The sequence below is a fragment of the Tenrec ecaudatus genome, chromosome 16 (assembly GCF_050624435.1).
Source record: "Tenrec ecaudatus isolate mTenEca1 chromosome 16, mTenEca1.hap1, whole genome shotgun sequence".
Taxonomy (NCBI): Eukaryota; Metazoa; Chordata; class Mammalia; order Afrosoricida; family Tenrecidae; genus Tenrec; species Tenrec ecaudatus.
Genome location: NC_134545.1, coordinates 49,905,320 through 50,042,123, shown reverse-complemented (window position 1 = coordinate 50,042,123; position 136,804 = coordinate 49,905,320). Strand labels below are relative to the sequence as shown.

Sequence of the window (136,804 nt, the reverse complement as noted above, 5' to 3'; positions counted from 1 at the left end):
CAGCAGGACTTTCCCCAGTCTTGGGCTAGCTACACAGGGTGGAGCTCAAGTAGCTGGGTGTGGCGCAGGTGTAAATGTCCTAGGTTAAGGGGAGTGGTCTGGAGGTCAGCAGTGGCATGTGAGAGAACAGGAAAGAGACAAAGAAGAGGAAAAAATTTAAAGTATGTCTGCTTAGACTGTGTAGGGATATAGAAAAGAGAGGGAAACAAAAGAAACAATGTAGTTGAGTCCCTGCCAGTGGAGCTGGAAGGGTTCTGTCCCTGCCCTGAGGCAGCTGGTGTTAAACGGTGGCTGTGTTGAGAATAAGCCCCTTTTCGGGCTCCAGCAGAGACAGTGGTGGGGCCAAGGTCAAGCCCCATCAGACTTCCACTGAGGTAAGCCAAAAGCCCCCAGCCCCTCAAAACCCTGTGGGTTTGTGCCTACTTGTCTTTATGATACTCCTTTTGCATTCCAGCTGCATTGAATTTCCCTCTAAACAATACTCCTGGGCTGAATTCTGCGGATTCCCTCTGGTATGTGTCACTCTGTCGCCATCTTCCCAGAAGTCTCCAACATTTGAGTCTTAGAAGCTGTTTTTGTTTATTCTTATTTGAAATGGTGAATGTAATGGATGTTAAATTGTAATTCAGGGAAAACACCTCTTGAATTTCCCGGAGGCAAGAGCCAAGCTACTTAGACAAAAAGACTGACTGAAGTCCAGGGGTCTGGTTTGATCCCGTCAATGGGTCCTAGGCCATATTGCATGTGATTGGGATAGTCTAGATATGAAAATGATTTTGAACTTTAAAAAAGAATTGTTTATGACCTGGCTGACCTAGGATCATATTGATTTATCCTGTTTACAGTTAATGATACAATATTGGAAAATTTTAAAAAAGAACTTGCAAACCAACTGCCTTCTGCCATTACAAATGAATTTTGTCAAAAGGGACATGAGGAGTTGCCTGGAGAATTGTTTTTTTTGTTGGAGGACAAGTTGGAATCTTGGAAAATGTCATTCCCACATATGCCTTGAGTGCCAGTACATCTGCATTTGAGAAGACATGCAACTAGGACTGTTGGGAGCCTGAAAGGAGAAATCTAAATAAATAAATAGGTAGATAGATAGATAGATAGATAGATAGATAGATAGATAGATAGATAGATAGATAAAGAAAGAAAGCTTTGGGTTTTTGAATCTTGAGCGAGTGCTTTGCTTGTGGATGTACCTAGGCTGTACCCATGAAAGACTTCTCGCCTTCTAGGAATTAAGTTAAACAACCTGTAAACTGCCCGAAATGCTCACAAAGCGACCACCTATATCTACTTGTTGAGTGGAATTGGAGGAAATGGAGAGACAAGTTGAGTCAGGCCACTGACACATATGAACCTGGTTCACAGAGATTAGGGTGAGACAAGAATGGGCCCACTGGTCTGAAGTTTAAAGAGTGGCATTGAACCTGAGCATGGCCTAGCCCAAGGGTGGGCTAAGGTTGTTGAGAATTTGTCAAGGGGGCTGGTGTTCTGAAGTGGGAGTGATGTGGGGAACTCCTGAACTTGCTATGTACCCAGTGACCTAGTTTGAAATGGCTAGGACTGGGTTGACCTGATAAAGAGGAAGATGTTTGACCCTGTGGGATGGTGCACATTGTTTGTTGACTTGAATGGCTTACTCTAGATTTGACTGCTTATGGATGCAGACACACAGATTTCAACTGATTGAGGATTCTTCACATAAAGCACACGTTTGTCTCCTCAGAGCACTGGACTGATAAGGCATTTTAGAAACCGGATACCCCAAATGGGGGAGATACAGGCATGATGTGGCTGCCTTATAAACTTTGAGTGTGAGAAGATGTTGATAGGCTTATAGAATTAATATGTAGGTGTTCACAAAACTTCTATTGTTAGGCATTGAATATTTTAGCTATGTTGTAGAATAAGATTCAAATGAGCTTGATACCTTTTGGTTGCACATGTTTTAGTTGTATTCTGTATTGTGTAGTCCAACCTGTCAATAGGGTCACAGCCTGACAATCCTTGCTGGGACGGGTGTGGCCATTTTGTAATAGAAACTGGGAGCATCCTTTGCTGGGCCTCTGCCTCAAGGGGTGGCTCCAGGGGGGCTGCCCAACTCTGAGAACTGTTGGCACCCTTCCAGGTTTCCAGTATCCTTTGGATCCATGTAACTCGGACCCACCAACCTGTGAGCTCCCCGCTTCCTGCTTCACCCTCAGCACATCGGACCGTACCTGTGTGAGTCTGAAGAGGGCCCCAGCTACATCGGACCTATGGACTGACTTGTACTGGGATGGGAGGTGCCCTCTTGATGTAAAGTTGCTCCTTCATATAAAGTTCTTTCTTGAATATAGATGAGTATCGCTGGCTTGTTTTTATAGACGACCCAGCCAACACTTGTTCTCTGCCCCTTGGTGATTCTAGGAACTACATACTCTTAAAAAGGCTTTCCTTCTCTCTTGCCCTTTGTGTTCATCCAAGCTGGGACTCTGCCTATAGGTGTGGCTTCATGTGACCCCCACCTCCCCATGCCCTGAAAACTGTAAGCACCCTTCTATGTTTCCATCAAACTTGGATTCACACAACTCTGCACCCACCACTTGTGAGTTCTTTGGTTTCTGCTTTACCCTTCTACATCATCATACTGAAACTATGCGAGTCTGAAGAAGGCTGCAGATACCTACGAACCTATGGACTTGAGTTGGACTGTGATGGGGTGTGAAAATTGTTAATCTGCCCCAGTATTGTCAGGAGCCTTTCATAGAGAAAAATAAAATTGAGCTTGAAAGGCTAAATGAAGTTTGTCACACATAAAACTGCTTTTAATCTCGCCCTTCTGTTTCAATAATTGAGATTTTAAGACACTGATAGCAATCTCAGACCATTTGGTTGATTTTAAATAGACCAGATCAACAGTCAAGAGAACTAGGAAGATGGCGTCTAGATAGAATCACCCGCCTGGCACCTCCTGTTATTAAACCAGAAAATTAAGAGGTAAGCAGGCCAATACTGGGATGCTTGGTACTAAAAAAAATAGATTCTGTGTACAAGGGTCTGGTTCAGATATCCCCCAGCTATTTTCACCCATGAAGTTATATGAAAACTCCCTGAAACACTCTTAACTTCACTGAGTCTACCTGCAGGCTCTGTGAACCCCTAACCAGGTCCAGCAGGATGGTATCTGTCAACCATTTCTGCACCCAAGATGTGAGTCCCACAGTAAGCAGTAATTTCCCCAAGCTGTTTTCTAAAAGTAGTGATAATCCAATGTTCACAGAGAGCTTCTGAGAAATAGCCACACGACCTTCCACCAGAGTTCCCCTCTAAGCTATACACCCAGCTCCTGCAGTCTAGGATTTGTAGCTCCCCATCCACAGCCAGGAACAGAGTGACTCCATCAGGCATCTTCTGTCCCCCTTCCCCCAGCTCCAGACCTGCCAGTGTGGGTAATGATAGATAACTAGATACTAATTTACAGCAATTGAAGTGATGAGATATTTACCTGTGATGGAGCACAGGTCCCCAGAGCACAACCTGCAGAACTTTTCCAGGACAGAGTCTAGAGCGACATGGGAGTGCAGCTAGGGGAGAAATCAGATTCCATGGGCCACAAACCCTCTCTCTTAATCTGGTTCCCATTTCCTATGGGATAATGCAGCACAGCTCCAATGCCAGGGCACCACAAAAGCCCAATATAAAAAGGAAACAATATAATTTTAAAAATACGCTTTCAATTCCAGGCTGTATTCCTTTGTGTAACTTTTATTGTAAGCTGCCAGAAAGCTGCCCTTTAGCATATCATTAACATAACGAGATAGCCAGAAATCCAATCCTGGGAGCACAGCCTAGGATATTACCATAACAAAACAGGAAAAACCAACATATTCTGATAGCCACACCCAAGCACAAAACTGCCTTTTGGGCTCCACAGAGAGTCTTTAAAGTCTGCAAATTGTGGGCAGTCCAGACCAGGCCTGTGCCCATGCTTCAGCACTACACCAAACAAGCACTGAGATAATTAGTTTATTGTACCAGCCTGGCCGATAAACACAAGTGGGATTCATTGAAGTGCGGAAAGATAAATGGCTCAGTGAGCCTTGCCTTTCTTGTCTCTTGCTCTTTGATCATCAGACCAGTGTGCAGCTACCTTGCTGTTCTTTCCCTCAATTTACAGGCTACACTACCTGTGGGATGCCTAGTCTGTGCACTGTGTCGCTGTAAGTTGAGGTTCTTTTAAGACCACACAATTGAAATTTACATTTCTTGAGCTTGGGACTGGCAGCTGGTGACCTGGCTGACAGTTGGTGACCTGCCTTGCTGTTTGCTGCCTGTGCTGGGATAGCCTAGCTCTCTCTACAGAGGACTACCTGACAGCCCTCAAGACTTGAGGGACTGCCAGTATCTCACAACTCTCTCAAAGGGAGCGAGTCACACTGAGCCATTTATACTGCTTTATAATTTAACTGCTCATTTCTTGTATTATATATCTATCTGTTTATAGTATAACTGTTCATTTCTTGTGTTAGCTATTTATATATATAATTATATACATATAAATTTTTATAGGTATGTTTTGGCATGTTTATATCCAACCCCTCCCATCCCACCCCCCCTATAAATTTATATATATATAATTATTTGCAATCTGGTTTTATCTCTCTAGAGAACCCTGTCTAACACAAACACCCTGCTTACATAACAGTCCAACCACCACCATAGCAGGCCACAGGTAGTCCTCAAAAACGCTCTTATCAGTCTCACAGAGAAAGAGCTCAGGACCCCTTATTCTCCCATAAATATGGCACTCAGTTCCTCCAAAATGATACGCAAACAGAAACATACCTCAAACAGAAAACACAACAGCAAAGGAAGTCATAAACCTCATGATGCTCATACAAGAATCATATGTTGGTCTGCCACAAAAAGAAAACTTCAGAATGCTGCCTGTAGAAATACAGCATATGAGGGAAACAACACGGAATGAGGGCACAATGACAGAGGAGATGAAGCCCATGATAGAGGGAATTAAATACACCTATCAAAGGGAAATACCAGAAATGATGGATGAGGTAACAGAAGCAAAAGATCAGATCATGGACCTCACCAATGGACTAGAAGGGGCAGGGAATCATACCAGAGATTTGAGGACAATCAAGCAGGCCTCAACAAATGGGAAAGAGAGTCAAGGTAAACAGAGGTGAAGAAAACCTGAGAATATTGACAGATGCTCTGATGAGGAAAAATATTTGAATAATTGGTCTATCACAACAAGACAACGAGGGAAATCAACAGCTAATGTAGTGAGGGAATTCTTGGAAGCAAACCCTTGCTAAGCTTCCCCACCTTAATGAATGAGAATCAAACATTCATACAGGAAGCAGAGAGGACAGCAATTAAACTAAACCCCAGGAAGAACTCACCAAGGCACATGATAGTTAAATGGTCCAGCTTTTTGGAAAAAGAAAATTTGAAGAGGAGCAAGAGGAAAAAAGGCAGTCAATTACAGTGGGGCTCATTTAAGGATACACTCAGACCTATAAGCAGATACCAGGAAGAATAGGACAGAGTGGTGTAATATCTTCCGAAGGCTGAAAGGAAAAAATACCAACCCAAGAATCTATCCTGCCAAACTATCTTCTAAGATGGTGAGGTAAGAGTCTTCTCAAAAAAAAAAAAAAAATTCAAAGAATATGCCACAAGACACCCAATGCTGCAGAAAGTCTTTGGCGACTCACTGTGGTTAGAAGACCAACATTCACTAAGCACAAGGAGACTGCAATATAGTGCAACTCCATTCAAAAGTCAACATGCCAAAAACAATTACCAAGATAACATTGCTTCAGAGGGAAAAGAAGGTAAGAATGAAGCCCCTTACACAAACACAGCACACTGATATGATGGGACATAGGATATCAACCAACACAAAAGGTACAAGATGACAGCACTGAATCCACGGATGGTGGTAAAAACTCTGAATGTCATGGCCTGAACTTGCCCATTAAAAGACAAAGGTTAGCAAGTCTGCTCAGAGAACATAACCATTCATCTGTTGCCTGCAAGATGTACATCTGAAGCTCGCAGACAAAAATAGACTAGGAATAAATGGCTGGCAGAAAATATACCAAGCAAATGAAAGCTAAAAAAAGCAGGGGTTGCAAGCCTGATCTCCAACAAAATTGACCTCAAGGTGAAAACCATAACAAGAGACAAGATGGGCACTGTATAATCCTGAAAGGATCAGAAGATCAGGAACCAGTAAGCATCATAAATATATACATGCATAATGAGAGACAAGAAAATTTCCTCAAACTATTTAAAAGATGAAAAAAGAAATCACAGACTCAATAATCATAGTAGGTAACTTTAATTCACCACTATCAGAAAAAGGTCACTGGAAAGAAGCTAAGCAAGGAGTCCACAGAGCTAAACACTTCAATTAGGTGTCTGGACCTCATAGACATTTATAGAGCTCTCAACAATCCAAATTTTTAAAAATTGCATTCCTTTCCAGTGCACATACTCATTTTCAAAAATAGAACACATACTGGGACACAAGTCAAGCCTGAGTAGATTAAAACACATAGAGATCACTGAGATATCCCTCTCAGACAAACACACCATAAAGTTGGAAATCAACAAAATGATGACCAGAAAAACAAGAGCAAACAAATGGAGGATGAATAAAGATTATCTGTGACAAGAATGGGTATTGGCACAGATTAAAGAGGAAATTAGGAATTTTCTAGAAACTAATGAGAATAAGAATACTACATACCAAAATCTATGGGATACAGCAAAAGCAGTTATCACAGGAAGTTGGATAGTGATTAATGCTTATATGAAAACGGAGAGACTTATCACTGATACACTATCACAAAATCTCTGAAAAGGGACCAGACAAGGATGGCTATTGTCCCCACTTCTTTTCAACCTCATACTGGAGGTCCTAGCAAACAACATAAGGCAGCGGAGGACAATAAATGAATCTCTCTAGGAGAGGAGGAGATGAAACTATCGCTGTTTGCAGAAGACATGATTGTATACATTAAAAAACCCCAAAGCTCCACAACAGGAGCACTGGCAGCAACAGAGGAATACAGAAGAGTGGGAGGATACAAGATCAACAAACAGAAGTCTATTGGCTTACTATAAACATTGGACCACGAAGAGATCAAGAAGGCTGTAACTTTCACAATAGCCAAGAACAAACGGAAAAATATCTATGGATATATCTAATAAAAAAACCAAAACATTTATACAAAGGAAATTACAGAACCCTACTACAGGAAATCAAGAGCAACCTCCACAAATAGAAGAATATCTCCTGCTCATGGATCAGAAGATTCAATACAGTAAAGATGCCAATCTTATGCAAGGAACTGGATAAATTTAATGCTATCCTGATTCAAATACCAACTACATTCTTCAACGAATTGTAAAAACTGACCACCAATTTCATATGGAGAGGGAAAAGCCCAGAATTACCAGAGAACTCAAGAAGAAGGTCGAACTTGCAGGTAAACAAGCAGCCATCTAGCTCAGAAGCATCAAAGCCCACATGGAAGAAGAACACCAACCTATGTGTCCACAAGGTGTAGAAGGGACCAAGTATCAGACATCAAAGTAGAAAAATCATATCAGTGGGTGCCCATCTTCCCGATATGATCACTGAAGACAAATGTGTGCATAAGCAAATGTGGTGAAGAAAGCTGATGGTGCCCAGCTTTCAAAAGAGATAGCATGTAGGATCTTAAAGGCTAGAAGATAAACAAGTGGCCATCTACCTCAGAAGCAACGAAGCCCACATGTAGGAAACATACCAGTCTGTGTGATCACAAAGTGTCGAAGGGTTCAGGTATCAGGAATCAAAGAACAGAAACATATCATTGTGAATGAGGGTGAGTGCGCAGTGGGGACCCAAAGCCCATCAATGGCAACTGGAAATCCCCTTATGGAAGATTCTCGGGGAGGAGATGAGTCAGTCAGGGTGCAGGGTAGCAATGATGAAACATAAAACTTTCCTATACTTCTTAAATGCTTCCTCCCCCCCACTATCATGATCCAAATTCTATCTTACAAACCTGGCTAGACCAGAGGATGTACATTGGTACAGAAAGGAGCTGGAAACACAGGGAGTCCAGAACAAACGATCCCTTTAGGACCAGTGATGAGTGTGGCGATACCTGGAGGGTGGAGGGAAGGTGGGGTAAAAAGGGGGAACCGATTACAAGGATCTACATATACTTTTCCCCCTGTGGGATGGACAACAGAAAAGTGGGTGAAGGGAGACATCAGACAGTGTATGATATGACAAAATAATAATTTATAAATTATCAATGGTTCATGAGGGAGGAGAATTGGGGAGCAAGGGGAAGAATGAGGAGCTTCTATCAAGGGCTCAAGTAGAAAGCAAATGTTTTGAGAATGATGATGGCAACAAATGTACAAATATGCTTGACGCAATGGATGTATGTAAGGATTGTGATAAGAATTGTATGAGCCCCCAATAAAATGATTTTTTTTAAAGAAGGTCAAAGATGGAGGGCTCACCTTACTGGACTTTAACACCTACTGTACAGAATAATGACAGATCCTCAGACCAATAGAAAAGGACAGAAAACCCAGAAATAAAACCATTAGTATATAGACAACTGATCTTTGACAGGGGCCCCAAAATATCAAGTGGGAGGGGGATGCCCTCTTTTAAACAAGTGGTGCTAGAAACAATGGATAGCCACTGTAGAAAAAAGAAAAAAAAAACAAAAAAACCCTTACCTCATCCCATGCATAAGAACACACTCAAGGTGGATCACAGACCTAGAAGTAAAACCCCAAATGATCAGGATCATTAATTAAGGAATCGGGACAAACCTAAGAACCTTGACACAGGGAATACATAAGCTAACTGTAATAGGGAAGGATCCACACAGGCAAATCTGGAATCAACAAGTGGGATATACTAAGGATAAAACACGTGTGTGATGAATGACCTCACCAAGTGAGTAACAAGAGAACCAACAGACAGGACTCTTAGCCATGACACACAGACAAAGGGCTAATTACTAAAACCTACAATACCCTCCTGGCCTGTACAAAGAAGAAACCAGCTAAGCCCCCGAGGAAGTGGGCAAAAGACCTGAACAGAAGTTTCACTAGGGAGAAGCCCTGATGGCCAATAAACATATGAGAAAGTGCTCCTGATCATTAGCCATCAGATGAATGCAAATTAAAACAAATATGAGATACCACCTTTGAGGATATTCCAAATCGGAGAACAAATGTTGGAGGGGATGTGGAAGATGAAACTCTCCTCTGCTGTGTACAGTCACCGGGGAAAGCCATCTGGTGATATTTAAAGCAAATGGAAATTGAACTACCTATGACCCAGAAATCCTCTACTGAGCATGTATATAGGCAGAAGAGGTAAGCAGTAGACCAGGACCAGTTGTTTGGGCTCCAATGTTTACTGTGGTGCAATTCACAATCACAAACAATTGGAAACAACCTAAATTTCCATTGATAGATGAGTGGATTAGAAAACTCTGGCACATACACACACTGGAGTACTACGCATAACTAAAAAGCACCGAAGATCTCGTGAAGCACATTGTCTCAAGAGAAGAGTTGGAGGAAATTATGCTAAGTGAAGGTAGCTAATCACTAAAGGAGGACATGAGTCCCCGGAGGTAAGTATAATCAGCATAATAGGTACAGAAGAAAAGCCACTTCTCTCACATTATATGGGTTGAGATCCAGGCAGTCAGGTGGGGGAGAGGCCACACCCAAGGATGTACATGTCATTCCAACACAAAGAAGGGGAAAGGGGGATGGAGAAAGGGGTTAAAAAAAACGAAGGCACTGAGGGAGCAGGACACTAACCCACCCAAGGGGATGGTATTTATGTCTCTACAGATATGGAGTGTGCATGCTGACCCCAGCACTGCATGCCAAACCTTGAGGGAAATGTAGCCACGTGGAGCAACTCGTGAACAGAGTGGGCTACAGGGCTGGCCCCGATCACAGCCAAACTGACCCCTCCCCTAGATGTACGTGCTTACAGAGGACGACACTAAACCTGCAGATTGGGGAGAGGGGCTGGCCTACCACTTCCACACGGAAGCAAACCAAGAAGGAAAAGAAAGAGTGAGGGTCTAGACCCTTTATCAACCCACCAGGGCATGACGGTGACGTCCCTGCACAGAGCTGCTAAAGCACAGAGAGGACTGTAGAGCGGAGGACAGCTTGAGGTGTGTTGTCCCCTCACTGGAGCAGGCTGCGACAGATGACAGTACTGGGGAAATATGGTAGGGAGCGGGTGTGGGCTGAATGCCCGACAGTGGGGCAAACCAAGAAGGAAACAACAGATCAGCAACGGGAGCAAAGCCAAGCCACAAGCCCCCGCGGAGCCCCAAAGGTAGACTTCAGGCTAGGAGTGGCAGTTCTCAGAACTCCCCAGGACCAGTGGGGAGATAGTCACAAAGGTTGGCAGACAGACTTGCAATATTGTATGCTTTCTCAGGGTTTTTTGCTCGTTATTTTATTTATTTTCTCATTGTAGTCAATCTTTTGTTTTCTTTTTATTTTGTCTCCATTACTCTACAAATACAAGATAGGCATGGGAAGCAATCCTGAGAGAAAGCAACAAGACCAAGGGTTCCGGAGGGACTTGGGGGGATAAGGATGTGGGGAGAGGGAGTAGTGAGCAAACAATTCCATGGACAGGAAAACAATTAGGAAATTAAAATCAACAAGGAGGAGGATGTAGAACCTGGAGGGGGATGGATGAATCCTGGGGGTGTTGGAGCAACAGTAATCTATCTGAGCGGAATTACGAAGAGGCAGAAGAGCAAGTGTGATGGTGGGACAGGAGGAAAGTAAAAGGAAACAGGAAAGATCTAGAAAGCAAAGCTATGGATAGGGGCATAAATATATGTAAATATACTGATTCTTAAAAATAGAGGTATTGGCCTATGTACATATATTTATAAGGCAATACATTGAGGTAGTGGGTAGACTTTGGGTCTCTGCCCAAGCGCTCCCTCAACTCAATAACACTTTGTCCTAACAGCCTGGTTTTCTGTGGCGCTCACCCTCCCAGCAAGATTGCTGAAGACAAAATGGGTATATAAGCAAATGTGGTGAAGAAAGCTGATGGTGCCCAGCTATCAAAAGATATAGCATCTGGGTCTTAAAGGCTTGTTGTTAAACAAGCAGCCATGTAGCAGAGAAGCAACAAGCCCAAATGGAAAAAACACACCAGCCTGAGTGACCATGAGGTGTCGATGGGATCAGGACTTGTGAGGCATCAGAACTCGAAAAACAAACAACAAAAATCACATTGTTGAGAACGAGGGGGGATCAGAGCACAGACCCCAAACCCATTTGTAGACAATGGGACATCCCCTCACAGAAGGGTCACAAGGAAGGGATGAGTTAACCAGGGCACAGTATAGCACCAATGAAACACAATATTCCTCTTGTTCATTGAGGCTTCCTTACCCACCACTATCATGACCCTAGTTCTCCACTTCAGGCTAAACTGCAATCTGTACACTGGTACAGATAAGAGCTCAGGACATAAAATCTAGGTCAGTTAAACCCCGCAGGAACAAAAATGGGAGTAGCAATACCAAGAGGTTAGAGTTAAGTGGGGGAGAGGAGGGGAGGAAGGCGGAATGGATCGCAATGAGCACACACCACTACCACCACCTGGAACTATTTATAGGGCTGGGTTTTTTTTTTCTTTCTTTCGCTTTTTACCCTTTTGTTGGAGGACGAACAACAGAAACCATGAGGGAAGGGAGACAGCGGCCAGTGTAAGTTATGAAAATAATAACTTACATTTTATCAAGGGGTCATGAGGGTGGGTGGCAAAAAAGGAGCTGATACTAAGGACTCACATAGAAATAAATGTTTAGAAAATTATGGCAATATATGTAGATATGCTTGATACAATCAAAGTATGGATTGTTATAAGAACTGTAAAAGTCCCCAAAAATGATCTTTAACAAAATAACTAACTTTGTGATTGTGTTGGGAGGGTGAGCATCACAGAACGCAGAGTCATTAGAACAAAGTGTTCTTGTATTGAGGGAGTACTTGAGTAGAGACCCAATGCCTATCTGCTACTTTAAAAGTTAACATACTATTATATATTGATATATTTGCACATATGCATGCCTATATTTATACCTCTATAAATGTCTTTTGCCTCCTAGTTCTTTATTTCTTTTTATTTTATTTTATTTTAAACAATTTATTAGGGGCTCATACAACTCTTATCACAGTCCATACATATACATACATCAATTGTATAAAGCACATCTGTACATTCTTTGCCCTGATCATTTTTTTTCTCCTCTTTTTGTTTTAACATTTTATTAGGGACTCATACAACTCTTATCACAATCCATACGTATACATACATCAATTTATAAAGCACATCCATACATTCCCTGCCCCAATCATTCTCAAAGCATTTGCTCTCCACTTAAGCCCTTTGCATCAGGTCCTCTTTTTTTCCCCTCCCTCCCCGCTCCCCCCTCCCTCGTGTGCCCTTGGTAATTTATACATCGTTATTTTGTCATATCTTGCCCTATCCGGAGTCTCCCTTCCCCCCCCCCCTTCTCTGCTGTCGCTCTCCCAGGGAGGAGGTCACATGTGGATCCTTGTAATCAGTTCCCCCTTTCCAACCCACTCACCCTTCACTCTCCCAGCATCGCCCCTCACACCCTTGGTCCTGAAGGTATCATCCAACCTGGATTCCCTGTGCCTCCAGCCCTCATATGTACCAGTGGACAACCTCTGCCCTATCCAGCCCTGTAAGGTAGAATTCGGATCATGGTAGTTGGGGGGAGGAAGCATCTAGGATCTGGGGGAAAGCTGTGTTCTTCATCAGTACTACCTCGCACCCTAATTAACCCATCTCCTCTCCTAAACCCCTCTATGAGGGGATCTCCACTGGCCGACACTTGGGCCTTGGGTCTCCACTTTGCACTTCCCCCTTCATTCAATATGGTATATATATATATATATATATATATATATATATATATATATATATATATACACATGTACATATGTATACATACACATACACACATATATATACATATACACACATATATCTTTTTTTTTCCTGATGCCTTATACCTGGTCCCTTTGGCACCTCGTGATCGCCCTGGCCGGTGTGCTTCTTCTATGTGGGCTTTTTTGCTTCTGAGCTAGATGGCCGCTTGTTCACCTTCAAGACTTTAAGACCCCAGACACTATCTCTATTTAAAGCCGGGCACCATCAGCTTTCTTCACCACATTTGCTCATGCACCCATTTGTCTTCAGCGATCCTATCATGGAGGTGTGCAGTCAATGATATGATTTTTTGTTCTTTGATGCCTGATAACTGATCCCTTCGGGACCATTCAATCACACAGGCTGGTGTGTTCTTCCATGTGGACTTTGTTGCTTCTGAGCTAGATGGCCGCTTGTTTATCTTCAATCCTTTAAGACCCCAGTCACTATCTCTTTTGATAGCCAGGCACCATCAGCTTTCTTCACCACATTTACTTGTTCACCCACTTTGGCTCCAGCAGTTGTGTCGGGAGAGTGAGCATCATAGAGTTCCAATTTAATAAAAGAATGTATTCATGCATTGAGGGAGTGTTTGAGTAGAGGCCCAAGGTCCTTCCGCCACCTTAATACTTAACCTTTAAATGTAGACACTTAGATCTATTTCCCCATCCTCATATATATATTTGCATGTACGTGTCTTTGTCTAGACCTCCATATATGCCCTTTGACTCCTAGCTCTTTCCTCCATCTCCCTTGACTTTCCTCCTGCCCTACTACCATGCTTTGTCGCCACCTGGGCTGGAGTATACCTCTTCTCTAAGTAACCTTACCCTTGATCATTTCCCACCAGGCCTGCCACTCCCCCCTCTCTACCATTTTGGGTCCCATGTTGTTCCCTTGTCCCTGTGTTTGTTAACACCACTTCCTTACCCCCTCTACCCCCCCACCCCAAGTCCTCCCGGAACTGTCGGTCCCGTTGTTTTTCCTCCAGATAGTTCATCCAGACTGTCCTATTCAGACAGACCTGTGGAGACACTAACATGCACGAAAACAAGACAGAGGAAAACAAAGCAACAGTATACAACCAGACCAAAAAAAAAACAAAAAAAAAACCAAAGACCACTGACAAAGAACAAAACAGTTCACAAGAGAAAAGCTTGTAGTTAGTTCAGGGATCTTTGCTGGCCCTTAGGAGCGTTTTCCAGTCCACTCTGTTGGGGCACCACGCCCTGGCCCCAAAGTCCACTTTCAGCATTCCCTGGGGCCCTTGCCACTCCATTCCCTTGCTGTTCCGCTGCACTCCCCCAGTGATTTGCCTCGGTGTGGTGGGATCAGGTCAGGTGCAATTCCCACACTGTGTCTCCGGTGCTGTCCCCTGTATCGCCCTTGGTCACTGAGGGGCATCATGTCTCATAGTGGGCCAGCCTTGTTGTTCTCTAGTTCTTTATTTCTTTTTACTTTCCTCCTGTCCCATATCATGTTCGACCTTCATTTGATGATCAGTACTTTCTCTCGGCTACATTGCACTTGATCAACCCATCAGTCTTTCATGCTCTCCTCATCATCAATTTGAGATCTCTTATCATTCCTTTGTCCCTGTGTTAGTTGGCTCCCCCCTTCCTTTCCCCCACCTCCTCCTCTCCCACATCCCCGCAATGCTGTCTGCCCCGTTGTTTTCTCCTTGGGATTGGTTATCCTGCCTATCCTAGATGAATAAACATGAGATAAAGAAAAAGTAACAAAAAAAGACAAAAGGGAAAAAAGAGAAAGAAAGAAAAACAAAACAAAAAAAACCAACCCTATAAATAGTTCCAGGTCTGTCTGCTGACCCTTCTGAATGTTTTATAATCTGATCTGGTGATGTGCACTCTGCCCACCGAGTTCGAAGTCTGTATTTGGGAATCCTTCAGTACTTCATTGGTTTGCTCCCCTTGCTGTTCTACTTCGATCCCTTCATGTTTCACTCTGGTGTATGTGTTGGGGGGGGGAGGGTCAGACGGGGCACAATTGCCACTTTGTGTCTCCAGTGCTCTTCCCTGTAGCCCTGTGGGTCAGGGAGGGGGATCAGGTCTCATGGTGGGACCAGCCCCCAGGTCCTCTCTGTGCATTGGCTGCTCTAAGCAGGAATGTCGTCCTTGAGGATTGCTGGGCCAGGTTGCTGTCCTTTCTCTTTCCATCTTAGTTTACTCCCTGTGGTCTGAGCTGACCTGCCACTCTCCCCGGGCTGTACCTTCATTGCTGTCCTCTGCATTCTTTTGGGGAGAGGCCGCCACAGTTGGGATTGGGGCCAGCCCCACAGACCTTTCTTTTTTTAATCATTTTATTGGGGATTTACAGCTCTTATCTCTATCCATCCATCCATCCATCCATCCATCCATCCATCCATCCATCCATTGTGTCAAGCACACTTATACATATGTTGCCACCATCTTTTTCAAAGCATGTTCTTTCTACTTAAGCCCTTGGTATTAGCTCATTTCCCCCCTCCCCCTCCCTTCCTCACACTTGATTTAGAAATTACTTTTTTCTTTTTCATGTCTTACACTGTCTGCTGTCCCCCTACACCCACTTTTTTGTTGTCCATCCTCTTGGGAGGGGGTTACATGTAGGTCATTGTGATCAGGTCCCCCTTCTACCCCACCTTCCCCTTCCCCTCCTGGTATCGCTACTCTCACTATTGGTCTGAAGGGGCTTATCTGTCCTGGATTCCCTGTTTTTCGCGCTCTTATCTGTACCAGTGTACATGATCTGGTCTAGCTGGATTTGTAAGCTAGAATTTGGGTCATGCTGGTGAGGGGCAGGGGGGAAGAAGCATTAAAGAACTAGAGGAAAGTTGTATGTTTCATCAGTGTCATACTGCACCCTGACTGGCTCCTCTCTTCCTGGTGACTCTTCTGTGAGCAGATGTCCAACTGTCTACAGATGGGCTTTGGGTCTCCACTCCACACTCCCCCTCATTCACGTCGATATAATTTTTTGTTCTGGGTCTTTGATGCCTGATACCTGATCCTATTGACACCTCGTGATAACACAGGCTGGTGTGCTTCTTCTATGTGGCCTTTGTTGCTTCTCAGCTAGAGATGGCTGCTTGTTTATTTTCAAGGCTTTAAGACCCCAGATACTATATCTTTTGATAGCCGGGCACCATCAGCTTTCTTCACCACATTTGCTTTTGCATCCATTTTGTCTTCAGCGATCGTGTCCGGGAAGTTGAGCATCATGGAATGCCAGACAAAATGTTCTTGCATTGAGGGTGTTCTTGAGTCAAAGCCCAATGACCACCTGCAATCTTAATAATTAAAATATAGATATATGTACTTAGATCTATTTCCCTATCATTATATAAAAATATCTTTACATATATACATGCCTGTATTTAGACCTCTATAAATGTCTTTTGCCTCCTAGTTCTTTCCTCTATTTCCTTTTACTTTCCTCGTGTCCCACTATCATGTTAGGCCTTCATTTGGGTTTCAGTAATTTCTCTCGGCTACATTGCCCTTGATCATGCCACACCAGGTATCCTTCGCCCTTAACATAGATTTTTTAAAAAAATCATTTTATTGGGGGCTCATACAACTCTATCACAATCCATCCATCCATCCATTGTGTCAAGCACATTTGCACATTTGCTGCCATCATCATTCTCAAAACATTTTCTTTCTACTTGAGCCCTTGGTATCAGTTCATCCCCCCCCCCTCCATCATGTACCCTTGATAATTTATAAATTGTTTTTTCATGTCTTACACTGTCCAATGTCTCCCTTTATCCACTTTTTTGTTGTCCATCCCCCAGGGAGGGGGTTATATGTAAATCATTGTGATCGGTTTCCCCTTTCTCCACCCACTTTTCCCTTACCCTCCTGGTATGGCTACTCTCATTATTGGTCCTGGATTCCCTGTTTCCAGCTCTGATCTGTACCAGTATACATCCTCTGGTCTAGCCAGATCTGTAAGATAGAATTGGGATCATGATATTGAGGGAAGGAAGCATTTAGGAACTAGAGGAAAGTTGTATGTTTCATTGGTGCTATACTGCACCCTGACTGGCTTGTCTATTCCTTGTGCCACTTCTGTAAGGGGATATCCAATTGTCTACAGATGGGCATTGGGTCTCCCCTCTGTACTCCTCCTCATTCACATTGATATGATTTTTTGTTCTGGATCTTTGATGCCTGATACCTGATCCCATCAACACCTCGTGATCACACAGGCTGGTGTGCTTCTTCCATGTGGGCTTTGTTGCTTCTCAGCTAGATGGATGCTTGTTATCTTCAAGCCTTTCAGAACCAAGACACTATATATTTTTTGTATCTGGGAACTATCAGCTTTCTTCACATTTGCTTATATACCTGCTTTGTCTTCAATGGTCGTTTGACATGTATTTTACATTTGTTTTTTCCTTGTCCCTGGGTTTGTTGGCCCCCACTTTGATTGTTCCACTCTCCTCTCCCGTGTACGTTGTTTTATCCTCCAGATTGTTTATCCTGCATATCTAATCTAGATAGGCATGCAGAGACAATAATAAGCAGAATAACAAAACAAAGCAATAACAAAAACAAACAAAACAACAACAAAAGCCTATAAATAGTTCCAGGTTTATTTGACTTTTATGAGTGTTTTCTAGTCGAGTCTGATGGGGTACCATGCCCTGGTGCCAAAGTCTATTTCTGGTATTCCTTGGGGACTTCATTGCTTTGCTCCCCTTGTTGCTCTGTTGCACACCCTTAGTGTTTTGCCCCGGTTTGGTGTGGTGGGGTCAGAGAGAGCACAATTCCCACACTGTGTCTCCAGTGTTGTCCCCTGTAATGCTATGGGTCAGGGAGGGACTTTAAGTCTCACGGTGGGGCTGGCCCTATGGTCCTCTCTGCATTGACTGCTCTGAGCAGCAATATTGTCCTCAAGGCTTGGTGGGCCAAGATGTGTTCCACTCTCTCTCCTTCCCTCTGTTTGCTCCTGTGTGCTCTGATCAGACATGTCCCTCTCCCTGAGCTATAGCTTCAGTGCTGTCCTCTGTAATACATTCTTCTGGGGGTTGGGGGGCAGGCAGTGGGGGGTGTCCATGTAGTTGGGATTGAAGCTGGCCTTGTAGACCTCTCTGTCAGTTCACTGGTTCATGCTGATATGTTGCATTAACATCTTGGTGCACAGGGTTGAAGTCTGGTCCCTCTCAAGTGGAGAGGAAAACAACACCCCCCACTGGGTGAGTTAGTGCCCTGTTCTCCTGCTATCCATGTCCTTTCCCCCCTTTCTTCCCCCCCCCTTTTATTTGGCTGCTATATATATTCCTGGATTGATCTGGCTCCTGCCATAGTACCTGGACCTCACCCCAGGAAGGTATGTATATAGTAGCTTTTCCCCTATGACCCTTTTGCTTTTTAAGCTTACCTCAGTGAACTCACGCTGTACTTGTTCTTTTGTGCGTGGTTTACTTCGCTAGCATAATTTCCTCCAGTTCTTCCCATGTGGTGATGCGCTTCATTACTTTTAGGAATACGTAGTAGTCCATTGTATGTATGTATCAGTTTTTTAATCCATTCGTCTGTTGATGGAAATTTGAGTAGCTTCACTCCTTGCAATTGTGAACTGTGCCGTGATGAACATTGGAGCACAGATGTCTGGCCGTGGTTTGTTTCTTGCCTCTTCTAGGTATATGCCCAGTAGGGGGATTGCTGGGTTGTATGAGATAAAAGCTCCTGACACATGGAATCCAGGACAGATAAACACTTCTGGAACAATAATGGGAGTAGGAATACCGTCAGAGTCAGGGGAAGTTGGGTGAGAATGGGGGAACCGACAGCAATGATCAACATAAAATACCCCACCCGAACCCATGATAATGAACAACAGAAACATGGGTGAAGGGAGACAGTGGACAGTGTAAGATATGAAAATAATTTATAATTTATCAAGAGTTAAAAAGAAAGAGTTCATGAGGGTGGGAGGGTAAAAATGTGGGGAAGGGAGGGAAAATGAGGAGCTGATACCAAGGGCTCAAGTAGAAAGCAAATGTTTGGAAAGGATGATGGCAACATATTTACAAATGTGCTTAACCCAATGGATGAAGGGATTGCTATAAGAACTGTAAGGTTGGTATAAGAACTGTTAATCTACAAGAATTCTTAAGAACTTTAGTATCAAATCACATTAAGCAAAGAGTTGAATTGCTTGACATTAAAATAACAAAATTTGATTATTGGTTGAGAGTAAATATCTTTGTGTCATCTGCCACAAAGACAAAGGCTTTGTTTCTCAGTAGAATAAGATGCAGAGAAAAATCAAACTCAGATTTTTTACCCTTAAGACCCTTGATTTAAATAACTTAGGTATAGTTTTTCAGTGATCTACAATAAACTCCTGACAACTTAAAAACTGTATAAAAAGGTATAAAAGAACTGCTTCTGTTGTATATGAAAACCTTATTCAATATATTATAAGCTGTATAAAACATCAGGAAAAGTACTAAATCAAACCTGTCCTTTAACTGAAAAATTCACCTCACTCACCCTTAGAATTTTTGTCAGTCTTCGTGTACTTAGAACCGTGTAGTCTGGGTGTGTTCTTCATACAACCTGAATGTAAGGAATTGTGGCTCAGGAGATTACTCCTTGTGTCTGAAGCTCTTAGAAAACAAGGTTCATCATGATGTTTAGAGTTGCAGTCATCTAGCATTTCTTTGTATTTTAACTGATATTAATAGACAACCCCATTTCAATATTTAACTTTTAAAAACTACTATCTTCTATGTTGCTCATAGCCATGTGTGCGGAAGCAAAGTCACTTGATGTGATGCTTCTATCCATAGCCTTTGTAACTGCCACCAAATGACTGCCTGGGGTCATTCACAGAGGGTGTGAGGGACTCTAATAGGGAGGATTTGTCCATTTTTCCATTCCACTAGGGATGGTGTTGCAGAAGCAGAAATGAAAATTCCATGATGAGCAAGCAGCAGAAGCAGCAGTGAAGCCCCTCTGAGCGCCCCCCATGGAGAGAAAGGGAGAACGAGTGGGTCTGAAGTTACATGGTCAGATTCTGGAATGAGATGGCAAATCTGGCAGTTGAACGGGTTACCTGCCATGGCTCCTACAGCAGCAGGTTTGATAAAAGTATTTTCTTTTTTTTTTTTGATAAAAGTATTTTCATGTCAGTCTTCAGTGGGAGTGAAGATGGACAAGAGAAACCCTAAGACAACCTTCATCGTGAAGAAAACTGCCCCCACCGACCACACAGATTGTAGCACGGGCAGATTGCTTCAGGTGTTGATCCTGTGTCTACCTGGTAGAAGGGCAACTCCACACCTGCCCAAGAATGGTTCCTCCCGGGCAGAGGTCAGACGTGTCTTCTCCCTCCATCCTCTTCCCCTCCTGCGGACACTAACTATTCCTCCCATGGCACTCTCTTTCTCTGCAGGGGGCACGAAGATCCCTTGCAAGGGCCAGTGAAACTCGCAGACTCACGGCTGTGGGTTTACTAGGGAAATCAGTAGGTTACTGAAAGTTATGGACGCATTTCTATGGTCAAGATCCCCTCTTCTCAGTCATGTTGGCAGTCAGGTCTCTCTCTGGCACTCAGTCTCTCTGCCACTGACTTTTTCCCTGCTTTGGTCCACTGACTGCTTCCCTGCTTGAACAAGTGCACTGCTGTATGACCAATGGGCACCCCTGTCTGCAAGTCAGCCGCCTGCCTGAAGGCGAAGGCACGAAGCCACCTCTCTCCCTACAACCATCAACTTTAATATCACCTTCAGGCAAATAACACAGGCGAAACGATGAGATTCCCCTGGGCTACTAGCTACAGACCTGGAGAGGAATGAGCGTTTCTTCACAGCTCCTACCCCTTATTATTGTTCATAAACTTGAAAGATCTACTTGCAATGTATTTGCTATTCTGTTCCAAAGAAGAGATACATGTGTTGATAACACAGAAGGCCAACAGAAGTCTCTTAAGTGCTTACCCAAAGTTGTCCTAGATCATATAATTGTCCTCAATTGTCAGGGTACCCAGCCCCTAACACATCATCACGGGTCCGGTAGACGCAATTTTACAGCAATAATAAGTAAAGATTTTAATAAAGTCATAGAGAGCATGAGAGATAGAAGAAAGATTTAAATAATGGAGTGAGACACATTTCATGGTAACATGCTCACCTCAGCCTCACTTGGTGGTCCTCATGGGGAGAGAGAGAGAGAGAGAGAGAGAGAGAGAGAGAGAGAGAGAGAGAGAGAGAGAGAGAGAGAGAGAGAGAGATCTATTGCTAACCAAGGCTCTGGGGACGTGCAAGCTCCCTAATTACAGGTGAGGACATATGTCACAGTAAAGGGCTGTGCTATAGCGTAATACATTAATGAGAGGGGGGTGATCTAGGAGTATCCACATAATAGGAAGGGGAGGTAATGGAGGTACACATGTTACAAGATGGGCAGATCCTAGATTCAGGATGGTGGCCTAACTTTGGATGTTACTGAGCAGGTTTGACCTGTTCTCTCGCTCACTATAGAAACCATTATCAGTAGGGTGTAAACCCACTCACAGGGACCAAACTAATGGCTACAAACCTTTATGGAGAAGTAGCCCATAGTCCTTAACAGCAGGGAGTGGGCCCTTCTTGTGGTGGGACCAGACAGTAGTCTGGCAACTGACTGCCTTCAGGGAGGCAACTTGACAATCATTTACCATTAGCTGCAAGCAGTGTCCCAAGTCTAACATCTATTTGGGGGAGACTTGGGAGAAATCTTTCTGTTTCCCACACTCCACATTCTTCTAGCCCCACAAACAGGAAGCTGTGCAGTTGCCAAAACCTCCTGCTGCTTTAGATTAAACACTTCAGCAGGAGTAGAAGCTATCAGACAGGTCAACAAAAATACCACTTGGCTTCAACTATGGCCGTGTCAAACCCCTTTTATCTAAATATTTTCAGCTTCCTATCCTTAGGGATTAGATTATACATAAGATTAATGCTGTTATATGTTCTAATGATACTTGTGGTTATTATCTTTATAATTAAATACTATGTAAAATAGCAATTAAATACTATGTAAAAGCTACTACCAATGTTTTGACCCAGAGAACAAATATTTTACCATAAAGTGGCTCTTGTACATGGATAACACTTAATCATCACCAATGATTGGGCACAGGGAACTAATATATTCCCAGTGAAGGGGTTCATGTATGTGGATACAACTTAATCATGGATGAGTTTGAACTCTTACTCTGAAGACATCCTACCAGCTAAGTCGTCCCTCTTGCACTGCCCTACTCCATCCTAACCTCTCCTGGAATATCCCTGAAGGCTGGGTGTAAAATCTAAGCGTGGTGAACACAGTGAATGGCACCTCCCCATTCAAAATGACGCGCTTGGATCTTTAAAACTTTCACTGAAAAGGTAACTCAAATAAGGGATCCATATGGAAGAAAGCACATTATTTTGGGTGTGATTAAAGAATTTAATAGAAATCCTGATCAAAAAGATGAAATGTATGAAAGTCTACAATCTGAGAGTTGGAGTATATTAATGGAGCCATAACTCAATCTTAAATCTTGACATAAACCCAGAAAGCATGTTTAATTTTATTTTTCATCGAACTGTAAAGTTTCTTTTTCTAACAGTAGTTCCAGCCCCTTCCCCTGTGCTTAACCTCTGTGTGGTTGGAAGGGGCGCCAGCCCCCCACCACTAATCACGGGTTCGATAGGCACAATTGTATGGTTGAGATATATAAATATTATATTAAAGTCATTAAGAGCATGAGATAGAAATAATGGAATCAGACACATTTCGTGGTAGCAATACTAACCTCAGCCTCACCTGGTGGTCTACGTGGAGAGAGGGAGGGGAAGGAGGACAAGGGGAGAGGGAACAGGGGGGCGAGGATGGGAGGAGAGGGGGTTGACAAAAGGTCAAGAAGGAGCCAGAAAGAGTTCTTTATTGCTAACCCAGGCCTATATATCTTTGGCGGGGAGTGCAAGCCCACTAATTACACGTAAAGACATACATCACAGGAGGGGGTTGCACTATAGTTTATACAGCAATGAGAGGGGGACAAGGAAGAGGAGGAATTGGGGGTATACATGTGACAAGATGGGCGGATCCTAGATTCAGGATGGCAGCCTAACTTTGGATGCCACTGAGCTGGTTTGATCTGTTCTCTGGATCTCCATAGAAACCATTATCAGTAGGGTGTGAACCCCACCCACAGGGACCAGGCTAATGGTGGCAAGCCTTTAGGGAGTAGCCCATGGTCCTTAACAGGAGAAAGACCTACCTGTCTGGCAATTGACTGCCTTCAGGGAAGATGTCTCTAAGCATCTGATCTCCCCCCACATGCTAGCAAAAAGCCCCTAATGTTTGGCATCTCTTTGGGGGAGACAAAGCTTGGGAAAAGTCTCTTTATAATCCTACACCTCTGTGCCAATTTCACAATATTCTTTAAAGGAAATATTTTTTCTCTGTTGTCAGGAATATGTAAGATATCAGTTTGTCCCCCGGGGTCTTTCCTCTGTGAGTGAACAGACACAGGATGGGACAGTCTGCTCAAAGGCACACCATTACTGGCCAGCCTACAGGCACCCTCGGGAAAAGCCATGATAGGGGAAAATCACACGCCCCTAGACTAGCATGTCCTGTATTTGCTCTGAGGAGACCTGCTGCTGTAGGGAGTTACACGTAGGGCTGCTAGCCGCAAGGGTAGCAGTTGAAACCCAGCAGCTGCTCTCTGGGAGAAAAATGAGACTTTCTGCTCCCATGAAGATTTCTAGCCTTGCAACCTCCTGAGGCAGCTCTACAGGGTCCCAACGAGTCAGAACCAACTCACGGTAGTGAGTAGTTTGGTGTGTTGTCCTGAGACTATTCTGTAAATACCTGGACAGTACCATTATGTACCTTCTTCAACCATTTACTCACTCATCCCCTCAGCCCTTGCTTTCGGATATCCTGATTTTAAGGTGTCAATTGTCTTTCAGCCAACCATAATATTGTCGTTTTCGTTCCTGCTTTGACTTTAGACCAGGGTTGCTCTGAGGAGGGACCACCTTTACCCCGTGAATTTGGACATTTCCTCCTGTCTGAACTCTCTCTGGACTTTCAATACATCTCTTTGACTGTGTTTTTACAGAGCCTGCATTTTCATTCCAGGACAATCCTCTTCCGATCCCTGATGTATTTTGTACTGAGAGGGAGTGTGGAACCGGAACGTCAGGGGTCCTGAAGTCTCTCAGCACAGTCAAACAGCCACAAGAATCACAGAATGGCCAGAGCAGATCTTGGTTGTCACCTGGGTTCTCAAGGGAACTTCCAGGAGTTAGTTCCCTCTCTGAGATTCTGCATAAGAAGTACAATCAGCTTAAACTGTTGAAGGGCTGTCCATGTAACAAAGAGCCTTGGTGGAGCCATGGTTAAGCACTGGACAGGTGTTTGAGACCCATGCTCCCTGGGAGAAGATTGGGCCACCTGCTCCTTTTTTGAAATTAATAAATAATTTTATTGGGTGCTCTTACAGCTCTTATAACAATCAAACACATTTGTACATACATTGCCATCATCATTTTCGAAAAATGTTCTTTCTGCTGAGCCCTTGGTATTCCCTTCTCTTTTATCCCTCCCTCCTCCACCTCTTGCACCATCCATTGTCTCTCTTCGCCCACTGTCCGTTGTTCACCCCCTGCCCCTGGGTGTGTGTGCCTGTTATATGTCGGTCATTGTCGTCAGTTCCCTGGGCCTCCTGCTTCTGCAAAGGTGTACAGTCTGGGAAACCTTGGCAGTTCCACGTTGTGTATATGGTTGCTCTGAATCCAAATCTACTTGCCAGTACTGGGCTTTGGTGGGTGGGTGCGTTTGCTCTAGTCTAATAGGATTTCGTTAATCAAGCATACTTTTAGATGTGCCCTGCGTTTAAATCTGACACCTAGGTTTCCCATCCTAACTCCACTTCTGAAATCTATAATCTCAATAGTAAAACTGAAGTCTCCCACCCAGGAAAGAGACATGGGAGAAATCACGGGGTCACCACTAAAATCCCAAAGCCCTCCTTTAGAGACCCATCTTGAGTCCTTGTTTTGGATCAACTTGTATGATGTTCTGCAAACAGACTTTCTCTGGGGCTCCAGTCCCCAAACTGCAGCCTGCAAGGTGAATTTAAAAAATAATGAACTGCTTATGAACCCTGCTTATGAACCGCGAGGGAGAAGAACTGGGCTTTCTACTCCAGTGGACGGCTAGTCTCGAAAACTCCTACAGGCTCGCTAGGAGTAGGCATCCCCTCCATGGAGCCGAGTTTGGTTTGGTTTTGGGGTGCCCTTCGCAGGAGGTCCTGGGTCTCACCTTCTGTTCCTCCCGCCCGGCCGGCCGGCAGGAGTCGCTCGCGCGCCCTGGCGTGTGCAGGGAGCCTAGGCCGCAAGCCCACAACAAGGGGTGCGCGCAGCCGGCGGCGGGGCCGCGCACGTAGGAGTCTCAGTGAGAGGGTCCGACGCCCCGCAGGTCGGGGCTCAGTGACTGGTTCCGGTGCCGCGCATGTCAGCTCTTAGTGAGCGGCGCCCGCGCCGCCCACGTGGTGGGCTCAGCGAGGGGTGGGGGAACGCCGCAGGAGCCACTTCCGGTGGGGCGGGGCCAGCAGCGCGGCCCGGTTTTCCAATCTCGGCGGCTGAGGCGATGGCGGCGGCGGCGGCAGGGGGCGCCCGAGAGCCGCGCTGCCCGACCGGGGACCGCGCTGAGGGAGAAGAGCGCGGGGTGGAGCCCAGTCGGCGGGGGCGAGTGCCTGAGACGAGGAACGGGAAGCGGGGTCCCCTTCTCCGGGGCGGCGGCGGCGGCGGCGGCGGGGCTGGGGGGTAGGGTCCGGGCCGGGCGGCGGGAGGGGACGGGTTCGGGTTCGGGCCCGGGAGGACCTGTCTGTCAGCGTGTGGAGCGGGGAGGGACTGTGAGGCAGCCGCGCGCAGGGTCTGCTCGGGAGGACCCCGGCGGCGGTGGGGCGGGTCCTGGACGCGGGGCAGCCGGGCTGAGAGTGGGGTCCGGGCCCGCACAGGTGGAGGTGCAGGGGAGGGTGTGGGCGGGATCGGGGCTAGCGGAGCCGCGGGGCCCAGGTGGGCTGCGGGGTGGGCGGCGCCTCCGCGAGCGCCCAGGGAGGGCGCAGGTGGCAGGGGAGCCGGAGCAGGAGTGGGAGCGGCTGCCCTGCCTGCGGGGTGGGAGCGGGCGCGGGGCGTCCGGGCTTGCTGACCCTTCGCCGGGACAGGGTGGGAGGGAGGAGATCGACTGCGAGCTCAGCTTCCTTCTAATCTAAAAGGACTCCAGTGGAGGCCGGTCCCTGGGATCGGGGCTGCTCCGGCGACCGGCCTTCAGCGAGTCTTTAGGTCGAATGGGCCGGGCTCGGGCATCCTGGGCGTTTTCTGGGTATTTACCTGGGTGGAAATCTTTGTGGGATCCTGGGTCTGGATTTGCGTGGTCTCCTGTGGGCGGGAAGTTCAGCTCCAGCCGCATCCTGATTCGCTGGGTTGGCGGACTAGGGGTGGGGCTGGTATCTGGGAGTGAAATCTGAGCTCTCAAAGGCAGCAAGAACCATTTCTTGACTACTGGGGCAGGTCGACGCGGGCAGAAGAGAGAGTTTAAAGCTTTAGAAGTACTCAAGCCTGATTCTCTTTTGCAGCGGCAAGGCCGGAAGAGGAAGATGCCTAGCTCGGACTTGCTGATGTTGGTGAGTTTCCCAGCACTCTTTTGGTTGTACGTGTTGTGGCTCAGGTTTATTTTAGTCTGGATGATAGGAGAGGACAGACTGGAGGACAGACTTTACTTCTGATCCGGGTGTTGGGGAGTCAAAGCCCTCTACCGCTTTTTATTACGTGATCAACAGTCTTGACACATGTAACTTCGAACTTTTAACTGCTCTCTTCTCATCCGTCCAGGGCGCATTTTGTTGTTACATTGTTGTAGCTGTTTCCCAAACTTGAGAGTTTGACTTTGTGCAAGGCAGAGGGAGCACCTCTCCTGTCTAGAGGCGAAGGAGCACCTGTCCCAGTGCTGCTTGTGCCCAGCGCTTACCCAATGGGGCTTGACTGGGACCAGTCAGAATGCGTGGTTTGGTTGGGCCAAGCTGGCTGCTCTGGTGGACGCTAGGATCCTTGGTCCCTGGGATCTTGCTGTGCTCATTGTTTTTGTTTTTAAATCTGCTCAAGCACAATGTGCACTAAAGAGAATTTTCTTGCCCCTCTTCAGCTAGTGAAGATCCCACAGGGGCTGTGTAGGGCGAGGCTTGTGGGAAGCTAGGTCACTCAGATACTCACTGCATCAGTTCTGGCTCATGGAGGGCCTATAGGATAGGACAGAACTGCACCTGTGGCTTCCTGAGGCTTGAAGGGAGTAGAGGGCCCCATGTATTTTTCCTACAGAGTGGTGGTTTCGAACTGCTGACCTTGTGGTTAGCAGTCCAGTTCATAACCCGCTATGCCCCAGGGCTCTTAGCATTCTGCTTGTGATAACAAAAAAGATAAGATTACAGTGTTTTGGGTTTCTTTTTCCATGAGTCACTTTTCTGGGTCGGAAAGAGTTGTACAACAGCTGAGATTTTAAAAACAGTCTTCTACCTTCCCTGTAACTATCCCCGAGAGTAAGTTGGTATCATGGGGAGAATGAAGAAAATGAACAGCAAGGATTTCTTACATTTTCTATTATGGCAAAGTCTGTAATGTCTGTGTGAGAGGGGTAAAAGAGGGAATCAGGGTCGTGGTTGGTTCTGGTTGACAGTGATTGCAGGTGAGATGGGGAAATTCTTGAGTTAAACACAGATCCTAGTAAACAAGTCCCCTAACAGTTTCTTGACCCTGCCTAATTTAATGAATTTCTAGTAGATAATAAGTCAGAAAAACTCACATCTAACTTACTGCCATCAGATGGATGCTGACTCATATGGATCCTGTGGGACAGGGTAGAACTGTCTCTCTGAATTTCTGAGACTAACTGTTTACGGGAGTAGAAAGCTCCATCTTTCTGCACAGAGTAGCTGGTAGTTTTGAACTGTTAACTTTTCAGGTCATCAGGCCTACTGATGACAACAGACTAATAGATAATAAACGATAATAAACAGCCTTAGGTAGTTTTTAATCTTGGTACCAGAGCATTGTTTATATTAGAAAAACATTAGAACTATATGTAATTGGGAAGAAGCACCCCCCCACCCCCACCCCCGGTAATTCTGTGAATCAGGTCAGTACTCTTGGTAGCTTGCCAGGCTAATGCTTTATGACTTGTCATAATCGGCAGTTTGTTTTTCCCCTTATATGCAGGGGCTTCCATAAAGTCCATGGAAAATGTACATCACCTTTTAATTCCATTTTCCACAAAGTTTTTGCAGCCCCCTCGTAGATCAGTATATTTTGGGAATTTACACAGGAAGCCTCCACATGCAGAGAAATGCTTTTCACTTCTAGGCCTGTGAGTTCCCTGTAGCAGAGCAATGATGGCTTTTCCTCAGAGTGCTAACTGGAATAGTTGTGTCTTAAAGCGATAGCCACCATTACCTTCACCTCCTTATCTGAACGCCTAGAACATTTCGGGATGTTGCTTTGGTGGTTGCCTGTAGATCTGACTGGGTCCCGACGTCTGTCACAGGTACTTGCTGACTGAGGCCCTCCCTTCCTTGAACTGTGCAGGGAGGGCTGTGTAAGACAGACGGTAAAGAAGGATCAGGGCAGGATTTGCCGTGGGGCACTAACCCACCGTCACCTGGTTTTAGCCTAGGGTCTGTCTTGGGTACTTTCTGTGATGAGGAAGACACGTTCTTTGCCCTCTAGCTGGAAAGAAAAAAGACAGATTAATGGGGGAAATTCTTCAGTGCATGGCAGCATTTCCTGGACTATCAGAGTTAGAAATAATCCCGTGGTGCAAGTTACATTGTGTGTGCATCCTTTGTAGAACCCTCTGATCAGGGATAGCCCGTCCTGTGCCAGGGGCAGAAGGGGAGACAGGAGGGGCAAGCAAGATCAGCAGGTCCCTTCAACACAAATGGAGCATATATTATGTGTTAGGTACAGAAAATAGATACTCTGAATCCTCAATTTTACTCTGAAACCCTTAGATAAGTATGTTGGTAGTCTTCTTTTTAGAGGGGGTGTTGGGGGGAGGGTGATGGTGGGAAGAAGAGACTTGGAGTAACTAACTTTGAAGAAGCAATTAAGTGGTGGAACCACATTTTAACCCCAGTTGGTCTACTTTCAGATTCTTGTGTTTGATGCTGTCAAAGACAATCTCTGTTGAGTGTGGTGGCTGCTGGCTGATGCCTGGTGAAGAGGGGAAGTGGTACTGGTGGCTCCATCCACTGGGGAACATTTAGAAATGGGTGTAGAGAGAGCCTGTTTGTTTTCTACTATTTTTTTATATAGAATCTTACGTTAGTGTATGCTATTAAAATTTTTTTAAATTTTAAGCATAAAATTAAAACCTTTCGACATCATTTCAGAATAGTACATTAGCGTTAAAAAACCCTTTGTTATGAAAAGAGGAAGTAGGTTTGTGACTGGATTGGAGACCATGTCTGTGCAGGGTCTAGGGTGCTATAAAACTTGAAGGTCAACTGGAGGCCATGTGTGGCAGACCCGGAACTCCACCGTCCCCTCCCTGATTTGGTTGGGCTCTTCTCCCTGCCTGGCGCACAGTTGCTCATAAAAGGCATGCTGAGGCTACACCACTTTCCACCCATGTCTCAAAGGGAATAAGATACACGCGCGGTGGTCATCGCTGAGAATGGAATGCTCTCAGAGGGAAGTCGAGGCAGGCTGATTTGTAGCCACCATTCTCAAGGTCCTTCTCCTGTGTGGTCACCTTGTCCTGAGTGCCACGGCGCGGGATCACTGTGCAGGTTGCCACAAATGAGGCGATAGCCCAGGAAAGCCAATGCTCATTTGCTCGTTTGATGTGAGGGGATAGTGCATTCGGAGTTTGTTCCACCAGGTCAGACTGTTAATCAGGCTTTCTATGGAGAGATTCTGAAAAGATTGTGTAGCAGTGTGTCAGCTGGGGGACTGCTTGTTCCATCAGGTCAATGCACTTGCAATGCATCTGGTTGGTTCTTCCTCATCGTGACCCTTTGTCGGGTTGCTGACCTTGGAGTAGCAGTCCCATGCTTAGGCAACAGAGCCACCAGAACTGCTTAGCTGGCTTCCACCATGGGTAAAAATGCCCCCTGGCACGCTTGTCAATGTCTGGAGACAGTGCAAGTCCCTGGGTGCCACAAGTGGTTGAGCCAAAAGGTTGGTGTTTCAGGGGTGCCTGGCCAAGGTCACAGCTCTCAAAACCCCATGGACCAGTTTGCTCTGTCCTTGTTTTAAGGGCCACCTGGTATTGACAGCAGCAGAGTCAGTTTTGGTTGTCACACCTAGAGAGTGATACTGACATGTGGGTGGAGGTGAGGGGAGTAACTAACAGTCATGAGTGCACACAGCCCTCACAAGAAAGGACTAGCTAGTTTAACTTGTCAACAACTCCAAGTGGAGAAGCAGAGATAAGTGGGTATCAGTGGAGTCTGGGCTTGCCCCTAAGCAGGGCATTGAATTGTTACTTGGAATTTAATGGGCTGATTCTTATGCGCCAGTTGGGGCTATTTTGCTCATGGATCAGGCTCTGGTAGATTTTGGATGTACACTGGAGGGGAGTGAGCATGGGTGTTGTGTTTTTTGGGGGCAGCAGAATGAAATTAAATGCTCCCTTTGTAGCGTTTCTGCAGTGTTCTTTTTAAATTTCGGAAACAGCAAGCCTCCCTCAGCTTTGCTTCCTGGGTATAAAACTCAATTGTCTTCTAGCCTGACAGCTTTATCTTTGACCCCCGAGTCTTCAGGGGTGGTTGCCCTCTGAGTCATTAAGTGGGGCTTGAAGGAGCACATGATGGGTCCATGCCAAACAGTGCTTCTCTGTTCCTTGAGCCTGTCTGGTGTCTTGTTGGTAAAATGAGCTAGCAAACAGGGGGACTGCCTCGGGACCGGAGCTGGGACTTTGAAAACTTGACCATTTGCCTTGGGCGAGCACTCTCTTTGGCATGGTGTCAATCTTGTAAGTGAAGCAGAAACACAGTGTGTCAACAAGTAGGACTTTACTTCTCTGGCCTTTGGAGATTGGAAAGGTGAGTTATAAATAGATAGACTCCAATTCTAGTGTGTGTTGGTTTTGTTTAAGGAATTTCTAGTAACATTTACCTTAACTAGACTTTTCCCAGTCTGATATTACATACAGTTTGTATGTGCTGTTGACACAATTAGAAAGTAACCTGGGATTACGAATATTCCACAGGGCATTGATTTACAGATGAGTCAGTTCACATGCATCAATATTTGCCCCCCCCCCCAATTACTGAGAAAGAAAGCATGCTGTGGAAGGAGGGGAGACTGGAGCCATGTGGTTGATGGGGAGGACTGGAGGCTGGCAGTAGTTAGTTGTATCTACAAGTGGGATTGAGGATTGAGGGGAGAAGGGACTACTGACAGAGAGGTTGGGTGGGGCTCTGAAATCCCAGCCCAGGCTGTGAAGACAGCAGAGAACCCAAGCCTGAGGGGCAACACTCCCTGCATCCTGCTGACTCAGACTCACAGCGAATCTATAGGACACAGGAAACCTTGTCCCTATGCATTTTCAAGACTGTAACTATTCACAGGAGTAGAGAGCCTCACCTTTCTCCCGAAGAGCAGCTGCTGGTTTCTGACTGCTCATTTTAGCACCCTAAGGGGTAACTACTAGGCCACCAGGGCTCCTTAAAATAGAATAACAAAATCGATTTCAAATAAAAGTCCCCAAACTATACAACCAAGTATCTTTTAGAAAGGGTATTTGTGTGGGAAAAGTGTTTGTTAGAAGTGTAAACATCTGAGCCCCTTAAAGAGCTAAGCTGGTGCTGTCTGTCAGAGAAGCCTGGCCAGCTGGTGGCCCGCAGGAAGGGGATCAAGGGGACACATTCATCAAATCCCTTCATTTCCCATCTGCAGAGCTCCTTCAGGACCTTCCCATTTGTCCACCCTGCCTGGTAACCAGAGGAATGGGGCCTGGCTGCTATAAATCATATCAGGCAGCCTCTGGCCGTCAGACAGCAGTGGAGGGGACAAGGGGATCTTGGATCTGGAGGAACAAAGGGGTACTGTCCAACACTCTGAAGTGCCTGGATTAGATGGGGCTACTGCTTAAATACGATCTTAAAATTGGGGAGGTTTGGATTGTTACGGAAAGGCGTGCTCTCAGGAACCATAATAGAAGCATTAGATCCAGAGGCAAAGCTTGGCCACCACTTGGGGAAGCCCTGGGCAGCTTTGTTCCAAGAGTAGCCTTAGAATCCAGATGGCCTGCGGGCCTTTAGAAAGCCTGCCCTTCAGCTTCCCTGGCTGGCTGTTGGAATCGCTCCCACCAGACTCTGCCAGTTAGCTGTGTGGACTCTTTCTCAGGGAGCCCTTCCCACTGTCAAGACCTCTTCAATAGCTAGCTGTTCGATTTCTCAGTCACTGAATGCATCCACAAGGTTTGGGTTGTCTGTATTCAACAGAAGAAGCTAAATTAATAGAGATTTTCAATACAAATCTATTTCGCTAAGGGAACAGGAAATCGGAGGTAGGCAGCCCTTGACTTGCCCAGCAGCTGCTAGGTCACCCCGGTTCCAGGCTGTTCTGTCCTGCAGGCCCATTATTCGTAGTGCCTCCCCATGTGGACCTGTGCAACGGCTGCTTTGGGCTTCCGCCATTCTGTCATGCTTCCTTCCGCGGGCAGAGAAAGGGGAGAGTAGCCTTCTTTTTAATTAAAGACATTTTTATGTGAACTCAGCTATAGATACAGAAGCATATAGAAGCACATGTGTACATTTTGAAAAATAAAACAATATGTCTATCATATAGGTTTAAGGAATAGTTTCAAACCCCCCAAAACAAGCTCACCACAAGCAAGTTGATGCCAAATCACAGTGGCCCTGTAGGACAAGTAGAACCACCCTTGTGAGTTTCTGAGACTGTAACTTTTCAGTGGCGTCGACAGCCCCATCTGTCTTCTGTGGAGCAGCTAGTGGTGTACTAATGTTTTCAAGCGTGTATTGGCCATTTGGAGTTCCTATTTAATGAGCGCTTTTTTCTTGACACTGTTGGGGTGCTAACTGAAAGGTTGGCAGTTCAAACTCAGCAGGTTTTCCAAAGGAGAAAGTTAAGGCTGTCTTTCCCCATAAAGATTTATAGCCTCAGAAAGTCTAAATAGATACAGAGTCGTTGTGAATTAGGATCAACTGAATAGCAAGTAGCAGCAACAGAGTTCATTAACCTTGATGTTTCTAGTGTTTCACTATCATTCATGGTGCTGCTGCATTCTTGAACTTGCCTTTTGGTGAGCGTAAATGGAATTGCTGAGCCATAAGTTAGGTCGCCAAACAGTTGCCCAAAGTAGCTGCACCAATTTATACCCCGAGGGTTTTCTTAATCGAAGAACATTGGGACTTAGCTGTGGGCCACATGACTTACTTCTTTGTGCTGCACACTGTCAAAGACAGCTTCAAGAAGTGTTTCCTGAAATAGTCTAGATCCTTTTTAACTGTGAAATGTTCTTCCTTTTGTTAATACGCAGGAGGCTAGAAACCCAGTGTTAGAAAGGCTCTGTTCAGGACAGAGTTTCAAGTTGCAAAGCACTGTTTGTAGAAGTTATCCCATGTTACAGTCATAATCCTCTGGGAACTCTTTGCAGTCTGTTTCTGTGGTGCTGGGTTTGGACTCAGTGCCGGGGAGACTGCGTTGCTTGGGCAACCGTGAGAATGCTGTTGGTGAACTTGGCCGGGTGTGTTGCAGCCAGAGTACAATCAGCTGAGAAGTGCAAGTCAGAAGACCATGGCAGCCTGTAGCAGTGGGTCAGGAGGGCCGCAGTCAGGTTTGTGATCAGTTCTCAGGGAACTGATTTAACCCAGTTTGATGGGTAGGTGAAGGGACACTCACAGCTTTGTGATGGAATTTGGAGATTGCCCAGGGCAAAGGGTTGGTTGAACGTTTTCCCTGGCATGCCAGCAGCTTGGTATGAACTTGTATTGTATGAACAGCAGTTTAAGAAAGTGCCACATGGGCCTGGGAATCAGTGTGTCTCCGGGCTTTGCCTTCGTGCCTTTGCTTGGGACACTGGAAGCTGCTGTCGGCTGCTGCGTGAAGAGGAATGCGAAATGCGTGTCACGAGGAAACATGTGTTTTATTTACCTATGACTGCTTTATTTTGCTGTCATTCTCCTGCACCCCACCCCCGCCATCATATTGATGCAGTGCTGCTAAACAGAATCCCCCCAAGTGGGAGGCTTGAACTGTTTAGGAGGCTGGAAGTGCCAGTGCCTGGTGCCAGCCCTGGGGGAAGGCTTTCTGTGTTGTGGCTCTGGAAGGGGAGGTCTCTTACTCTCCTTGGCTTCTGTCCTGGGTCGGCGGCTTCCCATGGCTCAGCATCCATCCTCCCCACCCCCTGCTTTCCTGATGCTTATTTAGTCTGCAGAGAGATTGACTCAAGACCCACCGTACACCAAGAACAGAGACCTCCCCTTCACCAATGGGATTATCACCACAGGCAGAGAGGTTAGGATTTACAAGCAATTCAAGCTATAACACCTTGCTTCCATTACTAGACAACTGCCTGGATTATGACAGTAGCATCTGCGTTTGCAGCAAAGCCAATTGGAGTTGCACCAAACTAAACCACACTCCATACCGAGTGGATTCTAGCTCCTAACTACCCTGTAGGACAGGGTAGCACTGCCCTTGTGACTTTCTGGGACAGTAGCGCTTAATGAGAGTAGAAAGACCTGTCTTTCTTCTGTTGAGCTGAACAGAGACTCAGTCATGGGCCAAAGGTCGTACAGCATCTGAGACTTCTGAGAGCCAGAGTTTAGAGTTGGAACTTTGATAAGCGACTCCACCTTTCTTTTCCTGAACAGCTAGCTTGGCAAAGACCTCTGTGAGCATGGCTCCTCAGCAGTCGGGAAGATGCATCCATGGGGGAGGGGGTACCTGTTGGCTAGCCTTGGCATGGGTTTGTGAACTGCTAAAGAAAAAATTAAAGTAACAATTTAGTAGGCAGCAAGTCTGGTTTAACACCCTTTCCAAAACACATTTCTTTAAATAAGAACCCTCTCTTAACTGTAGAATTTGATAGTTTTCAGAATTTTCAGAGTTACGCAACCAATCTTCTATTACCACACCAATTTTCTAACATTTTCAAACAAAACCCCTTGTTTTTTACTTCCCCACCCATCTTAGCTGTCAGGTCCTATATGTCAGAAGCACCACAAATGGATGACATTAACAAACCTGTCGTAGTCTCTCACAGTTTCAGAGACTAGGAGAAATTCAAATTCAGGGCACTGGCTCTGGCTGAAGGCTCTCTCATCTCCGGGAAATGTCCTTGTCATCAATCTTCCCTTGGGCTGAGGTGTTTCCCAGCACAGGGAGCCTGGGTCCACGTGATGGGCTCTTATCTGATTATTTTTCTTCTTCTTCCTTTTGTAAAATAAATCATTTTATTGGGACTCTTACAGCTCTTATAATCATACATCAATTGTATCAAGCACATTTGTATTTATGTTGCCATCATCATTTGAAAACATTTTCTTTCCACTTAAGCCCTTGGTATCTGCTCCTCTTTTCCCCTTGCTCCCCACCCAACTGCGATCTGATTCTATCTTGGTGGTGCTGGGGTGGTAGGTCCGGCTGATCTTTGCTTGCTTGTGTAATCCCTTTCATATTTCAAAAGAGACTGTTTCAAGGCACAGACTAATTCTTTAGAGTGTATCCTGCCTCGTTAACATAACTCTCTAATCCTGCCTCATTAATATCTTAGAATATAGGGTTTATATACACAGGGTAATTATATCAGATTGCAAAATAGAGGTTGATTACAAAATACTGAAGATAAATACAAAATCGTAGCCTAACCAAGTTGAAACATATTTTTCCTGTACATAATTCTGTCCATCTCTATACATTTCTCTATTCTGAAGATTTCATATTGATGGAATCAGATAGTTCTTACATATATGTGGTCTATTTTGATTTTTCTTACTGAGAATATTTTCAAGGCTCAATCATTTTGTAGCATGAATCAGTACATGATCTTTACATATATATATATTACTCCAGTCATAAGAGTTTTTCTGGAGAATTTTCAGTAATGAATAAATCCAATTGGGGTTCTGTTTAGTACATTCCTCAGGACATGAAGGGGCCATGGGCACCTTTTGTATCAAACAGGACAATTTGCAACCCTGGAACTCTGTCTCTGACCCATCTTAAATCTGGCAAAACATGGACCCCAAATGATTGGCCTTTCAGATATAATGAGCCCTTTGTGGTTATTTGCAAGATTTTGTATTGGCAATCAACTTTGCATGTGGGGGAATGAGATATTTAGCTTCTGTAAAAGATAATCTGATTAGGGCAAAGAATGTACAGATGTGCTTTATACAATTGATGTATGTATATGTATGGACAGTGATAAGAGCTGTATGAGCCCCTAATAAATTGTTTAAAAAAAAAAAGATAATCTTTTTTAAAAGGTAAAATCATAGCTCTTGTATAAATACCAAATGAGTGCATGTTAAAGATTTTACTTTCCTCCTAATAAGGAAACTAGGTAGAGTTTAAGTTGGTTCAAAGGTGAAGTCCCAGGAATAGACTTACTGTATATACTCGAATATAAGCCGACCTGAGTATAAGCCGAGGTACCTAATTATTACCTGGGAAACCAGAAAAACTGATTGACTTGAGGATAAGCCTAGGGTGGGAAATGCAGGATGTGAATTAACACAGAGACCAGAGGGGAGAGACGGAGCACAGCCACAGACACATCCTTACCAGTTCAGCTGCCGGTGTAAGTGAATCACTACAGGTACTTCTGCAAATTGGAGCCGTCCACGTCATAGGACAACTCTGGTTAGATGTGAGTAAACAAGCATTCAAAGCCCTGCAGTGTGAGCAGGGCTTTGAATGAACAGCGGAGGAATGGCAATCAACCGCAAGATGTTACACCTCGCTGGGGTACCACTGACCCGTGTATAAGCTGAACCCCAGTTTTTCAGCACAAACTCGGATTATACACGAGTATATACGGTATGTTTCGATTGAGAATTCTTGACATGAATATGCAAATTAAGGCAAAGCTAGTTATTTCCTAGTGAGTGAGGGAAGTCAAGTGCATCTCTGCCTACTAAGCAGGACAGAATTTTAGTGTTTACTACAAGTGGAGATGCTTTTACATTGCTATTGATTATGTAGGAGTCCTGGTGGCATAGTGGGTTCTTAGTGGAGTTGTTAAACCTCTAGGTCAGTAGTTCAAACCTAACAGCCGCTCCACAGGAGGAGGAGGTCACTTCCTGTTTCTGTAAAGATTTATATCCTCAGAAACTCACAGGAGCAGGTCAACTCTACCCTGCAATCCTCTAGGTCAATATGAATTAGAGTGGACTCGATGGCAGTCAATTTGTTTTCTTTCTTTTTGTTATCACCAGCCTCCAGTCTCAAAGCTGTGCAATGACTTCAGCAGAGTCAGAGCCAGAGAACTTCGGGGAATGTCACAGACGATTTTCTGTTAGGACTTTTCCTTGCACTTGTAACAGATCACCAAAACAGCCCAGATTTTAGTGTTAACTTTAGATTCCTCCACCTTCCTGTTTCAGTTGTGGAGCTGAAAGCACACATTTCAGAGGGTGTTTTCAACGGAATTTTGTGTTAGAAATTTCCAGACAGTGAGCCATCACAGCTTCCTGAGGTCATACTTCTCAGCATAGATTCAGGATTCCTCCTCTTCAGTAGCCACATGATTGTTGCACAAGGGGGATTTCTACACATTTTGAAAGTCTTAACCGTCAGTAACCTCAGTGACAGAAAGAGAGAATTCTGTCAGTAAGGTATGTGTGGGAAGGGTAATTACTTCTTCAATTGTGGTAATTTTAGGGAGGTCCCAACTTCCCCTTTGTGTTAGGCAGCGTTCTCTAGAGAAACATAACCACGACACTTATGATTATGTATATATAAGAGCATAGGTTTATATAGGAAGGCAGATACCACACAGCAGTACAGAGGGCTCAGTTTAACTCACTTCTGTGGAATAGTTAATATACTGGAAGTCCTTCAACTCAGGTGGGCTGCCGGGTCAAAGGTTGAGGAAGCAGACAGTAGAGTCTGCCCACAGGCAGCAAACAGCACGGTGGGTTAGCAACAGTCAGTAGATGGGAGTTTAGCAAAGCATGCCTGGATGGGCTGTCAGACACAAGCAAGGTGGCAGGGGCCACCAGCCTTAAGCTCAAGCGATGTACACACAAGCAGCATGGTGAAGCAGGTCTTGAAGGAGCCTCACGCTCTAGGGACACTTTCCATAGGTTGGTTTGGCCCACAGGTAGTGTAGCCATCAGGTTGAAGCAGAGAACTATGTAAAGCAGCAGCACACTGGTCTGATCACCAGAGAGCAAGAGAGGGGGACAGGCCTAACAGCCATTTATCTCTGCTCTAATCAAACCGTAACCTGATTAATTTCACATGTTTCTGTTGGCCAGGTTGGCACAATAACCTAACTATTACACCCTGCATGTGTGAAAACTTGCCACTTATCCAAGGAAGCCTCATTGCTAGACATAGCGAATTAAGACTTGGGATGCCCACTGCAAGGGCAGCGGAGTGAAACTACCAGGTGCTCCTTGGAGAAATGAGGCTTTCCACTCCTGTAAAGACTTACATTCTCGGAAACTCAGGGGCACTTTTACTCTGTCTTGTAGGATCACTATAAGTCAGAATAGAACCTATGGCAGGGAGTTTGAATCTTCGCTGGGTAGTGAGTAGTTGTTACTTAGGCTTTTCTTTTGTACCTTGACAGGTAACCTCTGTGTATTCATCCACAGAGTAAGCCATTTTTACTAAGTTAAGTCCGTAAGGAGTCTGGTGGTGGAGCGGTTGTGCGTTAGGCTGCTAACTGCAAGGTCAGCAGGTCAAATCTACCAAATCCACCAGCTGTTGCTTGGAAGAAAGATGAGGCTTTCTACTCCTGTAAAGAGTTATGGAAACCCACAGTGGCAGTGCTACCTTGTCCTTTTGGGTGACCATGAGTAAGAAATCATTCAATGGCAGTGAATTTTGAATGGTCCCTAGGTGGTGCGAATCAGTAAGCACTAGACTGAAAGACTGGAAGTTTGAACTTCCACAGAGGCTCCTCAGAAGCAGTTTGATGCTCCGTGTCGGCGAGGTCATGCCTTGAGAACCGTCTGGAGCTGTTCTAGCCTGCAACAGGTGGGGTAGCGCTGAGGTGGAATGGACTCACTGGCAAGAGGTTTTGGCGTAAGCATACTCCGGGAGTTCATAGTGTGGTTAGCAACAAACCATCTACAGGTTTCCACAATCCTTTTCCCCACATTGCACTGACTTGCCTTAGGCTGAGAGTATGCTGACCAAATATTCCTTTGCATATTGAACTTAGTTTTAGGCTAGTTTTGAGTTCTGCCACCCACATAGCAGTACCCCGGGAGAAAGGCCTGGCAATCTGCTTCCAGAAAGATTACAGCCAAGAACCTGCTCCCTTGAAGCAGCTCTGCTCCATAACATGGTGTTGCCATTGAGTTGGAATCAGTGTGAAAACACTGAGGGTGCTCCTTTGGTTCTAGCACCTTGTTGGGAACCCTAGTGGCACCATCTGACACACATGGACTGCTGGTGGTTCAGACCCACCAGCCGCGCTGCAAGAGAAAGATGAGGTTATCTGCTCCCATAGAGATTTGCAGTCTTGGAAATTCTATGCAGGTTCCCCATGAGTCAGAATCGACTTGATGGTAATGATTTGGTTTTTGGTGTAGTGCCTTGCTTGATGTGTTCAGAATTGTTGGCTGACAGAATCAACATCTGTCTCACTTGAGGCCTTGTCCCGACCACAAGTAAATAAATAAAATGCCACCTGACATAGACTCTCAGACCTTGAGTAAGCTTTGATGAGCTCAGAAACTTGGCTTTCCCAGGAGCTTTGCCTGTCTGCTTTGTTAGGAGACCAGCTGGGTCTCAGTGGGACTTACATTGGAAAGAACCTTCCCACATACTGAGTCTCCTGACTCAAGTCACATCAGGAGTCCTGATGGTGTAATGGTTAAGCTTAGGTGCTAACCACAGGGTATGTGGTTCCAAGCCCAGTAGCCCCTCTGCAGGAAAAAGATGGGGAAGTCTACTCCTGTGATGATTTATGGCCTCGGAAACTTTATGGAACAGCAGATCTGTTCTCCCCTATAGGGTCACTGTGGGTTGGAAGAATCACATGGTGGTATTTTAGGAAGTATATGGTTCTGTAACTTGTAACACATGATGAGTCACTCTTCAAACATCTCTGTATCACAGCCAGCTTGGAATGGTTGTTTGGTTCTGTTGCTCAATTTCTTTTTCTTTAATGACCCATGGGAATTCCCCCTTTGGGCTTCTAATGTGCTTTTTTTTGAGGCTTTAAAGACAGTATTGCTTTCTTGTTTACTCTACACTTTGAAGTTCTACACAATGGGATATAAATAAGATCCAAGTAGCTTTCTTTTCTTTGTTATAAGAATAAGTAGGCAAATTGTTTGGGCCTTTTCTGTATTTACACTTTACTCTGTAATCCCAATCTCAGCCCTTATAGTGCCTGAGAATCATTTGATCTGAAGGTATTTAAGGCAGTGGGTGAGTTAGCTGAAACAAGTTCTCCTTTTCCTCAATAGTCTATCCCAGCTTTTAAGCTTATATTTCAGACTGTTCTGGAGAAGCTGTTTTGAGTAATATAATAAATAGTATTAGAGGTGAATGAGCCCTGGTGATGCAGTGGCTTAAGTGTTTGGCTGCTGATTGCAAGGTTGGCAGTTGAAACCTACCACCTGCTTCTTGGAGAAAGAGGACACTGTCTATATCGATTTACAGTCTTGGAAGCCCTAAAGAGCAGTTCTACACTGCCTTAGAGAGTAGCTTTGAGTCAGAATGAACTTGACGACCATGGCTTTGTTCTGTTTTTGACTACTAGAGGTGGAGAAAATGGACGAGGAAGAAAACAAAGTCCTCTCTGCAGGATTGTTGCTGGAAACTTGACTTGGTAGCGTAATGGGTTACACATTGGGCTGCCAACCGAGGGGTCAGCTGTCGTCTGGATCAAGGAGATTCTCTGCCCATTCTTTGCCGATAGTGAATGTGTTGTCTTAATTATTCTGCACTTCATCTCTAAATTCTAATATCCATTCTGGCTACACAAACTCACAATATTAAAGAAGTCAGCAGGTTCTAATGAAAGTGAGAAGTGCTGAGGATACAGTTGTTTATCACGATATGTTACAAAGTTCTTTCAGGTCTGCTAATAAATGCTCAAAGGGGTGTACCCTACACTGTAAACATCAGCTTGATGACATTAAACTCAAGCTCCATGGGTCAGCAAAAACAGCCCCTAAATTAAGTGCCCAGGGGCACCCCAACCTAGTAAGGCTCAACCCAAAACCACTTGGTTCCACTTGCTTGGGTCAGCAAGCCCAGCTCTTCCAATTAAATGCCCAGAGGCAAACCACTTCCCAAGTCAGCCTCCTGCCCCAAAGACTCAGCTTTACCAGCTTTGTGGGACAGAAAGACATGAGTGCATCACAGGAGGTAAGTTAGGTAAGGGGTTATCTTAAAACTTCTTTGTTTCATGTCTTTGGGTTTTTATGTGTACTAGATTGCGTAGAAGAATAACTTTTTGTGGGTCCGTTGTAAAGTTTGAGACTCACTGATCTACCAGGTAATAGACCTCAAATTCATAAAGTTTGCAGATTAGAATTTTCCAGCAGAATTTGCTACTATGTTACATTCACTAAAGTGCCTTGATCCCTTGGATTGATTTGGGAGTTGAAAGGGTTCCTTCTCACTAAGTATAATGGCCACTAGTAGTGCCTGTAAAGTCTAGTAGTTGTTTGCTGTCCAAGGATGATAGGGTTTATTCAGTACTGGTTGGATGTCTTTTCGGCATCCGCTAACACCTCAACCATCAGATTATTGTGTAATGACATGATAGAGAAACTGGTTAATTGACTCATTTAACAGTAACTTCTTGGATTGGTCATATGATTAAGGTTTATCAGAGTTTGTTTTTTCCTTTAACATTATACTTTTTTTAAAGAATTGTGCTCTTCTCTAATGACAGTGATCAATGTATATCCATTGAAAAAGCCCTTTTGTTTTATTTTTTTCTAGAGAAATGTATTTCCAATTTTTATAAAAAATGTGAAAGAAGGAATACATTACTTCTGGAAACTGTGCCAAAGCTTCTGTTTTGTTAAGAAAGAGTTGAAGTCACACACACACACACACACACCCCATTTTATTTTGTGAGTGTGCTAGTCTTGTATCTGTTCTAATCTGGATAAAGAAATGGAGGCACAGATTAGTGAAATATTTGTGAGGAGATGCATACTAAGTTGGTGGTCTTCATTGATGACCATTCATCGTTCCCATATCTTGAGCTAGGTATAATACATAGACTGATTTGAAATAAATAGGAGCCTAAGTATTGTCTTATAGATATATATGCAGGTGCACATAGGTAAAGTCTTGATTGCTGCAGCGCAAACATCATGGAAAATAGTAATTACAATTCTAGCAGTTCTGATGCCATCTCTAGCGCAGGGTTTACCCACAGTCGTGGCCTGGGTTATACAATATTAATTTGTTATGAACTGCACCATATATCCAGGGTAGATTCTGCCAGGAACATGGCCTGTGCAAAGAAAGCTTTGGGGACGTGGTTGGATTCTGTGTGTTAAACCAGTGTTTCTCCAAATGGGTGGAACTACCCCCTGGGGACACTGAATGATTCAGTTGGGGGTGGGGATGCTGCAGAAGCAGATATCTACACTTTATCCTGGATTATGGGCTATTGTACAATAGCTTTTAATTGCCGATGGCATCAAATAATTTTTTTGTTTTCTGTAAAGGGGACAGTAGGCAAAATAAAATTGGGAAGCTACGTGTTTGGTGATCACAGCCAATGGACACTGAGACTCAAGACTTGAACGAGGTCTGAATAGCAAGTCCGAAGGATTGAGTTCCTCTTCTTGAACTTTGGCCCACCATTCACCTTGGGTCTCTGCTTATAAAGAGCAAATGCTGGGCTTGATCCCGAGGGTGCCGTCCAGCCCTGAGACTCAGTGCTTCCCAAGAGTTGGAGTATTGCATCAGGGCCCAGCCTGGGGTTTGTGCTGGTCTTAAGGTCCTTAGGGACTGCCTCGTCCTTTTTTCCCAAAGAGATAAATGCATGACCCCACAGAGCCCAATAATGCTGAGAGCTGGCAGTCCTGTGACTGCCATCACTGGGGAGCGTAGGTTGTTTGTAGTAACCGAGGCTGGTGAAAGACCTTGGGACAGAGCCAGCGACTGAGAACGACGAGACTCCGGCTTTGGTAACGATTTATAGCTTTGGAAACCATGGGGCAGTTCTGCTTTTTGGGTCAGAATTCACCCCCGTGGCAGGGAGTTTGAGATTTTAGTTGCAGTCCCCTACCCAAAAAGTTTGCCAGGCGTTACCCACTTCAGCCTCCTTTTACCTCCTCTTAAAGTGTCCTTTTGGAGGTCCAGGACTCCCATGATCATCTTATCATAGAAGTTACCAAAAATATATATTCCTTCTGAATATAATTTTATACATCTCAATGAGGAATGTCTTTATACCCGAATCTTGACGTTTAGAAAAATTAAGTTAGTTTGCATTTCCTGGTTATTTGCCAGTTATTTATTTTTATTTGCTGAATATCTACAGATATCTTTTGACACTGATAACATCTATTTTCTGCATTTTGGAAACTAGTATTTATCAGCAGGAACCCTAGGGCAGTTCCACTCTGCCCTTTAGGGTTGCTGTGAATTGGAATCAGTTCCACAGCACACAACCACATCATCGTTCTCAGAGGAAAAGCTGATCCAAAGGATTATCCTCTGTCATCCCCTTCTTACGCATTCTTCAATTGTCTGGTTTAAGCACGACTCTAATGCTGGAAGGTTCTTCATAATGACGGGGATCATAAAATACTTGTGATGATGCTAGACGCCTTCTGGTCTGTCTTAGATTTTGAGCAGCATTGCTGCTGTTCTGCTGGGTGGATATTGTTGATAGCAACAGTGGGCTCTTGGGAATTGCCTCCAAGAACTATGGTGGGGTTGTAAATAAGCTGTTTCCATGGATGGCCCTCTAGGGAACCTAATTTTTGCCTAACGTTAATTACTTTATACACCACAGTATAATTGCTAAGGGTATAAATGCTTTCAACAAACATTCATCTAACACCTGCTCTCCTAAGTTACCATAATCCTACTCGAACATTGTATGTGAATATCCAATAGAAACATAACTTAAACCAGTATCAATGACCTTTCTCTCAAAATCTCTTTGACCTTTTCTGTCTTTCCTGCCTCTTCTGGTCTTGTCATGGTTGATGATGTCACCTGCTCTCTCAAACTTTGGGACTGTTTGATTCTTCCCATTGTTAGGTGTTAGGGTACTAACCACAAATTAGGTGGTTCACACCTACCAGCCTTCCAAGGGAGAAAGATGAGATTCTGCTCTTGTAAAGATTTATACTCTTGGCACCCTGAAGGGGCAGTTGTACTCTGTCTGATAGAGTGGGCCTTTGGGCCCCACTTCCTAATTCCACACCTCCCGTATCTAGTAAGTTTCCAAACTATGCTAGTTCCATTTCCAAAACTGTCCTTCAACCTGTGCTGTTGAGTCAATTTCAAGTCAGAGAGACCCTACACAACTTGACTAAGCTATGAGCCTGGACCAACCCAATGGCACACAGTCTTCATGAAGAACAGTAATCTTTACATTCACAGATATTTTCTCCTGCAGAGCTTCTTGTGGGTTCAAACTGCTAACCTTTGGGTTAACAGCCAAGCGTGTAAACATTGCACATTTGGGGCTCCGTTTCATATTCATAATACTTTTTAAAAATCTCTGTTTTACTCCCTAATATCAAATCCAGTTTAGTTCTTGCCTGGACTATTTTTGCAATTAACCCAAATGTTTTACTCTTAACCATTGCCTGCCTTCTACTCAGTCTCCCACCAAGTTATCTTCAAAACAAAACAAAAACAAAAACTCTCGCCTACTTAACAATACGTGGTCCTGTTTTTCTTTCATTTTGTAGTTTTCTCTTTTTTAAACTCAACCTTCCGTCATAGAAAATTTCAATGGAATTGTTGTGGATCTGTCTTTTTGATGTTGCACACTATGGGCACATAAAATGTGTAGACCATTGTTTACTGGACATCTAGACCCTGTTGAGGGACATTTATATCATTCATATATGTTATCCTTCTAAAGAATACCAAGGGGAACCTCCTTGGACATGTCTCTTTGTGCACATGTACAGGTATGGAGATACCAACAAGTGACATTTCTGGTCAAAATAAATGTGGTGTACATTTAAAATGATACCGATCGAGTACTTTACAAAAGATTGCTGTCAATTTCAACTCCCTCTCATGTTTAGTGAAATGTATTTTTAAGATGCTTTTTGTAGTCTCGGATGTCTGATTGATCTGTCTGCTTATTTACTCAGTCACTGCCAGCCACTGTTCAGGTTTTTAAAGAGTACAAACGGTGTGCCATGCACTCTGCCGTATGTTGGGGATTTAGTGTTGGATCTGATAGATATGATCTTTGCCCTCATGTAGCTTGCACTCTAACCACATAGAATGTGTTGCTATTTTCTAACGTCTCAGGCTCTCTCTATGTATGCGGCTAATCTCCCTGCCTGGGATGACTTTTTTAACCAGGTTATATTTATTTGTTGTAATATCTTCTCCATTTCCTCTCAAGTAGTGTTAGGAGAGGCCTTCCTTAGCATTTCACTTACATCCTTGCTATAGCTTTTATCCTGGAGAATTTGATTATTTGTTTATCTGCGTGTACGTGTATGTCTGCATGTGTATGTGTGTACATACATTCTCTTCCCAATTGACTGTAAACCCAGTTAAGGGCAAAGGCTAGTGCTCTATCCCAACACCAAACCAAACTCATTGTCACCGAGTCGATGTCTACTCATAGCAACCCTATAGGACAGGGTAGAACTGCCCCTGTCAGTTTCTGACACCTTACCTCTTACTGGAAGTAGAAAGTTTAGTCTTTCTCTTGTACTGCCTTAAGCCTTGCTTAATGAATGTTAAATAGGTGAGGGAATAGCAAGCTATCAGATAAACCTATTTTGTTCAGGGCACTGTGATAGGGGCTATCCTCAAGGAGCTTAACCACAGTTAGGCCCATAAGAAAAAGATGAGGAAACTACAAGACAGGTTGTTGTGATAAGCTTTAGATTGAGGCACAGGTGAATTCTTAAGGAACATTTAAAGTGTGTGTTCTGGTTAATTTATAGAGGATGTCCCCCTTTGTTTTAGTGCCAGGCATTGCGAGGGATAAAATAAATATTAGATACACCCCCTGGGCTTAAGAGCCTTATGGTCAAATATGACCTTAGAGCAGGTTTGGGCAAATGATGGCCTAGCGGTAAACCCAGCCAGCCCCATTTTTGTGCAGCGCATGAACTAAAACCAATTGTTCTCTTTTATAATTAAAAACCTGAACACCAAAAAAACCAAAGAAGATAGTTGTTAACGTATGAAACTGATAGGAAAACTTAGTGTCCATGAACGAAATTTCTGTTGAAACAGAGCCTCTCTTATATGATTACACCTTGTCTATGACTGTTTTTTTCACTGGCTTTAATTGTAATGATGTGGCCCACCAAGCCTAGAAATATTTGCTACCAGGCCCTTTACTGAGGAAAAAGGAAATGGGGCAGGTTGAAATAATTGGAGAAGAGAAATGACATTCAAGCAGAGAGGGTTATGTTGACATGGACCACTGAATACTGGAAATCACTAGAGCAGCCGTTCTCAACCTGTGGGTTGTGACCCCTTTGGGGGACAGTCTAATGACTTTTTCACAGGGGTCTCCAGATCCATAACAGTAGCAAAATTACAGTTATGGAGTAACAATGAAAATAATTTTATGATTGCAGGGGGACACCACAGCATGAGGAACTATATTAAAGGTGGCGACATTAGGAAGGCTGAGAACCACTGCATTAGACAGCCTGAGAGTTGAAGTGATGCTCTAGCTCAGGCTTTTTGTTTAACAGAAGAGACACAAGCTTTGAAAGCGTGTCCACATGCACAGAGCTGGTGAGTGGCTGGATGCGCAGGTGCTCCTAGAGCAGGAGCTAGAGTGAGCCAGAGGATGGCGAGAGTATTGTGGGCGGAGTCTGACCGTGAATGTCCTTGGCTTTGGAAAAGGAAAGTTAAGCAACAGAGAACACACTGTGCTTTCTTTCCAAAAGTAATGTTTTGTATTTTCTCTTGATTTCTAGAAGGTCTTTGAGCCCTACTTTGAGATTTTGGAAGTATACTCTACAAAGGCCAAGAATTACGTCAATGGGCACTGCACCAAGTACGAGCCGTGGCAGCTAATAGCATGGAGTGTCCTGTGGACCCTGCTGGTCGTCTGGGTATATGGATTTGTCTTCCAGTCAGAGAGTAAGTATACTGCCTGTCACTAAAAGCATAGTGGTGGCATTTTTCTAGCATTGAAACTCATGGCCCAGTGGCGTGGCGGCTTGAGTTTTTGTTTGGTTCTGGTTTTTTAAATCTGATTCACTTGAAAGCTGTACAATACGTTATAGTTGGTGAGGTTATAATAGGACTGTTGTGTGAGTGTGAGTGCCATTTATGTTGATTTCCTTGGGTTGCAGCTGTGGTACGTGGGATTTTCTTGATATGGCTCTTCTAACCATTGTCTTTGTAACTCCCTCCAAAAGACTGGGGGAGACCATGCAGATTGGTACATATGCATTTTGTCTGTTGGGGCTGGGTAAGAAGCAGGAAGAGGACATTCACTACCATCAAGAGAGCAGAGCTAAGAGTGGAGAACCTCCTTTGGACCTCAAGAATCGTGCCCACCGAACCTCTTCAACCGAAGAGACACAGTTGTAAGACCAAGGAAGCAGCAGAGCCGTGGCGCAGGAGAAGCAGCAGCGTCCAGGATCCCAGCACACAGAGCCAAGGGAAGTGAGTGCCACTGGTCAGGAGGCTCTCTTGCCAAGTCAGAACTTCCCAGGCACTTAGTGAGGGAGCTGGGTTTGCTGATGTTGCCGAGCATCAGCTTAAGTTAGAGTGCCGCGCATTTATTATTGGCAGTTCTAAAAGAGCTTTATATGTTTCCTGGGCAGGGAAGAGGCCAAGGGACCACATGCCTGAGCGATGGAGGACCTGAGGGAGGTGTGCCTGGGCGCACAGCAGAGAAGAGTCCTCCTAATTGGCAGAACTGTATCCTGAGAATTTTTGATCCCGAATTGTAACCTGTTAACTTCCTCAAGGACCTCCATACTTGGGAGTGCTGTCTCGAGCTCTTGTGGCCCTTGCAAGGAATGAAGGAGGCCCGCCGAGAAGTAGAGTTTCGGGTTGGTGTCCGGGTCAGTGAGAAGGTTGGAGGGTAAAGGCGTGTCTGACCTCCATCTGATAGAGATGGACTTTCTTCTGGTAAGTTTGCATCTCCTTCCTTCCTTCTTGTGACGTCAGCTCAGACACCTCCCCACGTCTGTATTAGAGCAGCTCACGTAGAAACTCCTCGGAAGCTGGGCTTTAGAAGGATCCTTAGATAGCTCAGTGTGACTTAAACCTTCTCGAATTCTGGTTTCTTGCCTGGAGTTGCTAAAACAGGAATTTACTGCTTTCATTTGGGTTTACCTTCCTCAATGAAGATTAGCTGAATTTAGAGTAACGTTCATGCAGCGACCGTGCGTATCCCCATTGTTGGGGAGGCACTGTGCTCGGCCCCTGTGAGACTGATACAAGTGAGATAGGGTCCCTGTCCTCTTAGAGCTGAACTTTCACTTCAGGGCTACTGTCCTTTGAGCTTCATAGGCAGGGACTCCTCAGGACGCTTGATTGACGAGGAGACGTTCTACAGAAGATGAGCAGTGTGGAAGTGGTCAGCTACTTAAACCTTCTTCCTAAGGTGTAAGGCCCTCTCTTGCCCACCTCTTTTTCCTCACCCAGAGTCCTGCTGCCTGGTACTGCTTCGTGAATCATTTTCCCCAGTAGGCTGTGCTGGGTAACTTTTGCTTTATTTTATCCAAACACAAAAGGTGGAGTTTGTGGAGGATGTTCTGTAGCAATCTCTCTGCCCCTCTTCTCTCATTCTTCATAGGGTGTCTGAGTTAACATCCTGGGGAAAGGAACCTTAGCACATTGACCAGCCTCTTTAACTGTACATTTCTGTTTACTACTTCTTCCCCCAGTAACTTCAACTTTAGAAGCTAGGTTTTGTGTTTTGATAATGTGTGTGTTCATATGTGTGTGTTCCATAATGCTGCTCCATATATATATATATATCTCTTCACCACGCAGGTAGCCATTGTTCTGTTCCAGACCTAGTAAGCATTGCAAAACATGACAACCAAGAGGCAAATTTCAGTGCTTAGTGTTCTCAAATTAAAGTAGAATGAGGCGTGATCTATTATCTAAATGTTTTAGTTTACTCTAGTTTTAAAAAAAGTTTTCCTCTCTCCATTCCTACTCTTTGCAAGATTGTCTCATAACTTTGTAGAGTGGCTACGTTTTGCTGCCTCTGGTCAGTGGTTTGGCTGTGGGGAAAGCCCTGTCTTTCTGCTCAGGCTTATGAGTGTGGTATCTGCCATCTCACAGAAGTGTCCCATTCATAGGACTCTGAGGAGCAGCAGAAATGACAGGCTTCTTTTGAAGAAGGTGCATTTGTGAAGCAAGTTTGGGCTAGCGCGGTTTGTGTTTCCTTCTGTGATCACATAGTCTGTTCAGGGCTTCCCCTCGTGCATGGTTCTGCAGCTCACCGTGCCCTTGTGATCTGCCGAACTGGCAGGAAAGGCACAGCCTCCTTAGGTTCACCTGCCCTTCGTGTTCAAACAGGCATAGCCTGGCCTCTGAGCAGTCATGAGAAAATTATTAATAACCATCTATTAATGGGAAATGACATTTAAGTTTTATGAGCCATTTTTGGTTATTTTGTTTTTATAACATGTACTGTTTTCTGATATAAAAGAAATACATGTTCAATATAGGAAATTTTGAAAATCCAGATAGGCCAGAAGACCCAACTTGAAACCCTATGACCAATGTGCCTGTAGCTAAATCTGAGTCCGGTGGAACCAGACGGCAGTGTTTGCAGCTCAGAGCTGTACAATCTTGGCAATCTCATACACATCTACAGCACCCTGTTTAAGTTTTTAAGTTCTTACTAGAAGTTAGCATGATCAGAACATTTGCCCAAGAGATTGTGGACTGGTTGGAGAGAATTGCCTTTTTTCCCCCTTTTGCTGTAGGGCTTGCCTATTGTAAAAGTATTCTAATAATTGCTTCACAATCAAGTTACTGTTCCTATATTGCTCAAGAAATGGCTGAAGTTTGGACTAGTGATAAACTTTGCTGATCTTCAATTTCTAAACCTCCTCCTGAAAGGGAGAGTGGGGAGAGGGAGTTCTGTAATGAGATCAGAGGGTGTGGCAGTTAAAAACTGAGCAAGTATCAAGAGGACAGGAAAGCAGAGTGGTTTGGGCAGGGCTTAGCGCTCTCTGAGTGGTTATCTCTTCCGTAATGCTACTCCATGCTTATCAGCTGATACTGCTCTTATTGGTTATTTTGCCTTGGGTCGCCCATAGTGCATCAGCAGAAATCAGTCTTCTGTCGTGAGTGGAAGCAGTAAACACTCCCAGCGTCCAGTGTGTCATCTTGTGCAACTCTCCTAAATTCTCTTAGCCTGCGTCTTCACAGCACAATGGGCATCGCAATGCCTGTCTGACCTCGTCACAGGGCTCCCAGGAAGATTCTGGAGTAATTCATGTGGCAGGAATTTGTCAGCTGTAAAGTCATGTACCGTGGTTCTTACTGGTATTTTCGATGTGTTACCTTAGACATTTCTAAAGAGCTTACTTTCTGCTCCTTTGGGAATTACATGTTTGAGATAGCTTATGTTCAGCCCTTGATTACACCTTCTTATCATATTTAATTTCTCCCATCTTTGATCCTGCAATCTCTTCTTTTTGTCCTGCATCATTTTCTCTTGTGGCTTTCATAAAATCAATCTGTTCTTTCACCTCCACCTGGTTAGAGTACTGACCATTTGCAGATGTTTGGACTGGTTTCCATCTCATTACTTAATTACTTTTTCTGATAAATAAGGAAGTGTTTTTGTATTTCTTCAACTGTAACATTGTTGGGAATGTTCTGATAACTAGCACCTTAACTATTTAACCTTAGGCTATATTCGGTTGTCAGGCCGTTTTGATACTACTTAAAGTTATCTAGGACAGATCTTGATTAATAAAGGAAACTGCAGACGTTAGGAGAGACCACACTATTTTCATACAGAAGATCCCCGCAGCTGTGCATGCAGTGTACCTCAGTGTCCTGGTTTTGTCCCAGCCGTTCTCGTGTCCGCTCTGGAGGGTGAAGTGGAAAGCCACGGACACACTTGAAACAGAGACAGTTGTCATGGAATCCATGTACCTCATGGTAAGCCCACGTGTGTCAGGGAAGAGCTGTGTTCCACAGGGTCTTCAAGAGTTGATTTTTCATAAATGCACCATCAAGCTTTCCTTCCATCCTTCCTTCTGGCATTTTGTGAGTTGGGTGAACGTTTACAGAGAACATCTGTTTTCCACTCGACACTTTGTTCTCATTTTGTTTCATGTCGTTGACTGCAGTCTTCACAATGGAATGACATATATCCCACTTCCTACCTGTATGTCCTCCCAGTGTCCTCCTCGGTCAGCATCATTTTTTGCTGACCTTCCTCTTAGTTGATATTGCTTTCTCCGTCACACAGGGAGCACTGTCTACTCGCTGGTCTCTGATCTTGCCCTGCAGGTCTTCTCCCACCCTGGTGACCACCAGACAATGTATGGGCGTGTAACCTTCCTTTGACTTTCTATAAGAGCGGCCTCATGCAGTATTGTCCTTTGTGAGTCATTTATCTCACTCAGCAAAATGCCCTCCAGGTCCATCCATGTCCTCAGGTGTCCCCCCAGATTGGTTGTTGGACTCTTACCATTGTGTTCTATTCCATTGTGTGTTCCCATCATACTTTGTTTATCTGTTCTCGTCATAGGCGTTCAGGTTGTTTACATCGTTTTGCTATTGTGAATATTGCTGCCATGAGCACGGTTGGGCATTTGTCTAGTGGTGTCACAGCTCTTGTTTCCTAAAGATAGAGAGCTCGTAGGATTGCTAGGGTATGTGGTGTATGGCTTTACAGCTTTCTAAGGAAATGCTGAACTATTTTCCACTCTCTTTGTCCCATTAAAAATGTCATCAAAACTGTATGAGGATTCCAGTCTCTGCCCCTCAACAGCTCTGGGTGTTCCTGTTGTTTGCTACTCGTGCTGGTGTGGGATGATCCCTCTCATTGCCGTCTTTTGTTGGATCTGTCAAATGGCTAACGATTGTAAGCGTTTTCTCATGTGTTTGCTGACTGCTTGAATGTCTTCTTGCATGTTAATAACTTCTGCCCATTTTCTAATTGAACTTTTGGTCTTTCTTTTGAAGTGCTGAAGTTTCTATCCATTTTGTAGACTTATGCCTTGTATGATACGTCATTGCCAATTTATCCCCCAGGCTGCGGTTTCTACTTTTCCTCTTGTACTGAATTCTTTCTATGTGCCTATGTGTTTTAATTTTTAGGTGGTCCCCGTCATCTATTTTGTCTTCTGCTCTTTGTACATATTAACTTATGGTTGATAATATACTTTCCTATGTATCAGGACCTGTGAGCTTGTCACAATTTTTCTGTGATACCTTTCTTTTTAGGTTTAACTTCGAAGTCTTTGGTCTGTCTTGTGTTCATTTTCAATAGGGTGAAAGTATGGGTCTGTTAGATCTCTCTCATGGGATAGATAAACTTTGGTCCTTGGCTTTGCGTGAGAAAGAATTCATGCCGAAGCCTGGTTCGTGATCCCGGTGAGTGGCATGAAAGATAGAAGTTTCAGATTTCCACAGGCACCCTCAGGGCCCTTCACCCCCACGCTGCCTGCCGAGAAGCTGCTCTAAAGATGCAAATGTCCCCTGGTGGGCTCTGGGTGCTGCCTTTGCAAGTCCTCCCCTGGGAGGTGTGGTCGATGATACCGGTCAACCACATTGGCTGAATTGAATTCATCTAGCCCAAATGGGCCAGTCCAGGTGTAATGCTCACCTACGTGTCCCACCCCTTCCTGGCTGGAAGCTAGAACCTCTGAGCATGTGAAAGGGTACCCCAGTGCCTATGCCAGCTACATAACAGGTCCTGATTCCTTTTTCTATAATTGGCTGTTCAGTTTTGTCATCACCTTTTGTTCAGGAGACTGTCTCTTTCTCATCTACTGAGTTTCAGACTTTTATCAAAGATCTACTTCTGGGTTCTGAATTCTGTACCACCAGTCTACATCTCTGTTGTTGTACCAGTACCAGGCTATTTTGATGACCATGGCTGGGTAGTAGGCTTTGAGTTGGGTGAGTGTGAATGCCTTCTACTTTGTTCTTGGTTAATAGTGCTTTGCTTTTCTTGCTCTTTCTCCTTTCAGTATGAAGTTGGTGATTCATTTTTCTCTGTCTTTAAAGAATGATGGTGGATTCTAAATCAGGACTGCATTACATATATAAACTGATTCTGGTAGTATTGGCATTTATTTTAACAAGTCTTCCTATTTATGATATATTCTTCCATTGTTACTTTTTCTGTGCGTAGGTCTTAGTTTCTCTGGTTAGATTTATTAGTAAGTATTTCATGTGGGTGGTTATTGTAAATGGAATGTCCATTCTAGGGTTCTCTGTGGGAGTGTAGAAACATCTGTTTTTCGTGTTGATCTTGTACCTGTCACTTTGCTAAACCTGCAGGCAGTTCCGGTAGAGTTCTTGCTGAGTCTCTGGACTTTTCTATAGAGAGAGTGAGTTCATTGCCACTCGAATGCCATTTATTTCCCTTTCTGGCCTTCTTGCTCTTGTTAAGGCTTTCAGTATACTATTGAATAGGATGGAGTCAAAGGACATCCTTGTTTGGGTCTCATTCACAAGAAACATGATTTCAGTCTCCCTTTGTTGAGACTAATGAGGACCATCGGTTTTATACATCAACATTTAGTTATGCTGAGGATTTCCCTTTCTATTCTGTTCAGAATTTTTGTCAGGAATGGACAATGGATTTTCTAAAATGCCTTTTCTGATAGGATCGTGTGGTTCTTTTTATTTATGTGGTAGGTTATAGTGATTATTTTACTAATGTTGAACTATCCTTGGATGCCTGGTGTTGTGCCTACTTGATCATGATATATAACTTTTTCAATATATTGTTGGGTTTTATTTGCTTGACTTTTGTTTGAGATCATGAGCGATATTGGCATACAAATTATTTTTTTAGTAATGTTTTGCCTGATTTGGAGTATTACAATTATGCTTGCTTCATAGAAAGCATTAGGGAGCCCTCCATGTTTTAGTACATTCTAGAAATGTTTGGATAGAATTAGTGACAGCCTGTGAATGTTTGGTAGAATTTGCCAGTGAAGCTATGTGGTCTCAGTCTTCTTTGTTTTTGTTGATGGGAATTTTTACATACCCTGTTCAATTTCTTCCTTTGCTATGGGTCTGTTCAATGTTTCTACCTCAGTATGTGATAGTTTGAAGGGGTAAGTATGCCTTTAGAAATATGCTTTTTTATTCTAGGTTTTCACATTTGTCAGTATTGTTCTTAATAGTTTTTTGTCACTATTGTTCTTCAGCTTCTGATGTGATGTTGCCCGTTTTATTTCTTTATTATGTTATTTATATGATCTCATTCCATTACTTTGTTAGATTTGCCAATTTTTTAATCTATTAGCACAGAACAAGGGATTGCTCTATGGTCTTAATACCAGAAAAGTTGTGTGCTGAAGTTGTATCCTTTGACTCGATGTACTCAGTCTGCATTCTGGGAAATTAACCCCAGAAGCTGGACTATGTAAAGAAGAATGTGGCATCAGGATTGGAGGAAGACTCATAAGAATCTGATGTGCAGGTGCCCTAAGCTTAAGAAAATGAAGTGGACTTCAGGTAGTTATCAATGAAGGTGAAAGATCTTCAGTATAGATTATACCTCAACATGAAACAAAGTCAATACAAGGGAACCAATAAGCAACATCATGATAGATAGTGAAGTTAACAGGGTTTCGTTTTATTTGAAAGTGTCATCAACACCCATGGGATGAACCAAATCCACGGCCATTAACTGATTCTGACTCATAGCGACCTCTTAGGACAGAGTGGAACTGCCCCTTCAGTTTTCTGAGCTGTCAAGAAATCAAAGAATGTTGCAGGACTCCTGTTTAAATATTTAAACCAATGAATTACATAGCTCGTGAATTATGCAGCAATAAAGCTAAAAAGAAACAAAGCAACCAAAGAATGCATTTCATGGAGCAAATGTCTGCAATGAGCCTCTCTAAGATCTTAGAAAACAAAATTGTCACTTTGATGGTGTAAGTTTGCCTGACCCAAGGCATGACATTTTCCATTGCTTAAAAGACGCCTTGCAATAATGGGATGGTGAAGAAGACTGAGCATGCCACGGACTGCCAATAAATGAACAGGTCTCTCTTGGATAAAGGACATCCGAATGGTTGATGTCAAGACTTGTGTCACTTACTTTGGATACGTGATAGGGAGCAATCAGTCCCTGGAGGTGGACATCATCCTTGGTAGAGGGTCAGAGAAAACGTATGACTGACCCTCAACAAAATTAGTAGACAAAAGACAGGGTTGTGTGTGTGTGTGTGTGTGTGTGTGTGTGTGTGTATGCGAGCCCGTAGGGGGTTGCTATGAGTTGCTCTGACTCAGCAGTACCCAACAGTGCTCTGTGGGGTTGGTTTCAGGGGTGGGGATAGATGAGAGAAGGAATTGTCTCACTTTCTGTGTATGTGTCTTTTGACGTATTTTGGAACTATGGAGCATTTATTCAAAAACTTAAAGGTTTCATTAAATAGGAAAGCAATTTCCAGAACAGGCACAAACATAGAAAGCAACACGTATTAGTGACTTTCCAAGGTCAGTCGGAGGGAAGGGAAAGGAAGCCCTGATGGAGGGCACTGAGCTTCTGTTGAGATGATCAAAGAGTCAGGAAAGACTGGCTAGTGGTGATGGTTGAGCAGTATGATGGACATACGTAATGTCACTGAGCTGTACCTGTGAAGATTGTTGAAAGCAGACATTTTGAGAAGAGTACATCTTTCCTCCTGTATTCTGAAGGCAAGTTGAGGATGCTGGTGTCATACTGAATAGCATGCATATTATGATGAGCTGTTTATTCCATGAACATTTATTTGCCTAATAGAACCATTTGCTTCTATTAGGTTTATGGTCAAGGTTTAAGAAGAAATGTTTTAAGCTGGCCAGGAAGATGCCCTTTGTGGGCCGCAAGGTGAGTGGAATCTTTGTAGATTTTCTCTTTCCTCCCATTAATGATGGTATTTTCTTTCTTCTATCCATTTATCCCAGTATTCTCGGGGCGACTTTGTCCCCATCTTCAGGCAATGCTTGGCAGTGTTTGGAGGCAGGTTGGGTTGTCACGCGTGGGGTTGGATGGAGGCCAGGGAGGCTGTCAGCATCCTGGATGTGCAGGAGAGCCACCACCACAGAATGATCTGGCCCAAATGTCAGCACTGTCAAGATAGAGACAGTCTGACCTGTGCTGTTCCCCAACAAATCTGTCTGGGCCACGGCAGATGTGAGAAGCTTGATGAACATGGAATACCGGAGACCTGAGAGACGGGGCCTGAAGCCTTGGAGCAGGTCTCAGTGGTTTTCCATTTCGATGTTTATCTGGGGATTGTGTGCTAATGCCGCTCAGGGATGTGTAGGCCCTTCGGAAAGCTTGGATAAGGAACATGTTAGGCTTTGCCGGCAGTCGGCTCTGGCATAGCTACTTTGGCCTGTGTGGAGGAAAGCACCCATGGGACAGCTGGGAAAGGACGCAGCTGCCTGTGTTCTACTCAACTTTTCTGTATAAAGACCGGATTTGGCCCCTGGCCGTAGTTTGCTGATTGCAGGTGCAGCCATTCAGGGAGATAACAAGTGAGTCTCTTGGTCTTTGTACCTATCTGCGCTGGGTCCCCTCCACCCTCCACCCTCCACCTTCCCTTGAAGGTAAGATATCCACCTTTGTACCCTGTTGTTTTTGTCTTTATGGCAGATGAAGATCAACAGGGTGTGCCTTTGGCACATGAAGCCAGCCTGCCCCTGGACTTTCCTCCATTCTCTCTGGACTTCTTTTGCCCCTGCCCAAGAGCTAGCTCTCAGTGAGAATCCCAGTTCCCTTTCCTGGCCACACTCAGACCCATGCAGGCAGACCATTGTGCTACCTTCCCCAAACACATGCAGCCAGGCTGGTTTTCTGAGAGAGAAGTCGAAGTGATAACTCGAGCAGAGAAGGGGAATGAGAATGAGTAGACTTCTACTAAAAGCTTTCCAAATATTAGTGAGTAAATGGATAAGAGCTATAGGATCATTTTTTCCACAAACAATTTGAAGTCCCCTTGTATTTACATCCCGAGTCACTTTAAGTCCTAGAAATAAATTCCCATTAGTCTGGGAGAGTCCAGGGTCACAGGAGGTCTTACAGAGGATTGACCATACGGCAAAATATGTCAGATTTCTCATGTTTCTCTTCTGACCCTCCTCATAGACAATATAGGAACATCCAGCTTTTGAGACAAATGAAGGCTTGGGTTCCAGAACCCATTGTTAAATCTGTAAAGTACCAGAATTAGAGGGGCCTGAGGGGCTATGTAATTACCCTTCATTTTTCAGAAGCAGATTCTAAGTCATTTAGTGGTGTGTTTGTGTGTGTGTGTGTCTGTGTGTCTGTGTTTCTCTTATGCACTCATACTCATTTGTTCGGCACATTTTCTGAGTGCCCATTTACTACCGGATACTCTGGACGCTGGCATAACCATGTGTTTCCTGGTGTGATACTGATGTTTTAGTAGGAAAGATGGAAATTCATAGACAAATTAAGGATTTCACTTTGAGATCAGTTCTATTAGGAAGCTAGAATTGGGTAGGTTGGTGTAGACATGGGCAAGGATTAGAGTCGAGATGTGTAGTGCTGTGCTCTCTAACATAGCTCATTATCATTTTTATGTGTTTCATGTTAATATAATGTCATGCCATGTATACATACACATCCTTTATTCACAACTTTACAACTATGCCCCTAGCATATCCTCCTGTGCAGATTTCCCTGAGAGCCATATCTGTCTGTATTCTAAGCATCCAGGGTGGGCAATGAGACCATTCAACTAGTTTAGAATGAGGTCTCGTACTTCAAACATTTGTCAATATATTGCTGCGAACAATCACTGTAATAGGTATAAACTCTTACATGTAAGGCAAACTCCACACCGACCCTGCACATCTTTGATCACAAAGAGCAGCTGCTGTCCTTCTACCCCCTTACCCTGCTCTAGTGCTTTTCCTCCTTTCTGTCCTCCTCGCTGACAGACAGCTCCATGGGAATCTGTAGCTTAGTACGGGTATGCATCAATGTCCGCTATGCTTTTGGTGATAAAATGATGTCATATGATTTAGACTGTTTTGGATGTTGTGCGAACACTGTAGTATGTCTAGTATGCATATTTGTATATACTGGATACACATTAATCAAAGTAACTTTGAGCAAGCTGCTCTGGCTCTGTGAGCACCTGGAGCTTTCCCAGCAGTCCTGAGGAGAGCCTGGCTGGGATTGGAAGCCCTGAGGGATGGAGCAAGGAAACTGCAGCCCAACACTTCCCGACAAACATCTACTTGTGGGTGTCTGGGCAGGGCATGTACCACCAGCCCAAGCTTCTGTCCTGCTCAGGCTTGGGGCTGTCAGGCTTTGCACAGCTCCAGCAAGGTGGGCTCACAGCAACTGCAAACGCTAGACTGAGGCTGTCCCTTTAAGCAAGCCCCTCCTCCTGCTCCCTGAATAAAAGTCAGTTGAGCATTGTTACCTGAACTCAGCAGTACTTACCTGTAGCTGCTCATATTTGGTGTGTGAGTCAGTGAGTGAAAGAAAATGCCTCTGAAGCTATGGCTAGGAGGATGTTAACTAAAGAGACATAGCTGACACATGCCAAAGCAGAAAGGACCTTCGTGCCTCTACGCATGTTAGCGTCAAACATTACAAGCTGTGAACAGCTTGAGATGTAATGCAGTCCTCCTGGCCATTCTTATTTGGTACATGGGGAGTTGTGCATGGTCCCCAAATTCGTGGCACCGAAGGAGCCCCTTCTCACTTGCACGGGATGCTGTAGCTTGGCCTGATTGCTGGTGCCATTGGTGGCTCTCCTTCCATTGCTGTAGCTGCTGCCAGGGCAAGTACAGGGTCCAAACACTGCCCTCCCAGAAGGCCTGCCTTCAGCAGAACCACGCCCAGTGTCAGCGCTGATGTCAGAGTGGTGGAGGGAGGCCTATGAGGGAAGGGAGTGCCTCTTCAACCTCGGAGGACAACGTTGGCTTTTCAGATGTGTGAGGGGCTATTATTGCACATGCGAGAACTCAGTGAATGGTCAGCAGAGCGCCACCGCTGTCCACGAAGAAGATACTCTCCTAGCTGTGGAGCCTCAGGCCGGTGCCCATTGAGTCCTTGCTGGATATCATACTGGCTCTTCTTCTCACCACCCTCTGCCCTCCCGGCTCCTTCACATCCTTTTCTTGCCTTTGTAGATCCAAGAGAAACTGAACAAGGTCAAGAGTGATGTTAATAGGAACATGTCCTTCCTGAAAGTGGACAAGGAGTATGTGAGAGCCCTGCCGGCCCAGGGTCTGAGTGCGGCCGCCGTGCTGGAGCAGCTCAAGGAGTACAGCGCGATGGGTAGGTGCTCGCTGTGCGCGGGCCCTTGGGCCCTTACCCCCGTGCTGTGTCTGCTTTGAGCACTTGCCCCGATTCCAGGTGGCTGTCCCCTTCTGAGTGTGGCGCCCCCTCTCCCCAGCCCTGCCCTGAAGGAGCCCGTGGGAGACCGGTTTGTCCGGGTCCCTTTCACAGCTTGGCCTCCTCGAGGGCCTCCAGCTGTGCTCCTCTGCAGTGTTCTCTGAGACCTCACAGCCAAACGAAGTCTGAAGGGACAAGGTCTGAAGGGCGGGCTAAGGGTTTCTAACAAAACTCTGCGGGGACAACTTTGCTCCCTTGACGAATGAGCAGGCACGTCGTTAGGATGAGGGATATTCCTGGTAAAAGCTTTCCTGGTCCTTTACTACGAGTGCAGCACTACGTTTTCTTTAAACCTAGGAAGCCCCTCATGATCATCCCTGTCCTTAGAGAAAGTTTGTGAAGAGTGGTGCCTTGTTTAGGTGTCTCTGAGTCACGTCTGAGGAAGCTGCCCAGCTTTCCCCATGCTCACCCCTGACAATCTCACTGCCATTGAATACATTTGAAGTGTCCGTGACCCAATAGGATAGAGCAGAACTGGTCTTTCGGGTTCTGAGACTTTCACATCTTGACAGAATCAGGCAGCCTCATCTTCCCTCATTAGAGGAACTGGTGAGTCTGAACTGCTCACCTATGCTTAGCAGCACATGGAGTAACCCCCTCCACTTCCAGGGACCCCTTTGCTCGTTGCTTAGGAACACAAGGAGCAGTCACCACTACTTTCGGAGCCGACCCTCTGCCTTGAATGTTAGGGGCCAGCAGTTCCCTTGGCAAGCCACTGTTGGGGCTGGAATTATTTTTTCAAGACTCCCTAATGAAACTAAACCAAGCATTTCACAGAGAGAACTTCTATGCAGTCATCTACTGACTACAGAGACTGATTTGAACAAATTTTGTGTGGAATAAAGACGTGTGTATGAAGTAGAGCCTGCAGTAGCAATACTTTTGACATCCTCATACCAGATATTAAGATTCTGGGTATGCATGTATGCCAAGGGTAAACATACCTAATAGCTCAGTGATCAAATGTGCAGTCCATTATATTAGCCTAGATTCACTTCCTGGTTCTACCACTTAAATATCACCATAGATGAGTTACATAACTTTTGCATGTCTCAGTTTCTAAGTCTCTGTATTGGAGACAATAATAATAATATTTAAATGATATTATAAGGGCTAAGTGAAATCGTATGTGTAAATATGTTACATACAGTAAGTGCTAAATAAATCATATTAAAATTTTCACACAAACATTTCTATTAATTCATTTAAGATCATGCTTACAATAATTAAAATAAGCATTCTAGTTTGCGATAATTTTAGATGTATACAGAATTGCAAAGGTGGTGCAGAGTTCTCAAATACTCTTCACCCCATTCCCCCTTATTTAACAGCTTTATATGAAAAGGCTTCAAAAAGTTTGTCTTTAAATCTTAAAAAACATATTCCATTGTCTTTTGATTTTGTTTTCCCTTGAAGTTATTGAAGCTGTCCATAGAACACTGGCACATTTCACATAAAACGGAAAACGGAGAGATTACTATTGGTACAGTACTACAAAGTACAGATTCTCATACAAAGTCATATAAACTTAAAATTCTCTACAAAGTCTCCCCTGAGTGTCCACCACAAGTGCGCATTTTTCTACTCTAGGACCTTAGCATAGTAAATTATGAGTTAGGCATCACCAGGTCAGCAGCTCAAACCTCAACAGTCGCTCCCCAGGAGAAAGATGAGGCTGCCTGCTCTTAGAGATGCACAACCTTGGAAATCCCTGGGGCAGTTCCACTCTGTGCATAGCATAGGCTCAGTAGCCGTGAGTGTGGTTTGGGTCTGATGGTCCAGTCTGGGATACCACATTGCATTTGGAGAGATACATTTTCAATTCTTAGTTGGTGTGTTTTGGGTGGTACAGAATCACATAGAGTCTAGAGTATCCATAGTCATGGTATAAAGCTGGGGGTGGCCTCCAAGGCCTGGGTATTAAAAGGCCCTATGATTGCGAGGGCTGGTTGCTGCCACTGTGTTCCCTTCCCTCCAACCTTTAAGACACTGGCCATTGCCACATTCTGTAGTGCTAATAAAAGGACAAGAAATGAAATCATGGACCAAGTCCCTTGGAAACTTGTTGGTGCTGAGTTGAGCATTGGTCTCGTCAGCTCTGACAGGTCTCAGTGTGCTCCCCTTCCAGGAGTCCAGGGATCTGTCTTCCTGCTTCTCCCTCAAAGCTAGCACTGGGCTGTTCAATGGCAGGTCTGTGGTTAGAAGCCCCGGCCTGCGCCTAGGAGAATGATGAAGCAGTCTGACTCCATAAAGACTGAGAGCCTTGGAAACCGGGTAGGGTCAGTCCTATTCTGCCCATCAAGTTCCTCTTGAGTGGAATTAACCCAACAGCAGTGGGCTCTTTCTGTTTGTAAAAGACTGGTGGCACCCCTGGTTGAAGATGAGTTTGGTGCTGAGCAGTGTCCCCTGGGGACAGTGCGAGAGTGAGCTCACAGCCTGCCAGTGCTTGCTAGACTGAGGTGTAGGTCAGGGATCTGCTTGTGGATTTGCTGTCCAAACTGCCGCCATCCTGCCAGAGAGCGGAGGCCTTTGTGCAGTCTCTGGCCGGTGCAGTTCTCAGTGTGTGCTCGGACAATAGCACAGGGTGGCCCTATCTACCCTCCTTGGGCATCCCTGTTGCCGTGAGACAGGGGTCAGCCAGGCCGTTCCCCTCTATCTTTCTGTACCCTCTTCTGACACCAGCTGTTCAGCCTGTAGCACTCCTGTGCTGAGTTCCAGAATCCATTGGAATGGCCACACAGAACTCACAGATTATACTCACAATTAAAGGTGGGGGTTATTAGCAAAATTAACAAATTACCACAAGATAACTTTTTTTCCCCAATAGCAACACCTCTGCTCGGCCACAGCCAAATCTCTCTCTAGTCCTCAATTCTCAGCCATGTGGTCTGTGGCCTTTGTCTTGTGGGCCAGCAAGCCGGCCTACTGCAGAGCCTCAGTCTCATAGTTTTGGAGTTGTCCCTCTGTTCTGTCTCAGGGTCTCCTGCTCTCAGCCTCTGGTACCATGTCCTTGGCTCCGCCAGCTCAGACGGAGATCTCAAATGTGCTCCCTTTCCAGGGGTCCAGGGTTTTATATCTCTGCTTCTGCCTCACAGATAGCTCATCCTTACAGCAGAGAGGGGTGGTAGTACTCCAACTGACCAGTCCCCTCTATTGGTGTGACACTTGCCCTACGTGCACAGTGCCACCCAGTCACCGGTGGGAATTGCAGAGACTTGGGTGGAAGAGCCATGTGAAGCCGTTCACTCCATGACGGTGTGTTGCTGTACTAGGCTTCTTGTTACCCGCTTCCCATACGACTTGACATGGTTATAGCAGAAGGACCCACGGCCCCCGCATCACTAGGTTTGTGGATCTGAAGTAGTAAGTTGGGAGGGAGCACTGTGGGCAGGAAGTGACACTTCTAGCCACCGGCTGTGTTCCTCTGGGAACTGTGCCTCTGAGCTTTATGCAGCGCTGACCGTGCCCCAGATCTGCAGGGTTGCAGCCTATGGTGCGGGTAAGCTCCAGCACAGAACAAGACGGAAGGCCACCAGCCAGTGGGGGGGGGGGGGGGGCGGGGGGTGAGAAAGCGACCGCTGTGACTTCACCTGTATGGAGTAGTCTGTGCTCCGTGGGGCTTTCCCAGGCTGCCATCTCCGGGAAGTGGGTTGCCAGGCCTTGCTCACCACCTCTGGGTGGGATCACACTGCCAACGTTCAGCCAGAAGGCAAGAGCTTTAAACTGTTTGCCCCACCAAGGCCTCCCTTGATGCCAGCAGCCAGTGGCGATGGCGTGAGGTCCGGCTCGGCTGAAGGGTGGAGGCCGAGTCCAGGGTGCTGGATAGTCATTCTCTCTCATCATCGTTTGTCTAGACTTGGGCTCTGTTCCTTGCCTCTGACCCAGCTCACCGCAAGGTCAGACCTAGCTCCCCTTAAGAGGTAAGAGTTACAGTCTTGCAAACCCACAGGGTCACTATTTGTGCTGTCCAGTAGGGTTGCTATGAGTCAGAATTTGCGTCTATTTTCTCTGCCAACTGTTCTGACAGCTTCCCCACCTCCCAACAAATGGTTGGGAAGGGAGAGGAGGGAGAAGACCAGGGCTTGACAACAGAACAGCAGCATGGACCAAGAAAATACCTGTGCTTTTCAAAGGCGGGTGAGGATGGATGAGGACAGTCTTATCCTGAACTGTCTTTATTGTGCCTAAGGGTTTTCAGTGACTTTCCCAGCAGCCATTGTAATAAGTGAAGATTATACTTTATTTTGCATTGATAGCAATTTATGGACAATCTTTTCTTTCCTGATTTGACATGAGTGTCCTTGGAATCCCATTCAATTGTGGTCATTGTTCTTCTTACCCTGGGGTTATTCCTGACTGTGTCAAAGTAGACCGTAGAGTCTTCCCAAAGGTTCCCATGTACTGACTTAGTGGTCTGACCTTACTCCACAGATGTCTCCTGGCAAGAAGGGCGTGCCTCGGGAGCCGTGTACAACGGGGAACAGAAGCTCACGGAGCTCCTTGTTAAGGTATGCCCCACCACGGGATGGACACATCACCTGGGATGGGTGCTCCCGGATGGTTGAGTTGACCTCCTTGTTCTCCCTCCTTTTTATAGCTGGACACAGTGACTTAAGGAAAAAACCACACAACTTTGGAACTTTCTGTAAGCCCAAACAGAGGCAGACTGTTGAGTTGTCAAAGACATTGTCAGCCTGTAAAAGGAAATTCCATGTCAGGTTGCTGACCTCAGGGCCAGCAGTTCAAAACTACTAGTTGCTCCTTGGGAGAGAGAGAAGGCTTTCCCCTCCTATATTGATTTACATCTTAGAAACCCACAGGGGCAGTTCTGTGAATCGACTCGATGGCAGTGAGTTTTGGTTTCGGGTTTGGCTTATGTTTGCAGGTTTCCTAGACACCGTGCCTAAGGAAGGGAATGCCATCATCGGAGATGTTTCCCGTAAGCCAGCGCCTGTTTTGTAAGGACAGACATGGCCCAGAAACGTGAGCCTTATTTGCTGTGCTACCTGAACCTCAAAGACAATGACCTGAGAGGAGCAATGGTCTTCTTTCTCATTCAAATACGTTCATCCTTGATTGACTTTAGTCTTGCCTTTCATATCTTTTGGCAATCAAACTTTCTTTTGAGCTCTACTCTTGTCATATAAATGATCTCAAGGCTTGTGTTTCTTAAGCCTGAAGCTGCTCACACCATACTAAGCATTATAGATTTGCTGATCAGAACTTCTCTATTTATCAAAACTTTTCAGGGGCTTCTCACTAGGTACAATGTAGAGCCCACCTCACTGCCATCGGGCCCATTCCAACTCCTAGGACCCCACAGGACAGGGCAGGACTGTCCCTGATGTTCGGAGACCCATAGATCCACACTGGCTAAAGTGCCTCATCTCTTTGCGGAACACATCTCGCTCTGACTCTGTTGTTCTTCCTCTTCCACATCCGCCTGGTTCTGAGGGGTGAATCCCGTTATTCTCTCCACATTCACTCAGCAGACTCTTCCCGAGGACTCGGGCTGTTTGTGAGCACCATGTACCCAAATCCAGTGCTGCACTGCCCAGCAGGGACTGCTTTGTGTTACGCACTTGTGCGCATCACTGCAAACCAGGTCATAGGGGGCAGAGCTCACCAAAGATGAGAGTATTTCCAAAAGGTCATGCAGAAGTGCCATTTTCTTTTAACTACATTTTCTTCCTTTTCTAAGCTGCTGTAACACTCCTCCTCTGACACTGACCGTTCACCCTCCCCCTCAACTCTCTTCCCTCCCCCCTACATTTGGGTCAGCAATCTGTTGCAAAGCTCTGTCACAGAACTCAAGAACTGTCCTTCCAGTTAGGGGTTACGAAGGAACGGGCTACAGCTTGGGGGGTCAGGGTCAGGAAGCTGCCGGCCAAACCTGCACAGCTCCCCTAGCGCTTCTCAATAGTGCCCTACCTCGTCTCAGCCATGCAAGACATCAGACCTTTCTCTCAGCCCTCCCTCGCCCCTCCAGGAGAACCCAGCTCCCTGGGGACAGGCCTCTCTGCTGGTGGCCTTCCTGCCTTTGGCCTCCACACTACTTAACTGCCCCATAGCCGGTGGGGCAAGTTTGTTGGAGTCTTTGAGCTGCATCCCCAGGGGCAGGTTTTGCTGTCAACTGCTGACTCAGCCTTGCTGACACTTGGTCTGCCTCAGGGTCCTTTCCAGGCTTCTCACTGTCATTGTTCACAGGCCTGGACCCATGTCTCAGCTCTTTGAGGAGGCTCCTCCCCATCTCTCTCTTTCTTCGCTCTTCTTTTTTTGGTCTGTGAAGTGTGTGTGTGTGTGTGTGTGTGTGCACAAACTGCTGGTTATTGTCAAGGCATGGCTCTTCTTCCAGGCCCACAACTGACCTATTTTCTCTTGTTGGCCACATTAATTTCCTGTGCATAAGTGTTCTGTTGTTACTTAATGTGCTTAAGCATATTGGCCATCCCTGCAAGGTGTGTGTAATAGGCCAGTCCATTGCAGGTTTCAGGCCAGGGCCAGACAGAAGTATTACATCGTTACGTTGTTATAGGTTAGCCAGGATATTCCCATCCACCTTGATAAAAGTAAGCTCTGCAGAAGAGCACTAAAGGAAAGGTCTGAGGGAAAATCTTCTCAAGCTGTTTTACCAAAGAACTAAGGAAAAGCCCACATAAAAGTGCTCATTTTATCACATCTTAACTGATAGACAAAGCTAAGACTTCAAATTGATTCTCTTAGCCGTCCACGGCTGTGTTGTGAACCACACGCGTACTTTCTCCCTTCCTGCATTATAAGTTAACATCTTTGCATGGCCAGCTGCACCATACTATAGTAGTATTTGGTTAGGGATCTTAACCTTTCTCATTTTTTCCAATTCCTAGTGTTAGTTCTAATACCTAGACATTGTTGTTTAGTGCATGGCTCTTTGTCCTATGTAGTGTATGGTCTTCATGTAATGAATGCTTGATTTTTTTTTTTTTTGGTAGGCTTATGGAGATTTTGCATGGAGTAACCCACTGCATCCAGATATCTTCCCTGGACTCCGGAAGATTGAAGCGGAAATTGTTAGGATGGCTTGTTCCCTTTTCAATGGAGGACCTAATTCCTGTGGCAGCGTAAGTACATGCACGTATCATCCAGTAGTTTTGTTTTGTTAAGCTCAAAATTGTGACATTTAAATACTTCTTATAATTTGGATTATATTCTGTCATCATTTTGGAGCATACTTTGTTTGACCATTTTTTCACTAATTTGAAATCCACATAAAGTTGCTAGAAATGCTTAAAGGACAATTTGTTCTTAGCTAATAAGAACTGCATCCAATTCTGCTCTTAGGGATATACCATAGAAAAACTAGTGTACACATCCTGGCCCACCAAGCCCTGAGGATGATGTTCCCGCTCAGGGCAGCGAGAGCACACTGAGGATCATAGGGCTGGCCCTACTATGAGACATGATGTCTCTCATTGACCCATAGCTACGGGGGACAACATTGGAGACACAGTCTTTGAAACCCAGGGGCAGTTCTACCCTGCCATATGGGCTCGCTGCGCGTCAGCATCAACTCGATGGCAGTGAGTTTTGTTGTTTTTCAGAGAAGAAAAATAGATAAGCTATAAAGCAGTGATTCTCAACCTTCTAGTGCCGTGACCCTTTAATACAGTTCCTTATGTTGTGACCCCAATCAAAATCATTTTGTTGCTGCTTCGTAACTATATTTGCTACTGTTATGAATCATAATTTAAGTCATAATGTGTTTCCCAATGATCTTGGGCGACTCCTGTGAAAGGGTCATTCAACCCCCCAAAGGGGTCGTGACCCACAGGTTGAGAACGGCTGCAGTAAAGGTATAACTAGAACGCAGTGACTGTTCCTAATCATAAGAGGGTGGAATGCATGAAAGGTTACCCCAGAGGTTATCATTGTTACAGATATGTGATTCCTTCAACAGCTGTGTCTGATAATACGCTTTAATTCTTCCATTGGATGTCTACATTTCATGCTAAAAATTCTGTTTGGTTTCTTTTTTTTTAATTCCCTCTTTTCAAATAATTTTAGTTGTTTGTTGTTGAGAGTATAAACAGTAAAACCTAGTTCACCCCAACAGTTTCAGCATGGACGCTCAGTGACAGTGCTTCCAGTCTGAGTTGTACAACCATGCTCACCTCCTGTTCTGCGCTGTTCCTCATTGACCTAAGTTCACTAACAGCCCCCATCCCCCCAGTGTTCCTGCCGAACCTTTTGTGTTGCTGTTGTCAATTTGATCCCATGCAGGCGGTTCTTCAAAACGCAGTTCTAAAGGCAAATCTTTTCTTCTTCTTCTTCTTTCTTCTTCTTTCTTCTTTTTCTTCTTCTTCTTCACTATTTAAGCCAAACTACTGTTTTCAAGGAATGTTTTGGTTTACGGTTTTTAGGATGATTTTAGGGCAAAGTTTAAGGGATTCATCTGCCCTGTGCAGCTATAGAAAGTCTAGAGTCCATGAAAATGGGAAGATGTAATGGACATTTTCCCATGATCAGGATCGTTTCTATAGAGCCTTTGATCAAAGCGTCCAGTAGTAGCATCTGGGCCCCACCCAGTTTCTCATGCTCTAATGGCAGAATTCTCCCAATCTTTTAAATTTATTTTTAAGTTTCTATTTATCTTTTCCAACAACTTTATTGGCACATAATTAATGTAATGCACAATTGAATAGTTCAATTTTATCAAGGGGAATTGTACAATCACCACCATACCTGTCTTAGAACATCCCTCTCCTCCACCCCATGATTCAATCGACTTTAAAATGAGTTGTGCAATGTGATCAGTTCTAATGCTCCCTCCCACCTCCTGCCTTCATTACTTACTACCCAAATCCCTTCCCTCCCTATAGCCTATCTCCCACCCCTGCCTTCCTGAATAATACCTGCATCAATTATTATCATGATACATCCACTTCTGTGCTTCACAGCTGGAAAACACAAAAGAAAACAGTGAAAAACAAATCTCCTTAAACTAGTAAGGATAAGAGCACATCAGTATAAAAACACAAATAACGTACAAGAGGGAGAAAACCCCCACAAACATTTAGAAAGCTGGGGAAACAATTTCTGTCATGGAACAAGTAAGGGACACTTGAACCCAGTAAAATTCAGGTCGTGTTTTTAGGGAGGTCAACTGGCCGAGCATCAAGCTTGACCCAGCATAATCCAGATCACAGTGGTGTCTCGTGAGGCTGTCTGGGGCCTGTGTGACTGACCAGAACAGATCTAGCAGCAGCTCGGTCTGACTGGAGACTGCGGATGGGTGGGGCGCCCACTATCCTCCACAGCCTTCTTTCCACACAGTAGGTGTCACAGTAGCTCTCATGCTTCTCTCCACAGTTCATTTTTGTTCTTGACATCTTTGAGTCACACAAGCTGGTGTGCTTCTGTGTGGACTTAGCTGGCTCCTCATTTAGCTAGCTGCTTGCTTTGATACAACCCTTTAAGGCCCCAGACACTATTTCAATTGCTCGCTGGGCACCATTAACTTTCTTCACCACACTTAACTGTAGCACCTTTATCTTTGGTGGTACTCACCTAATCTGGTGTCAACTTTAGGCTTAAGAGTGTAGGGGTGGAGTCTAGCCTGTCAATCCGGAGATAGCCAATGAGACTTCTGTGTGGGCATGGCCTTCTGAGAATTCTGGGAAATCTGGTACTGCTACTCCCTGGGAGACTTTGCAGAAGACAAGCCACATGGACACAACCAGACCTCAGAAGCTGGAGAAGCCACAGAGACCCCTGCCAGCACTGAGATGCTTACAACGCCACTGGCCCCAAAGACTTTCTACCCACTGGCTTGTGATTATCCTGCATTTGGCTTCATTGCATGCATTTCGTGAGTCTGAAGAGGACTTCATGGATTAGTTAACTGTTTATTTCTTATGTTATCTATCTATCTATAAAACAGTACAAATGGCTCAGTGCAACTCACTCCCATGAGACAGCTAGTACACCGGCAGTCCTTCAAGTCTTGAGGGCCCCAGGGTAGTCCTCTGTGGAGCAATTCAGGATATCTGGCCATAGGCAGCAAACAGCAAGCTGGTCACCAACAGTCAGCCAGATGACAGGGTCTGACAGTCCTCAGCTCAAGAGATGTACCTTCCAGTAACGTGGCGAAGCAGGTCTTGAAGGAACCTCAAGTGACAGTGACACAGTCCACGGTGTAGGTGCCCCACAGGTAGTGTAGCTTGCAAATGGAGGCACAGAACAAGCAAGGCAGCTGCACACTGGTCCGATGATCAAAGAGAGAGAGAGAGAGAGGTGAGTCATTTATCTCTCTGCCCTTCAACCAATCTCACATGTGTTCATTGGCCATGTTGCCACAACAAACCTACCTATCGCATCTTCAGTGATCATTTCATGAAGGTGAGTATGGAGCAGGGCCATGATGTAAGAATTAATTGCTCTGAAGTTGGAACTAGGATTTAGTGCAAACCCAGAACTCATTCTTGGATCTATGCTTTTTACTTTTTGCTGTGACTTGGGAATTAATAAATAGGTAGTATCATTACACAATTCAATCAGGTTAAACACAATTGTACAATTACTTCCATAGTCAGTCTGAAAACATACTTTTCCTCCCTGGGCTTCTTGATGTCATTTCCTTCTTATCGCCCCCACCCAGAATTCTATATAGCTCCTCCCCCCAAACCCTGGTTATATTTTCTTTCCCTATAGGCTCCACATCCCTAGGTTTCATTTACCAACAAACAGAGTGTTAGTCTGGGTAGACTAGAGAAACAAATTCATAAACATGCGTGTGTATCAGAGAGAGTTTTATATAAAGGGTAATTGTACATTAAGAAAACATCCCAACCCAATTCAGTCCAAGATCATAAGTCCAATATAGCCCATATGTCCGATACCAATCTATAAAGTCCTCTTCAGACTCACGAAACACATGCAATGATGCCAAATGCAGAACAATCACAAGCCAGTGGGTAGAAATTCTTTGCATCCAATGGCCTTGTAAGCATCTCGGCGCTGGCAGGGGTCTCTCTGTGGTTTCTGTGGCTTCAGTGGTCTCGTTGCATCAGGGTAGGTCCATGTGGCTTGTCAGCTGCAATGTCTCCCAGGGAGTGAACTGAGAGATTGTGTCTCCTGCCTCCAAGAAGGAAAATCAGATTTCCCAGAATTCTCAGGAGAAGGCCATGCCCACACAGAGGCCTCATTGACTATGATCTGAATGACAGGCTAGACTCCACCCCTACACTCTTAATCCTTAAATTGACACCAGATTAGGTGACGACCACATATAGTCCACTTCACCCAGTGGGGTTCCTATATCGGGTCTCACCAATGCTGCTTCTGGAGCATTCCATGTGCTCCAAAGATGCAAGAGTCAGTGTCCCAGTGTTCTATGGCACCTGACTTGGGTTCCTAGGACACCCACATATGCCCTAGGTCAAGTCTGCCCACCTGCTGAGCACCACTAAAGACCCTCCCCACCTAATGTTCCCAAGAGTATTTTTGGTCTCTTCTCCCCCCACCTGGAGGTCAGCCCTGCCTCCCTTCAACAGACAATCACCTATGTTCCCCCAAAACTTGACCATTCCTTCTCCCCACCTTCCACATTGCCCTACCCAGCCATAAACCTCATCTTTCTGACAGGGCAGCCTCAGAGCCTGGGACCTCACCCCAGATCCACATGGCAGATCCACATGGCTACTTCTCAACAGACACCAACCTCCCCACCACAAAAAAAAAAATCCATTTGATCCCAGCTGTTGTGAAGTGCCCTTATGCCAAGTGAGGGCATATTCTCTTATTCTTGATTGCTCCCTCTGATGCTCCGGGTGAGTGGAGACCAGGTGTTGTACCTTGAATCACCACTTGCAACCAATGAAACTAGGAGATAGAACATAAGCACTAACCATGTAATAAGGCCCATTAGCTAGATTGTTCCACGACTCTAAACCTCCAGACTAAGGAACCAAACCCACGAGGTGTTTGTTTATATAGAAGCAGCTTCAACAGGTATTCTTTTTTGTTGTTATTTAAAGTACACCGGCACACAACTTTTTCCAATTCAACTTTTTCCAGCTGTACAACTTATTGACAGCAATTATAATAATCAGCTAGGCACCCTAACTTTATTCAATGAGGTATTACCACCACTGTTAACACACCTTCCCACTCATGAAACCCATTAACATCGGACTCTATACATTTGCACCTCTCTTCTCTTTTTATATAAGTAAGACTTACAATATTTGTCCTTTTGTGATTGACTTCTTTCCCTTGCTATAAATATAATATCGTCAAGGTCCATGCATGCTGTAGCATGTATCCAGACTGACTTTCTCCTCCTGGCTGACTAGTGCCTATTGCATGTAAGTACCCTACTTTGTTGACGCACTCATCTGTTGATGGGCTTTAAGGGCAGTGGTTCTCAACCTGTGGGTTGTGACCCCTTTGGGGGTTGAACAACCACTTCACTGGGGTCGCCCAATTTATAACAGTAGCAAAATTATAGTTATGAAGTAGCAAGAAAAATAATTTTATGGTTGTGTGGTCACCACAACGTGAGGAACTATATTAAAGGGTCGCGGCATTAGGAAGGTTGAGAACCACTGTTTAAGGGATTCCCGTTTGACTATTGTGAAATATGCTGCAGAGAACAGTGTTATGTAAGGTTTTAAAAAAATAAATTTTATTGGGGGCTCTTAAAGCTGGTATCACAATCCATACATGCATCCATTGTGTCGAGTACATTTGTACATTTGTTGCCATCATCATTCTCAAAACATTTGCTTTCTACTTGAGCCCTGTCACTCCCTCATGAACTTTTGACCATTTATAAATTTTTTTTCATGTCTTACACCAACCTCTGTCTCCCTTCACCCTCTTTTCTGTTGTCTGTCCCACTGGGAAGGGGTTATATATTGATCGTTGTGATCGGTTCCCACTTGCCACCCCCAGCTTCCCCTCCTGGTATCACTACTCTCATTATTGGTCCTGAGGGGTTTATCTGTCCTGGATTCCCTGTGTTTTAAACACTTAACTGTATGAGTGTACATTCTCTGGTCTAAATGGATTTGTAAGGTGAATTTGGCTCATGATAATGGGTGGGGCGAGGGGGAGCATTAAATAAACAGAGGAAAGTTGTATGTTTCGTTGGTGCTGTACTGCACCCTGACTGGCTCATCTCTTCCTCGTGACCCTTCTGTGAGGGGATGTCCAGTTGTCTACAGATGGGCTTTTGAGTTCTGCCTTACTCCTCATTCACATAGGTATGATTTTTTTTGTTCTGGGTCTTTGATGCCTGATACCTAATCCCATTGACACCTCATGATCACACAGGCTGGTGTGCTTCTTCCAGGTGGGCTTTGTTGCTTCTCAGCTAGATGGCTGCTTGTTGATCTTCAAGTCTTTAAGACCCCAGATGCTTTATCTTTTGATAGCCGGGGACCATCAGCTTTCTTCACCACATTTGCTTTTGCACACATGTTGTCTTCAGCGATTGTGTCAGGGAAGGTGAGGATCACAGAGTGCCGGGTTATTAGGACAAAGTGTCCTTGCGTTGAGAGAGGACTTAAGTAGAGGCCCAATGTCCATCTGCTGCCGTAATACTTACCATGAAAATATATGTACATAGATCTATTTCCCTGTCGTTATAAATAAATTCATTTACACATGTCCATGTGTGTATTTAGACCTCTATAAATGTCCTTTTCTGCCTCCTAGTTCTTTCCTCTATTTCCTTTTTGTGGTAAGACTCTGAGTCTTTGTTTCAAGTCTTCTGGGTCAATACCTAGGAGTGGAATTGCTGCGTCACATGATAGTTCTGTTTCTAGCTTTTTGAGCATCTGTCTCAATGACTGTATCTTTTGCATTCCCACCAGCAGTGAACATGAGCTCCCATCCCCACTTCCTCACAACACTTGATCCTTTTAGTATTTTGTGACTTTGCCATCCCAGTGGGTGTGACATGGCACCTCATTGTGGTTCTGGCTTGCATCATCCGTCGGAGGGCTCATCATTTCATACGTTTTGGTGACCATTTGAATGTCTTTTTGATGAGAGGTCTGTTCAGGTCATTTGCCTGCTGTATGAATGGGTTCTTTTTGTTGTTAAGTTTATATAATAAACACACACACACACACATACACAGATTCTTATTTTCTAAAGAAGATCCTCCTAGTCCAGTGGTTCTCAATCTTTCTACTCTCTAATGCCGCGACCCTTTAATACACTTCCTCATGTTGTGGTGACCCGCCAACCATGAAATTATTTTCATTGCTACTTCATAACTATTTGCTACTGTTATGAATCAGGTGATTCCTGTGAAATCCCCAAAGGGGTCACGACCCACAGGTTGAGAACCACTGTCCAAGTCAGTAGCTTGCCTTTTCAGTTTTTTATAGTGTTCTGATGAACCAGAAGTTTCTCATTTTTATGCCTTCCTATTTATTTATGTTTTGCTTTTTGCATATTATATTTGAAAATCCATTGTTCAAAGTGTTGACCCTGCTATCTTTTAATATTTTATGGTTTCACATTTAGGGCCTTAATGCATTTTGATTTTATATATTTTTTGTAGTGTGAGGCTTGGATTCTGCTATAATTTTCTCCATTTGGAAATGCAGTTTTCCCAAAACTGTTTATTTCCTCATCGAATGGACTTCGCACTCTTGTCAAAATTCAGTTGAGCACAGCTATGTGGGTTCACTTCTGGACTCAGAGTTGTATGCCTCTGATCTGTGTGCCCCCTGTTGGACCTGGACCAGGTTTGGGGACTGCTGCACCTGTAGTATGTTTTCCAACCAGTAAGTGTGAGTTCCCCTACCTTGTTCTTCTTTCAGCACTTATTTGGGGTCTTTTACCATGCCCTTTTAAGTTGGAGGTGTTAAAACTTTATTTCTGCAAAGAAGGCTTAGCAGTGTTTTATTGGGATTACATTGAATCTATAGATCACGTTGGGTCGTGGTGACATCTTAACTATAGTGAGTCATCCTTAAATTTATGGAAGTCTTCTTTAACCTCTTTCAGCGGTATTTTGATCGTCATTTCATAGCTCAGCGAGTTCAGCACATACAGAGTGGAGGAATCACTAGGGCATCAGCACTGGGAACTGGTCCACCATCCCAGCACTCCCTTCCCTGTGCCTGAGCCATTAGCGGGATCCCCTGTGCAGCCCTGCCCCCGCCACTGCTTCCGAGGTTCAGCGGAAGGGCTAGGCCTATGTCCAAGCAGGGCTAGGGGCCCGAAGGGTCCAGGGATTTCCTGCACACTCTGTGCTAAAGGTTCTTTGGCCCAGAAAGTGGTGATTCTCCTAGAGCCCGCTTGTGGGGAGGGGTGAGGACGGGGCTCCAGGCCTGCGGTGTAGTTCTACACAAGTGTTTTGTTGTTTTCATCATTTGATACCCTCATGTTCTTTGTTAGATTTATCCTGTGTATTTTATTGTCTTAGATGCTATTGTAAATGGAATTGTTTCCGGAATTTCCCTTTCAGATTCCTGTTGCTGGTGTTTAGAAACCCAGCTGATTTTGTTTATGGATGTTTCACTCTCCACCTTTGCTAATCCTCTCTTGACTCAAGAAAAATTTTTGTGGAATCCTGGATTTTCCATATAGAGAATCATATTAATTCCTTTTTCTAAAGAACTTTTTGAAGCCTGTTTGTGTGTATATATTTTTAAATATCATATCTGTGAAGAGAGATGATTTTAATTGATCTTTTCCAAATTAGATACTTTTTATTGCTTTTTCGTCTTTTTTCTTTTTTAATCTTTTATTAGGGGTTCATACAACTCTTACCACAATCCATACACACATAAATTGTGTAAAGCACATTCGTTGCCCTCATCATTCTCAAAACATTTGCTCACCAGTTAAGCCCCTAGCATCAGCTCCTCATTTTTCCCCTCTGTCCCCGCTCCCCCTTCCCTCATGAACCCTTGATAATTTGTAAATTATTATTTTGTCATATCTTGCCTTGTCCGACATCTCCCTTCATCCACTTTTCTTTTGTCTGTCCCCCAGGGAGGAGGTCACATGTAGATCCTTGTAATCGGGTTCCCCTTTCCAAACCACCTTCCTCTACTCTCAGTATCACCACTCACACCCCTGGTCCTGAAGGGGTCATCCACCCTGGATTCCCTGTGTTTCCAGTTCCTATCTGTACCAGTGTACATCCTCTGCTCTATCCAGACTTGCAAGGTAGAACTGGGATCATGATGGGGGTTGGGGGGAGGAACTAGAGGAAAGTTGTATGTTTCATCGTTGCTACACTGCACCCTGACTGGCTCATCTCCTCCCCGAGACTCTTCTGTAATGGGATATTCAGTCTCCACTCCGTACTCCCCCTCATTCACTATGGTAAGATTTTTTGTTCTGATGATACCTGATCCCTTCGACACCTCGTGATCGCACAGGCTAGTGTGCTTCTTCCATGTAGGCTTTGTTGCTTCTGAGCTAGATGGCCGCTTGTTTACTTAACTTCAAGCCTTTATGACCCCAGATGCTATATCTTTTGATAGCTGGGCACCATCAGCTTTCTTCACCACATTTGCTTATGTATCCGTTTGTCTTCAGCGATCATATCATGCAGGTGAGCACACAATGATATGATTTTTTTGTTCTTTGATGCCTGATAACTGATCCCTTCAGCACCTCATGATCACGCAGACTGGTGTGCTTCTTCCATGTGGGTTTTGTTGCTTCTGAACTAGATGGCCGCTTGTTTACCTTCAAGCCTTTAACACCACAGATGCTATATCTTTTGATAGCTGGCACCATCAGCTTTCTTCATCACATTTGCTAATGTACCCGCTTTGTCTTCAGCGGTTGTGTGGGGTAGGTGGGCATCACAGAACGCCAATTTAATAGAAGAAAGTATTTTTGCATTGAGGGAGTACTTGGGTTGGAGACCCAATGTCCATCTGCTACCTTAATTCTAAACCTATCAATATGTGCACATAGATCCATTTCCCCATCCTCATATGTAAATATATTTGCATATGTACATGTCTTTATCTAGACCTCTATAAATGCCCTTTGCCTCCCAGCTCTTTCCTCTGTTTCCTTTTACTTTCTTCCTGTCCCACTATCATGCTCAGTCCCCACCAGGATTTCAGCAATTCCTCTTGGTTACATTACCCTTGATCTAGGCCTTCCACACCCTCCTCACCACCAATTTGGATCACTTGTTGTTCCCTTTTCCCTCGGTTTGTTAACACCACTACCTTTCCCCCTACCTCCTCATCTCCCATACCCCCCCTGAACTGTCAGTCGCGTTGTTTCTCCTCCAGATTGTTCATCCAGCCTATTTTATTTAGACAGACCTGCAGAGATAATAACATGCACAAAAATAAGACAGAGCAAAACCAAGCAACAATATACAACAAAACAACAACAAACCAATGACAAAAAAGACAAAACAAAACACAACAAGAAAGAAAAGCTTATAGTTATTTCAAGGATTATTATTTAGGAGTGTTTTCCAGTCTAGTCTGTTGGGCCCTGCCCCAAATGTCCACCTTCAGCATTTCCTGGGGACCTCGCCGCTGCATTCCCTTGCTGTTCTGTTGCACCCCCTTAGTGTTTTGCCTTGGTATGGCAGGATCAGATCGAGTGCAGTTCTCACACTGTGTCTCCGGTGTTGTCGCTTGTAGGGCTATGGGTCAGTGAGGGGCGTTATGTCTCATAGTGGGGCCGGCCATGTAGTCCTCTCTGTGGACTGGCTGTTCTAATCGGGGTCATCGTCCTCTAGGCCTGGTTTGCCAGGATGTGCGCCACTCTCTCTTCCTCCCCCTTCATCTTCTCCCGTGTGCTCTGATCAGATATGTCCCTCTCCCGGAGCTGCAGATTCAATGCCATTCTTTGAAATAAATTCTTCTGGGGGGAGGGGTAGGTGTCCGCTTAGTATAGTTGGGATCGGGGCTGGCCCCACTTTTTCTTGTCTTATTTCTTTGGCTACAGTGTCTAATACATTATTGTGATAGAACAGACACTCTTGTTTGGTTTCCAATTCTGAGAAGGAGGAAGCCTCTTAGTCTTTCTCTATAAAGTAATAATCTTGCTTGTTCACTATTCATATCTTCCCTGCATTGTGGTTCCCCTTCTAGTCCAAATCTGTAGGGCTTTTATCAAGAAAGAGTGTTAGCTTTTATCAGTTGCACTTTTCTTCATCCACAGATGATGAGCTTGTCATTCTTTTTCATGAAATTATTCTTTTTGTTTTTTCCCCGGACCTCCCCGATCTTGTCAGTCTACTTCTTGGTTGGTTTCTTAAGGTTGAACCATCCCTGAATGCCTACAATAAATTCCACTTGATCATGGTGCATGGCTCTTAATATTGATGTTGGATTCTATTCAGTAATATTTTGTTGAGGGTTTTTGCATTCAGAAATATTGGTCTATATTTTTTTTTAGAGTTGTGGTTTTGGTGTTAGGGTTATGTTGGCTTTATGGAGTATTACTTTGGAAGAGTTTAAACAATATTGAAAGAGCATGGTTTCAGTTTTCCTAGAAATACTTGATATTGAAACTGTCTGGGTTGGGGCTTTTATTGTGGTTCCCCATTGATTCCCTCTCTTCACTTGTTGTGCATCTGTTGAGAATTTGGGTAGGGTGTGTACTTCTGAGAATTCGCCTACTTCATCCAGTTCTTGTACATTCGTTCATATTGTTGTCTTCTTCCCAACTTCAAGAGGAAGGCGCTCAGTCTTGTCCATTAAGTATTATGTTGAGTGCTGCCTTTTCACATGTACCCTGAATCCTACTGAGGGATTTCTTTAGATTCCATTCTTCTGTTGGGCTTCATCAAGAGAAGGTGTTGTCTTTCATCGAATGCTTTTTCTACATCTGTAGAGAGGATCGTGTAGTTTTCTTATGTTCTATTGATGTGGTATATTGCGTTGATTTTTTAATACTCAGCCAGGCTTAACTCTTTAAAGTCACCTTTCTTGCTGTATCGTTTTGATACTATGTTTTGTTTATTTAGATATATTCCATATGATCATTTTATGTCTGATCATTCAGATATCCTTGAATATTACCTATTTCTGCTCTTGGTTGTTTTTATGGATTTTACTCTTGATGCCTGATTAACTTATATTTGTGATTTTTTTTTGCCCCTCTTTAAGAAGCTCATAAGTTGACGTAGGATTAACGTGAAGTTCTTCAGTGGAGCTCTGTGGGTACCTTTGGCATTGCTGGGCAGTGCTATGAAAATGGAACCAATTTAAGTGAAATGCTCATTTTCTGATCTTCCATTCCATAATGGTGTGAATTCAGCTCTCAAATGCGTGTGGCCTCTGTTGTTACACAGAGCTTTTTAGTCAGGAGGCATCCTCGAGGTTTTTAATCTATGTTGTTGGAACTAGGAGTCCCATAATTGGCTTCTTTCCCCTGTGGCAGACCATGACATATTAAACAGTCCCGTCCCATGGAATCTTTTCCTCCTACATTTGTTTTTCTAGGTGGCTCCGGTTTTCTTCATTGAATATGATGTTGATGATTTCCACCACCCCAGCCCTTCCCGTTTGGCTGTATGTGGTTGGATGCAGAGTCTACAGACTAGGGGTGGGCAAACTTTTGAGATGAAAGTGCCAATCCTGCCCCTTAGAAAAATGTAAAAATAGTTCAGAGCCATACATATATGTTTACAAACAAATGAAATCACCATTATCTGAAAGTGACTCATCTCTTGTGGAATAGTGATTGGGTACAAACAACATCTTAAAGAATAGTCCCAAGTGAGCTACATTCGACTCTGATTTTCTGAAACAAAAGTAGAAAACCCTAACTGCCATTGAGTTGAGGTCTGTGCACATCGACCCTATAGGCCAGAGTAGAACTACCTGTGTGGGTTTGCGACACCCTAAGTCTCTCCAGGAGCAGAAAGTGCACCTCTCTCCCAGGCACAGCCAGTGGGTTTGAACAGTTAGCAGTGAGGCTTTGTTTTCCCGAATACATATAATTTTATAATGAGGGTTTTGTACAGAAGGTGAAGGAAGTTGAATAACCTCACATGTACATATTGAGGCTTCTGGTTTCTGCTTTTTAACTTTGTAGTTACATTTCTTTCCCCTTGGTAATGGGGAGAAGGGAAACTTATAAGAGTGGCAGCACACTTAAATATAGAAGTGGCAGAGTCCGAAATAAAAATTAGAGTTTACATGGCCCTGTTTTTCCCATCACAAGCACACTTGACTTTGCTTCAATTAGGTTAGTTGTAAACATAGGACATGTGGAGTTGTTGACCAGAGGTCTGGGAGTATTTTTGCTGAGGTCGGTGTCTTAAGGACTGAATATTCGAACACTGCTGGTCCTTTGCTGACTTTGCCTTCTCATGGGCCCTTCTGAGTCAGACTGGATGCCAGCCCACAGCACATGCTGCTGCTCTGCACATCTGACCTCAACTCTCAGAACTTTGTCTTTTGCAACTTGGAATGCACAGTGCCACAAAGCACGTGCCTGGTGCCCCAGCTGAATGCATGCAAGTCTGTGTGGACAGTGGTCACATGCTTCATGAAGACTTGCTGAGTGAAAACATGCCTGACTTTTCTCAGCTAATGGTTTCTTCTGACCACTGGGACTTTGTGTCCAGTGGTATGTTTGCCCTCTGTGTGAGTTTTAGGAAATTTTAGCCATGACTTTTCTCATTCCATCTCATCTTACTCCACACTGGATAACAAATCTCAGTTTTACTTGTCAGTAGATGTTAAAGTATGTCATACAGAGAATGGCTGTGATCTTCCAGGAGCTCACTTTTCTTCCTTGTACATTAAACACCCAGCTCCTATCTAAGATTTTTCTGAGTGTCTAGGAATGAGAAAAACTACAGTGTCCAGCTAACTCAGTATTGGGAAGATTTTCTTTTCTCAGATATTACCAAAACATAGGCAAAGGAATATAAAGTGCCTATATAGACCGTGATGTAATGAAGGTGAAGACTGTCATCAAGCGGCCTCCACTGTGTGCCGCCCAGCATTCTACCCAGCTCACCTCTGTCTCTGGGTCAGAAATTTCGAGGCCTGGGAAGGAGGGGCGTCCTAAGGGCTCTTCCTCACTCCCGCACCCACATGGCATCTCCTCTTTATTCCAGGTAACCTCTGGCGGGACAGAAAGCATATTGATGGCCTGCAAAGCCTATCGGGACCTGGCCTTTGATAATGGGATCAAGTACCCAGAGATGTACGTATTCGTGGTGGTTTCTTCCTGTCGTTCCACATCTGTGTGGAGGAGCACTGCCAGGTGAACCTGAGCCAGACCGTAGGGCTTCCTCTTGACACACGTATGCCACTCTCCCCTCTGTCTGCCCACTAGCTCCCTCCTGCCCCAGCCCAAGTTTATCCGTGATCAGTCCTCAGCAGTGAGGAGAGCCCTCTTTCCGCGTGGGGGCACAGAGTGGGAGGGCTATCTTTGTGAGTCCTGTGTCATTTAGGTTCAGCGATCTGAAGTCTCAGGAAAGCTCTGCTCATCTCAGGTCATCAAAGACGCCTCAATAGGCTGCCCAGGGTTCCCCTTAGGAAATCTCAGCCCAGCGCCTGACTGGAGAGGGACAAAACCAAACTCAAGAAGAATCTTTTCTGAGACGGGCCTGCGGCCCTACAGCCAACATTGTGGCCGTTGGACGCCCCTTGTGCAGCCCCACCAGGCACAGTGTGGGCACGCGGCATTTTTGGGTTCAGGGCTTTCTCCCCAGGGGGTGGGCAATGGTTTGGAATTCATTTGCACCGGTCTCGTGCTGTCATTCATACTTAGTCAAAGAGCATGAATCTGTTTCCAGATTTTTTCTTCTGGGAGTCCCTGGTGTGTCTATCCTTGCTCAGCACCGAGCTGTTGAACCCCTGAGGGGACAGTGGAAGTGTAAGAGAGGTGTGACTAAGGGAGGTCAGAAAGCAAATACGCGCAGTATCCGCAGATATTTCTATGGAGAAGTCTGTTGATCATATTCTGGGTTTGCTTGAAATGTAAAAACAATATATAGAACATCTAGGGAAATGGGGAGAATATCAGAAGTGTGCTGGTGGACTCTTGGAAATGCTATCTGAATTTACCTGTTGTCTCCCTGTCACATAGGGTGGTCCCCCAAAGTGCCCATGCTGCCTTTGACAAAGCAGCCAATTATTTCGGGATGAAGATCGTGCGAGTTCCCCTGAACAAAATGATGGAGGTGGATGTGCGGGTGAGTGGCCCTGGAGGGTGTGTTGTCTGCCCTGGGCTCTGAGAAGCAGGAAATGCATGGGACACACTAGCTTCCCCAGAGCTACCTCCAACGTCTCGACAGGGCCCCGGGCTGTAGCAGCCAGGCTGTTCCCAGTTGCACCATCAGTGGTGATGGATGGAGCTTCAGTCTTTTCATGGTTTTGTGACTTCCCATGGGGACATGATCCAATCGCCAGCCCGGGTCTTTATAGCCTTGGGTTTTGCTTGGAAACCATCACCTTCCTCTTCTCTGTCGATAAAGGACAAACTAGTCCCCGAGACTCTCGCCGTGACTTTGATCGACCTGATAGAGGTCCTCTTGCTGTTGTAATCAACGGACTTTGTGTGCCTTTGATTTGGGCAGGACTGCAGTTCTCAGAGGCTTCTCAGCTGGAGTTGAGCCTTGCACCCTGCCAGGAAGGTCCTGTACGTGTTGATATTATTACTGTTCACTGATGAGGAAACACACTTGGCAAAGTAAACAACCTCATTCCTGGTGTCCCCGCTAGAGACCTTGGCTTGGGACGTACATTTGGATCGTTTGCCAGCTAACCCACTAGTCTCCGCACACACCTCTCCCACCTTCCCCCAGCCTCCCCTTATATTTTGCTCACAGGTAGTTTCCCCCAAATGGACCCCCTGGGGTGTGCTTGGGTGCTGCCACAGGGATGGGCTCCTCCCAGCCTGGGGAGGGGGAGCAGCTGACTGCAACTAGTGCCCAAGATGCACTTGGCAGCAGAAGAGAGCACAGTGGTGACATGGATGTTCACTTTCCTCTAACCCTGTGTCCTCAGGCCATGAAAAGAGCCATCTCCCGGAACACCGCCATGCTCGTCTGCTCCGCCCCACAGTTTCCTCATGGTGTGATCGACCCGGTCCCGGAAGTGGCCAAGGTACACGAGAGCCATGGGCTGGTCTAGCGGCCAGTGTGGGATCTTCACGTGGAATCCACTGGTGCCCTGCGTGGCAAGGAGGAGCGGCGCTGGTCCTAGGGCAGACCACAGTTTACCTCAAGAGCGTTCTTCAGCCCTGCGGTCAGCCTGCAGCTCTGGGCCGAAAGGCACTAGCTTCTGTTCTTGGGGAGGAATAATACAGGGCAGAGGCCTCTGTTTGAACTCGTCATTCTGCAGTGAGAATGACCTTGAGCTTCAGATGAGGAATAGCCACCCTTGGGAACCTGCTCACCAGAGGATGGTGTTCAACCGGTTGCCCTTCACACCTCTTCCCGCTGCAGTTACTAAAGGACTTACCCCTCAGGGCACCACCCGCTTCCTACTGGATTGTGCAGTGACTTTGAGCTTGTATTTGAATAGAACTCAGAGATTGTATGTTTTCGGTGAATAGTTTGAAGAATAAGTATATTGGAAACATGAGCATTTGGGGCATGTAACAAAACAGCCAGCCTTTGTTTTTAAGGTACACTGAGACAGACCATACCAGCCTGGTATTGATAGCCCACCCCTCCGCCTACATTTATAAAATCTTCTTGTTTTCTCAAACTAGCTGGCTGTCAAATACAAAATACCTCTGCACGTAGATGCTTGTCTGGGCGGCTTCCTCATTGTCTTCATGGAGAAGGCAGGCTACCCCCTGGAGCATCCGTTTGATTTCCAGGTGAAGGGTGTGACCAGCATTTCCGCGGACACTCATAAGGTGAGCTGAGTAGAAGCCAGTTGGCTCTGTGACTACACTACATTAGCTGGCTGAAGCCTTCCTTTAAAAGAATAAATATCTGTCGGCTGTTCTCATGGGGGCAAGTACCTCAGCAGCTAAGAACGGGAGGTAGGGGTGCCAGGCTGCAGTGAACCAGAACCTGTAGCCTGTGTCTTAGCAGTGGCCAGGAGAGTATAGGTGTCCGCTGGCTGCCTGAAGGACTGTGTGACTCCTGTAGTTGCCCCTGTAAACACCTTCCCTGAAGCCTGGAGCTTAGTGAGCGTGGCCGGGAGAAGTCCGGCGCTGATGGCGACGTTCCTGGGAGTGTGGCAGCAGCCCTGGTGCTGTAGTGGTTACCAGTTGAACTGTGATCCAAATATGGGTGGCAGGTTGAAACCACCAGCCACTCTGTGGGAGAAAGAGGGAGCTTTCTGCTCCTGGAAAGAGTTACATTCTCAGAAATCCAACCCTGGCGTGGGTGGGGATTGTGGGGGGTGGCAGGGAGGTGTCACTGTGAGTCATCATTGACTCCATGGCAGTGAGCGAGTAAAGACCATGGGGATTTCATGACTCCCATGCTCCTGGGCTCCTGAACCTTGGAGACAAGAAGAACCATGTGCTTAGGAACTGCTGGCTTGTGAGATTTGCAATGCCTGTGCTGTCACCTCAGGTGGACGGAGTCACAATCAAGGTACACAGTACTGACCAGTCATTGCCATCCTATTGACCCTATAGGATATGGTAGAACTTCCCCTGGAAATTTCCAAAACCCTAACTCTTATGGGAGTAGAAAGTCCCTTATTTCTCCCGAGTAGAGGCTGGTGGTTTCAAACTGTCACCCATGTGGATCACAGCCCAAAGCGTAACCACCACGGCATGTCCTAGGAACCATGGTCGGGACTCTACAGATGGTCTCCAGGTGCGGGAGAACTCCCGGCATCCTCAGGAATGGCCCCTGATTTGGGTGTGCTCCCTGAGCCTGCTCTAAATGAGCCTAGGTAAGACCTCTTGGTCTTTGCTAAGGGATCGATTCATTTTCCTCATGATCCATCTTTCCCTACAATCTCCAGGCTGTTCTCCTTACCATCTGTCTGTGTGATCAGAGAATGAGTCGTCCCACATGGCGTCAGTGAGAGCTGATTGACAGGGCATGTTTTCATCAGGAAAGCAGTCACATAGTTTATTTATAAAGCCAGCTTAAGTCGACTTTTGATTCAGAGCATCACGACGCTCACAAAAAGGAAACGTCACAAGTGAAAGGCTTGGCTTGTGATGCTCAGGAAGGAGTCCGGTGTCCAGCAACTTAGTGCTGGGTTGCTGACCAGCAGCCGCTCAGCAACTGCTGTACAACCCCTAGAAGACGTGCTTCGGGCTCCCTGAGTCAGGTTCCCCTAGACGCTTACTTCGATCGTGATGTTAATTCGTGCTGTCTGCTCCGGCGTCCAGTAGAACCTTCACTCTGACGTACATGGTGGAAACAGGGGAGAGCAAGTGCCCGGTGACAGGAGGCCAACCCCTCACTGGGCCTGCACTGTCCTTCCCTGGACCTAAGGTTCGTCCCCTTGCACATCCCGTATGCCCTTTCCACCTGTGACATGAATTTGAATTCTTAAAGTGAGTGGGACACAGACTACAGAGAAACTGCTGAGGAAACGGGTGTGACACTAGGTGGTAATCCGTCTGGACAAGCCTGCACTCTAACCTCTCTGCTTTTTCCCTCTTAGTATGGCTATGCCCCCAAAGGTTCCTCGGTGATCTTGTACAGTGACCTGAAGTACAGGAGCTACCAGTTCTTCTGTGCTCCAGACTGGCAGGGCGGCGTCTACGCCTCCCCCACCATGGCCGGCTCCCGTCCTGGCGGCATTAGTGCAGCCTGCTGGGCCACCCTGATGCACTTCGGTGAGAACGGCTATGTGGAGGCGACCAAGCACATCATCAAAACCACTCGCTTCCTCAAAGCAGAGTACGTGTGGGCCACTGGGATTCTCCTTTGTCCCTTGGGTTTGAGGTTTTGTGGTAGCTCGCAGGCCCAGGCATTTTCATCCTCCCTTAGCTGAGCCCCAGTGTGATCCCTTGAGACCAGCAGTGGAGGGTGGCCAGGGAGGAGTGTGGTGCTGACTTGGGAGGACAGTCAGCTCTGTGCTCTGTTGTGACAGCGCAGTGTCTGGGTAGCCGGATATCAGGGCTGCTCTGCAGGCCACCACTTCCCTGGACACGTCTTGCCGAGGGGAGCCGCACAGGGTGGTGGTAGACAGACAGTTCAGACTGACAGATCCGGGGTGTGGATTTCTAGCACATTTCCAGGTGATCCTGGTGCTGGTGGTCCAGGAATCACACTACATTTGCTGGAATACAGAGTCTCAAGAGTGAGAGAGGGCGTGGACAAGGGAGGAGGTTGAAAGCTGGGCTCCTGTCAGCCTGGAACTGGCTGCACTCTCTGTCCAGCGTGTTGCCCACCCACCCTCTCCCTGACCATGGGATGTTGGAATGTGAAGGGGAGGGGTCAGCAGCCAAGTGCCATTTGTAAAGGCCCACATGTGGTCCCTCTGTGCTGCTGATTGAAGGACACTGTACCCTCCCTTTCTCTGGGGATTACATACATGACTGTGGACTTTTCAGCCCTGTAGGGGTGGAGGGATGAATTTCCCAGAATCCCACCCTCCTCCCCACTCTGTGAATTGGACTTTCTTTCAGTGCCATAAGTAAAGTGCACACTGAGCATGTGTGACACGGCTTGGAGACTGTGGTGACATCTCGTCCTGCAGTCTTGATTTGGCACCACACTGAGTCAGGTCCTCCTTGGACAGCCTGGTGCTCGCATGGCCCATTGCGCATGTCACCGGTTGAAGTTGGGCAGACAGGCTAGGAATTAGGGACACAGGTGCATGTGACCTGGGTGGGCCTTGGAGCTCTAAGTATTCATAGCATTGACACATGCCCCCCACAAACCCCCATAGTACCTACTATCCCCGCCTAGTTTACTCTATTTAGAAGGTGAGAAAACCAGAGGTCCACAGGTGATTAAGGAGATGCCTGTGTGACTGGACTTCCTTTCTTCTTTTCTCTGGTTTTCAGGTTGAAGAATATCAAAGGCATCTTTGTCTTCGGGGATCCTCAGTTGTCTGTCATTGCTCTGGGCTCCAATGACTTTGACATCTACCGCCTGTCTAACCTGATGAGTGCTAAAGGGTGGAACCTGAACCCCTTGCAGTTCCCGCCCAGGTAAGCTTGAGGAATCCTCTTCTCCTCCCCTTGCTCCTTGGCTGGCAGAGAGCCTGGGCTTCTGAAGGTGGACTTTGGCTGCTAGAGTCTAGAGTTTCTTCTTCCTTGTCCCCTGGCATCGTGAGATGTAGCCTCTAAGGCCTTTACAACTTTCTAAATAAGGTTTACGCTACTTGAGTGCCTAGGTAAAACTTGGTACAGCCTCCTGGGACCAAGGGTGAAGGAGCTTTCCCTCCATTCTCTTTCTATCCCTGTGCCCTTCAGTCTATGACATGACGACACCTGTGTTTCCAATGTGCCTTGTAATTCCTGAGTAATAGTTAGCTGGGAACCCTCCGGTGATCTGTATTCGTTCAGAGCCTGCCAGGAGCTTGGTTAGTGCGCTTTCCTAGCTACGCAGCCTCCACGCTTGGAGAGGAAAGAGTCCGTTGTAGCTGACCGGCCTGCTCAGTGCTCACAATCCCGTCTGCTTTCTCCTCTGACCCGTGACCAGACCTTCTCAGTACCCCTGTGCCCGTCCTCCTTCCAGCTGTGTTCATTGCTTCTTTGCCTAAAGTTCCTCAAGAGTTGGGTCCAGTATGTGTTTGCTTTCAGAGTGGATCTAAGACAGAAGAGTCTCATTGGTGGGAGCATGGCTGTGGGCAGAGGCCTGACTTGGGCGGGAGGGCAGGCCGACCAGCTCCAGTGTCCTCATCTTCCTCAGCTGTGCTGATGTCAACTTGACTTGGAGCTTGAGAGCCCAAGGGGCAGCGTGGTTGGTGGCAAACCAGGTGCAGAAGCGGTCCCATGTCTTGGACGCGGACGCCTGCTCGTGGGATGCTGTCCTAGAAACTTTGCACGTCCCCCTCTCTCCCACCCACAGTATCCATTTCTGCATCACGTTACTCCATACCCGGAATCGAGTAGCCATACAGTTTCTGAAGGACGTCCGGGAATCTGTCACCCAAATCATGAAGAACCCCAAAGCAAAGACCACCGGAATGGTAGGGACACTGGCTCTCACTCGCCTTGGGGCGGTGGGGGTGCAGGGACAGGGATCCTGTGGAAGAAGGAATGACCGGTGCCTGGTCCACTCCGTTCCTGTCCCGCAGACCTCTTCCCTGTTTGTTCATTGGAGGAATTCTGCCTCCCCCATTCCCAGGGGGGCTGAGGGGTCCCATGAGACACCCCGTCTCTGTAGAGCAGCTGAAATCTAAGACCTGCTGAACCAAACAGGTGGTGGTTTTGTGCATTTCTAAAGGACATCTTGACACCAGGTCAACCAATGATGTTTTTTTCTGGAATTGTCCATGGTAAATCCCATAAGAGGGTTTCTTTAGACAGAAAAGACAGGCTGGCCAGTACCTATGAGCAATGTCCAATGGCAGCTGTCTCTGCGATAGACACGCCTGGCTAGGATGGAGATGACCTGGTGGAGGCTAAAGGGGTAGGGGCATGTGGGAAGTCAGGGCTGCAGAAAAGAGATTCAGAATCATTGCTTGGTCTTGCTGCTTTCCCATAGTCACTGAGAACGTGTCTTGGTTGGATTTGTAGGGTGCTATCTACGGCCTGGCTCAGACAACGGTTGACCGGAACATGGTGGCAGAGTTGTCCTCGGTCTTTCTGGACAGTTTGTTCAGCACGGACACAGTGACCTCAGGCAGCCAGATGAATGGCTCTCCCAAGCCCCGCTGAGCCTGGCCTTCAGAAGTTCTCCGGGTGTGGCACGGACCTCGCACAGCTTCGACATCTGGCCTTACTCCATAGCGCACAGCCACCCGGATGGCAAGACAGCTCGGCCCTCAGGACTCTCCTTCCACCTTTCACCATCCTTTCCTGAAGGCGGGCTTCGTCACATAGTGATTTTTCCCGTGTTTTAAGTGCTACGCTAGGAAGTATTCTAACCATCTCCTCTAACCTCTAGCTTTCACCTTACTCAATGTGTGGTCACTCTGTGCAGGCCACTCGCCCTAGGGAAGCTGGGCACCATTACCAGCTAGCACAGGGTCCCTGGGTTGTCTCCAGCAGACGTTTGGCTGGTCAGAATGGAAGCATTTGTGCAGCTTATTTCCCTTAGTGGCTTGTATGTGTGTCTGAAGCAGGGGGCTTTCTGCACCTTCCTCTTCACCAGTCGGCTAATGGTCACTCAGAGTCACCTCTATGACTGCTGGTTTGCTTTTTCTAGCACAAGACTGAGCAGAACACAACTGGCGGTGCTTAGCATGCCTGCTCAGACTGGTGCAGATGTCCCCTTCATGGCCTCTGCCATGCTTGCTGTCCCATCTGACCCTTGGTTGATGCCGCATTGTGGGCTTCTTGTTTGTCATGATGCTCCCGTTGCTTTGTTGGGAAGGGAGCCTGGCTTCCAGACTCGCTGGTGCGACTGTCTGAATCGAGCTGCCTCTATGAATGGGCCGTGAGCAGTGCCAGCCTGAACCCTCCCTGTGGTGAAGGTGGTCAGACACCAGGCTCCCTTCTGTCTTTCTGAGCACCAGAGCAACGTGAGCACCCAGGGGAAGATGCACATCTCCGGTGTTGGTCCCCTTTCCCCACGCCTGAAGCTCTCACGTGAAGACCAGCTCCCCCTCCCTTATGTTTGTCTGAAGGAACCAGCAGTTCCTTCTTACCTGGATAGGTGTGAGCAGGAGGGGAGAGCCCTCTGGCGAGATTTCCCTCTCCCTTAGTGCATTTTTCTAGCTCTTTTCCCTCTTAACTCAGCTCCCCAAGGTACTAGGACACTGTAGCCTCAGGTACTGGACATTCCTCAGCCTTGGCCTACAGGGAGCAGCTTAAGATGAGGAACTCTCTTAAGACAAGCAAAGCATGATGGGCCAGCACCAATGTGTGCGAGAGCCTGGGATTCCTTCTCATGACTCTTTCCTCAGGGTGATGCAGGACAGGACCCAGCCCTGCGCCCACTCCCTGCCCTCTCCCCTCACCATGTGGGGGCCCAGTCTCAGTTGAGCCCCTGTCCTCCTCTATGATGTCATATAGTGTGCCTCTCTCCTCCTTGGGGAACAGCAAGCTACTCCTGACCAGGCCCCAGGTGGAAATGAGTCTGCTTGGGAGGTTTATGTTTGGGTCAGGGCGTTCTTAGGACAAGTCAGGCAAATGTACCTCTGCTCCATCCCATTTTCAGGGACTCCCTGATAGTCAGCTCTGTCTAGAAGGTTTCCTTCAGCGGTCCAAGGGGCTGCTGGTGGGAAGAGCCAGGCTGCCAGACAAGAGGTCCGTAGCTCACAGCCCGTGTGTCTGAAGCATTCTTCCTACACTGTAGTCGAGTCTAGCTGGCCACCTGCCTGTACGTGTGCGTGCGCGTCTCTGTGTGTGTGCGTGTGCGTGTGTGTGTGTGTGCGCGTTTTCCTCCTGTTTGCTGCACAGTGCACTGTTAGTGCCAAGAGTGGGTGGTACCTGTGCGTGTCCGGGGAAGGGCTGTGCACGTGGCGATGGCATGCTTCTCTGCAGCTCCTGAAATGGAGTGTCCCAGTCAACACAGTGCAGGACCTGCCCTTCGTCTCCCCAGCTGCATTGCTGGGGCTCCAGGGACCCAGGTCCACTGAGTCGGCCACACTGACCTTGGCCAGCTGGTGTAATGGAGAAACAAGGGTCCCATTGAGTGTGCTAACACTTCCAGTGTCTCTCTCTACCCCCCGGGCTGACCCTGAGCCACTCTCTGCCTCTGGGTGGGAGCCTGGGTGCTGGTATGGAGGGTGCAGCTTTTGAAGGGACCTCTACAGCCATTTTAACGTGTGATCCGGGGTTGATTTCTCTTTTTCTTTGGTTTTCCTGTGTGTGGGGGGGGGAGGGGGGTCTGGGGGAGTGTCTAAAGATTGTTCTGTCACATGTCACAACGCAGGCCTCTGCAAACCTGTAGTCCTGTCTGCATTAGAAGTAGTCACGTGACTTGGCTGCTAGGCCACTTCTAATGTTAGTTTTATACTAGGAAATTGGTACTTGCCTCTTTCTGTTGGCTGGTTTTCTCTAAGTGCCCCTGCCAATCTCGATGCCCCCTTCCCAGGTGCAGAAATAATGTCTTAAGCGCTACTAAAGAATTAAATGCCCCGGATCTCTGTCTTTGTGGATGCTGTGTTTTTTTATGTGTGAGAACACTTGGAAGGTCACCAGTGGGGCGGTGGCAGGGTTCCGACTGGCTGCTGGTGAGAGACCGCCTCTGTCGTGAGGCGGTGTGGGTGATGCAGGGTGTGAGGGTGGTGAGCCCCACACAGCTGAACTACATTCCAGCACTGTAATAGGTCTCCGTGCTGGGAGTGGTGGTTACACCTGTCTCATACCTGTGTGGAACCCAGGTTCAGGGCCCTGCTGTTTACTGTCACCGCCACTGTCCACTTCAGCACCTTCGTGGATCAAGCCTCCTGAGTGGGCACCAGCCAGCTGGGCCACATGGCGCTGCCCAGCTACCCGAGTGGGTTACTGATAAGAGATTGGCCCAGCCTCGAAATGCTGCCCTTGCTCTGATTTCCTGCCAAGTGGCTTGGCTTCCAGAGCACCTCCTAGCTTATGTGGTAAAACCTAGAGAAAGTGGGGCAGCCTGTGTGTGGATATGGAGGCCTGGCTCCTCTACGAGTCGGGTCTGGATGCCGACGCTACTCCTGATAGCTCCCCGGGGGGCTCTTGGTGGCCTGGGCAGCTTTTTCCCAGACCCAGCATGATAGAAGCAGCCCATGGGACCTAATGTGATAGCTCCCCACTACCTAGTCTGAGTGATCAAGAGGAGCCTATTGTTGACTTGGAGCCTTGAATTAATTGCCTTACTTTCTTCTATGCGTTCTTCTCGTAATTTCTCCTCGATGTCCTCCCTGTAACTTCAGTTATGTGGGTTAATTTTAGAATAAACGTATTTATTTTTAAAGAGTGTTGGCTTGTGTTTTTGTACAAATAGGCTGCAGGCCAGAACTGCTGTCAGCATGCTCACTATCCATTGGCCAGCCTCTGCCTTTCTGGGGGACCCTTGTTGGGTGAGGAAGCTGTGACATTGTTCAAAGACGCTGGCATGTGCAAGTCCGTTTAATAACCAGGCAGTGCTTGATGCTAGGGCTCTGGAGGAAGGCAGTCCAGCCGAAGTGCTCCTGCTGACATGGTGCCCATTGGTTGGAAAACTGTCCTAGAGCATGACCCAGGAGGAGCCTTGGTGGTGCCAATGGGCAAGCACTCAGCCGCTGACTAGAGGGTGGCGGTTCAAACCCACTCAGAGGCTCCCTGAGAGAAGCGGTGATCTTGAACCCTGCCCCTACCTCTGCTCCGGAGCTAGGCATTCCCTCACCCACCATGATATCCCTGTGATCCTACAAGTCTTAGCAAACTGAAAAGGGGCAACAACTCAGCCAATGTGGGGTGAGACAGCCAGAAGCATTCTAACTCCTCCTCAGCCTGTGCCTTCATCCTTTGCATCTGGAAACTTCTTTCAGTGGCAACTATAGAACCATCGGGTTTAGGTACCTTCCATAGTGGCGGTTCCTGTTTACAATGCTCCCCGACCATTTTTCTCAGGTCTTCAAGGCTTAATTAACTCAATAGACTCCAATCCATCTTGTCAGCATTCGTGAATACTGTGTTCCCACAGTGTACTCCTTATCCTGGCATCTAGCATTGACTTAATTCACCCACCTTGCCAGGTAACCCTACGCCTGCCTGATTTCCTCCAGGTGATAAGGAACGCATTGAAAGGCTGGTGGTCTAAAATTGAGAGTAAGGAGGGTGTAGAATGCCTAGCAGGGCTTGAACAAGTGCAATGTAGCCAAGAGGAATTATTGAAAGTTGAATGAAGGCCAAACATGAGAGTAGGACAGGAGGCAATTAAAAGGAAATAGATGAAAGAACTACTTGGCAAAGGACATTTATAGAGGTCTAAATATAGGCATGTACATATGTGAAGATATTTATATGTAATTATAGGGAAATACATCTAGGGACATATATGTACATGTTAAGTATTAAGGTAGTAGATGGACACTGAGCCTCTATTCAAGTACTCCCTCAACACAAGAACACTGTTCTAATAACCTGGCATTCTGAGATACCTTCCCTGACAGGATCGCTGAAGACAAAATGGGTGCATAAGCAGATGTGGTGAAGAAAAGCTAGCTGATGGTGTCCGGCTATCAAAAGATGAGTGTCTGGGGTCTTAAAGATAAACAAGCAACCATCTAGCTGAGAGGCAACAAAGCCCACATGGAAGAAGCACACCAGCCTATGTGATCATGAGGTGTCAATGGGATCAGGTATCAGACATCAAAGCCCCAGAACAAAAAATCATATCCAAGTGAATGAGGGGGAGTGTGGAATGGAGACCCAAAGCCCATCTGGAGACAATTGGACATCCCCTTACAGAAGGGTCACAAGGAAGAGATGAGCCAGTCAGGGTGCAGTATAGCACCCATGAAACAACTTTTCTCTAGTTCAGTGGTTCTCAACCTTAATGACGCGACCTGTTAATACAGTTCCTCATCTGTGACCCCCCAACCATAAAATTATTTTTGTTACTACATAAATCTAATTTTGCTACTGGTATGAATTGTAAATATCTGATACGCAGATATTTTCATTGTTACAAGTTGAACATAATTAAAGCAGTGATTAATCAATAAAACTGTAAAATATTTATTTCTAATTACAAATAAAATTTTCGTGTAGCATGGGTAACCTTGTCTTCATGCCAGGTACTCATGTGAGCGTATCTACATGTGGGCAGACCCGCCTGGAGACGGAGGGGAGCAGTGTCTCTGTTCCTAAGACCATCAGAAATATGTTTTCCGATGACCTTAGGTGACCCCTATGAAGGGGTCGTTCGACCCCCAAAGGAGTCATGACCCAGAGGTTGAGAACCACTACTCTAGTTCTTTAATTCGTCCTCTAACCCCCCCATCCCCTGCCCCACTATCATTGACCCCAATTCTACCTTACAAATCCTGCTAGACCAGAGCATGTACACTGGCACAGATAAGAGCTGGAAAACAGGGAATCCAGGACAGATAAACCCCTCAGGACCAATATTGAGAGTAGCGATACCAGGGGGGTAATGGGAAGGTAGGGGGAGAAAAAGGGGAACTGATTACAATTATCTACAAATAACTCCAGGGGATGGACAACAGAAAAGTGGGTAAATAGAGACATGGGTCAGTGTAAGACATGGGGCGGGGGGGTGTACAAATTACCAAGAGTTCATTAAGGAGGACGGGTTGGGTAGGAGGGAAAATGAGCTGATACCAAGCGCTCAAGTAGAAAATGTTTTGAAAATGATGATGGCAACATAGGTACAAATGTGCTCGACATAGTGGATGGATGTATGAATTGTGATAAGAGCTGTATGAATGCCCAATAAAATGATATTTTTAAATTTTATTTAAAAAATACTGAACAGGGTAAAAAAAAGAAAGGCTGGCCCATGCTTCCCCAGCCCCCATTACCTTGCATGGAGTCGGTGCTTTTAAATGTCTGTTTTTGCTGACCCCAAACAGATTGCCCTGAAGATAGAAGAATCTACAACCTGAGACCAAGTAAGTGACACAGTAATTTTATTGGGGGCAGGAAAGCGCAGGGTTTTGTCTCTTGGCCTGGGCCTTAGTTCCTAGTTAAGACTTCACGCCCCACCCCCAGCCCATCACAGCTTCTTGGGAAATGATTTAGACCGGCCCAGCTGAGCAAGAAAAGCAGGACTTGCAAAAAACGGGAAGAGGTACTAACAGGCCCTCACGGAGGAAACTAGGGAGTGGCGGAGGGGGCTGGCAGCGAAGTAGGTCATCTTTGCACAGCAAGGACCCACCCGCAATGGGCAGCACAGCAACATGGACTGGGTGAGGTGACTCGGCAGGACCCAGGATGCCCCAGCTGCCCCCTCTCCCCCTGAGGAATGAAAAGGAGGGGCAGGCCCTATGTCATGGTCACTGCCACTTGTTCAATGAAGCTGGCCAGGTTTATGTCCCGCTCCGAGAGGCCTGCACACTCATGGGTGCTCAGCGTGATGTGGACCTGAAACAAAAGCAGACATGCAGGCCCAACTGACTACCGATGTCCCTCACAAGCAGGAGAGCATCACGGGCTGTCCGGCTGACGGCTCCAGAGGAGCAGCTCACTGTGCCCCGTGCGTTGCCTGCTTGATGGGCTGTGACAGGTCTGTAACAAGGGTACAAAGCTGGTTTTCAAGAACAACCTAAAAGCTCAAATCAGACCAAAGACCAACTCTAGTCTCAAATCTATCCATTTATAGACAGTCTCTTCCAAGCTTTACTGTTCGTACAAATAGCTCAGCATAGCTTTTGGCAAATGGGAGGCACTTAACGTGGGTTTTATTGACAGTCTGATTTGTCTGCTGGGCCTGGGCATTGCGTTCTTCATTCAAGTTTCTTTTCCATCCTTTCATCCTCCAGAAAGACAGAATCTACTTAGAGGACCAACAGTGAGTAGTTTCATGGCCCCGCATCCCACAGCCTTATCTTCCTAGGTTGTGCCTTTGTAATGTCTACTTTAACGCAAATCTGTCCCAGTGTTTGACTCTGCATTTCCTTCACCGGCAGTGAGACTGGGTATTTCCCGGGGGGTGTCTGTGTTGAAGTCTTCTGAGTCAGGAAGTGATGGGTGAGGCAAACTGAGTGGAGAGCTAACCCAGGTGTGAGGAGCTGGGCTTCTCACAACTCCGGCATCACTCACCTTATTGTAGACGTTAAACCATTCAGGATGGTGGTCCAGTTTCTCCGCTTGCAGGGCCACCCTGGTCATGAACCCAAAAGCCTATCAGGTGAAGGGAGGAGCCCTGGGTTAGCATGCTTAGAGCGAAGAGCAGCTTAAGGCCTCAGGGCCAGAAGACAGACTCACCTAGGACAAGGAAGGCCTTTGAGCTGCCACCGCCTACCTTTGCCATCCTGCCACCGTTCAGTCTTGAGTTTACTTATGTTTTTAAAAAAAATCACCCTCTCGGGGGCTCTTACATCTCTTAAAACATTCCATGCATCAACTGTTTCAAGAATATTTGTACATACGTTGCCATCATCATTTTCTAAACATTTACTTTCTGTTTGCGTCCTTGTTATCAGCTCTTCTTTTTTACCTCCCTGCCCCATTTTCCCATCCTCCTTGTTTTCATATCTTCACTGACCATTGTCGCCCTTCACCCATATTTCTGTTATTCGTCCCCATGGAGGGGGGAGGGAATTATGTGTCTATCATTGTGATCGGTTCCCCCTCCTCCCCTCTTCTCCCTACACTCCTGGTATCGCTACTCCCATTTCTGTTGCTAAGGGGCTTATCTGACATGGATTCTGTGTGTCCTGAGCTCTTATCTGTACCAGTGTACATGCTTCGGTCTAGCCAGAACTGAAAGGCAGGACTAGGGTCATGGTGGTGGGGTGGGGTGGGGGGGTGAGGAAGCTTCAAAGAACCAGAGGAATAATGTGTGTTTCATTGGTGCTACACTGCACCCTAGTTCACTCATCCTTGGTTGAAGGGTGTTCTATTGTCGACTGATGGGTTTTGGGTCTCTGCTCTAACACCCTCATTCTCAACAATTTTTTGTTTGTTTTGGGTTTTCTAGTGCCTGCTACCTGGTTCTGTCGACACCTCATGATCACACAGGCTGGTGTGCTTCTTCCATGTGGGTTTGTTGCTTCTCTGCTAGATGGCTGCTTGTTTGATGTCAAGCCTTTAAGACCCCAGACGCTATATCTTTTGATAGCCGGGCACCATCAGCTTTCTTCACCACATTTGCTTATGCACCCATTTTGTCTTCAGTGATCATGCTGGGAGGGTAAGCATCACAGAATGCCAGGTTGTTAGAACAAAGTGTTCATGCATTGAGGAATGGCTTGAGCAGAGGCCTAACGTCCGTCTACTTACTCAGTGCATTGCCATATGAATACATGTACCTAGGCCAATGCCTCTCTTTATGAAATTAATATATTTACATAAGTGCACACCTATGTTTATACCCCTATCCATGGCTTTGCTTCCTAGATCTTTCCTGTTTCCTTTTACCTTCCTTCAGTCCCACCATCATGTTTACCCTTCTTCTGCCGCTGAGTAATTTCTCCCAGATTGCTGTTGCTCCAACACCACCGGGATCTCTATGTCCTCTAGTTGTTGCTTTTAATTCCCTAGTTGTTCCCCTGTCTATGGTATTGTTTGCTCATCTCTCCCTTCCCCGCCTTCTCCTCCCTCCAGGTACCATTGCTTTCCCATGCCTTTTCGTGTCCTGTTCTACCAGCAGGAGCAGCGATGCCATCTTGAGTCCTGCTCCTCAGCCTTGAGCTTCAGGCAGCCTTTCGGCAGTAGGAAGGCAATCTTATTAAGTTGGAGGCGCTGGAAGAGGATGGCTCTTGGCAAGTCTCTGGCCACCTACTAACATGTCCTAACATCCCTGCTTCCTTGGCCTCCAAGAGCATTCTCCTGTGGCTTACTGCCCGCAATAAACTGGGTTTAGTATCACATCTGCGTGTCATGCTACCAAGGCTCAAAGAGCAAGATAATGCCCAGGAGGAGGGCCTCCCCAGCCCTAGTCTCCAGCTGGTCCCAGCCTGATCCCATACCCTATTGAAGTCTTTGAAGTGGAACTGCTTGAAGATGGCATCACGACCTTCCAGTTCATTCCAGCCCACAGCCCTCAGGTTTGGCAGCAGCTGGTCCCTCTCCTCGGCACTCAGCCTGTGTGCTTTCCCGGCCTAGGAGAGGAAAAAGCAGAGGCCCAGGGCACTTCTTTTTACAGGTCAAACGAGAGGGGGTGGGGTTGGGGTTGGGAGGGGATATTGCCTCCCTTGGCTGTCCTGGGCGCATGCTGACATGTTCAAAGGGCAGCTAGTCTGACCAGGAGGTCAGGAGGGTGGGCTCTGCTCAGGAGGTGGGGTTCTTGCTCACTCACTGATAGGTTCTTAGGTTTGGGCTCATACGTGCCACTCAGATAAAAAAATAAATAAAAATAAATCCACGTGTATAATGCAAGTGACTGGGAGGAGGCCATTTGACTGAACAAAACCCTTCCTAACCCTCCAACGTCTTCCAGAGGCCCACCCCGCTCCTGAACAAAGTCACAGAACAAGCAAAAGCCACGGCAAAGCCAGCTGCAAGTCGATTTGTTCGGAGACCATCTTTCAGGAAACGAGTCCCCCCAACTCCCAGCCTGCTCTTTCCCTTACCTGGCTTTTCTGTCCACCCCAGGCCCTGCCCTGACTCTAGAGATTCTGAGGCCTCCCAACACTCAAAACCAAATGCACTGCCACGGCACCAACCCTCACTCATGGCAACCCTACAGGACGAGGGAGAAGGGCCCCTCTGGGTCTGAGACTGAGCCTCTCCTTTCTCCCGTGATACAGCAAGTGGCTTCGAATTACTGACCTTGCCGTTCATAACCCAACATGTAAGCACTATGCTGCCAGGGCTAAAGCATTTAGCCTCCTAGGGAGGGGAAATGGTGTGTCTCTGGCTCCCTCCCACCACTAGTCAAGACAGCCCAGGCAGTGTTCTCAGGGGTGGGGGTGAGGGTGGACCATCTGCAGAAGTATGCCGATTCCTAGGTGCTCGGGGGCCTGGTGAAGAAACCAGCATTTCAGGCATGCCCGGGTGCTCCATAGCACACTGCAGTTGGTAACCACTGGTACTGCCCCTCTCACCTGGCCCCAAGCTGCTGGGCCTCAGTTCCTCAGATCTGCCATCTTTTCTATTCAGGCAGTTCCTCTAGTCAGGCTCAGCACAGCCCCGGGGAGTGGGAGTCACTTGGCTAAAGGAAACTGGCATACCCTGCCCCTCCACTCCATCCTGTAAGGTGAACAGTGTCCCCAGGGAGACCCGAGTGCCTTCAATCAGTCATACAAAATCAGAAGAGTGCCACTGGCCCAGGGATACAGCTCCAGTAGGCAGGCAGGGCGGGAAAGCTGGCTGCTGGCTGGGTAGATGTGGAAACGAGGACGGGGGTTGAGTGCTGGTGCATTGTGGGGACTGAGATTTATGTCACAGAGCAAAATATGTATGACTGGGAAGCCAGCTTGCTCTGTACGCACCGAAAAGTCGATAAAAAGGCAAAACCCATGCCACAGGCCATGTGCTGATGATGCTAATGCCCACAGGTATTACACCATTCAGGACAGGAGCTGACCCCCGAGGGAATGGAGGTCTGTTCTGCCTAGCAGGAGCTAGGTCTAAGAGCTTCTGGGATCCCAGGATTTCAAATGCAGAGAGAAAACCCACTGCTGTGGAGCTGATTCTGACGCACAGTGACCCTGAGAGAGCAGGGTTACCCCTTCGGGTTTCAGAGACTGTACATCTTTATGGGAGCAGGCAACCTGATGCTCCCCCTGACAACCTGCTGGGCGGTTTGAACCACCGAAGTTGAGGTTAGCAGCCCATAAAAACTACCCAAAGACAGAAACAGAAGTACTAAACTGAAAGGGAGTCCAGTAAGCTGGAGGGACTGAGGGATACTGACTGGGCCACCAGCCTGTGGGCTCCGCTGACAGGGCTGGTTCAAGCCCAGATTCTGCCTTTATCGCCACGTGGCACATCACCGCCCTTGGATGCAACCAGAAAACGGACAAACACGTCTACAGAGTGAGGGGTTCATGGGACTAGCTGATAAACTGCACTCTGACTGCACCCTCACAAGACCCAAACCCCGGGTAGTGGTAGGTGCAGAGGGCAGGGGCTGAGAGGCCTGGAGGACACTGGTCTTTCAGATGTTCACTTTCCCTCCCTCCTGAAAACTAGCTTTCTCTCCAGACAGATGGGTTTGGCCCCTCTCTTCCGACTATGGAGATGGCAGTATTTACTGGGCATCCCTTGTTCCACCCCATCTCTATTCCAGAACATGCCCTTATCACGGCTAATCGGCTATTACACTGGGCCCATGTATCCAGGCAACCAGATAGGAAGTCGGCCCTGGCATCTGGATCCGCTGTTCACTCCTGTGGGTCTGAGAGGGGTGGGCGAGTGCTGGTCACACCCCCAGTGCCTTTGGCCCACGGGATCACAGAGGTGGATGGGGCCATGTTCCGCCAGTAAGTGAAAGGCAGGCTTGGCTTCAGGATGGGTGCACCAAGGGTTACTGATCACCCTCCCCCTACATCTGTGTCCTCCAAGGCCTCAGGGCATCTCACCGCCCCTACCCTCAAGCCCCTAGGCTTCAAAAGGTCCTCCCAGAGGTCCCTGAAGTGCTGCCTGCCCTGATACATTTGGGCTTGTTTAGTGAAGTGCGCTTGTCCTGGCTGACCCTCGGGCTAGCAGTCTCCTCCCAGGCAGAGGGTCAAACTCTCGGCGGCAGTTCAGCCTGAAATCTGGGGCTCGGATCATGTCATCCATTGCTGGGGTCAGACGGAGTGGGGGACAACCCTACCCCTCAATATAACGAATGGGGTGGACTCTAGGGCTTGCACGCGCACGCGAGGGACACACACACACACTCCGGCCCAGACCTTTCCCTCAATATAACAAATGGGGTGGACTCCAGGGCTTTGGTGGGGGGAAGGGAGGGAGTGGCACCCTCCCAACCTCTGCCCACCGCCCCGCCCCCAGCATGGCTGCGAAGGGAGCACTAGTCTGGGAATCAGGGCTAGGCCTGGGGTCCAGTTCACTGTAATCCCACAGGGCACTGGCCTTCTGGGAGTCCCAGCCTCCACTCGAGCACCCCCAGGCGGGTGTGGAGGGGTGGAAGTGCGACAGGACCCCGAGCTGCAGCTGTGATACCGGAAACGCCCCCTTTCTGGGCCAGAGCCGGCAGGTCTGCAGGGGCCCCCAGTGCCTCCTCCCCCTGCCTCCCGACCCTGTGACCAGCCTGGGCCCAGCGACCCCGGCTCAGCGCCCTCCTCTCACCATGTCTGAACGCGGCGGGACGCTGGCGAGCGGCTGGAGGCTGGCCCAGAGCGAGCGTGAGCGCCAGCGAGCGAGCGCGCGGGGCCAGCGGCCTGCAGGGCCTGCCAGGGCCGCCCCCGAGCCCGCCCCGGCCGGGGAGGAGCCTGCGGCCAGCCGGCTAGCCTCTCCGCGACGCCCGCGCCCGCGCCGCACCCACCCAAGGGGTAATGATTAAAGGCCAGCCTGGCGCGCTCGCCAGACCCAGCTCCACTACAGCACTTCCCTTTCCTCTGAGCGCCACCATCGGTGGACCTCAAGGTCAGCAGTTCAAAGACACCAGTCACCTTGCGGGAGACAGACAAGGCTTTCTACTGCTGCAGTCTCCCAGAAACTCAGTTCTCCTCCGCCCTCTAGGATTGCCACAGGTGGGCATCAACTCAACGGAGTGAGTTTGCTTCTTTGGTTTGGTCTGAAGCCTGTGGTACCACGTAACAGCTTTGTGACCCTGGCAAGAAGGTCCTCGGGTTTTAGAAGGCCTGTTGACATAGAATAAAGTGCCCACATTTACAGTGTCTTGGAAACGCACGGGCAGTTCTACCTAGCCCATATAGGGTCTCCAGGAGTGGGCATGGACTCGTTGGCAGTGAGTTTGGGTTTTCTTTGGTTTTGACGTGTGTACCTCGGTCACATCGTCAGCACCACACTCAATTTCGGAACTTACCGTCACCCCCGAACCTGCCGGCCCTGATCTGGCCCCTGTCACTGTGGACCGGCTTGTGTTCGCTGCACTTTCTGTACATGTAACCATGCACCGTGTGCATATACGATCTCCCCCGTAGTCTGGATCCCTTCGTGTGGTTTAACTGCTGTGAGGATCACGCATGTTGTGGCATGGATTAATAGGCTATTGTCTGCCAGTCAGCTCACGGAGAGCCCAAATTTGCCAGTAGAACTGATAGGTTTCTCAAGTGGGTAAGACCTCGGTTCTTGGCTTTGCACGAGAAATAATACATGCTGAAGCCTGGTTTGTCATCCAAGTGGGTTTTTATAAAAGATGAGAGAAGCTTCAGGTTTTATAGTCTCAAAAGAGTACATGCTATTTCAGGGCACCGTTCCAAACCACACGGCACTGGGGGCCCACCACTGAACACGGGCAACCTGGTAGGACTGTGAGCCCACACGTAGGACCTGAGGCCAGAGAGCACAGCAAAGCCCAAGTGCAGAAGCGGGGTAAAGAAGAGACTGTCTTCCCACTGCCAGAGTATTTTAAACCTCTGGCAGGTGAGGCGTGGTGGAAGGTATTGGTCAACCCCCTTGGCTGAATGAAGCCCACCTGGGTAGGGTCATGAGCCTGGGCCTAGTTTGGGCCGCCCAAGGGTAATGCCCATCTGACATGGGGTCTGACTTTGAGCAGGCCCAGTTAAAGTCTTAATGGGTGGCTAATGATCACCCGATTTTTCTTCCCAACCTCCTGTAGGGGGCCTGGGCAGGCAATGCAGGGACCCCCCCACCCCACCCCCTGTCCCTGGCTGGATACCTAACAGAGCTATGGCTGGAATCTTATAGCAGTGGGTAACTGGGACCCTCTACCTAGTGGAAGGCAGAGGCAAGGGCACAGCCAGGTGGCTTCCAATAGTGAGGCGCCACATGCTAGCCATGCGCAACACTCAGGGAGCCAGCAGGCAGCAGCGGCGCCTTTTACTGGACCCCACTGTCTGTGTAGTTGGCTGGTCTTTCTTTGTATGGATAGGCCACGGTTTGTGTACGCATCCATCTGTTGGGGAGGGGGGGCAGTTGGGTCGCTTCCTATTTGGGGCTACTTCATGCTGCCGTGCCTATTTGCGTGGAAGACTTTTGAATGGGCATATGCCTTCATTTCTCTTGGCTAAGTACTTACAAGTGAAAATCATGACTCAGTCTTAAAGTCGATGTACGGTTCTAACGTTGTGGGAAACTGCCGAACTGTTTCCCCAAGTGATGCTATCATTTTACAGTCTCGGCAGCCGCCCAAGAATCCCAGTTCTCCCACAACCTCGTTTGGACACGGTATGGTTGGTCCCTGTAATTTTAGCCAGTCTGATTGACATGTAGTCATTTTCCCTTTGAGTTCCCCTACTGGCTGATGATGTTGAAGACCTATTTCTGTATGGGCTTATGTGCAGTAGGTTAAATAGGCTCAAATTTCTTGCCCGTGCAAACTCTGAACAAGCAAGCAAACAAACATACGAACTGGATTATTTCTTTATTGAGTTTTGAGAGTGCCCTGGTGGTACAGTGGTATGTGTTGGGCTAAGATCCAAAGGGTCCGAGGTTGGAAACCATCAGCCATTCCTCGGAGAAAGAAGGGTCTTTTGACTCTTGTCAGCAGCCACAGTCTCAGAAATTCGCGGGGCCAGTCTTGCCCTATCCTACAGGGCTGCCATGAGTCAGCCTCAGCTCAACGGCAGGGAGTTTGGTTTAGTTTTCATTTGTTCCGGATAGGAGCCCCGGCGCGGCTGCTAACCGCAAGGTCAGCCTCTGGAAACTGCCAGACTCACGGGGCGTTCTGTGTCGCAAGGCAGAATTGCCTGATGGGGTTTTCTTGAGTTGAACTTTAAAGATTGACAGCCTTGGAAACCCACACAGGGCTGTTCTCCTCTGAGGAAGGTGCCACTGAGTCAGAATGGGTTCTATGGCGGTGGATTATTCTGGATACAAGGATTTTATCAGCTGCATGGTTTACATATATCTTGTTTGCATACTTTTAGAGTGTCTTTCAAAGAGCAACGGTTCTTGATTTTGATACAATTCAATTGATGAACTGCTCCTTTTATGGCCTACGGGGCCTGCTGGGGTGAGTTACACGGGGGCGGGGCGCTCACAGCAAGCTCAGCATTCGGAACCCAGCAGCCCCTGTGGGAAGAGACAGGGTCGTTGTGAACTGGAATCAGCCCGGTGGCAGGGAAGTTTGCTCTGGCGTTTTATCTTGGTGTTAAGGAGCCCTAGTGGTGCTGTCAGCTAAGCGTTGGACTGCTAACTGCCAGGTCCATCTTTCAAAGCCCCCAGTGGGAGAAAGAGGGCGGTGTCTGTTCCCATCAATATTTGCAAAACGTTGGAGCTCCTGTGAGTGCGCATTGGCCCGATGGCAGGGTGTTTACGCTAATGTTACTGTGAGAAATCTTTGCCTCGCCCAAGGTCACGCTTCTCTGAAGTTTTCTTCTACAAGTTTAGTGATTTTTGGTTTTACATTTAAGTGTATGATCCGTTGAGTTGATTTTTTTATACACTGGGATTTTAAAGACCCAAATTCACTTTTTGCATATGTACATCCAATTGCTCCTTTCTCCACTGAATTGTCTTTGTATCTTTATAAAAAAAATCAATTGCCCTTATATGGATGAGTGTATTTCTGGGATCTCTATTTGGTTCCCTTGGTCTATTTGTCTCTCTTGATACCAATACTGTACTGTCTTAATTACTGAAGCTTATTAATGTCTTGAAGTTGGGTTGTGCATATCCTGTAGTATTTATCAGTTTTTCTATTAACTTTCTATCCTGATACTCCAATTTTGTCTCTCTGCCCCACCAAGCAGCCTTTCCAATGTGTTAATGTGTATTTTTGTTGGGCACATCCTTGTAAAATGTTATTGTTGTTCATTTATGTAAGTAGCATTCTGGTGTGTATCTCATTCTGTTTCTTGTAAAACAGGGTACTTAGTGGAAAATTAACCCATCCGCGCTGCTATATGTACATTTACATCTGTAGATATATGAAGAAGAGGCACTCCCCCTCAAAAAAAAATCTTAATTTCTCTGGGTAGGGTGGCGCTTTAGTACACATCCCTCCCATCAGGTGAGCATGCAGCACTCGCACTGAGTTAGTGCACCTGATGGCATCGCCTGGGAAGGTTTTCTCTGGTCACAGTGAATTTCTTTGTAAAAGCAGTTTCGTTCAAACCTGCTTGTTTCTGTGATGGCTGCTTTAAGAGAACAGCGTGCAGCTGTGAAATTGTGTCTCCTGCTTGGGGAAAAAATGCCACAGAAACGGCTGTGATGTTGAACACAGCTTACAAGGACAGCGCTATGGGAAAAACTCAAGTGTACGAAAGGTAGACTGTCCGTTGATGACAAACCTCATTCTGGATGTCTGTCAACTTCCCAAACGGATGAAAATATCAACTTGTAGTACAATTGGAGTTCATTCTGCCAAGCCAGACTGTTAATCAAGCTTTCAATTTAGAGATTCTGAAAAGATGGCATAATCGTATGTGACAAAGAAAAAGGCCTGATTCATGGCCGAGTGGGGTGGGGGAGCTGGTTTTGCCACCACTGCAGTAGACTCGCCCACGCAGCCATCTCAGTGCGCCAGTTTTTGGACAAAAACAGCATGCCTCTCTTCCCCACGCACCTTACTCACCTGACCTCGCTCCACGCAACTTCTTTTTGTTTCTGCTAATGAAGAGGGACAACAATGTGACTATGTAGAAGAGGTGAAGGGAAAAAAACGCTGGAGGTGCTGTCAGCCATCCAAGCATGAAGTTTGCAAAATGTTTACGAGATTGGAATCACAGATTTGACAAACATGTGTACATGGTACACACACACAAAGCAAACCAACCAAGAATGACGCTGCAGTCACCGGCCTCAAGGGTCTGTGGGAGTGTTTCCTAGGGCACGTGACCTAGGACACCTTCACAATCCAGCAGCCTTCCTTATGGGCACACGAGCTACCAAACAGCTCCATGTGCTGTCCTGATGGCTGCCCCAGGCCGCCTTCCCACCTGCAGGGAGTGAGGGTCCCTCAGGCAACCACGGCACACTGCCACTGCTTATAGCCACTGCTTTCTTCTGTGCCAGGCGAATTGGTCTGAACGAGAGCTCCGGGTTTCACTGTGCGCCTCTCTGCTTACAGAGGAATCTGAGAGCCTCCTCACACGCTTGTTACAATTTGGGACTTACTATTTGCAAGTTGCTCTTTAATATCCTGGCCCATTTTTAGAAAACATTAAATGTTTTCTCTCTCTCTCTCTCTTTAGTTGTGGGAGTTGATATTTAGACATTAATTGCCTGTCAGTTTTAAATATTGCAAATATCTTCTCAATCTTACCATTTGTATGCCAGCTTCTCCGTGATGTCCTTCATTGACAAAAATCTCATATTTCTATATTATGTGATTTGTCTCCTCCCCTCCCCACCGTGCCTCTCCTGATGGGGCTGTTGAAGCTTTATTTGATAAACTTTATTGATAAACTCCTGCCCGTGCTTGGTCACACCAAACAAGATTTTTGCTTTTCTTCCCTTAGCTTTCAGGATAACTGGAAGGCCCATTGGTGATTGGTGGTCGCCAGTGAATCAATCCCGACTTACGTTTCAACGTAGAGTTGCCTGACTGGGTTTTCTTGGCTTATGTCTTCAAAGCAGATTGGCACGGTCTGTCCCCCAGGGGGTTGCTGGGCGGTTCGACCAACCGCCCCATAGGAGAGCCATGAAGGGCCCACTGTGGCACCACCTTGCTCTCTGCCACTGGGGCCTCTCTGACTCCTAGTGATCCAGCAGGGCAGGACAGACCAGGCGGGTTTCCTAGACGATCTCCTGATGGGAGAGGAGCACCTGTCTTTCTCCTTCCGAGCGGCTGGGGGCGCTCCACTGAGGGATCTAATGTAAGTCTTAGGTGTGAACGTCCACCAGGACTTACCTGCTCGTGCCACCGCGTGAACCATGTTTCGGAACATCAGTTTCTCTTTACACGCCTATGTAAGCATCGTGGTCTGGCTTCTCTGGAGCACCCGTCCTAACACGTGATCTTCCCCGCCCTTTCCCAGACTCCCAAAGGATGATGACTGGCACATTCCTGACTCCCACAGGTTGGCTGGCCTTCTGCCTTACATGCAGTACCTTCTCAGGAAAGAATTCCCAAGTCCGTGTGTGCGTGTGTGTGCGTGTGTGTGTGTGTGTTCGTTTGAGGTAGCAGCTGAGCAACAAAATAAATGATATTTAAGAAATACTGCTTCACAATGACAACTCTGAGGCTAACATGCATGATCGTGACTGTCAGTTATCGTTAAGTTGGTTCCATCTCGGGGCCACTCCACGTACAACCGGATGGGACATTGGCCAGTCCTGTGCCACCTGCCACCTGCCACCACAGTGTCTTGACAGTGTCAGCACAATGCTGCGGCCACCGTCTGTTTGGACAACCTTCTGTGGTGGGAGATAGCCCTATCATCCAGCATTCCATTGGACAGTAGTCTGTTGTGACCCTACGTTTAGAAGTAGATCCTCAGGCCTTTATGTCTGTCGTAATCTGGAAGCTCTACTGAAACCCGTTCACCATGGTGACCTGCTGGTACTGGAAACACCAGTGGGATCGCTTCCCCCTTTGGAGCAACATGCAAGCCATCGCAGTATGGCAGCTTGACAGGCTAGTGGTGGGAATGGCTAATGCTTTGTCAGGCCTTGTGCTAAGAATTCTTGTAAAAGCCTTTAGTCCACAGGACAACCTGTTCATAGTAAACTAGCAAACAAAGCCAATTGTTTTGGTCTATGAACAGTCTGGTGGCCGAGAATCAAGAGGGAAATCAAAACCCTCTCCCCGCCCTGAGTGGGCTCGTAACTGGCTCTGAAAAACAGCCCAAATTCTGAAGCCCGCTTCCTTCACTTGCTTTAGTGGGGCGATCGTGTGCAAGGTATGTAAGCTGTGGAGGATCAATTTCCTCACATCAACAATAGTTCCTGCCTCGAAGGGTTACTGCAATGATTCTAGGAGACACCTATGGCCCGTGTCCTTTTAGCTCCACACTAAAAACCAAATAACAAAAACCAAACCCCCCAAACCCAACCTCACTGTTGTTAAGTCAAGTCTGACTCATAGTGACCTTGTAGGACAGAGAAGTACTGCCTCTCCGGGTTTCACAGATGGTAACTCTTTTTATTTGTTGTTTTCTTTTATCTTTAAATCATTTTACTGGGGGCTCATACAACTCTTATCACAATCCATACATACATCAATTGGGTAAAGCACGTTTGTACATTCATTGCCCACATCATTTTCAAAACATTCGCTTTCCACCTAAGCCCTTGCCATCAGCTCCTCATTTCCTCCCCTCCCTCCCCACTCCCTACTTCCTCATGAACCCTTGATAATTTATAACTTATTATTTTGTCATATTTTTGTGAATATATAACTATTTGTTGACCACGGTACACCAGTATTTACAATAAAGTAAACAATGTACAATTAATTGGGTTAACATTTTGATTACAACAAAGCTGTTTTTCCTGGCTTTAGCTGAGCTGGAGTAACCCGATACTGAGGAGGTTGAACCTACATGTGAAGAGTGGGCTGGGGTAAAAACAAAACATGCAGGTCATTGGTCGAGGTGCCAAGTTTGTTCACCCATGTATGCAGCAGGTCCTAAGCGGCAGCATCGCTAACCAGCTTAAAAGGGTTTTTTTCACCAGCAAGATCTTAAAACATTCCATGAATCACCTTTTATATAACACAGATTTTAACTTTCTGTAAAAAAAAAAATGGTTAGCTGAAAGGAACCAATGCCCACCTAAAAACCTTTAAGACATCCCACCAATGGTCTAGTTTTCTTTATTTGGGTTGGGAGGTTTTGAGTAGTGGTAAGATTTTTTTTTTTGCACACAGGGACTTTGCAAATAGTTCCATTTATATGATTCTATAGGTGTGGATTTGAGAGAGTTGTTTAATTAATGACTGGATCATTTATTCGATTTAAAAGCCGTGGCTTACAAGTTTCCCTCCCATTTTACTTGACCTGATCTTGTGTGGCTCAGAAGGATAGCAGCCATCCCAGTAACAGGGAGATCCCCAGGGTGGTTCAATGCCATTTTTGTTTAGAACAGTTTTTGGTGGCTGTAAAACAAGATAAAATGTACATATGTATTTATGCAAACACACACAAAAACAAAGACCCAAACATCCACAGTGGTCCTTAGGGCATACAGTTCTGATTCAGTAATAACTAAGTAGAACTTCCAATATTTAGAAAAGCTATGTTGTAATGCAGAGGAAATAATACACCATGTTATCAAATGTTCTTTTCTGATAAATGAAGCAACTACCGAAAGCTTTATTTGTTCAAAGTAACCAGTGCTATTTAGACAACAACAAAGTAACCCCCAAACTCTCCCAGTACTACTGAAAAAAAATCAAACTTGATTTCCATTAGAATGTAGTTATTCTTCTTACTAATAATTCAAAACAGAAACAAGAAAACCCAAAAGAATGCAAACAATTGTTGAGCTTCATCTTTCATCTTCTGGACAAGAATGCCAAGTTAGTCTCTCTTCCTAAAATGCAGTGACAATTGGAGGGCATTTCATGCTTGCCTCTCTTGCCGGCAGCAAGTCTGCCTCATCTGAACCTTTCCATTTCAGGAGAAGCATCAATTCCCCACTGCTGTCTGTCTGTGGCACCAAGTACTCCTTCAGGGTCAAGACCTCTGGCAAAGCCCCTTGGTTTTTCAGTAGTCTCTCTTCTCTTCCTTGATTTGTTGTCATCAGATTCGCTGTCAGATAAAGACTTTATTTTCATACCATCTTTTCTTTACCAGCCTTTTGAGAGTCGAGAAACACTTCAATTAATTCTGGACAATCTAAAGTTTCTTCAGGTTCCCAAGTATTATCAGCATCTGTAAACCCCTTCCATTTTAGGAAATATTCCACCTTCCCATTCACAACACACCGGTCCAGTGCTTTTTCTACCACAAGGTTCAGCCTCTTCGACTTTTCCCCTCTTTCCATTCTGTTTCTTTCCCATTTTTAGCAATGTAGTTTTATCGGAGGCCATTTTTTATTGCAGACTTGAAGACCTATTATTCACCGCCTCCGAGCTGCTCCGGGTCGCGGGTCTGCAGCGTCTCGGGCCCTGTGCGCCTGCAGCTCCTATTTTGTCATATCTTACACCAAGGGTCCTCAGACTTTTTAAACAGCGAGCCAGTTCACTGTCCCTCAGATCGTTTGAGGGCTGGACCATAGTTAAAAAAAAAAACATGAACAAATTCTTATGTACACTGCACGTATCTTACTTTTTTAAGTAGGACAGGTAGCGGCTGCAAAAACACCGGGTGGGCCGGATAAATGTCTTCAGTGGGCCGCACGTGACCCGCGGGCCGTAGTTTGAGGGCCCCTGTCTTACACTGTCTGATGTCTCCCTTCACCCACTTTTCTGTTGTTCATCGCCCAGGGAGGAGGTTATATGGAGATTCTTGTAATCAGTTCCTCCTTTCCAACCCACCCTCCCTCCACCCTCCCAGCATCGCCACTCTCACCTCTGGTCCTGAGGGGTTCATCTCTCCTGGATTCCCTGTGTTTCCAGTTCCTATCTGTACCAGTGTACATCCTCTGGTCTAGCCAGATTTGTAAGAATTCAGATCATGATAGTGGGGCCAGGGGAAGCATTTAGGAACTAGAGGAAAGTTGTATGTTTCATTGTTGCTATACTGCACCCTGACAGGCTCGTCTCCTCCCTGTGACCCTTCCATAAGGGGGTGTCCTACAGATGGGCTTTGGGACCCCATTCTGCACTCCCTCTCATTCACAATGGTATGATTTTTTGTTCTTTGATACCTGATACTGATCCCTTTGGCACCTCGTGATCGCACAGGCTGGTGTGCTTCTTCCATGTGGGCTTTGTTGCTTCTGAGCCAGATGGCCGCTTGTTTACCTTCAAGCCTTTAAGACTCTAGATGCTATTTTGATAGCCGGACACCACATTTCTTCACCACATTTGCTTATGCACCCACTTTGTCTTCAGCGATCACGTTGGGAAGGTGAGCATCGTGGAATGCCAGTTTAGTAGAACAAAGTATTCTTGCGTTGAGGGAGTACTTGAGTGGAGGCCCAATGTCCATCTGCTACCTTAATAGGAAACCTATAAATATATGCACATAGATCTATTTCCCCATCCTTATATATAAACATATTTACATATATACATGCCTTTATTTAGACCTCTGTATATGCCCCTTTCCTCCTAGTTCTTGCCCCTGTTTCCTTTTACTTTCCTCTTGTCCCACTATCATGCTCAGCCTTCATTTGGGTTTCAGCAATTCTTCTCAGTCACATTACCTTTGATCATGCCCTACCAGGCCTCCTTCACCCTCCTCACCACCAATTTGGATCACTTGTTGTTCCCTTGTCCCTGGGTTTGTTAACACCTTTATCCCCACCTCCCCCTCTCCCATTTCCCCCCGGAATTGTCAGTCCCATTGTTTTCTCCTCCAGATTGTTCTTCCTGCCTATCTTATTTAAACAGACCCGTGGAGATAATAACATGCACAAAAACAAGACAGAGCAAAAGCAAGCAACAAAAGAAAATAAAACAAAACAACAACAAAAAGCCAATGACAAAACAAAACACAACAACAACAAAAAGAAAAACTTGTAGTTAGTTCAAGGACTGTTTGTTGGTCTTTAGGAGTGTTTTCTGGTCAAGTCTGTTGGGGCACCAAGTCCTGGCCCCAAAGTCTATTTTTGGTATTCCCTGGGGACTTTGTTGCTCCACTCCCCTTGCTGTTCTGCTCCACTCTCTTAGTGTTTTGCCTCAGTATGGTGGTGTCAGATGGGGCGAAATTCCTGCATTGTGTCTCCAGTGTTGTCCCCTGTTGGGCTATGGGTCAGTGACGGATGTCGTGTCTCATAGTAGGGCCGGCCATATGGTCTTCTCTGTGGATTGGCTTCTCTGAGCGGGAATATCGTCCTCAAGGCTTGGTGGGCCAGGATGTGCTCCACTCTCTCTTCATCTCCGTTCGTGATGGTGACTCTTTATCAGAGTAGAAAACCCTAACTTTTCCCAGCAGAGCGCCTGGTGGTCTCAAACTGCTGACTGAGTGGTTAGCACCCAACTCATAGCCTACTGCTGCCCCAGGGTTCCATGCCTCTGCGGGGGTCACTTGAGGGCTTTGAGCATGGAAGGGACATGAACACAGTAGTGCTTTAGATAAAAAACCATGGGGACCACTGAGGCGGTGGACTAGAGGTCGCCTGCTAGGATCAGTATCTGTAGCCAAAGCTCAGATCGGGTCGATGCTGACTCATAGCGACCCTATAGGACAGGGTAGACCTGCCCCTGGGAGCTTCCGAGATGATAACTCTTTATGAGCGTAGGGAGCCAGTCTTTGTCCCTGTCTGCAGCCCAGACTCGAGTCAGCAGGGCCTGAACTGGGCCGTCGGAGTAGAGAAGGGCTAAACCTTGCAGATGCAGGATCGTGGCACTGAAATTTTTAAAAAATGTATATTTGTCCCGCCACAGGCTGCCCATTTTGCTTCTCTGTGAACTATTAGAATGTCATTGTGGTTTTAGTTTGCATATTCTGGTTTTAAGTAGGGATGACTATGATTGTATAGGTTTTCATCTGTACTTTCTCTCCTGGGAATTACCTGTCCCTCTCCTTTGCCCATTTTTCATTTGGGTTGTTTCCCTTATTGCTCTGTAACATACAGTCCTGTGTCTATTATCTAGGCTCGCCATATCTGACGATCTAGGCTGGTTACTGTACATGGGATATATTTTTCCATTGTGCTTTCTAATTCTTAATCGCTAGCCTGTAGAAAAGGTGTGCATGTGACTTGTTGGTCTTGCCTCCACTCACACTGATGGGCTCCCATATTTCAGGGGACTGGGGGAACCAGTCATGCTTTGTCCCTCTAGGAAGAGCTACGTTGAAGACCAGAAAGCTCCCCAGCCCCCATCACCCCCTACACACACAGCCAGAGGACAGTATTGGAATCCATTCACCTCTGTAGGCCAGGTAGCCCTTACATTCCTCCCTAGTCCAGTGCTCTCAGAGTCCATAACCTGGGGCAACGGGCAGCTTGCATGCACCGACCCCAATCCTAAGATGGCCCATGGCAAGTTTCCTCCTCGCTCTCAACTGCACGTGGCCAGCCGCAGGCAGAGATGGAGATAGCGAGGTGAGAGTTGCATGTGTAAATGCTTCCCACTTCTGGGACATAAGCAGTGTCATTTTATGCCCCTGGCCGTTGAATGGATTCCTACTTAGACTGTCCCACGGGGTTTCTTTCCTTTATTTTTTTCACCTTATAAATGAACAAAATAAGAATCTGAGATTGTGATAGTTCTTTAATTGTCAATTTAATGATTAAGCATGTAGGGGTGGAGTCTAGCCTGTCAATCAGGTCATAGCCAATAAGACTTCTGTGTGGGCATAGCCATCCCCTAAGGATCCTGGAAATTCCGATATTTCCTCCTTGGAGGCAGGAGACTCTCTGCTCACACCCTGGGAGACATAGCAGTTGACAAGACACATGGATCCACTCTGATGCAGCCCTGGATGCTGGAGGTGCAATGCTGAGACTCCTGCCAGCGCTGAGATGTTTCCAATGCCACTGGATCCAAAGGCTTTCCACCCACTGGCCTGTGATCTTCTACATTCGGCGTCATTGCATGTGTTTCGTGAGTCTTAAGAGGACTTTATAGATTGTTATCAGACATATGGGCTAATATCGGACTTATGGACTTGATCTGGACTGGGCTGGGATGTTTTTTCAATGATCAATTGCTCTTGTATAGAAAGCTCTTTCTTATGCACATATGTGTGTCCATGGATTTGTTTCTCTAGTCTCCTCAGACTAACACAAAGATGCACACAACAAACAGAAACTACTAACAATTCCAGCCCACGTTGCCTCAGTCGGTCACATCGCTCTTGCTGGCATCTCGACTGACCTTCTTCCATGAGCCATTCTGTGTTCCTTGGCACTTCATGCACATAGCAGTCAGGGCAGCAGTTCCACCAGATCAAGACGATCGTACCATCTTTACCATGATCCATATTAGGACATCTTCTTTTCCCCCATACTCGTTGTTCTTCATGTAATTTTTTTCAATTTTAACAAAAATATGCACAACAAAACATTCACCACTTCAACCACTTCTACATGTATAACTCAGTGCCCTTGAGCATGCTCCTCATGTTGTACACCATTGTTGCTAGCCCCGTCCACGTCGGCCCTCCATCGGAGGGAGCCCAATGCCTCTGAAGCAAAACCTTCCTCCTTCACCCGTGGCCACCATGGGCCGTTTGGTTTCTTTCTTCTTCTTTTCTTTTAGTGGGTTTTCATGATAGAATATTCATGAAGCATACCCTTCTACAGTTAAAAGCACTTCTAAAAGGAGGTGCATATACATCACTACAGTCAGCTTTAATGCTCCCTCCCCCCTCCTGCATCCATTGATGGCACCCCGACTCTCCTCCCCTTTCCCTCCCCGCTCCCTCCTTCTTGATAAACCGTTGCATCAGTTATTGTCTGTACACATCTACTCCTTCTGTGCTCCCTATACTGGGAGAGAGACCTAACAGAAACAATGAAAAACAAAAACAAACAAAACAGAAAGAAGGAAACAACAGTAATAATATAAAACAAAAGAATAAGAAAGGGAAAAAAAACCACCCACAAGATTTAAAAAGCCAGAGAAGAGATTTCTTTCTTGGACCAATCGAGAAATATTTGAGCATAGAGCAAATTCAGGTTAGCGAGAGAGAGCGCAAGCGAGGTCGACTGACCAGGTGTCATCTTATTCCATGGTTCCATCTACTGTAATCATGTTTACAGAGTTCTCTGCCTGACAGTGAAGCCATCCCAGTCCTTCACCAGGGACCCAATCCAACCAGACACTCTCTGAGGCTCCCATTGTTCTCCAGAACCTTCTACAAATTGGGTGTCACCATGTAAGCCCTGGAACTTTCCCCTTCATCGTATTGGGTTTTGTTTTGGGTATCTGTGGATCACACTAGCTGGTGTGCTTCTTCCATGTGGACTTAGTTGACGCCTCGCTTAGATGGCTGCGTGTTTGACTAGGAGCATTTAAGACCCCCGACACTATTCCAGTTGAAAGCAGGACACCATTTGCTGTTTTCACCACACTTGCTGTAGCACCTTTACCTTCATTGATCTGTTTATGAAAGCCAGTATCACGCAGGGCCATGTTGTAAGAACTATCTGTTCTTGAATTAGGGCCCGAATTACGTGGGAGCCCAGAATCCGTCTGCTTGTCCCAGGTGAGGAAGGACTCTGGTTTACTTTGGCAATCACACTATGACAAAAACAATAAACAAAACCAGAGCCAACACGATCATCAACAACAAGCAAGATCAAACAAAAGATAAAACACACCCAAAACAAAAAAAGAAAAACATTGTCCATCATCCCCTGGGGCTACTGTATTGATGACATCAATAATTTATTCAACGCCGTAGAATTTAAGGTGCTGTTGCTATGAGCAGTTTCTGGGAGTAAATTTCACTTGTGAGCTGCAGTCCGTGAGGTGTTGCTTTGTACAGACTGGTCTCTTAATTGATAGAGCTCTGTTTCCATGGAGCGTGGAGATGGGTGCTAGGGGAACAGTTCCTGCATCATCTCATACCAGGGCAGACCCTGGCCTCTCAGATAAAAGCCTGTCACTAGTGCAGGGGTCACATGGTGGCACCAAATATAGGGTGTGTCTGGGTGTCCTTTCATTGGACACCCAGCAAGCCAGGGGTCCCACCCAAGATCCAACAACTTCCATTTCTACCATCTTGGGGTGGCCACCCCATGCATCCTCACCCATCAGGACATTTTAGTCCTAAGTCCAAGGGTCGTTTTGAGCTGGGCCCAGTTCGTTCAGTTGACCTTACAAGCTGAGTCCTTCTGGTGTGGCCCTTGGGGGATGCCATGTTCCTTGTAAGGCCAGTGTCTAAGGTCATCATAGTGTCCCGTCCATGGTGCTGTTCACCCAGGACCATAGAATCGGGTTTATTCTCCCCTTAGGGTCCCTATGGTTATTGTTCAGCGCCCTTTATGATGTGAGGTTGCTCCTCCCCCTTGACCCACCACACCCATCAACAGGAACATCAGTGCCTCCTCTGAAAGGTAGATGCTCCTGTCCAACTTTCCAGGATGGGTCTCTGCTCATTCCTCTGGAGGGCTGCTGATCCGTCGCAGCCTGGGCTCAGTGTTGTACAGCAACAAGTGGGTGGTCTTCTCCCTTTTCCTCCTTCTGGAAAAAGGAGTGACCCCAGCCAATGCAGGTCTCCTTCCCTGTGATGGTTCTTAGGAAGTGCACATAAGGTGGGGGTGATGGATGATGGGGTGGCCGGTAGGCAGACGTTCCACCCATTTGGGAATTGGTCCCCAGGATTTACCAATTAGTAGTAGTGTACTACAATATTTGTCCTTTTGTGATCACCTAACTTCCCAGAGGGCTTTCCAGGAGCTCTGGCGGTGCTGGCAGTTAATTGTTGAACTGCTAATCACAAGATTGGCAGTTCAAACCCACCAGCCACTCCAAGCAGAAAGATGAGACTATCTGTTCCTGTAAAGATTTACAGTCTTGAAGGACAGATGGACAGGTCTCTGCCCAGGGAAACTTTGAAACGATTCACCTTCCCAGGCCCCCGGGACCACCACCAGGGCTGCTGCTTTCCTCACCCCATGTCCCCCCACCCCCCAGGAGAACGTGGTTACATTCAGAGTGGTCTAGGGCAATGGCTCGTATCCTGGGGAGTGGTGTGAGGGTTGTGAGGATGACTTTGTTTCCTAGAACATTGTTGGGAATATCTGGAGATATGTTTGAGTCTCACAACCCGGCAGGGGAATGCTACTGATGTCTAATGACCAGGGGTGCTGCTCGCCAACCTATAGTCCACAGGACAATCGCTCACAACATAGAATTTACCTGGGTCCAAGTGTCGGATTGAGAAACCTTGGTGAACTTTCTACTTGGTGCCTTCCCCCCCCCCGCCCCCCAGTGGCTTAGAAGAACTTTGAATCAGTCAACATTGCATTGCACAATGTTCTCCAGGAGAAACCTAATGGCACTCATAAAAGAAAGCTACGTACCGACGGTAGAGCAGAAATCCAGAAGCACTTGACCTGTGGAAGGATGCAGCCTGCAGTGGGAGGCCTGATCGATTCTGAGTCTTAACATACATGGAAGTCCAATCACCACTCGAGTTCTTTCTGTTACTTCTCCACGGTGTGCTGACCATTAAACTGGTCGACAATATGGCCAAGCATACAGCCAGAGGGGCAAGCTTTGGGAGCCGGCAATGCCGCAGGAAGACTGTGGTTGAATGTAGATTCACCAGTATGCAGAAAGAGCTCGCACAAGGAACTAGGGAATTTGCCTGGGCATCAGCCTCAAGTGGCCAATCAGATGCATGGTCTCTAAGGGGTTGAGGTGGGGTGGGGCCTCTGGTATTGTTTTGTTGCTACCATGTGACTTTGACTTAAGTTGGCATGATCCTGAGCCAGACCTTAACTACCATGTAGTCAGGGAGCCAAAGCCCAGAACCCACCCTGTAACCCTCTAAACCTGTGATTGTGTGATTTTACCAACCGTGGTCCTTTCCTGGCTTCTGTAGTCTCACCCGTGACACTGGCAGATTGATTTAGCAACAATCATGATCCTGTGACCATTTCCTTTCTTTTCTAGTGTATGTATGAAAACTGTGGCATCCTGGTGTCATAGTGCATTATGCACTGGGCTGCAGACCACAAGGTGAGCAGTTCAAAAACACCAGCCACTTCCTAGGAGAAAGATGAGGCTCACGACCTGTGTAAAGGGTTCCAGTTTCAGAACCCTAGAGGGGCAGGCCTAGCCTGTCCTACAGTGCGCTGTGACTCAGAATCAGCTAGAGGGCAGTGAGACGTAGTCACCTGTCTCCAGGAGAAAGACGAGGCTTTCTGCTCCCATAAAGATTTACAGCAATGGTTCCTGGGGTGAGGTCCAGGCAGTATGGCAGGGGCCAGACCAAATCCAGATATACATATGGTAGCCAACTAAAAAGGAGGGGGACAAAAGAAAAAAAGAAATGGGTAGTGGGAGATCAGGGCACTAACCCACCCAAGGGGAGGGTATTGTTTATATCTCCACAGGGAAAGAGGGACCAGACTTCAACCCAGTGCTCCAAGATGTGAATGCAACATGCTGGCATTAAGCAGGGAACCAGTAGAGAGGTCTGAGGGGCTGGCCCCACTCCCAACTATGTGGACACCTGCCCCTGTCCCCAGAAGAATTTACTTCAGAGGACAGCACTGAAGCTATAGCTCAGGGAGAGGGACATGTCTGATCAGAGCACACGGAAGCAAATGAAGGGGGAGGAAGAGAGAGTGGAGCACATCCTGGCCCAACAAGCCTAGAGGACGATATTCCCACTCAGAGCAGCCAATGCACAGAGAAGACCATATGGCCGGCCCCACTATGAGACACGACATCCCTCACTGACCCAAAGCACTATGGGGGACAGCACCTGGAGACACAGTGTGGGAATTGCACCCGATCTGGCACCATCACATTGAGTCAAAACACTAAGGGTATGCAACAGAACAGCAAGGGGAACAGAGCAAGGAAGTCCGACAGAGTACCAAAAATAGACTTTGGGGCTAGGGTATGCCACCCCATCAGATTCAACTGGAAAACACTCCTAAAGCTCAGCAAACAGACCTTGAACTATACGAACTCCCAATAAAATGATTAAAAAAAAGATTTACAGCCACAGAAACCCTGTAAGTTCAGGTGGAAGCTGAAGAAAATTAAAGCAAGTCCACAAGAGCCAAAATAAAACCTTGAGTGGATCCAGGCTGAGTTTTGAGAGCATCTCAAGAAGAGATTTGACACCTTGAACACTCACGACCGCGAGGTGATGGATGGCCTTGGGAGGACATCAAGAGCACCATACACGAAGAAAGCAAACATAAGAACAGTAGAGAAAGAAATGATCAAGTGAATGTCAGAAGAAACTCTGAAACTTGCTCTTATTCTTAGAGTAACTGTTAAGCCAGGTTGACAAGATAAGCAAATCCAGTGACACTCATATATGTGTGAGAAAGATTTTATATCAAGAAGTGGTTACATATCAGGAAAACATCCCAGCCCAGTCCAACTCAAGTCCATACGTCTGATACTAGTCCATAAGTCCGTCTTTAGACTCGCACAGTTACATGTAATGATGCGGAATGCAGGAATATCACCGGCCGGTGGGTGTAATGTTTATGGGGGATCCAATGGCAGTGGATGCATCTCCGGGGCTCTGGCAGGTCTCAGAGTGGCTTGCCAGCAGGAAGGTGAAGGCAGAGAGAGAAGGGGAGGTCTCCAGGACCCTCCTTATGAAAAGGCCATGCCCACCGGGAGTCACCATCCTCTAGCCTGATTGACAGGCTAGACTCCACCCGTACACTTTTATACATTTGCAAGTTGATGTGAAAGTATGTAACTAGCACAGTGGCTAAGGCACCTGGAAGAAATAATGAAGTCAAAGAGCTGAGTAGAAAATTTCAGAGGACATCTCAGGAAGATGGAGCAAAAGACTATGATGAAATCTTAGGAAGACCCGCGCAGGAAGCCCCCAAGGAAGAGCATGTCCCGCGTGTCTTAAACTGAAGGAACACGAGAAAAATCTCAGACCTCGAGCCGAAATATTGAAAGATCCTATTGGCCAAATATTGAACAATGGAGAAGCGTCAAAAGAGATGGAAAGAATACAGGGTCACCGTACCTAAAAGAGCGAGTTGAGAATCAGTAATCTCAAGAGGTAGCATTTGAGCAAGAACCAGTGGTACAGAAAGAAGACATTCAAGCTGCACTGAAAGCATTGGCCAAAAACACGGCTTGAGGGACTGGTGGAATACCAATGGAAATGTTTCCACAAGCTGATGAAGCACACGCAACACTCGCTCGCTCATCTATGCCAGGACATTTGGAAGACAGCTAGTTACTTGGCCACCTGACTGGAAGAGATCCCCATTCCAAAGAAAGGTGACCCAACAGAATGCTCAAATAATAGAACAATATCCTTAATATCGTGTGCAAGTAAGAGTCTTCTTAAGTTCATCCAACAAAGGTTGCAGCAGTATTGACAGAGATTCAGGGTGGATTCAGGAGGCGGTGTGGAGCAAGGGAAGCCATTGCTGATGTCTTGACTGAAGGAAGAACACCAGAGAGATGTTTGCTTGCGTTTTGTTGACTGTGGTAAAGCATTCACCTGGGGGACTATTCTTGAGAAGAATGGGAATGCTAGAACGCTGCATGGTGCTCACGAGGAACCTGTACATGGGTCAAGAGGCCGTTGTGGGAACAGAACGAGGGGAAACCGCATGGTTTCCAATCTGGAAAGGTGTGCGTCAGGGTTGCGTACCCCCGCCCTACTTACTCAATCCGTACGCTGAGCTTTAATCAGAGAAGCTGGATTCCGTGAAGACTGCAGCGTCCTCATCGGAGGAAGGCCTACTGACAACCTGCGACATGCAGAGGACACCACCTCGCTCGCTGAACGTGAGGCGGACTTGAAGCCCTTGCTGATGAAGATCAAGGAGTAGTCCTTAGTATGGATTACAACTTAATGTAAAGAAACCAGCCATCCTCACAACTGGTCCAGGAGGTAATATCATGATTAAAAACAAAAACAAGAACGGATTAAAGTTGTCCAGAATTTTGTCTTGCTTGAGTCCACAGTCGGTGCTCATGGAAGCAGCAGTCAAGCCATCTGATGACACATAACGTTGGGTCCAGCTGCTGCAGAAGACCTCTTAAAGTGTTGAACAGCAAGACTGTTACTTTGAGGACTAAGGTGTGCCTGACCCAAACCAGGGTACTTTTCGATCTCTTCATATGCATTGCATGAGGAAGACCAAAGAACATGGATGCTTTTGAATTGTGGTGCTGGAGAAGACTATTGAAAGTGCCCAAAGGACAAGCCAGTCTGTCTTGGAAGAAGCGTAGTCCAAATGCTTCTTAGAGGCAAGGTTGGCGAGACTTGGTCTCCTGTGCTTTGGATCTGTTGCCAGGAGAGACCAGTCCTTGGAGAGAACATCTGCTTGGTGAGGTCTTGGGGAAGTGAGAAAGAGGAAGACCTTTTGTGGGAAACAGAAAGATTTCTCCCAAGTCTCCCCCAAATAGATGTTAGACTTAGGACACTGCTTGCAGCTAATGGTAAATGATTGTCAAGTTACCTCCCTGAAGGCAGTCAGTTGCCAGACTACTGTCTGGTCCCACCACAGGTAGGCCCCACTCCCTGCTGTTAAGGACAATGGACTACTTCTCCATAAAGGTTTGTAGCCATTAGTCTGGTTCCTGTAGGTGGATTTACACCCTACTGATAATGGTTTCTATGGAGATCCACAGAACAGGTCAAACCGGCTCAGTGATAACCAAAGTTAGGCTGCCAACCTCCAAACCCTCCTCTTTCTGTTGCATGTGTATCCCTAGATTGTCCCCCTCTCATTGCTGTATAACCTATAGTGCAACCCTTTCCTGTGACAGATGTCTTTACCTGTAATTAGGGGCTTGCATGCCCCCACAGGTATATAAGCCTGGATTAGCAATAAAGAGCTCTCTCTGGCTCTCCTGTTGGCCTCTTGTTGGCTCCCCCTCTCCTCTCCCGTCCTCTCACCCCTGTTCCCTTTCCCCTTGTCCTCCTTCCCCTCCCCCTCTCTCCTACCCTCTGGTCTCCCATCTCCACATGGACCACCAAGCAGGGCTGAGGTGAGCATGCTACCATGAAATGTGTCTGACTCCATTATTGCAATCTCTCTTTTCTCTCTGATGCTCTCTATGACTTTAATATAATATGTATATATCTCAATCGTACAATTGTACTTACCGAACCCGTGATTAGTTGGGGTGGGGCCCTGGCATTTCCCCCCACAACCTTTGACCACATGGATTGACACCATGGCTGCAGCAGTGGATTCCAACACAAGAACCCTTACGTGTGAAGACAGCACAGGGCCGATCGATGTTTCTTTCTGTCGTCCATTGTTTCTTTCAGTCTCTGTGAGTTGGAACCAACCGAATGGCGTCTAACAACCTGTCAGAAGTGACAGGACAGCAGTGAGTAACCTGTCCCCAAAGACCTTGGTGCTGTTGAGTGACAGCAGGGCAAACAGCAGTCCGTCCTCGTGAGGAATTCAAATCATGCTCTTTTTGTATCGATGTTCTTTGAGTTAGGCTGGGTGGGGTGGGGGGTGGGGAAGAGCTCATGGGGTCGAGATCGGGCTGCAGTGTGGACAGGATAAGGCTAGTTACATCGTGACATTCCCCTGGGACAGCCCTTGCTGCCAAAAAACCATGTGTAGATTCATTGTCATGATGAAAATAATTTCTTGGGGCCATTTTTCTGCCCTTTTCCTCACCAATGACGTTTTCAGTGTTCACAGTAAGCTCCTACGTTTGTCTTGGGTCCTTTGAGAAAGTCTATCAAGAATATGCCTTTAGCTGTGGGGAGGTGATGAGCCAGTCAGAGTGCAGTGTAGCAACGATGAAACATACAATTTTCCTCTAGTTCTTGAATGCTTCACCCCCCCCCCAACTATCATGATCCCAATTCTACCTTACATAACCGGCTGGACCGGAAGATGTATATTGGCATGGATAGGAACTGGAATCCAGGGAATCCAGGACAGATGAGGCCCTAAGGAACACTGGTAAGAGTGGTGATATTGGGAAGGTGGAGGGAGGGTTAGGGTGAAAGGGGAAACAGATGACAAGGTCTACCTACATGTAACCTCCTCCCTGGAGGATAGACAGCAGAGAACTGGGTAAGGAAGATGTCAGATGGTGTAAGATATGATAAAATAATAATTATAAATTATCAAGGGTTCAGGGGGAGGAGGGAGTGGGGAGGGAGGGGGAAAATGAGCTGATTGACCAAGGGCGCAAGTAGAAAGCAGGTGTTTTGAGACTGATGATGGCAACATACGTACGAATGTGCTGAACACAAATGATGTATGTATGGATTGTAAGAAGAGTTGTATGAGCCCCTAATAAAATGATAAAATAAAAAAAAGAATATGCCTTTAGAATCCCCGAACACTTACAGCAAACTTCTGAGCTGACCTTTCTGCCTGACGTCCAGCTGCCTCAGTGGACCCCTTACCAGGCACTGTTTTGATTGACCTTTGCTCTCTGGACCGTATGGGTAAGTCCAAGACCCGTTCTCCATATTTGTCCCACAGAAAACTTGCTTTAATGAAATAATTTTCAGTTTTACCTTCAATCTTGCTGAAGGGGCTGATGGAAAGATCAGCTCTTAGAGCTAGTGGATATTTGCACAATACAACAATGTTGGCACCCAGTGCACTGGCAGCAGCCTGGAATGTGTGCAGCAGGTGGGACCCCAGCATCTGTAGTCATTGCATCAGTGGTCATTCTATGCCCTTCACCCACCAGTTTCTGGACATCAGCATGGTTTCTTCATTTGTTGAAATGGACGATCTAGGCTCATCTCGGAGGTCTCACCCACCTTCCTTAAGACTCTCGATCCCTGCGAAGCTTGTTTTACCTGGAGCAGCGTTCCCATAAGCTGATTGCAAAGCTTCAATGGTTTGGGAAGACATTCATTTGTGTTCTGTTATTAGCCTTATTTAGAACTAAATTAACATTTAGAATTTTGATATTAGCCCTGATTTTAAAATACCATTTTTCCCTAGTGCAAAAAAAGCATTCTTTTTTTGTTGTTGTTGTTCAAAGGTTACTGAACAAGTGTACTACTGAGAAAACTTGTTGGCAGTCGTCCGTGGACTGTGGGATCATGCTTAAACATGTTTTGTTTGCAATAAACCTGGGCACGAATGGAAACACGCCTTCACTTAACCTTGGACTCACTTTTTTCTCCCCCCCCCCCCACTGTTATGGGGAAAAAGAGAAACTCCGAATGGAAACATAACGTATAGAGACCCCTTTATTAAGCCTTGAATAAGACGAGCTGTCCCGATGAGGGAGACCCGGAGCATGAGCCCATCATGGTGTCACAACCATATGGCCCCTTGAAGAGGGCATGGGACACCCAGGAAATGGCCATGGACTCATGACTGGCAGCAGTTAGACCCATCACAGCCGAGGGGCCATGACCGAGGTGTGTACGGCTCACAGACAGGTCCAGGGCTCAACAACCACCTTGGCTGGGGTCTTGCTCGTGACCACACGGCTCTCCTATAGCCATTCAACCTTTAGCCTGGTCCTTGCCTTACTTTTGTAGCCATTGGAATAAAGCAGAAACTGCCTACGTGAGGAAGGCAGGAGCAGTGGGGCTCTTGTGACCGGTAATACTCCAGCTCCCCACATTGGGGCACCTGAGTCTCTAACTCCTTCGACTTCTGGGAGTCTGACGTCTTCCTGCCCGTACCTATGTCTGTCCATCAACAGTTGTGCCATGTTCTTCTGGATAGTCTCTAGAGTCTAGATGCTTAAAAGTGAGCCCTGGGCAGGTGTTGGATCTGATCACCTGCTCGTTTCCCATGATTCTGAGGTCTGGGGCTAGTGGGAGGACAGTGATGTACGGACTGCACTCGCTTGTGAGTCTAGACCACGTTGGAAGAGCCTGGGGCTAGTCTTTGCAGAATGGTCTTGAAATGGGATGCTGATAACCAAAACCAAGCGTTTCAAGATGGAGCAGCTAGGATACTGAGCAGGGAGTCGGAGAAAAGGGGAAACTCACCTCCGGGTTTCACTAGTACCCGGATGTCTGCAGAGCACACTCTTAGATAAGTGCCCCGGGGGCTGAGACTACCCCTCTGTGGGCTGGCTAGGGGTCTTCTACCGGTCCACTTTAACACTGCGCTCTGCTTGAGGGCAAAGCTTCTTACATGGCCTGCTCACGGAAGAAGTCTTGGTGGTGTAGTGGGCTGCTAACCACAAGGTCAGCAGTTCAGAACCACCAGTTGCTCCCTGGGAGAAAGATGAAGCTTTCTGCCTCTGTCAAGAGTGACAGTCTCAGAAACACCTGGGGCTGCTCTACCCTGTCCTATCGGGTGGCTACGACGTGGAGTTGACTCGATGGCAGTGAGCTACTGCTGGAGTCAATAGAATTCACTTGAGGGGCGGTTGAGTCAATTTAGAGTCAATTTAGGGACTTAAAATAGAGGTAGGGCTCCCTTCCTTCCACTGTAAACCACAGCCTTCCAGAAATCTAGTGCTCGGAATGTAAGGTCTGATAACACCGTCTTTGATATCCAGAACGTGTTTTACAATCATACCAAACAAGAATAACAACAAGCCCAAGCCGGTTGTTACTGAGCTCTTTCTGACTCAGCACCCTTGCAGAGCAGACAAGTGTCACGTCTGGCTTCTAAGACTGTTTTCTATACAGGGGACACCTGGTGGTGAAGTGGGTTGCTAACCTGTGCTTCGGCACATTGGGCTGCTAACTGCAAAGTCAGCAGTTGAAACCACCAGCCACTCCCAGGGAGCAAGATGAGGCTTTCTACGCCTCGCCTCTGCGGAGTTACAGTCTCGGGAACCCACAGGAGTGGCTCTGCCCTGTTCAAAAGGGTCACTAGGAGTCCGAATGGCAATGGTTTGGTTTTCCGGTTTTATCTCTACAGAGACATGCTGACACAACTCTCTGCTGCAAGGTGTCTGGTGGGCTGGAAACCCTGACCTTTCAGTTAGTGGCTGAGTCCTTAACCTCCAGGGCTCCTTACACCTCTGCAAACCCTTCAAGCTGATGCCCACTGACTCAGCCACCCGAGTGACAGTGGAATTGCTCCAAATGCCTGGGAAGCCATCAGTCTTTAAGGATGCAGGTGCCTCTCTGGCCTCCTGTGGAGCAAGTTTTGCATTTGAATTGCCAACCTTTTGGGGTTGCAGTCAACCGCCCAACCTGCTGTATCACCAGGGGGCTCTTGGAATCTAAATACCAAGCAAATGTTCCTGCAAGGAGTGAGAGTTCTACTTCTTCTTTGCCCAGTTGTACTCGCTTGATGTCTTGCTCCCATCCTGTGGTCCCAGCTAGGCCTCTGCACTATGTTGACTACCAGTGGTAATAAGGGGCATCCCTGTCTGCTTCCTGTGTCCAGTGGGAAGCTTCCCAGCCTTTCCACAACTGAATGTGGTATCCATCAAATGTTTCTGACCATAGTGCCCAAATTGAGATTCACACTTCTACACACTCAATGGTCATCAGAAATACTTGATCTGAATTTTGACTTTATGAAATCTATACTTGAAAGACGGGGTCCATCAACCCCCCCCGCCCCCCCCTGCATCGTGTGAACATCAGCGTTGAAATGTAAATGAATCATGTAAGTGTGAAAAGATTCAAAGCTCAGATTCAGTCCTTCAGGCATCTGGTCACATTTCAAGTGGTCGGTAGCCGCATGTGACTGGTGGCAGGGACGTTCCGGGCAGTGCAGCACTAGCCATTCGCAGTAGAAAGTCCTACTGTCCCTGCTATTCCGACAATTCTGACTTACAGCGGCCCTATGGCACGGAACCTCCCCCGGCATTCCCGAAGCTGCTGCATGAAGGCGAGCAGATGGATGGCCTCGTCTTCCCCTTGCACATCGCTGTTGAGTTGTACTGCCCACCTCGCAGCCAGCAACCTGGCGCTTAAGCCCAGCACCGCAGTGTGGCAAGACACAGCCTTGGTTACAGCGATGGTCCAGGCTGGAGGGCTGGAATGGAGGGGAATACACTCTACAGCTCTCCTTGCCATCGAGTAGGTTCTGATTGATAGTGACCCTAGTGGACAGGAAAGAACTTCCCCTTGGATTTCTAAGGCAGGAACCCTGGTGGCTATGAACTGTTAACCACAAGGTCAGAGGTTCAAACTCATGAGCCACTCTGCAGGAGAAAGATGAGGCTCAGAGCGCCCGTAAATATTTAAAGTCTTAGAAACCCAAAGGACCAATTCTACCCTGCCCTTTGGGGTCACCATGAGTTGGAATCAACTCAATGATAGTGAGTTGTTGGTGTGTGTGTGTGTGTGTGTGTTTCAGGAGCAGAAAACCTCATTTCTCCCTCAGAGTGGCTGCTGGGCTCCGTCCATGGACCAGCCCAACCACAGAGGGGCTCACGTGAGCACTCCATGGGAAGTTATGGGTGGCGGAGGGTGGCGGAGGCCTTGGAGTTGGGCCAGCTGAGACAGTGTGTGGGGTCTGGGCACCCGGGGCAAGAAGGTGGCCTGAGCCAAGTCACGCAGGCCTGAGAGTCAGTTGTGCTGCCAGGTTCATGCAGGGTCGTTGTCAGGATGTACCTGGAGAGGTCCTAAGAGGGGATGGTGACAGTTCTGATTGTGTCATCGTCCCCACAAAGGGGCTTAACTCTGCCCAATAGAAGGGGGATGATGGGACTGGAGAGAAAGAGGGATATGGGACTGCCTGCCTTCCCTGCAATACTTATTTCCATCAACAGAGGGCAGGGTGACCTCAGGAAATGAAGCCGATTCTTCCAGGTTTAAACAGCCAACGTGCAGGTGGCCTGTCCCGGAGCTGCAGACCCCCTGTGGGGCCCTGGGCACGCATAGATGAGCCCCGCCCCACCCCACCCAGCTGGCTCCCCAGTGTCCTAGTCCACAGGCCGGTGGGGACACCAAGGAGGTCGTGCTTCGTTCTGTCGTGGGGAGGCCGGAGGCGAACCCAGACCCGCTCCCAGCAAGGAAGGCGCGCCTGAGCTCAGTCAGGATGAGAAGCTGCCCGTACACGAGCAGAGCCTGAGGCGTGGGACGCAGCCTGGCGTGTCTGCCTGCAGGCCGCAGCCGAACAGAGGCCCGTGGGGACGGGGATACCGAGAGATGGAGTGGGCCGTCAGCGCTGACAGTGAGGGCCCTGGGACCACCCTGGAACAGCGCGGCTATGGCCAGTCAGCCCTGTGTGCTGCTTTTTAAACGTTTCTTCACAACAGCTTCCAGATAGACATCCGAGTGGAGAGAAGAGTTTACTGAGCCCATTTCCCGTCACCTGGCACCGACAGTCGTCACAGGCTGTCTTGAAGAAGGACTCTGTCCCCCTCCACATTTTAAAATCTTTGCTGTGTAGAAAATCCCAAGCGAGCGGGGAGGGAGGGGGAACATAAAAAAGAGGACCTGATGCAAAGGGCTTATGCAGAGAGCAAATGCTTTGAAAATGATGAGGGCAAAGAATGTACAGATGTGCTTTATACAATTGATGCATGTATGGATTGTGATAAGAGTTGTATGAGTCCTAATAAAATGTTTTTAAAAAATCCCAAGCATACATAAAACTAGGGGGGTGACACTCCCCCCCTCCCCACCAATCCCCCAGCTCAGCAACGGCAGCAGCTGTACTCCCTCAGGCCCTGCTCCCCTCCCACCAAACTCCCTGTACTGAGCCCAATCTGATTCCTAGGGACTGTCTGGGACCCGGCGGAACGGGCCCGATGGGTTTCCGAGACTGGAACTCTTCACGGGAGGAGAAAGCCTCATCTTCCTCTGCTCCAGCATGCCAAAAGGACCCAGTCAGAGACATTTCATGATGCCGAATTCCCACATTGACTCATCCAAGAGGGAACGGATCTCGTAGCTAACATCTTCTAACTGAAGTCAAAGCAAATGCAGGTGCACATCGTAGGTGGCCTCCCTGACCAGTGGAGAGCTCAGGGTGGCATGGTGTCGCCTCGGCACTGCAGGAACTCTGAAGCTGGCAGGTAAACCATTTTGCTTTTGTGGCTCTTCTGGTAGTTTCGATCAGTTTTATGAGCTTGTTTACGTGCACAAACAGCGGTGTGACTAAGCACACGTCTCTGGTTACTTGCAAGATGGAGTTGCTTTGGCTCAGGCCATTCTCCCGCAAGCGATCCTCAGCCCTTCCGTGTGTGTCTGAGCCCGTTTGGAACACTTCAAGAGAAAGCAGAGACACGGTCACCAGGCCATGCCCCCACGTCCGAGAGGCTGGTGAGCGTGTCAACCCGTCCTTCAGCACCCAGGCTTCTCGAAGGCAGGGAGGGCCCACGCCGCGTAAGCACTTTCAGAGGGCAGGCCTGGCAAGCCCGCAGAGCCAGCCAGAAGGGGTGTCTGCCAGGAGACTCTTCCCGGGCTCCGGGAGAAAAGCAACCGGGTCTTGAACGAGACCAAGGTGAAGCTGTGGAGTTGGAGCAGTCAGAATGTGTGCCCCTAGCCCCAGCCCCCACCCCTCACAGACAGGAGACTGAGGCCCAGAGAGAGAACAGCCCAGAGGGGTGGCCCTGAAGCCACAGAGCACGAGTCAAACCCAGACTTGTGTGTTCCCCAAGCCCTGGCTCCAGCCTCCAGGAAATGTAGAAGCAGGCAGTGCGAAGGAGGTAGACCAGTAGAACTGGGGTCCTGACTGTGAGTAGGGAAGGAGGGCTCTGTCTGCTTCTACATTTCCTGCTTTGCTGCTGGGGAAATCCCATGGGTGTCAGTGGGGAATGGAGAAGGGGGTGGGGGTGGGTACGCTCTCTCCAATTTATAGCCAGCACTGCAGAACCATCCCTATGTTGTTTCCGGACTGTGGGATTGTAAAGAGACTTTTCCCCAGCTTTGTCTCCCCCAAAGATATGCCAAACATTGGAGGCTTTTTGCGAGCATGTGGGGGGAGGTCAGATACTTCCAGACATCCTCCCGGAAGGCAGTCGCTGCCGGACTACTGTGGCAGCCTGTGGCAGGGTAGGCCAGCTCCCTGCTGCTAAGGACAACAGACTACTTCTCCCTAAAGACTTGCAGTCATTGATTTGGTTCCTGCAGGTGGAGTTTACACCCTACTGATAATGGTGCCAGCAGACAGGTCAGACCTGCTCAGTGACATCCAAAGTTAGGCTGCCATCCTGAATCTAGGATCCGCCCATATTGTCACATGTGTACCCCAATTCCTCCTCTTTCTATTGTGTGTGTACCCCTAGACCACCCCCTCCCATTACTGAATTACCTGTAGCACAACCCTTTCCTGTGATGTATGTCTTCACCTGTATTTAGGGGGCTTGCGTGTTCCCAGAGAATATAAAAGCCTTGGTTAGCAATAAATCTCTCTCTCCACGAGGACCACCAAGTGAGGCTGAGGTGAGCATGCTACCATGAAATGTGTCTGACTCCATTATTTCAATCTCCCTTCTATCCCTCATGCTCTCTATGACTTTACTATAATCTTTACTTATGATCGCTGTACAATTGCACCTACCGGACCTGTGATGATGTACTAGGGGCAGGCTTCCCCTTGCACCGGACCCTTTGATTACGATCCAGTTGTCTGCTCTGGTCCCTCCTTCAAGGGCAGAGGGGGGGTAGGCCCCATCTACTGAGAGCCCCCGAAGCTATAGTTCCCTTATGCAGATCTCTCTGGAGGAGGCCCTGTGATCATCCCCCATGATAGCTCCCTTCCCTTCCCCTTCTTGATAATTAATAACTTCTTCCTCGGCTCCTGCCCACTGAGCAGTTCCCATTAGGCTCCAGCCCTGCCCACCCTGTGCCTCCCCTTACATCGCAGGCGAGCCCATCTGTCTTCATTAAGCAGGGTCTGGGGCTGCCAACGCCTCCACCAGAGTCTCCCAAGGCCTGGGTGCCCTGGGCTGTAGCTGTGGGACCAGTGTCTTTGAAGGGAGATGAACAGAGCCTAATTGGCTCCTCTTTGTAGCCACTGGGAATCGCCCAAGGAGATTCAGCGATCGATGTTTATTGATGTTTGCATCAGATTCCCGCACACCCCGGATCAGTCCACGTTGTGCGGGCTGCTCTCCTGGGAGTCACTGGGAGCCAGAGCCCTCCCCAGGGCCATGAAGGGACACTGGAGACAAACTCTAATTGGATGGGCCATACCAGTGAGAGCACAGCCACCCCAAGATCACTGTCTGTGGGTGATAGCCAGGACCCAGGTCTCCTACCAAGAGGACAGAATCTTGTTCCTCCTTTAGGTGCAGACCCAACCCCAGACCTTCTGGTATCCCTCCCACTCAGCTCTGCAATGGATGAGGGCAGCTGCCACTGTGATGGGAGCCCAGAGAACTGGACCCAAGTCCGGGGTGACCTTGAGCAAAGTCATTTTGCTTCTCTGAGCCCAGGTGGTCTCACCTGCACAATGGTAATAATCCCATCAGCTCCACCTGGATCTGGTGCCCTGGCTGGGTGGTGAAAACGGTTTGCACTTGACTGCTGACCTAAAGTGGCGTGGGGAAGAAAGGCCTGCGGGTCCACTTAGGTGACGATGGCCGGTGTTCTTCAGTGTGGCCCAGTCAGTCCTGAGTCATAGTGACTATATGTGCCAGAGAACCAGCTACTGCCCAGCCGGCACCGCCCTGACCACTGTGGCTGTGTGGGCCCATCGCACTAAGGGTCTTCTTTCTTGTGGACCTTATCAGTGGTCAGGACGTTCTTCTCCAGGGAGTGGTTCCTCCAGGGTCCAAAGTACATGAGAATGCGTCCAGGGTGTGACCTGACAATCTATGGTTTCGATGTTTTCAGTGACGCAGTTGCATCCATTCTGCTTCACTTCCTCATTCTCTCTCCAGTGCACCTGCATCTGAAGCAATTGACGATACCGTGGGCTTGGTTGAGAAGCACCTTAAGATCTCTTTCAAGTCATGAAAAGCTTTGCTTTGCCTTTAAACAAAAATCATTTTACTGGGGGCTCATACAGCTCTTATCACAATCCATCCATCCATCCATTGTGTCCAGCACGTTTGTACATATGTTGCTATCATTTCCAGACATGTTCTTTCTGCTTGAGCCCTTGGTATCAGCTCCTCATCCCCCCCCCCACCCTCCTTTCCTCCCTCCCCCGTGGATAATTTATAAATTATTATTATTTTGTCGCGTCTTACACTGACTGACTGTGTAGCAGATTTGATCTCGTGACTGCTGCTTCCATGGGTGTTGGTTGTGGATTCAAAGTCCCAAATAATGAACTCATTGCCATTGAGCCAATGCCGACTCACAGTGAGCGACCCTATAAGACAGGGTAGAACTGCCCCATGAGGTTTCTGGGACTCGTCACAGAAGTAGGTGGTCCCATAGCGTGCCATCTATGACCACTTCATGGCTTTCTCCATCCATCCATGTGCTGCTGACTGGGCCGGCTGTGAGCATGCCTGCTTTCTCTGTGCCGAGACGTCACCCACTGCGAAGGCTTTGGTCTTCCTCGGTTAAGTGCCTCATGTCTTCTTCACTTTAGGCAAGCAAGGTCATAGTATCTGCACATGGCAGTTGTTAATAAGTCTTTCTCGGATCCTGATGCCACATTCTTCTTCATAGAGCCCAGTTTCTTGGATTGTTGGCTCAGCATCCAGACTGAATAAGTACAGCAAAAGGATATTTTCTGATCTTAAACCATGCAGTCTCTCCTTGTCCTCTTAGAACACCCTCTCGGACGATGTAAAGGTTCTACATGAGCACAATCCAGTGTTCTGGAACTCCCATTCTTCTCAGTGCTATCCACAGTTCGTTAGAATCCACACACTCACATGCATTCGCATGGTCAATAAAAACAAGTAAACAACTTTTTGATATTCTCTGTTTTCAGTCGAGATCCGTCTGGCACCAACTGGATATTCCTGGCTTCATGTCCTCTTCTGAATCTGACGCGAACTTCTGCAAGTTCCCTGTCACGGTATTGCTGCAACCATTTAAAAATCATTTTAAGCAACATTTTACTGTCGTATGGTATTTTTAAGACATATTTTCTAGAATTCCCACGTCCTATTGGAATGAGTACAAATATAGACCTCTTCTAGCTGGCCAGCCAACTAGTTGTCTTCCAGATTTCTTGGGATAGATGATGATGGGGCCGGGTCCGAACTAGGCAGCCTGTTTGGACTAAGCTGAAGCAGGTCCGGGGCCTGCACTTGCTTCCCTGAGCATCCCAAAGGTCAGCAGCAGATGGCCCCAGAGAAGATAACCGCCAGATAAGATAACCAGTGAACCCACATGCTCCAGGTTCAAAGAAAGCCACAAGGAGTCAACAGGCAATCCTTGGAGCAGCCAAACCCTATCGTAAATGCAGGACATTCCTTACCATCCCTTTACAAATTCATACCCTGACTGGACTGCTGGTACGACTTCCCTGACCTGTTGGCCCAGGTCATGAAAACTGGTCTGGGAGCTTCCCCTAGTAAAGCTCTTCCTGTTTCTGCTCTCCCTTGTCCTGTCAGTTATGTCTGTCCGTCTCCCTGTACCTCCGTTTCACCTTTACAGATGAGTCTGTGCTTTCCTCGTTGCAGCTGTTTGGTGAAACATCCCCATTGTTATGCCCTCCGTTCCTAGAGTCTTGTATTTCTCGAATGCTTTCTGCACAGCCTCGACTTTTCCCTTCAATCCCACCAGTTTGTGATCACATGGTACCAACTTCAGACCATTCTTTTTGGCACAATGACTGTACATTCCTTCCATTTTCACTCGACATCTCCTGCTTAGTTCAGTAGCTTGCCCGTGTTGTTTGGTGTCAGGTGCAGTCAGGTTGGCTTTGAACTCACCACAACTCTTGTCAGGGTTGAACAGCCCCTAACACATCATCACTGGTCTGGTAGGTGCAATTGTACAGCGATCATAAGTAAAGATTATAGTAAAGTCATAGAGAGCATGAGAGATAGAAGAGAGAGAGATTGAAATAATGGAGTCAGACACATTTCATAGTAGCTCACCTCAGCCTCACTTGATGGTCCTCGTGGAGAGAGAGCAATATTTATTGCTAACCAAGGCTTTTATATTCTCTGGGGACATACATGCAAGCCCCCTAATTACAGGTGAAGACATACATCACAGGAAAGGGTTGTGCTATAGGTAATGCAGTAATGGGATAGGGGTGATCTAGGGGCACACACACAATAGGAAGAGGAGGGATTGGGGTATACATGTGACAAGATGGGCAGATCCTAGATTCAGGATGGCAGCCTAACTTTGGATGTCACTGAGCAAGTTTGACCTGTTCTCTGGATCTCTGCAGAAAGTACTATCAGTAAGATGTAAACCACCCTGCAGGGACCAAACTGATGACTACAAGCCCTTATGGAGAAGTAGCCCATTGTTCTGAACAGCAGGGAGTGGGCCCTTTTCAGAGAGGTAACTTGACAATCATTTACCATTAGCTGCAAGCCCTGTCCTAAGTCTAACATCTATTTGGGGAGAGACTTCAGAGAAATCTTTTTGTTTCCCACAGACTCTGTGTACAACAGGAGCATCGCTCAGTCCTGTTAATATTGCAGCTTGAGCCTTGAATTGTTTCCTGGGTTCTTTTGGCTTGAGAACTGCCAAATGTGTCCTTCCCTTTCTGTTTTCTAATCCTAGGTCTTCATTTCTTCTGTTTGCGTGAGCACTCTACGTGCAAGAGCAAGTTTCCGAGCCTCTTCTGACATGAATTTTTTCTTTTTTTTTTTTTAATGTCTGATGTCCTTCATATCACCACACAACTTGTCATGTCTTTGTACATTGGTTTTCAATGCATTAAATTGATCCTTGAGATGGTCTCTTAAGTTCAGATGGGAGATACTGAAAGTTGTGCTTTGCTGTCATGGACTTGTTTAAATCTTCCTCACTTCAATTGAACTTGAACTTATACTTGAGCAATCGATGTACTGTTCCACAGTTAGCGCTTGACCTTGTTCTGACCGATGACATTGACTTCTCCCATGTCTCCTTCCACAGATGTAGTTGACTTGATGCTTGTGTACCTCCCCTCCTGTGAGGTCTGTGCACATCATCACTGCCCATGCTACTGAAAACGGTGTGTACAATCAATGAATAAATGGCTGGTCTTGCAAAATGATCTCATTCCGCCTCATCTTTTCTGTCCCCAAGGCTATCCCAATGATCTAGCCCAATTCTTTGTTTCCCACTTCCGCATTCCAATCATCAGATCAATATGCGAGATTGCCTGTTTGGTCAACCTCAGATGGCAGACGGCAGTGCAAAATCTTCAGTTTCTACCTCATTGGCATTAATGATTGGTGTCTAAACCCAAGCAATAGTTGCATCAGCTGATCTTCCTTGTAGGTGTGTGGATATCGTTCTACCACCAGCAGTGTGTCGTCCTTCACGATGGACCTTGAAGCGCTCTTTTGGATGATGGATGGGTCCCGTTCCTCTTTGATTTGTGTTTCCGGGCATCTAAACCCCAATGACTGGCCGACTCAAAATGGCCAGGAGCAATCTTCTTCAGCACACGAACCCAAGGGCCTTCATCCTCCTGTGTTCTTTCCCTCTCTTTTCTGATGACTTCCGATGTTCCTCAAGTCGGACTTGGTGCATTCCGTGTTCTGGTTACTAACCCATGTTATCAGGCACAGCACATCAGAAGAGCCCGGAACTTTGCTCCTTTTAGTCATCGAGGTCAACGCCGCTCTGCGTTCTTTCCCAGAAGGACTGTGAGTGTCTCCGCCCCGGGCTGATCTTTGGTCAGGAGAGCAGGCGACATTCCAGGGCTGGGCACAAGGACGCCCTCTGCTGGCCACGAGGTAGATCACAGCTCCTTCTGTTGTGTCTGGCCCTGGCACTGCCCCTACCGTGGTGGCTGACCCTGCTGGTGTTTTAAATACTGGTGGCACACCTCCCAGGAACACAGTAGCACGCACCACCGCTGGATGGTGCGTTGGAAGATGGGGGGTGGCTGGAAAGGTCCCAGCCATGAAAACCCTGTGGAGCTCAGTTCCGCGAGCCAGCTTTGGATTGCCATGTTTTTCCCTTCATCAAATGGAATCAGATGTGCAAAGGACACCTTGGATGAGCTACAGGTCTGCCACCACACAGTAGGGGAGAGGCCAAGGGAAGCAGGTGTGTGTCCGCAGGCACTTCCTGGACCCAGAAGCCTAGGAATCCTGTCTCCAGCCCTGGGGCTGATTTGCCGTGTGGCTCTGGGCAGGTGGACTCACCGGTCTGTGCCTTGTAAGCAGACGGAGATCAGCGCCTCTCCCTGCTGTGGTCTTGACTTTTCGGGAAGGCAGGGAAGCTAAAACCAGCAGAGCTTTCAGCCCCTTGGGAGAAGGACCGTCTATAAACGCAAGAGATTATTAACAACATCCAATAATTGCGCTGTCTGCTGGCAGAAGTGACGGTGTCCTGGAGTTGGGCAGGGAAACGGGCGCAGTCAGCACGTCCTTGGCCGCTCGTGGGCACCTCCCTCCCCTTCTGAGGACTAAGCACCCTCTGTGTGTGCTTATGTGGGGCTTCGCCTCTGACAAGCAACCAGCAGTAAGCTCCTGCCTGGACATGCTCAGGAGGTCGGCCGGGCGGGCGAGATGATGAGTGGTCTGCGGCTCCAAGCAGGGGGTCTGACCAGCACCCAGGAGGCTTGCGGTGGGGCTGGAACACAAATCTCTCCTGGTTCTCAGCACCCGTTGCTCTGAGCTCCTGGGCAGGTGGCTCTGTTGCGCTGGGCCTCAGACCCCCCACCAGTGCAGGAAAGCGGAGGGATGTCACGGACTGTATGGCCCCAGAAGATCACCATCTGGCTGGCCCTGGGGGCCTGGCTGGCTTGCCCACCTGCCCTGCTGCGTGGTACCTAGCATAGGGTGGCCATGCAATCATCCCCCAAAGGCCTGTGTCTCTGAGTTCTCCCATCTCTGTAGGAGCCCCAGTAGCAGAGTTGTTACAAATGAGGCTATGATCCAAAGGGTCAGCAGTTCAAAGCCACCAGCTGCTCTGAGGGAAAAAGACAGGGCTTTCTATACCTTCAAAGGTATAGTCTCCGGAACTTACAGGGGACAGTTCTACCCTGTGCTATAGGGTCACTATGATTTGGCCTTGACTCAAAGGCCGGGAGATTTGAGCTTTTTCTTCTCTGTGGCCAAGTCTTCAGTCAACATGGCCAGGTGCTCTGATTTTTGTCTCCTCACTGGTACAAAAAAAATCCTGAACTCACTGCCATCCAGTCAGTGCTGATGCATAGCAGCCCCCGGTGGGGTTCTGAGACTGTCACTGTTGGCAGGAGTAGAAAGCCCAGTCTTTCTCCCTCAGAGCTGCTGGGGGATTCAAACTGCCAACCATGGGCATGTCACCACTATACCCCCAGGGTTTCTTAGTACCAGGGGATGGAAATTCCTGTCCTGCTCTGTCTGGGCGCCCAGATGCCCTGAGCCTCACCACAGGGCCCGGGCAGGCTGCAGGCCAGTCCTCAGCTGACTCCGAAGACCCAGTGTGGGGCAGGGGCCACTGTCTCAGGGAGACACGGCCACTGCTGCCTCTGTCCCTGTCACCCTCACGGTGCTGTGTGGGGACTTTTCTGCCAGCTGCCCTCAGCAGACAGACAACTGCTCTCATTCAGTCTCCCTCCCACCCAGGGCGGATTTTGA

General features: G+C 46.9%; 2 protein-coding genes across 3 annotated transcripts; one reads left to right on the top strand and one right to left on the bottom strand.

Moving 5' to 3' along the window:
• The first annotated feature begins 25,867 nt into the window (after positions 1-25,867).
• LOC142428742 (sphingosine-1-phosphate lyase 1) lies at positions 25,868-91,918 on the top strand. Of its 2 annotated transcripts, XM_075533559.1 has the most exons (15): positions 25,868-25,886; positions 26,699-26,746; positions 47,396-47,561; positions 56,408-56,475; positions 59,763-59,910; positions 64,459-64,535; positions 66,999-67,127; positions 81,092-81,180; positions 82,069-82,174; positions 82,989-83,087; positions 83,698-83,847; positions 85,572-85,810; positions 86,923-87,069; positions 87,932-88,052; positions 88,603-91,918. In XM_075533559.1, exons 2-15 carry the CDS (start codon positions 26,720-26,722, stop codon positions 88,741-88,743), a joined length of 1,707 nt encoding a protein of 568 aa, XP_075389674.1. In that variant the 5' UTR covers positions 25,868-25,886; positions 26,699-26,719; the 3' UTR covers positions 88,744-91,918. The 2 variants fall into 2 exon arrangements, with proteins under 2 accessions (XP_075389674.1, XP_075389675.1); XM_075533560.1 differs by lacking the exon at positions 25,868-25,886 and having other exon boundaries at positions 26,538-26,746; positions 47,399-47,561.
• Positions 91,919-94,563: 2,645 nt separating this feature from the next.
• On the bottom strand, positions 94,564-100,981 carry PCBD1 (pterin-4 alpha-carbinolamine dehydratase 1). The gene is made up of 4 exons (XM_075534413.1): positions 100,852-100,981; positions 97,584-97,715; positions 95,713-95,793; positions 94,564-95,034 (listed from the first exon to the last, which is right to left on the bottom strand). The coding sequence occupies exons 1-4, from the start codon at positions 100,852-100,854 to the stop codon at positions 94,936-94,938; spliced, it is 315 nt and encodes a 104-aa protein (XP_075390528.1). The 5' UTR covers positions 100,855-100,981; the 3' UTR covers positions 94,564-94,935.
• Positions 100,982-136,804: the final 35,823 nt, after the last annotated feature.

Excerpts from the sequence above, each read along its gene's own strand:
- LOC142428742 (XM_075533559.1), top strand. The coding sequence starts at position 26,720 with ATGCCTAGCTCGGACTTGCTGATGTTG. Across the intron at positions 59,911-64,458 it reads CAAGGAGTACAGCGCGATGG|ATGTCTCCTGGCAAGAAGGG; the intron begins GTAGGTGCTCGC and ends CTTACTCCACAG. Across the intron at positions 81,181-82,068 it reads GGGATCAAGTACCCAGAGAT|GGTGGTCCCCCAAAGTGCCC; the intron begins GTACGTATTCGT and ends CCTGTCACATAG.
- PCBD1 (XM_075534413.1), bottom strand. Across the intron at positions 95,794-97,583 it reads ACTTCAAAGACTTCAATAGG|GCTTTTGGGTTCATGACCAG; the intron begins GTATGGGATCAG and ends TTCACCTGATAG. Across the intron at positions 95,035-95,712 it reads GGTTTAACGTCTACAATAAG|GTCCACATCACGCTGAGCAC; the intron begins GTGAGTGATGCC and ends CTTTTGTTTCAG.